Source organism: Gorilla gorilla, chromosome 10 (assembly GCF_029281585.2).
Source record: "Gorilla gorilla gorilla isolate KB3781 chromosome 10, NHGRI_mGorGor1-v2.1_pri, whole genome shotgun sequence".
In the NCBI taxonomy this organism is placed as follows: Eukaryota; Metazoa; Chordata; class Mammalia; order Primates; family Hominidae; genus Gorilla; species Gorilla gorilla.
The window spans coordinates 47058701-47200060 of NC_073234.2; the positions used below are offsets into that span (position 1 = coordinate 47058701).

At 47.4% G+C, this 141360-nt stretch overlaps 3 protein-coding genes and 2 long non-coding RNA genes across 48 annotated transcripts; 2 read left to right on the plus strand and 3 right to left on the minus strand.

Moving 5' to 3' along the window:
* Window positions 1-4319: 4319 nt before the first annotated feature.
* On the minus strand, window positions 4320-8900 carry HNRNPA1 (heterogeneous nuclear ribonucleoprotein A1). Its single transcript, XM_031000730.3, is given in 12 exon segments — window positions 4320-5022; window positions 5254-5276; window positions 5279-5313; window positions 5605-5760; window positions 6338-6493; window positions 6698-6772; window positions 6907-6999; window positions 7086-7178; window positions 7272-7482; window positions 7630-7776; window positions 8069-8185; window positions 8749-8900. Coding segments are annotated over 12 exon segments (1224 nt in total). The 5' UTR covers window positions 8764-8900; the 3' UTR covers window positions 4320-4919.
* A 458-nt stretch (window positions 8901-9358) lies between these two features.
* On the plus strand, window positions 9359-58395 carry CBX5 (chromobox 5). Of its 4 annotated transcripts, none has more exons than XM_055357054.2 (5): window positions 9359-9563; window positions 31967-32145; window positions 37453-37639; window positions 43129-43226; window positions 47437-58395. In XM_055357054.2, the coding sequence occupies exons 2-5, from the start codon at window positions 32009-32011 to the stop codon at window positions 47585-47587; spliced, it is 573 nt and encodes a 190-aa protein (XP_055213029.1). In that variant the 5' UTR covers window positions 9359-9563; window positions 31967-32008; the 3' UTR covers window positions 47588-58395. The 4 variants fall into 4 exon arrangements, with proteins under 4 accessions (XP_055213029.1, XP_004053323.1, XP_004053325.1 ...); XM_004053275.5 differs by having other exon boundaries at window positions 9375-9563; window positions 43126-43226; XM_004053277.5 differs by lacking the exon at window positions 9359-9563 and adding an exon at window positions 29881-30389 and having other exon boundaries at window positions 43126-43226.
* Window positions 58396-101036: 42641 nt separating this feature from the next.
* On the plus strand, window positions 101037-109631 carry SMUG1 (single-strand-selective monofunctional uracil-DNA glycosylase 1). 41 transcript variants are annotated; one of them, XM_063693918.1, is made up of 6 exons: window positions 101052-101107; window positions 101462-101547; window positions 102118-102204; window positions 102729-102985; window positions 106032-106335; window positions 107369-109631. In XM_063693918.1, exons 5-6 carry the CDS (start codon window positions 106051-106053, stop codon window positions 107894-107896), a joined length of 813 nt encoding a protein of 270 aa, XP_063549988.1. In that variant the 5' UTR covers window positions 101052-101107; window positions 101462-101547; window positions 102118-102204; window positions 102729-102985; window positions 106032-106050; the 3' UTR covers window positions 107897-109631. The 41 variants fall into 41 exon arrangements, with proteins under 41 accessions (XP_055213031.1, XP_018894888.1, XP_063549988.1 ...); XM_063693926.1 differs by lacking the exon at window positions 102729-102985 and having other exon boundaries at window positions 107369-107488; window positions 108345-109631; XM_055357068.2 differs by having other exon boundaries at window positions 101462-101543.
* Window positions 109632-121425: 11794 nt separating this feature from the next.
* On the minus strand, window positions 121426-126898 carry LOC134756560 (uncharacterized). The gene is made up of 3 exons (XR_010129328.1): window positions 126806-126898; window positions 124994-125016; window positions 121426-121735 (listed from the first exon to the last, which is right to left on the minus strand). It is a non-coding gene; the product is annotated as an uncharacterized lncRNA (long non-coding RNA).
* A 9940-nt stretch (window positions 126899-136838) lies between these two features.
* LOC134756514 (uncharacterized) lies at window positions 136839-139629 on the minus strand. The gene is made up of 3 exons (XR_010129244.1): window positions 139179-139629; window positions 137310-137404; window positions 136839-137008 (listed from the first exon to the last, which is right to left on the minus strand). It is a non-coding gene; the product is annotated as an uncharacterized lncRNA (long non-coding RNA).
* Window positions 139630-141360: the final 1731 nt, after the last annotated feature.

Here is a 141360-nt window from a genome sequence, read left to right on the forward strand (position 1 = left end):
CAGCCTCCTGAGTAGCTAGGACTAAAGGCGCATGCCACCATGCCTGGCTAATGTTTGTATTTTTAGTAGGGATGGGTTTCACCATGTTGGTCAGGCTGGTCTCGAACTCCTGGGCTCAAGCAATCTGCACACCTCGGCCTTCCAAAGTGCTAGGATTACAGGCATGAGGCATCCAATGTTTCCACATTGTTTTTTTTGAGACAGCGTCTCTCGCTCTGTCGCCCAGGCTGGAGTGCAGCAGCAGGATCTTGGCTCACTGCAACCTCCGCTTCCCAGGTTCAAGCAATTCTCCTGCCTCAGCCTCCCAAGTAGCTGGGATTACAGGCACCTGCCACCATGCCCAGCTAATTTTGGCATTTTTAGTAGAGACGGGCTTTTCACCATGTTGGCCAGGCTGGTTTCAAACTCCTGACCTCAAGTGACCCTCCCGCCTAGGCCTCCCAGAGTGCTGGGATTACAGGTGTTGAGCTACTGTACCTGGCAATGTTTCCACGTTTCTTTTTTTTTTTTTTTTTTTTGAGACGGAGTCTTGCTCTGTCGCCCAGGCTAGAGTGTAGTGGCACGATCTCGGCTCACTGCAACCTTTGCCTCCTGGGTTCAAGTAATTCTCCTGCCTCACCCTCCAGAGTAGCTGGGATTATAGGCGTGCGCCACCATGTCCCGCTAATTTTTGTATTTTTTTTGGGCAGGGGGGACAGAGTCTCGCTCTGTCACCCAGGCTGGAGAGCAGTAGCGCGATCTCGGCTGACTGCAACCTCCGACTCCCCGGTTCAAGCAATTCTTCTGCCTCAGCCTCCTGAGTAGCTGGGACTACAGGCGCCCGCTGCCACGCCCGGCTATTTTTTTGTACTTTTTTTTAGCAGAGACGGGGTTTCACCGTGTTGCCCAGGCTGGCAACCCGCCCACCTTGGCCTCCCAGTGTTAGGATTACAGGCATGAGCCACCGCGCCTGGCCAAGTTTTGTATTTTTAGTAGAGATGGGGTTTCACTAGGTTGGCCAGGCTGGTGATCCACATCGTGATCCACCCGCCTCGCCCTCCCAAAGTGTTGGGATTACAAGCATGAGCCACCGCGCCTGGCCATCTTGTTTCCACATTTCAAGCTGCAAAGGGCAGGGGCTTGGGCTAGCTGTTCAGAAATTTAGTTTACCTAAGAGACGTCAGATCCCCCTGCTCTCATGAAAATCACTAGTGAGGTCTTATACACACACACATGTTCAGCATGCTGACCTAAACAAGGTGGAACATAGTTTGAAAATAGAGCAATCTGAGTTATATGATCCAGTGGTTGCAGGAACTTGGGACAGGATTTTATCTTCAGCCTATTTCCTCATTTAGAAAATGGAATTTACTTTTCACAGTATTATAATAAAGTATATAGCAAAGTACATGGACTGAAACAATGTTTCTCTTCAATAGGAATGCTTTTAGGAAACTATCCTTAGGAGTTGTCCTTTCCCTTCAAGGAAATTTGATTGTCTACAATAAAAACCTCTAGCAAATGCCAAGTCACAAACTGAGACCCCTGACATTACTTCCCCCGGGTATCAAAAGGCTGATGGAACTTAGTCCCATATACAGTTATTTCAAAACAGCATGGGTGTTAAAAGGCAAAAATTTCCCAAGAATCCTACCTCCACTTTTGTTAGCCTCAAAACTGAGGCTGGATAAACTTTCCTTGAAAATAAACAGTTTAGTGGCCAGGCACGGTGGCTCACACCTCTAATCCCAGCACTTTGGAAGGCCAAGGAGGGCGTTTATTACCTAAGGCCAGGAGTTCAAGACCAGCCTGGGCAATACGGTGAAACGCTGTCTCTCTACTAAAAATACAATTAGCCAGGCACCTCTAGTCCCACCTACACGGGAGGTTGAGGTAGAATTGCTTGAACCCGGGAGGCAGAGTGTCACTGCACTCCAGTCTGGGTGACAGAGGGACACTTAGTCTCAAACACACACACACACAAGAACCTAAGCATTTGCTAGAGGGTACAATTATTGCTTCCAAAACAGTCCTTACATTTTTAGGCTATCTTTGAGAGGCTAAGTCTTGCCTCTCATTCAGTTCACTTTCTTACTCCTGGCTTGAGAATTCTACTGAAGTATGAGACAGCTGGCCAATAAACCCAACTTGTTTGCCAAAGATGAAATCCATTATGTCCTTCTGCAACAGATGGTGAGCGTTAAGTCCCAATAGAGACCTACTGAGCTCAATAGCAGTGCTACAACTTGATTTTCCCTTGCCAGGGGAGCTAGAAAAAGGACATGCTCAATTGGATCAATAGTAAAGTTTACTTATAGTGAACCAAGAATTACTCCTGTAGTGAGAACCCATTTCTATTTTCATTAAACCATGAAGCTGAATGGGATGAATCTAAATATAGAAATTCACATTAGAATCAACCATATCCTCTCTAACCTGAATTTCAACATGTTATTAACCATAGATATCACAAAGGAGGACAAAACAAGCAGAACTAAGTTAAATACAGTTTATTAAAAAAAAAAAAACCCCATTCACAAAATGGAATTTGAGCTGCAGAACAGCTCATGTAAACTGCATGGCAGTGATAACGAAGTACAGTGGCTCAGATAAAGGTCTTCACAAGGACGTTCCTGCAAAAGGCAAAAGAGGTTGTAAAGTATTCATATAAGCAGAGATGAATGACTACACAGTTATATCCACTGTCACTACTGGGAACACCTGGTTGGCTAATAACTCTTTTTGCAATTGGATGAGATTACGAAATGTTTTGGTTTAAGGTACAGCTTGTCATTCTCCCTTTTTACTTTGGGAACGCAGGGCATTCTTTTGCTGAGCACTAATTTGTAAAAACTTACCTTTCTGCCACGAACTTGGACAGATGAGTTTCTGTTTTTAAGAGCTGATAAGACTAGTAGCAGACTCCTCCCTAGAAAAGTAAACAACCTTTAGAACTAGCTCTAAGACCAAGTCCCATCTCAAGCTAAACCCCCCATACCTCCCATTAATAACCCACCCATCCCCCCCACCATTTGGGGAAGAGTCTATTACTTTGAGCCATTATTTTAAGGAAATGGGTCAAAGGAAGATAAATAAAAGGGCAAAAATTTATATTCACAGTACAAATAATGTGCTCACTTCCTTCAACTGGGAGCCACCAATAGGGTGTCAATTTAAAACAATTCATCTCCAGAAAAACCAAGTTCAGCTTAACTGGACTAGTTTTGGCTCAATATATTAAGAAAAATGTTTAACAGAAAACTGGACTTTAAGTAACTATATGGATGTAAGTAAAATCTGTTCTTACCTACCCGCATAGCAATAAAACCTTTCCTCCTGGTTCTGACTGCTAGTCCTAAGAGTCAGGTGTGCCTTACTCTTGTCTGCCTCCTTCCTTGCGATGATCACTGATATTTCACTCCCTCCTAGCTTTCATGGAGCGTGCCGTGGCCTGCCCCTGGCTTATCTGTACTCCACATACCACAAGTGTCTACTCTCAGCTGTAGAGTGTCTGAGCTCGGAGCCATTCGCGCTATACTTGCTAGCAGTTCCTAGTAGCTGAACATCTCTCCTGGATCTTTAAAGGCATTGTCACGAATCCTGAGGTATCTGCAAACTCCCTCAATAGTTAGGGTTCCACCTGCTATTGCAAACTCAGCCAGTATCATGGAACTATCACCCATGCTTTCCCACCCACCACCACCTCCCACCCACCTCCCACCACCCTCCTCCTCCCCAAACTTCCAACACACCCATGGGATGGAATATACAGTCCTATTGATAGACAAATCTCTATGCTACTAGGTACAATAGCACTGAAATTGAGAGCACCAAAGGTAAGGCTCAAAAGAATCTATGTACAAATAACACATTATTGGATATTAACTGTTAAAGGTTTAGAAATCATTTTCTATACAATTAACATTTTAGGTAGGTTGTGTGACCCCTTGTGTCATAAAGGGAAACTGCAGTTAACATGAAATTATGTAGAAAAATTTAGTTTCTATTGGTATGGCTTGAATCTCCAAATTAATTAGTATAGTTAACTGATAGAACCTCTGAAGGCCCACCCAACCAGAACCCAGTCAAACTGCAGTTTTCCTTTAATGTAAGCCTATCTTTACGTTCATTAAAATGCTTTCTGATATTAGTTATTTTTAAAAGGCCTCCCAGACACTTCAAATCTGTGGATTTATGGAGCGGCATTAGCCAGCAGCTAGTTTCTATTCCCTGGCAGAGCTTTGAACTTGAATTGTGATAGAAGCATTCAACATTATCATCAGGGGGAGCGGGTAGGGAAAGTCCAAATCTCTGCCAGTCCCAAATCCATACAGTTGTCATTTCATTCAAGAGAATTAAATCGTTTATTGATTACACATGATAATGGATACACAAGCTTCATTCCCATCTATAATTTTATCTGGTACCATTATTCAATTTAGATATATTGCATAGGATGTGCCAACAATCACTTTTATAACCATTCCATGATCCTGCTTGGGTAATCCCTTTTAATGGTGAACTTCAGGTCACAACAGTAACTATCAGTTCAACTACACCAAGGTTTCCGAAGACAATGGCTTCTCCACCCAAGCAGGTTGTATATAAATTCCAAATAGAACCTGGCATCACCCTGAAGGAATTCTAACTTCACACTGTTGGGGAAATTTACCAAGATGGCTTCAGAGTAGACTAACTTTACACAGCACATTAAAAAAAAAGACATTTATTCAGCGTCACGATCAGACTATTACATTTAGCAATCAACAGCATGGGGTGCAAAAAAAAAATCTACATTAAAACCCTTTGTTGGAATGCTTTACACTTTCCACAGAACAGAAACTAAAATAACCTGTTATACAATTAGTCACAAATACAGTCCTCGAGTTTTTTGCCCATACACATGAGTATTTGTCTAAAACATGTCTTCTTTGTAGCAGCTAGGCCCTGCCACCACTGTGCTTGGCTGAGTTCACAAATCTGTTGTAACCTGTAGCTTCCCTGTCACTTCTCTGGCTCTCCTCTCCTGCTAAGCTTTGTTTCCTGTTGAACAATATGGAATAAAGTTGTTAATCTAAACATATTAAGACTCAAGGCTACAATCCAATATCAAGTTTGTTTCCCACAAATTTTGCTGATCTGAATATTAACTTTATATCCACAATTACTGCAATTATAATGTTAACTATGTTGCACTGCTCAGCTACATTAGGGTTATTGGGTTCATCAGCAATTTAAAAAATTATGTCAACACACAAAAAGGTGCTTACTTACCTAATTAAAATCTTCTGCCACTGCCATAGCTACTGCTGCTGCTGGAACCGCCATAGCCACCTGAAAAGTACAATTTTTCTTTTAAAGTTTCAAAGTGCCAACATTAATGTTTTCATATTTGAGATAATAAAAGTTAAATTCAAGTGTCTGGCCATTTAAAAATGGCCCCTACTACAAGGGAGGTGGTAAAGAGGTCCCATGATTTTTCTAATTTGTGATCAAATTATCACTTTCTGAAAGTTCTAAACTATAAACGTTTTGCTGCCCAGACATAGCAGTTAAAGTGCTTTCTTCCTAGCAGTAGCTACAGACACTCTTTTCACATTATCCAAAATTACACAGATACCATACCTTGGTTTCGTGGTTTTGCAAAGTATTGGCCTCCACCGCCATAGGGGCCAGAGCTTCTGCCTCCAAAATTTCCTCCCTTCATGGGTCCAAAATTTGAAGACTGATTGTTGTAATTGCCAAAATCATTGTAGCTTCCACCACCTCCAAAATTGCTTCCTATGAATGGGAAAGACGGCCTTTATCTGTTACCTGAGGATGATGTTAGTTTCCAATTCTGTTTAGCAGTCAGAATAAAATAAGGTTGAGTTATCAGCCTTCCTTTCTCCCAAACTATGGTGACTCCAATCTTTGCATTTCATTCTCTGGGAAAGGCATTCAGTTGAATAATCCAGTAATACAAAGCAAACTGGCCTAACTCACCATGACATAAAATAAAGAGATTTTCAGAGTGGCACAAGCATACCCTTCAGCCTTGAAGGCCTTCACGGATCCAGGGCCACAGCAAGCAGAAGTATCTTGGATACATCAACTAAGCGCCTAAGGTCCCAAAGGAGTTAAGATACTAAATCCTTCTATGATACTAATCTAACTCAAAGACAACACTATCCACTTATCTCTACTATTTGGGAGTGAGGCGGCCCCAGCTTAAAGCTAGGAGGAGGTAGCATAGCAAGCCCATTTGTTTTTAATATACCATGCAGTGTACCACACAATGCTTCAACAGCACCATAACCCAAGCTCTAAAAGGCTAATCTAGCTGTCACACCAAGTACTTGGATCACTGGATACCTACCACTACCACCGCCAAAGCCGCCTCCGCCTCCGTTGTTATAGCTGTCATAGCTGCCACTCCCGCCATAGCCACTGCCCTGGTTTCCATAACCCTGTCCACCACTTCCATAGCCTCTGCTTCCTCCAGAGTAACCAGGGCCGCCTCCTCCATAACCACCTACAAGAATACAATTCTTCTCAATAAGACAAAAGTATTTGACAATGAAAACTTGTGCAAGTGTAACGGCTGAAGGCCTGCTCACAGCATGCGTGTTATGGGCAAAGTTGAGTTTGACATGCACCAGAATTTTAGTCTCTACTAACCTATTCTAAAGATCCAGGTTGCCAGGAATTTTTCTCTACTTATTCCTAAAAAACTTACCATCATTACCAAATCCATTATAGCCATCCCCACTGCCACCATATCCACCACCACCACGGCTGCCACCAAAGCCACCTGTAAGAAAAAGTTTCAAGTTTTAAGTATGACTTGCACTTAAAGTGACATTCTGAATGCACTTCCCGTACTGTAAAATCTTCATAGCAAAGATGGTGAGAAGTCAGAACTACATGTAGATAAACCATACATACCACGACCACTGAAGTTTCCTCCACGACCGAAGTTGTCATTCCCACCGAAACCACCTCCACGACCACCACCAAAGTTTCCAGAACCACTTCGACCTTAAGAGATGAAGTTTAAGCATTAAATCATTCATACTGGAGTAACTCAAAGTTACCTTTAAGGTTTAATTAAGCAACAAGCATACCTCTTTGGCTGGATGAAGCACTAGCCATCTCTTGCTTTGACAGGGCTTTTCTAACTTCACAGTTGTGGCCATTCACAGTATGGTATTTCTGAACTAAAAAAAAAACACAGATACAACATGGTATCAGGGTTTAGAATGCCACACAGATTGTGGAACCCTTACTAAATGCCACTATCTGATACTTACTGACAATCTTATCCACGGAGTCATGGTCGTCAAAGGTTACAAAGGCAAAGCCCCTTTTCTTGCCACTGCCTCGGTCAGTCATGATTTCAATCACTTCAATTTTTCCATACTGTTCAAAATAATCTCTTAGGTGATGTTCTTCAGTGTCTTCTTTAATGCCACCAACAAATATCTTTTTCACAGTTAAGTGGGCACCTGGTCTTTGAGAATCCTAATAGGAGAAAAACCATAGGTTTAGATTAGCAAAGCCTATACTCGAATAAAAAATTTTGGTAAGTTTAGAAAACTCCCGAATCTTAAGTCCATAGCAGCACATATCCAAGTAAGTTTAAGAAGAAGAAAAAAAAAACCCACTCACTTCTCTGGAGACAGCTCTCTTTGGTTCCACAACTCTTCCATCCACCTTGTGTGGCCTTGCATTCATAGCTGCATCCACCTCCTCCACAGTGGCATATGTGACAAACCCAAAGCCCCTGGATCGCTTGGTGTTTGGATCTCTCATTACCTGAGAACAGTGTTAATTTATGTAACACAAAGTCTGACCGCAGAAGCTTTTGTCATTTTAACTTTGAATAGGGCAATAGGAAATTTTACACCAGCCTTCTATAAAAAATCGTCCAGTTTCCCACTACCCTAGATTTAAGAGGTAGCTTTTAAAATCAAAGCAGGACGTTCCTTTCCCAACAAAGCTCTAACTATAATGCTATTAACTACTTTCATAAGCATTCGGAGAAGGCTGCACCAAGATAAGCCAAGGAAATCGGCTGTTTTACTGCTTTGTCCCTTCCAAATCTTACCACACAGTCCGTGAGCGTTCCCCATTGCTCAAAATGGCTCCTCAGGCTCTCATCAGTTGTTTCAAAGCTCAACCCTCCAATGAAGAGCTTCCTCAGCTGTTCGGGCTCTTTAGGAGACTAGAGTGGGGGGAGGGGGAAGTGTTAAATGGGCTACAACACGAAACAATTTCCATCGAGGAAAAGAAAAACTAGACACCAACTGTGTACCTAGCACTTATTGTTCGTTCAGGTCGCAACAAGACACGTGCTTCTGCCTATCAAGGGAGGCCGTATGCTGGGGTTGGGAGTGCTAGGAAATCCCAAGCGCATGCGTCCCTAGTCGCCTTCCGACGCACGCGCAACAAAGGCTTGGGCGGTAGGGGTGCATCTCCACAATGGGACTAATCGCTCTTTAGAAAACTCGCTCACCAAGGCAAGGTTTAAAAAAAGACAAAGATCCTGTGTGCCTAAGAATTTCGCTACGAGTAACGAGTCCCGCATGATAACTCATGGTTGGCGGAGAGCGGCCTCATGGCGATCAAGAGGACAAAATGGCGACTTGAACTTTGGGAGGGGTAGGCCGTGGCAGCGACCGAAGGAACTGTAGAATGGGCTGGTGCAAGGAACGAAACCAAGCAGCATCTTACCGATTCAGGAAAGGGAGAGGAAAAAATTGAAGTGGGAAAGCGCGCCTAACTCACCTCTGACTTAGACATGACGGCAGGGTGAAGAGAGACTTTAACGATGCTTCTTCGCCGGCGTCCACGGGCAGAAAGGAGCAAGCTGACGAACGTATCTGCCAGCCTACCTTCGCCCTCTCTTTTTTACCCCGCCTCCTCGCTTTCGGCATTGGTAGACTCCGCCCTGGAACAGCTCTGATTGGATACTTGAAATCGCTTCCCCCTGCTATTGGCCTGTGGTGCCACATTGCTGTGTAACGTCATTCCTTCGGTCGTTCTACGCCGTCTCCACCCCTTGGAGTCCATTGGTTCCCGAGTAATGTTATTGTTAACCAGTCTGATTGGCCAACCGACCAATCATTCATATTTGAATCTACCTTGGGTGTTTAACACCTTTTTAATCTTCCACGCGCAAATATTACAGTCAAGTCGCTTGGCAAAGCATGATTAACACTATGTATTAGACAAGCAGCCAGGAGGTAACAATTTTTTTGCAATGAACTCTTGTTGACCGCACGTGTAGTAAAATGGCGAGTTTTGCGCAGGCGCATTAAGAAGTTCCACCTGCCTCTGAGAACACGTGAAATGGCGGGCAGGACCAGGCAGTGAACCTACGGCGCCTGCGTGTTGGCGGGAGTTTGTCCTAGCTTTGCGCATGCGTAGTGGGCGGAGAAAAAAGGTCCGGTCCCAGGATTGGTTGCGCAGGCGCAGGGAAGGATCCGTTTTGGCGGGCGGTTGGCGTTGCGCAGAAGGCGGCGGCGGTGGTGGCTTGTGGTGCGGCCTCACCATACAGGAACAGGGCAGACGTTAACGTGAGTGATCACTCTCAATCCCGGGTAAGTGGCAGACAGTCTTATCTACCCATAGTAGGTCTTGAACTGACTCCATTTGGGCCTGTTATTGTGTGAAATGAATGGACGGCGGGGTGGGGGGATAGTGAAGGGGCAGCGGTGGGTCGGGCCAACCAATAGAAGAACAGGGGGCGGGATGTTTTAATCCCCGTAGGTTCTTTGGAGCTGTGCAGCCGAAGACTTTGACTGGCTTGTGTATAGGCCAATTGGGTCTGCCTTGAGCTGCCGACTGATCGGCCCTTGGGCCATCGGAATGTGGGAGACGGGTTTTCCCTTTCTGAGCAGCGTCTCACTGAGCCAGTGAGCAGGAAGCGCGCGGTAGGTTGGGCTTCTCCAGGAGGCAGCGGTTTGACTCCAATGGGGAATGCGGGATCGGGCGGTTAAACGGATGGAACGAATCTGGAGCCAGTAGACGGACAGCCTAAGGAAAGCGCTGGGACCAGTCGTCCAATCGGCTCTCCAAAAGAGGGAGGTCTTCGATTTGGGGTTGTGAGGAAGGGGAGTCGGTGCCTGTAATGGCGTGTGAGGGTGGATGTTTTATCCACGATGACTTCTCTAACGAAGCCTTTAGGCCTCAGTCCCATACACCTCCTTGAAAGCGTAAGTTTGCTCCTGTATTCCTCGACTTGAGCATTTTTCCCCCGCCCCCTCACCACTTGAGGTTTGGGGAACAGGAGTTTTTTTTTTTGTTTGTTTGTTTTTAAATAATACTTTCAGAAGTCGCTTCTTTAGGAAGACTGTTAAAATGTTAGAACGAATGGGAGAAATCTCTATGTACTGTCATGGAAAGGCGTTCAAGAAATATCTCTTTCCTGATAGTGCATATTTCTACTGACAAATATGTTTGTAGGTCCATAGAAAAGTTTTGGAAAGCTACACACCAAAGTGTGTCAATCCTAGGGACACAGTAGGATCGAGGCAGGTTAGATCTTTAATGTTTAAAACTTTGCAAGGTTAATAATTTGTGATTAAAATTAAATAAAAAATGAAGTCGATTGTTTTGTGTTTCTAGTCATAATCACATACTTACAACCCCTTTTCTGTTTTATGTAATCCATGTGCCCAGTGCTTTTATTTTAGTCTCTTTCTCCCGGGAACTTTCATATATTTCTTTTCTTTACACCATCCTAAAGTCCCTCTTTTTGCTGTTCCTTTGAGGATATCTGACTTTGGAATAAAAAAGAAACACTTGAAGAGGGTAATATTTAGGGTTCTGGGGACAGAAGATTCATCCATCACCTGGATTATTCCTTGCCTTTTAATTAGATTTCCTTCGAAGTGTGTTTTACATGCAGTCTATCTCCTTTTGGTAATGCCCACTCTGCTTATTCCAGGATCTTTTGGAGAAATAAATAAATTTTGATAACATTGGCTGTATCAGAGTCTTACTGCTTTATTCAATAATTTATTCAGGATCAAGGGAAAATATTTAAATATTGAAAATCAACTACCTATGAAATACACTTATAATTAGAGACCTTTCCGACTTTATACCAAAGACAGACGATTTTAATAGCAGTTTATGAACAGAGGAGAGATTTCCATGTTCTCTGGCACTAGCAAAAGGACAAACCTATAATTTATACCTGGCTTTAAACCTATTTGTAGGTATGCTAGTAATGGAGTTGCTGAGCTTCTGAGAACTAAAGTGATACTGGTTAAGGGTATCTGTCCTGGATTTATTTAGGTTTGGAAGGAATACAGTCTTGACCTACAGCAAGGTTTCTCAGCATTAGCACTGTTGGTATTTTGAGGCAGATAATTCTTTGTTGAGGGTGCTCAGGGTGTCCTGTGCATGGTAAAATATTTAGCAACATTCCTGGCCTCTACCCACTGTATGCCAGTAACATGGCATCACTCGCCACATCCCCATTTGTGACAGATTGTTTCCAGACATTGCCGAATGTCCGGGGAGGTAGGGATGGGGGATAAAATCTCCCTCGGTTGAAAACCATTCATTTAAAATACTGGAGTATGCAGGGCACAGTTTCGTGTTCCTGTAGTCCCAGCTACTCTGGAAGCTGAGGCTGAGGTAGGAGGCTTGAGTTCAGGAGGTCAAGGCTGCAGTGTGAGATGATTATGCCTGTGAATAGCCACTGCACTCCAGTCTGGGCAGCACAACAAGGTCCCATTGCTAAAAAAATAAAAATAGAACACTAGAGTTTATTATTTTTTCAAAATCCATTATTTTACCAATTGGAAAATAGGTAAAGGTGAGAGAAGATGGTTGAAATGTTTAGGGAGTGGCCTTTGGTAAATGGATCACTAAATCCTGATGTTATCTCCTTAGATACAGAATTGATCATTGTTCCATTTAATAAAAGGAAATTTTTATTAAAATTTTTACCACTTGGTCTGGCGCCGGTGGCTTATGTCTGTAATCCCAGCACTTTGGGAGGCCAAGGTGGGCGGATCACTTGAGGCCAGGAGTTTGAGACCAGCCTGGCCAACACGGTGAAACCCGTCTCTACTAAAAACAAAAATTGGGCTGAGCGTGGTGGCTCATGTCTGTAATCCCAGCACTTTGGGAGGCCGAGGCGGGTGGATCACTTCAGGTCAGGAGTTTGAGACCGGCCTGGCCAACATCGTGAAACCCCGTCTCTACTAAAAACACAAAAAATTAGCCAGGTGTGGTGGCGGGTTCCTGTAATTCCAGCTACTCGGGAGGCGGAGTCAGGAGAATTGCTTGAACCCAGGAAGCAGAGGTTGCAGTGAGCCGAGATTGCGCCACTGCACTCCAGCCTGGGGGACAAAGCAAGAGTCCGTCTCAAAACAAAAAAACAAAACAAAAAAACCCACAATAATTAGCCAGTCATGGTGGTGGGCGCCTGTAATCCCAGCTACTCAGGAGGCTGAGACGGGATAATCGCTTGAACCTGGGAGGCAGAGTTTGCAGTGAGCCGAGATCATGCCACTGCACCCCAGTCTGGGCGACAGAGTGAGACCTTGTCTCAGAAAAAAAAAGTTTTTACCACTTTTTGCAGCTTAAACTTACACATACGATTGATTGCATCTTGTCCTTGTTTGGCTTCCTAAAATAATGGCAAATATGTTTTTGAAGAAGGTAGACTTTGCCTCACATCCTTCTTTTTCACTTGATTCTAGCTAGCCTCTTTCCTTTCCTGGGATTCTTTTGGATCCACGTCTCAAAACTTTTTTGACCGCAATAAGAAATATATTTTATACTAATCCTGTACACACATTGAAACAGATTTCACTAAACGTGCAGAGTACTCTGATATTCTTTTGTCTGCAGTATACTGTTTCATTGTCTTAAGAAAGCAGTCAATTTCCATTGAACTGATTTCACAGCTGTTTATAGACCCAGGGTTTTGGGGGAAAAAGACTGCTGATCTGAACAATAGGTCACCAAATCATGCCAACTTTGATTACTTTCTGAGTCAGTTCCTTCCATCTCCAGCCCCAGCCACTTGTACAGATGGTCCCTTGCTTGTGATATTTCGACTTAAGATTTTTCACCTTTACAATGGTGTGGAAAGCAATTTGCATTCAGTAGAAACCATATTTCAAGTATCCACATAACCATTCTGTTTTTCACTTTCGGTACAGTAATCAACCAATTACATGAGATATTCAACACTTTATTATAAAACAGGCTTTGTGTTAGGTGATTTTGTCCAACAGTAGGCTAATGTAAGTATTCTGAACACATTTAAGGTAGGCTAGGCTAAGCTATGATGTTCAGTAGATTAGGTGTAGGAAATGAATTTTCAATTTTTCATATTTTCAACCTATGATGGGTTTATCAGGACATAACCCCATCAAGGAGTATCTGTGTAAACAGATTAGGGAGTGACCCATTATTTGGTGTTTTTACTCATGTGTTTTACTTTGAAAGATTATAGGAGCCAAACCGAGACTTTCTGGTTTACTGTGGTGTGCAAGTGAAAACTGCTTGTTTTATTGTGAAGTCTCACAATGCTTAAAGAGGGAAAACAATAAAAATATTGCAAAATGTCTCCCAATGTGATAGGTTTTTTTTTTTTTTTGGAATGGAGTCTCGCTCTTGTTGCCCAGTCTGGAGTGCGGTGGCACGATCTTGGCTCACCTCAACCTCCGCCTCCCAGGTTCAAGCAATTCTCCTGCTCCAGCCTCCTGAGTAGCTGGGATTACAGGCATACGTCCGGCTAATTTTTAGTAGAGATGGGGTTTCTCCATGTTGGTTAGGCTGGCCTCGAACTCCTGACCTTAGGTGATCTGCCTGCCTTGGCCTCCCAAAGTGCTGGGATTACAGGTGTGAGCCACTGTGCCCAGCCTCCAATGTGGTAGTTAATAGATATGATGAACTTTTCTCTCTGGTGGTGAAATTTTAGTGGGTAATTTTTCATTGAAATTCTGGTACTATCACAGAGTTAGAAATCCTAACTTCCAATGTGATACGTGTTGGGCCTCCCATTACAGAAGTTATAACGCTTGTGCTTAGAACTTAGAGACATACTGGCTGGGCGCAGTGGCTTTTGCCTGTAATCCCAGCACTTTGGGAGGCCGAGGCGGGCAGATCATGAGTTCAGGAGATTGAGACCATCCTGACTAACACGGTGAAACCCCATCTCTGCTAAAAATACAAAAAATAAGCCGGGCGTGGTGGCACACGCCTGTAGCCCCAGCTACTCTGGAGGCTGAGGCAGGAGAATTGCTGAGCCTGGGAGGCGGAGGTTACAGTGAGCCGAGATTGCACCACTGTACTCCAGCCTGGGTGACAGAGCGAGACTGTCTCAAAAAAAAAAAAAAAAAAAAAAAACTTAGAGACATACCTACTATTGCAACCAAATCTAAAAGGGGTGTTTACTAAAGGGGAATATATTCTGTCTGAAAACTAGTAAGTGGAAAGCTTCAATTTGGGTAGTAGGTGAGCAGGATGATAGTTGGGGAAAGAAAGAGTGAGCCTACATTTGAAGTGGCTGGATTTGTATATGGCTAGGGAAATTCTGGAGATTCTCAGAGCCCTTAACAATACTCTAGAAAAGAGAAAGGTTTGGTATCAGGGTACAAAGATTTTTGAGGAAGACTAAGTCGCTTTTTGTTTCTATTGAGATTTGTTTGTTTTTTGAGACAGAGTTGCGCTCTGTCACCCAGGCTAGAGTGCAGTGGCGTGATCTCGGCTCACTGCAACCTCTGCCTCCCGGATTCAAGCGATCCTCCTGCCTCAGCCTTCCCGAGTAGCTGGGACTACAGGCACGTGCCACCATGCCTGGCTAATTTTTTTGTATTTTTGGTAGAGACAGGATTTCACCGTGTTAGCCAGGATGGTCTCAATCTACTGACCTCATGATCCAACCGCCTCGGCCTCCCAAAGTGTTGGGATTACAGGCGTGAGCCACTGTGCCCGGCTCTATTGAGGTCTTTAACCACATAGCATGATTTCCATATCTTATTGGTATAGCCCATTTAATTAATAACTGTCCTGGTAAAGCATTTCTAGTCTTTATTTTGTCCTTTTACTTAGATTATTTTTATTTCCATTCACCTTACATGAAACGGGGCCTAAAGCTGTGTTATGGATATTGATTTTAAAAGTAATAAATTACAACATGAGATACCACTTGACTTAGTATGGCTGTTTACATATCTGCTATTCGTGAACTCGGACTCTGGGCAATCATCTTTTTCTCCTGACATAAACTTTTATTTTTCTTCCTTGCTTATAGAGAATGATTTTAACTGATCATTGTACTAATAGGAAGGAGTCCAGGTCATCCTGAGAAGAGTTCGCTTGTCCAGAGTCCAAGATGCAGATTTGTTGGATTTCTGTAAGCCACTTGAAGCCACATATTCATTTCTGATGACAGCTTTACACTTGTGCTGGAAGAACACCCACTGTGACAACTGCTGCCTATGTTTAGTCTGTCCAGGAGCTCTACCAACTAGCATGTTTGCAGAAAAACCTACACTGTTCTTGTTAGCAGCTATGTAAATATTAGATCTTTCTGAGTTTCTCTTCTCAGATCTGCCAATTTCTTTGGGGCAAATTGTATCCTGCAGTAGCCTCAATTTACCCTTTGAAATGAGGGATTAAAGGTTTTAGACATTCTTTGGGTTATCTGAAACACAATTCTTTTTGGATCAGTAATGTTTTATATATGTCCACTTTATGATTTTTAAAATTTTATTCCCCCTATGTATTAGTTTCCTGTGGCTGCTATAACAAATTACCACAGACTTGGTGGTTTAAAACAAGAGGAATTTATTCTTCTCAAAATTTTGGAGCCCAGAAGTCTGCAATCAAGATATTGAGGCCCCTCTGGAGGCTCTAGGAGAGAGACTGTTCTTTGCCTCTTTTAGCTTCTGATTATGGTCAGCGTTCCTTGGCATATCTCTCTGCTCTGTGTTCACATTGTCTTCTCTTTTGAGTACTTGCATCAGAACTCTCCCTCTAACTGTGTATTATAAGGATACATATGATTGCAATTAAGAAACCACTTGGATGAAACAGGAGAAATTTATCTCCAATCCTATCTTTTAATTCAACCTGAGAGAGCAGATTTAAAATATATTTTATTCCTAAAGTGGCAGGTCCCTGAAAAAAAAATGTAGATTCATGTTTATTTTGAGACAGAGTCTCGCTTTGTCACCCAGTCTGGAGTGCATTGGTGTGATCTTGGCTCACTGCAACCTCCGCCTCCCAGGTTCAAGCTATTCTCCTGCCTCAGCCTCCTGAGTAGCTGGGATTACAGGTGCCTGCCACTGTGCCCGGCTAATTTATGTATTTTTGATAGAGACAGGATTTCACCATTTTGCAAGGCTGGTCTAGAACCCTTGACATCAGGTGATCCACCCGCCTCAGCCTCCCAAAATGCTGGGATTACAGGCATAAGTCACCGCGCCCGGCCAGATTAATCTTTTAATCACATCTTTTGCTATATAAAATAACATTTACAGGTTCAAGGGATTAAGATATGAATCTCTTTGGCGGAGGGCCATCATTCAGACCACTACACATTGGTTCCCTAACCTCTACCCAAATAGATTTGAGCTAATTCAGAAAAGAAAATGTTATTTTTAAAGAAACAGGCAAGTGAAAAAAGGGTCAGAAACCTGGGTTCTTGTCCTGCCTCTGCCATTATCTAGTGGTGTAACCACGGGTGAGCCATTTGCCCTCTTTAGTCCTTAGTTTCTTCATCTTACAGGGAAGGAGTTGGATAAGTGATCGTTAACAAGCCTTCTAGACCTAAGACTTTATGAAGTGATTCCTAAGTCATCTTGGAGTTTGTTTTTTAAGTCAATAATTTAAAATGTGAATCAAAACATTACAAATTACAACATTTTGGGTGAGGGTAGTCCTGTTCTTGCCTAGGACTTGAAGGATGGAAGACTGAGCTGTTGGCTGACTGTCAACTCCTTGGGGTATTAACACAGGATAACTAACCTGTATTTGTTAGCTGTGTGCTTAAACCTTTCTGAAGAAAAGATTTTCTACAAGGGATGTAATAGACTAGCTGGAACATTTTCACTACATTTCTAGTGAGACTATAGACTGTGTAGCCTGAATTTTCTTTCCAGTAGTAGTAGTTCATCAAAATTAAACACTGACAGATTTTTTTCTACCTGAAACTAGGTCATAGAGTAAAAATTTTCACTTGCAGTCTTACTCTTCAGACTCACTGAATGCCTGTTCCATCCTGTTTCATTGCTAGGAAGGACACTAGATAAAGCTATCAGCTTGAGATGGTGTACTTGAAAGGACCATTTCAAGATCAGGTTTTATAACACACTCATTATTTATTTCTTCTGTGGAGAGGAGAAACCAAATTGGATTCAAGTATTTTTCTGATAGTAATCTATGTTTCTTAGAATAAAGCAAGTTCATATCTGAGCCAGAGGGCATAATTATGTCAGAATAAAATATAATTATGTCGGAATAAAATGCCCTGTACTAAAGAGGTCAACTAACAGGCTGGGAAATCTTAAGTTTTGTTTTTAAGACAAATCCTTGAACTCTCTGTGCCTCGTTTCTCATCCCTAAATCTGTGCAACTCACCTCACAGGGAGTTGTGGAGGGTAATATACTGCTAATTTGTTCAGTGTTTCACAACAATAAATTATGCCTAAGATCTGATAAAACATAGCAAACCTCATTTCTGTAAGTAGAGACAAGCATGGATAAGACTTACAGATAATAAAGAAAATTCATTAAAATTTTTTTAACTTCCTTGATTATTAAACATTTTTCCTTCTGTTTCCTATATATTTTCCAAAGTATTTTCCTATTGTTTTTCCATAATAGACTTATGAGATAGGGCAAATAACAAACACCAGGTTATATAATAAATGAATAAATCCATCAAGCGGACATAACAATCCTAAATGTCCTAAAAGCTAATAATAAAGCTTCAACATACACAAAGGAAAACAGAAATGAAGTAACAAGCCAGGTGCAGTGGCTGACGCCTGTAATCCCAGCACTTTGGGAGGCTGAGGTGGGTGGATTACCTGAGGTCAGGAGTTCCAGATCAGCCTGGCCAACATGGTGAAACCCTGTCTACTAAAAATACAAAAATTACCTGGGCATGGTGGCGTGCGCCTGTAATCCCAGCTACTTGGGAGGCTGAGGCAGGAGAATCGCTTGAACCTGGGAGGTGGAGGTTGCAGTGAGCCGAGATCGCGCCACTGCACTCCAGCCTGGGTGACAGAGCAAGACTCCGTCTCAAAAAAAGAAAAGAAAAAGGAAATAACAGACATCTGCAATTATATTTGGAAATTTCAGTGCCTCTCAGTAATTGATAAAACAGGTAGATGAAATCAGTAAGGAAACGGAAGACTTGAACAACACTACCAACAACCTGATATAATTGACATTTATAGAATAGTACAAGCAACAACAGAATACATGTGCTTTTCAAGTGCACATGGAACTTTTACACAGACAGTTTATCTTCTGGGTCAATAAGTCTCAAATTCAAAAGGATTCAATCATAAAGGTTTTTTAAAAAAATTTAAACAGCGTCTTGTTCTGTCACCCAAGCTGGAGTGCAGTGACACAATCAACTCACTGCAGCCTGAAATGCCTGGGCTCAAGTGATCGTCCTGCCTCAGCCTTCTGAAAAGCTGGGACCACTGGCATGTGCCACCATGCTCAGCCACCCACCCTTTTTTCTTTTTTTGTAGAGACAGGGTCTCGTTATGTTGCCCGGATTGGTGTCAGACCCCTGGGCTCAAGTGATCCTCTCATCTCAGCTTCCCAAAGTGCTGGGATTACAGGCATGAGCCACTGTGCTTGGCCAAGGTATGTTTATTTCCTGATCATAGTGCAATTAAAAAATCAGTAACAAAGACATCAAGAAAAATCCCTAAATATTTTGAAATTACACAACACACTTCAAAGTAACCCACCTACAGAGAGGAAATTGCAAAGAAAACTAATACTTGGAACTGAATGAAAATGAAAAGATGATATATCAAAACTTTTAGAATGAGGCTGGGTGCTGTGACTGATTCCTGTAAACTCAACACTTTGAGAAGCTGAGGCGAGAGGATCACTTGAGCCCAGGAGTTCAAGACCAGCCTGGGCAACATAGTGAGACCTAGTCTCTAGAAAAAATTAAAAAGTATCCAGGAGTGGTGGTTCGCCAGTAGTCCCAGCTAGTTGGGAGGCTGAAGTGGGATGCTTACTGGAGCCTGGGAGATCAAGGCTGCAGTGAGCTATGATCCTGCCACTGCACTTGAGCCTGGGTGACAGAGACCCTATCTCAAAAATAAAACAAAATTGTGGGATGCAGTTAAGGAAGAACTTAAAGGGAAATTTATAGCATTAAGTACTTTAACAACAAAAGCAGGTCACTGACAGGTTTGGCCCTGTGAACCTAGAAAAAGAACAAATTAAATCCAAAATAAACAAGAAAATAGTAATGATAAAAGCAGCAATTAATGGGATATAGAACAATAGAGAATAGAAAAAAACGGAAAGTTCTTTGAAAAGATCAATAAAATTGATAAATCAGGAAAAAAGATACTAATTAACAATATTAGGAACTAAGGAATATCACTACTGATCCTACAGATAATAAGGGAATATTTTGAAAAACGATATGAATACATTCAATGTCTTAGTTGAAGTTAGTAACTTCCTTGAAGACAAACTACCAAAACTCACTTAAATACAGAACCTTGGGTGGGCATGGAGGCTTACACATGTAATCTCAACATTTTGGGAGGCCAAGAGTTCAAGACCAGCCCAGGAAACATAATGAGACCTCTCTACAGGCAAAAAGAAGAAAACATCAGAACCTTACTAGCCCTATCTCTATTAAGGAAAAGGGATTTTTAGATAGAAATAATCCCACAAAGAAAACACCAGGCCCAGGCCAAGCATGATGGCTCATGCCTGTAATCCCAGCACTTTGGGAGGCTGAGGTGGGTGGATCACGAGGTCAGGAGTTCAAGACCAGCCTGGCTAGCATGGTGAAGCCCCGTCTCTATTAAAAATACAAAAAATGAGCCAGGCATGGTGGTGTGCTCCTGTAGTCCCAGCTACTCGGGAGGCTGAGGCAGGAGAATCGCTTGAACCTCGGAGGCGGAGGGTGCAGTGAGCTGAGATTGCACCACCGCACTCCAGCCTGGGCAACAGAGCAATCTCTGTCTCAGAAGAAAAAGAAAACTCTGAGCCCAGATGGTTTCACTGAAGAATTTTACCAAACCTTTTAGGAAGAAATACCAATTTTATACAACAAACTCTTCCAGAAAACAAAAGCAGGAACGCTTAAAACAGTTATTTATTTATTTATTTTGAGACGGATCCTCGCTCTGTCACCCTGGCTGGAGTGCAGTTGTGCAATCTCGACTCACTGCAACCTCCGCCTCCTGGGGGGTTCAAGCGATTCTCCTGCCTCAGCCTCCTGAGTAGCTGGGACTACAGGCACGTGCCACCACGCCTGGCTGATGTTTTGTAGTTTTAGTAGAGACAGGCTTTCACCGTGTTAGCTGGGATGGTCTCTCTCCTGACCTCGTGATGCTCCCACCTCAGCCTCTCAAAGTGCTGGGATTACAGGTGTGAGCCACCGTGCCTGGCCCAAAACAGTTATTTTTAACTTCATCTACTATCAGACATTTAACTTCTATTTGCTTTATATTTTTCAAGTATTTTCTTGTTTTTCCCACAACAGATGTTTAAGTAGGGCTAATAACTAACACCCATGAGAGTCAATGAAGTGGTCCAATTTGACCTTTTAATGATCTAGTTGGGTTAGGACCCACATGTACTTATTCCTGTCCTGATCTTTCCACTACTGACAAGTTACCTTTTACCTTTTCTATAACAACCTTTGGAGAAGTTGCTAACTTGACCAAGGAGAAACTTCAAAAATCCTCGCCTTAAAATTGGAAACTGGAATAGACTGTGCTCATGCAATGCTTGACACTTTTTAGGCCCTCAATAAATATCTCATAATCAACCAATTTTAGAGCAAGGATCAGAATTACTATATTAATCATATCTTTGGCATAGGATTTGAATTGAGAATGTAGTTGGAAATTGGACAAAAAGGGAGTCAGAAAAATCTCATGTGACACATCAAAACACTCACTTGAAGAGCTGGGTGGTCTGAGATTGCCCATCCCTTTAGCATTTATCCGATGCCTTTCTTTGCATTTAACTATCAATGTAGCTGAAGTGTAGAGCACACTTTTATGATATTGTGGCATAGTAACTCAACTTAAATGTCAATAGAGACACTTGAAAAGACCTGCAAGGTTCGATAACTTCTGGTGTGGGTTTGTTTCTCCTGTCATCACCCATTATGTATTTTTTTTACAGCTTTTAAATTCCCACAGAGAGAAACTGGTCAGGATCATAATACATGGCCCAGGAGCTGCCAAGGATACCCTTGTATTTTTTTTGTTGTTGTTTGTTTGAGATGAAGTCTCACTCTGTCGCCCAGGCTGGAGTGCAATGGCGCAATCTTGGTTCACTGTAACCTCCGTCTCCCGGGCTCAAGCGATTCTCCTGCCTCAGCCTCCTGAGTAACTGGGATTACAGGCACCCACCACCACGCCTGACTAATTTTTGTATTTTTGGTAGAGATGGGGTTTCGCCGTGTTGGCCAGGCTGGTCTCGGATTCCTGGCTTCAAGTGATCCACCTGCCTCCACCTCCCAAAATGGCTGGGATTATAGGCGTGAACCACCATGCCCAGCCAAATGTCTTCTTTAAACTGATGCTAAGAAAACATAAATTGTCAGCTGTGTGCTGTGGCTCACGCCTGTAATCCCAGCACTTTGGGAGGCCGGGGTGGGTGGATCACAACACGAGGTCAGGAGATCAAGACCATCCTGGCTAACACGGTGAAACCCCGTCTCTACTAAAAATACACACAAAAAATTAGCCGGGCGTGGTGGCAGGCGCCTGTAGTTCCAGCTACTCGGGAGGCTGAGGCAGGAGAATGGCATGAACCCGGAACATGGAGCTTGCAGTGAGCCGAGATCGTGCCACTGCACTCCAGCCTGGGCGACAGAGCTAGACTCCGTCTCAAAAAAAAAAAAAAAAGAAAAATTGCCTGACTTAACACAGGCTCTTCGTTAAAATGGATGATTTGTTGAAATGACCTGAAGGAGCCTTTGTAACCCTTAAGCTACTGATGTCTAAAATGTGCAAGCTAGATGATGCCATGGTAAAGACTGAGTCTTAATTTTATGGCTGATGTTTGGAAAATGCTTTATGACCATAATTTTATTTGGGGACGAGTGTTTTCAGTATTCTTTTAATCCTTCCATATTTTGTGAACATGATCTGCCAAAGTGGTATGTATAAATCTAAGATTCATGATGATCTACTCAAATGTTGCTGTTACCCATTTTTCTCAAGATTTACTTATGATGAAATTGCCAGGTTCTTTGTGAAAGGTGACGAGGTCTCCAAATTCATGTTTCATTACACTTAAGAGGAGTGGATGTGAGATTAACACCCACCTGAGAGTGTGGTGCCTTAAGATGAGTTCAGTACATTTCCAAGGATAAAGTTGTTGGAAAACACCATCTGGAAGGCATTTTCCCATGGTGGTGCCAAATTCTGCTTTCTCATAAATCTTGAAACAATTGGATATTAAAAAAAAAAAAAAAAAAAAAAAAAAAAAAATTGGATATTTAACCTCTTGCCCAGTGGTGGGTTTAGGTGTACCCTAACTAAATTTAAAGAAAACTGGTACTTTTTTTTAATAGGGCAACATCTTATTCTATAAAATAGAATGCGTGTTTCTGAAAACTGATAGTTGAGAGAAGAAATTGAGTGGATTTTAATAAGAGGGTGAAAAAAATCCAATATAAAATGATGAGATATCAAGCAAGAATTTTTGTGTTACTGCTAAATACACCAGTTTACCAGACTGATACCTTCAAGCAATTCTGAAAATTGAGTCTTGTAGCCCACATTCATTTGTAATATATTGGTAATCAGAGCTTGGGGGACATACAACCAAATGGAATTTATAGGGCAGCCTTTATCGTCATTTAGAATGTGTATATATACAATTATTATTTTAAATATTGCGGAGGTCTCACTATGTTTGTTCATGCTGGTCTTGAACTCTGGGCCCAAGCTGTCCTCCTGCCTCAACCTCCCAAATTGTTGGGATTATAGGTGTAAGCCATGGCACCCAGCCAAGTATATGTTTTTATATTTATTTTTTTATTTTTTATTTTTTTTGAGATGAAGTCTCGCTCTGTCGCCCAGGCTGGAGTGCAGTGGTGCCATCTCAGCTCACTGCAACCTCTGCTTCCCAGGTTCCAGCAATTCTCCTGCCTCAGCCTCCTGAGTAGCTGGGATTACAGATGCCCACCACCATGCCCGGCTAATTTTTGTATTTTTAGTAGAGATGTGGTTTCGCCATGTTGGCCAGGCTGGTCTTGAACTCTTAACCTCAGGTGATCTGCCTCTCAAAGTGCTGGGATTACAGGGTGAACCACCGCATGCAGCCGTTTTTATCTAAAAGAACAAAAGGCCCTTTACTCCCTTGCTCACTGTAGTAGGAGGTTTCGCCTGTTTTTTTTTTTTTAAGACAGAGTCTGCCTCTGTTGCCCAGGCTGGAGTGCAGTGGCACCATCTCTGCTCACTGCAACCTCCACCTCCCAGGTTCAAGCGCTTCTCCTGCCTAAGCCTCCTGAGTAGCTGGGATTATAGATGTGCACCGCCTTACCTGGCTAATTTTTGTATTTTTAGTAAAGATGGGGTTTCACCATGTTGGCCACGCTGGTCTTGAACTCCTGACGTCAAGTGATCGATCTGCCTGCCTCAGCCTCCCAAAGTCCTGGGATTATAGCCGTGAGCCGTTGTGCCCAGCCTCTTGGCCTGATTTTTAAAGGATCATGAACTAGAGCTGTGCTAGCCAATGGGAGAACATTTCTTGCCTCCATGCTCTCTTCTTTTAATAAAGTTTGTGTTGTCTATATGTGGCTCGTTAATGATAGGGGTGTTAACGACCATAGTTAATCTTTCTCTTCAACTCTTTCGTAATCTAGTCTCTTAAACAGACATTTAAAAAGCTTTTAACTCCTCTTGAATTGGGTGCTCATGGGCTTTTGGTGGAGGTGGAGTGATAGTTATCAGCCCATTTAACAAAACCTGAGACAGCCAGGACAGCTGTAATGTGCATCTCTATGCTGTGTTTTTGTTAAAATGCCACATGGCTAATACTTTGGAAATCATAAATCCACTGCAAGAAAACATCTTTATAGAGGATATTTTAGTTTTATGCTGTTTGTGTTACACACCTAAAACCATCAGTACTTCAAGCTCCATAAAGAGCAAGGAACATAGAGCAGATTAAAATGTTTCTGTAAGTTTGGTTTATTTTCATTTGTTTTATTTGCTGCAATAAGGCTATATAGAGGATGCCTTGAAGACATTGCTGTTGCTGACAATTTAATCTTCACCTAAGCCACTCTTCCTAAGGGCCTTAAGGAGAAGTGGGAATTGTGCAAGTCTGGGCCAACTGCAACCACTCATCAATGGCATATCTAATTAATCCATGTGATAGGGAGCTTTGCATATGCGCTCTCCTCTGCTCTTTAACCCTGGCTTACTTCCTAAAGGATTTTGCTTAGTTAGGGGGCTTATAGAATTTATGTTGAAACTCTACAATGGAGAGCTCATTGATTATGGATCTTGACATTTGGTTTGATTACCATCTTCAAATAATTCAGTGGGTAGTTCAGTGAGGCAGCTTACCAATTGGCTTTCTTTTTCTTTTTTTTTTTCTTTGAGACGGAGTTTCACTCTTGTCTCCCAGGCTAGAGTGCAGTGGCGCAATCTTGGCTCACTGCAATCTCTACCTCCCATATTCAAGCAATTCTCCTACCTCAGCCTCCCCAGTAGCTGGGATTATAGGCACCTGCCACCACACCTGGCTAATTTTTGTATTTTTAGTAGAGACGGGGTTTCGCCATGTTGGCCAGCCTGGTCTCAAACTCCCGACCTCAGGTGATCCACCCACCTTGGCCTCCCAAAGTGCTGGGATTACAGGCATGAGCCACTGCGCCCGGCTGGCTTTCATTCTTAATAAAAAGAAAGCTTAGTGAAAGATCTAGAATTATGTGTACTTTTGCTCATAAGTGGTGATGAAAATAAAATGACTATAACAAGATGTAAGAAAAGCCACCAGAATTGGTATTGAGAAGTAGTGACTGCTTTGTGGGGGTAAGGCAGGAGGATTGCTTCAGCCCAGAAGTTTGAGACCAGCTTGGGCAACACAGTGAGACTGCATCTCACCAAAAAATAAAAAAATGTAGCCAGGCATGGTGGCGTGCCCCTGTGGTCCCAGCTGCTCAGAAGGCTAAGGTGAGAGGATTGCTTGAGCCCAGGAGTTTGAGACTGCAATAAACTGTCCGCACCACTGCACTGCAGCCTGAACAACAGAACGAGGCCCTGTCTCAAAAAAGAAAAGTAATGACTGGAGGGATGAGAGTAGAACCTGAACTGGACAAAGCAGACAGATACCAGGGACCCTATGTGGGTTCTTCCAGCATTAAACGGTCAATGCTGAGGGCTAACCATTACCTCTTTTTTATTTGAGACGGAGTCTCACGCTGTCTCCCAGGCTGGAGTGCAGTGGTGCGATCTCGGCTCACTGCAAGCCCTGCCTCCTGGGTTCACACCATTCTTTTGCCTCAGCCTCTCCAGTAGCTGGGACTACAGGCTCCCGCCACCACACCCGGCTAATTTTTTGTATTTTTAGTAGAGACAGGGTTTCACCATGTTAGCCAGGATGGTCTCGATCTCCTGACCTCGTGAGCCACTGCGCCTGGCCTTTTTTTTCTTTTTTCTTTTTTCTTTTCTTTTTTTTTTTTTTTTTTGAGATAAGAGTCTTACCCTGTTGCCCAGGCTGGAGTGCAGTGGCGCGATCTCAGCTCACTGCAACCTCCGCCTCCCGTTTAAGCGATTCTCCTGCCTCATCCTCCTGAGTAGCTGGGATTACAGGTGCGTAACTGCCTCAGCCTCCCGAGTAGCTGGGATTACACCACGCCTGACTAATTTTTTTGTGTCTTTAGTAGAGACGGGGTTTCACCATGTTGGCCAGGCTGGTCTCAAACTCCTGACCTCATGATCCACCTGCCTCGGCTTCCCAAAGTGCTGGGATTACAGGCGAGAGCCGCTGTGCCGGCCTACCTCTTGTTTTTCTGGGTTGCCCTAGCTTGCTTGTGATGCCCTCTCTGTAATTGCTGAGGACTGATAAGTTTTGTTTTGTTTTTTTTTTTTTTTTTTGAGACGGAGTTTTGCCCTTGTTGCCCAGGCTGGAGTGCAATGGCTTGATCTCGGCTCACTGCAACCTCCATCTTCTGGGTTCAAGTGATTCTCCTGCCTCAGCCTCCCAAGTAGCTAACAGGTGCCTGCCACCACACCTGGCTAATTTTTGTATTTTTAGTAGAGACAGGGTTTCACCATGTTGGCCAGGTTGGTGTGGAACTCCTGACCTCAGGAGATCTGCCCGCCTCGGCCTACCAAAGTGCTGGGATTACAGGCGTGAGCCACCGCGCCCAGCCTCTTTTCTCATCTCAATGGGCCTTAGGTGCTGTAATCTATAGTTATTGGTAGCTTTACCAGATAGTTCCTATGTATATTTAAGAGAGAAGGCTGAGAGCTGTTATGCCTGAAAGACTCTAGAAATTTGAGAAGCTACTCACCCTTTCCCTTGGAGATTTCCACAAGGATAAGGTTGTGTTCAGAGGCTCATCTTCTTTTCCTCTGTCATGGTATTGGGATTCTATCTTAATCACTCCATCATCCTGCCAGCCATGTCTCATTTCTCATGCTGGAAAGCTCCCTCCTCCTAAGCTCAGTGTGAACCACCAGTCTTGATGCTTTATCTGGTCCAGGCTCTAGCCCTTAAATTGTTTGACTGGCTTTGTGTTTCATTTGACCCTAATACTCCGGGTCACACTGTCTAAAAGAGAATTATGTCCCCTCCGATGTCTGAGTGCATTTCTCATTTCTTACTGCTGCTCCTGAGCAGATCTGTAACTTCAAGGTTAAGATAAGACACGTTCCATCAGAACTATGTCGTCATCCTTGCCAGCTTCTGATCTGTGACTGTCTAGGAGATTTACAAGACAATTGCATGCCATCCTTTAAAGAATATTATGGTTGTACTCTGACTCCTGGCATCAGGCCCAATTCGATTTGTCAGTGGTTACAAAACCCATTTCCCAAAAAGAAAAGGACCTCAGCCCATGTGCCCTTTAGGCAGTTCTTAAGGGTGGAAAGGAGGGAATTGAACTCAATCTTTATTTTCTGATGTTTTGTGGGGAGGGGTGGACACCAGAATATTTTTGTCTCTTTCCTCATTAAATTCACTTTTCTTTCTCTGAAAGGTTTCACCAAAATGTTAGTATTGCTGTCATTCTCTCCTGTTCCTTATTCCTTCACAGAGTTACTATTAGTCTTTTCATTCTGCCATCTTTAAAGTTTGTCTGAGTTTTAAGGAATAAGTATTTTGCCCTTGAGAGAGAACATACCTACCCTGTTCTCTGAAGGTTTATTCGTTTTCCAGTGCCTAGTTAACAAAGACACTGTTCCTCTTTTTCTTGCTATCTACTAATGTGTTGAGCTGCAGGAGTTACTGCATGTGATATGGTTTACTAGCTTAGGAATTTGGAAGGTCACATATTTTCTTCTGCTGTTGTATTCAGCCCTGACATATTTTTACAGAAGGTTCTTTTTGGGGGACTTAATAGATCTTTGGTTTCAACATAAACTCACTTTTTCCCTAGGAGGTACGTAGGGCAGGTAGTACAGATTTATTTAGCCCGTTTAAATGATGCCGGGGTTAGATGGAAAATTTATTTACTCAGGATAACACATGGCAAGTTAATCAGAGTCAGGATCCTATTTAAATGTTTGGTATTGTTTTCATATCCCTTAATTATGAAAAGTTTAAAACAAAAGGTAAGAAGAGTTGAAAAATGCCGTTTTTAATTGGAGGTTTGCTGATGATCCATTCAAATCTGAGGAAATCTTTTGTAATTAAAAAATTTCTGGCCGGGTGCAGTGGCTCATGCCTGTAATCCCAGCACTTTGGGAGGCCCAGGCAGGCGGATCACAAGATGAGGAAATCGAGACCATCCTGGCCAACATGATGAAACCCCATCTCTACTAAAAATACAAAAATTAGCTGGGCGTGGTGGCGCATGCCTGTAATCCCAGCTACTTGGGAGGCTGAGGCAGGAGAATCCCTGAACCAGGGAGTTGGAGGTTGCAGTAAGCCGAGATCGCGCCACAGCACTCTAGCCCGGTGACAGAGCGAGACTCCGTCTCAAAAAAAAAAAAAAAGAAAGAAAGAAAAAAATTTCTACTTTGGTCTTACACCCTATGGTTTCTTCTGTTTGACAGTTGTAATAGTCACCATTGTGCTTCTTCTCAACTGAGTTCTTTTTTTTTTTTTTTTTTTTGAGACGGTTTTGCTCTTGTTGCTCAGGCTGGAGTGCAGTGGCGCAGTCTCGGCTCACTGCAACCTCTGCCTCCCAGGTTCAAGCGATTCTCCTGCCTTAGCCTCCCAAGTAGCTGGGATTACAGGCAAGTGCTACTATGCCTGGCTAATTTTTGCATTTTTAGTAGAGATGGGGCTTCACCATGTTGGTCAGGCTGGTCTCGAACTCCTGACCTCAGGTAATCCACCTGCCTCGGCTTCCCAAAGTGCTGGGATTACAGGTGTGAGCCACTGTTCCTGGCTCAACTGAGTTCTTTGCTTTTGATTGTCCCTTTTTCTTACTCTCCTATGGCAGCCACTTCTGGCTTTAAAGTTCCCATATCTATAAAGCAGAGTAGAGTTTTGGAGCTCTCTAAAATGTTCTTTAGAGCCAGAAGAATGGAAAACTTACAGTATTTCAAGTCTCTATATATCTTGTTTATTTATCCTAGTACTCCTTTTCTCAAGTATTGAGACATACTGATACAGAGAGTTGTATATTAATAATGTATCAGGTGATGAATAATTATTTAAAAATCTGTTTTAAAACATTATAGAGCAACCTATAAGTGGTTTTAATTTATCAACCATTAGGTTGTGGCAGAACTGCTCTCTTTTTTTTTTTTTAAGATTCTTAGGAATTTTTTTCCACCTAAATTCATTTTGTTTTATTTTTTCGAGACAGAGTCTCACTCTTGTCGCCCAGCCTGGAGTGCAGTGGTGCGATCTAGGCTCACTGCAACCTCTGCCTCCTGGGTTCAAGCGATTTCTCCTCCCTCAGCCCCCTGAGGAGCTGGGACTATATGCGCCTGCCACCACGCCTGGCTAATTTTTTTGTATTTTTAGTAGAGACGGGGTTTCACCACGTTGGTCAGGCTAGTCTTGAGCACCTGACCTCAAATGATTGCCCCGTCCCGGCCTCCCAAAGTTCTGGGATTATAGGCATGAGCCACTGCTCCTGGCCCTCCACCTCTAATTTTAGTTAAAAGGGTTTTTTTTTTTTTTTTTTTTTTTGGTTGTTGTTTTGGTAGTGCTTCATGTCTTTGGATTGTGTCTAGTAATCCCCCCAAAGAAGGAAAGTTATATAGTGTCTTTAAAATACTTCCCCTCCCCTGTTTCCTGTTATTTTTCCCCTCAAGCAATTTTAATTAACTGTTCTGTGACAGACGGTAAAATGGGATTGCCCAAAGTGCTCTGGTGGGCTGGATTAAGTGATGGGTGGTTTGTACTGATCGTGTTGTAGAAGGATCGAGCCTTTCCCCTCCCCCCTTCAGTTGAGCTGTAATCTTGTTAGATGATCTTAAAATGTTATTGATTAATTCACAGTGCTGTTAGAGGAATAAGCATAAATACTGGATTTAAAACCTAAGAAGTAATTCCCTTGAGCTCTGAATGCCTTAGCCTTGAGGCCAAGAGAGGTACCTTCCAACTTCTCCACCCAGTCTTCACTGAAAAGGAAAGTTAAGCCTTTTAACTTTTCCATTTGCTTCTCCCCCTTAGTGTAGTACTGCTGCCAGTTGCTATGGCAACGGACTGGGACAGCTGCGCAGTGGCGCCCAGGCAGCTGGGTGGGGGCGGGGGAGCTGCCAGCCCGCCAAGACCCAGACCTGGGAGGGGAGGCCCCTCCTGTTAGCCCAGAGGGAAAGAAAGAACTGGGGCGATCCGGTAGGTAAAGGAGGGAACCCCCATTCACTTTCTACCTTTGGGGCTCCTCTTCTGCATGAAGGTATAAAGGGAGATTTTCCTTGTCTCTCCCTCAAAATGAAGAACACATGTAAATCCTTGTTTTTCCTGGTGAGGCAGGGGAGGCCATAGTCACAATGCTTAACTGCATGCATCTAACATGGGGCTGGTTTTAACCCCAGCGCTCTGACCTAAACTGCTCAGCTCCCGGAAATTCCAAGGTGAGTGGTGGTGGGGGTGGGGTACTCTCCCTGGAATATGACATTTCCTGTCCCTGGTGAGGTTGGAGGCTGTTTTATTTTAAATAAACCACATAAGATATTTTCTTGAAGCTTAGGACTCTTCTAAATTCATGGAAAAATTATTTTAACCCCCCCGGACCTACATTTTGCTACTACTTCCTCTTCAAAATAGAGTATTTTAATAAAAACTTAGTCTTATAGGGCAGTAATGGGTATAGGCAGTTTTTTAGGTGGGCAGACCTATTGCTAATAAGTTCTGGAGATGTGGTTTCCAACTATATATTCTTGTAATAATTTTTAAAATTTTGCCAATTTGAAGTGAATTGATAATTGCCACTTTTTATGTGACTTGAACATCATTCTGAGATTAGTAGTGGGCCCTCCCTGACCCAGTGGTTTTCTGGTCAGGGTGGAAATATTTAGAGGGTGCTGATAAACATCTTTAAAGATTACAGGAAAATAATAATGGAGTTCAGCTAAGAAAACAATTTCTGCTACTCTGTAATCCAGACTGTAGGCACCATTTAGCATGGTTAAGGAAGAATTCTTAAAAATGATTATGGAACAACAACATGGGAATTTTTAAAACTAGATTCTCTGTTGAGTACCCCCTGGTGTGCATATTTCTGAGCTTAACTCAATTTCCATTTGTGTTTCCTTGCTTCAGCTTTCCTTGGGCCTATGAATGGTTCCTCTGTATTTTGAGGAGGCTTCATGTTGATGCTGAGTCTGGGGCCAGACTTCTTTTTCCTCCTCCTCTTCCTTTGGCCCTGAGTCAACTTCAGTTAAGAGGGAGAGGTACCTTCTTAACTATTTGGGTTAGTTGCATCTTGGGAATTACTGAATAATCTAGTGACTAATTTTGAATTTTAGGACTGAAAAATTTTTTCTCCTTTCTGCCTCCCTCCCATCCCCGAATTAGCTTTCTAAAAAGGAAGATTAGTGTGTTTGAGATGTCAGCCTTGCTTTTGTGAGCTGATGGATGTTCTGAAGGGACAAGCTCAATTTGTTTAAGGGAAATGTACCAAGTCACTGAAAATGTGGTGAAAGGTGCCTAAGCAAGCCTTTTTTGTGTGCTGGTAAGAGACTGGGCAAGAGGCTCAGAGCACAGAAAACTCGTATTTTAGTGGCTTTTCTTTTTTCATTTTTATAAAGACGCTTATTCACCTTGGAGAAAAAGGTTTTAATTTTATCTTGGTTCATTTAACTAAAGATTTTGCACATTTCTGTTTGAGTTCCTGGCTTGTAAACAGTTACAAACATAGCCAGGAATAACATACCACACTACTTGTCTTTTGGAATCTGAAATAGAAGAGTTAAACAGTTGTGCCTTCTAATAATTTTGGTCTCTTTAGCCGAAGAGAAGGTTGTAGTTGAGGAAGTGAAGACTGATTCATTTTTAAATTCAACTCTTAGGACTCATCTGTAGAATGATTTGAGACTCAAGAGCAGGGCACATGGCAACTTAGTGTTATCCCCTTTTCATCCCATCAAGAAAAGACAAAGTTTTTAACTCCTCACATGGATTCTAACCATTTTGTCCTTTGCCTTTGCAGGGACCCGGTGGCCTTAGTCTTTCAGGTGGAACGGTGTGCGACATGGGAAAGAAAACCAAGCGGACAGCTGACAGTTCTTCTTCAGAGGATGAGGAGGAGTATGTTGTGGAGAAGGTGCTAGACAGGCGCGTGGTTAAGGGACAAGTGGAATATCTACTGAAGTGGAAAGGCTTTTCTGAGTAAGTTCCTTTTTTTCCCCAGGCGTTGGGACTCTGTAGAGATAGATACCTTTGGTTTACTTCCTTAGGAATCACAAGCATTTTTGTCTTTTTCTTCCCCCTCCTGCACTCTTCCTAAGAGTTAGAAGACACAGCAGTAAAGAAAACAAAATCTCTCCGCTTGTGGAGCTTACGTTCTAATGATACTGCTTTTGAAAGGCAGTATAATGAATTGGTTAGGAGCACAGACTCGGGAGTCAGATTGCCTGGGTCTAGATTCTAATTCCACCACTTATGATACAAACTGGATGGCCTTGGCTAATTTCCTTAATCATTTTATCTCCTCAGTGAAATAAGGATAAGCAGTAGTGCTTATAAGGCCAGGCGCGGTGGCTTGCACTCTAATCTCAGCACTTTGGGAGGCTGAGGCAGGTGGATCACCTGAGGTCAGGAGTTTGAGACCAGCCTGGCCAATATGGTGAAACTCCATCTACTAAAAATAAAAAAATTAAGTGTGGTGGCAGGTCCCTGTAATCCCAGCTACTCCAGAGGCTGAGGTAGGAGAATCACTTGAACCCAGGAGGCGGAGGTTGCAGTGAGCCAAGATTGCGCCACTGCACTCCAGCCTGGGTGACTGTGTTTTTAGTAGAGGCAGGGTTTTGTCATGTTACTCAGGCTGGTCTCGAACTTCCAGGCTCAAGCGAGCCACCTGCCTTGGCCTCCCAAAGTGCTGGGATTACAGCCGTGAGCCACGGTGTCTGGCTGTGAAATTAATTTTAATAATATTTTATTTAACCTAATACGTGAAAAATACTGTTTCAGCGTTAATCAGTACAAAAGTTATTAATGAAATTTGTGTGTGTGTGTGTGCTAAGACTTGAAAATCTGGGATGTATTTTATACTTTATAGTGCCTCTCCATTCAAACTAGCTGCATTTCAAATAGGCACATGTGGCTAGTGGTTACCATATTGGATGGCACAGCTCCTGCAGTATAGGACCTAAATACACTAAAAGATACAGTGGTTTACCAATGCTTTTGGATAAAGGCTATGTGTCAAGAACCTTTGAAACATACTGGAGGTTATTTCATTACATGACTCAAGGTTTCTCATCTGGAGAATTATTGGCGTTGTAGGTGGGATCATTCATGCATTGCAGGATGCTTAGCATCTCTAGCACCCAGAGTGCAAGTATAGGTAGCACAACAATCAGAAGATGCCCTCTGTTTGTAGAGAGGAGTGGTATCACAGCTTCCCCTAGAGATAAGAACTGTTAAGTTTGAGAGACCTCTAGAGCACTAACAGATAGGAACTAAAGTAACACCAGAAGATTTTGAAGATGTTTATTGGGCCCATTTCCACTGGAAATATTTGGGTGTTTGAAAGATACTTGAAACTCTTTCTCTGTCATTGAGCTACTGGTACCTTACCATAGATGAAAGGGGAAAAGGTAAGGTTTGGGGTAGACAAAGTAAACATTGGTCCTTTTTCAGAAATGCCCTGGATTTCATAAAAGACTGGAACAAATCAGCATTGTCTATAACTAAATGCCTACTTTGTGCTAGACAGTGATCAAATTCTACCTCTTGTGCTCTCTTTGATTCTCACAAAAGCATTTAGAGTCCAGGCATGGTGGAATGTACCTGTAGTCCCAGCTACTAGGGAGGTTGAAGTGGGAGGATTGCTTGAGTCCAGGAGTTTTGGGCTGTAGTGCACTAAACCGATCAGGTGTCTGCATTAAGTTTGGCATCAATATAGTGACCTCCCAGGAATGAGGGACCACCAGGTTGCCTAAGTAGGAGTGAACCAGAGCAGGTCAGAACTCCCATTTTGAGCATTAGTAGGATCGTGCCTGTGAATAGCCACTGCACTCCGGTCTGGTTAACATACCAAGACCCTTGCCTTTTCCAAAACTTTAATTCTTTTTTTAATTTAAATTTTTACATATTTTTATCTTTTTTTTTTTTTTTGAGACAGAGTCTCTCACTATCGCCCACGCTGGAGTGCAGTGGCACGATCTCAGCTCACTGCAACCTCCGCCTCCCGGGTTCAAGCGATTCTCCTCCCTCAGCCTCCCGAATAGCTGGGATTACAGGTGCCTGCCACCACGCCCAGCTAACTTTTTGTATTTTTAGTAGAGACAGCATTTCACCATGTTGGCCAGGCTGGTCTCGAACTCCTGACCTTGTGATTCGCCCACCTCAGCCTCCCAAAGTGTTGGGATTACAGGCGTGAGCCACCACGCCCTGCTTTTTTATCTTCAAAATAGAGACAGGGTCTCACTGTGTTACCCAGGCTGGTCTCGCACTCTTGGGTTCAAGCGATCTGCCTGCCTTGGCCTCTTGAAGTGCTGGGATTATAGGTGTGAATCACTGTTCCTGGCCAACCCAGGCTCTTTTTAAATCATACTATGTTGTCTTTTGGGTGGAAACTGAAGTAGAAGCAGCAGTACCAAAGTGTTAGGAAAAGGGATAATCGCATTATAGGACTGGCTTTTCTAGCTATCAACAGACTCTTCCCAACCCCCAAGTGTATTCGGCTTGTGTAATAGTCTTGGTACACCTTTTGATATTGGTATGTTAATTTCCTCTGGGATGGTAAACTATATGGTCTGTGGGTTTTGGGGAAAGTTACTGTGTGAGGAATTTTTTTCTTGACTTCTTTTCTTTTTTTGAGACAAGAGTTTTGCTCTTATTGCCCAGGCTGGTGTGCAATGGTGTGATCTTGGCTCACTGCAACCTCCTTCTCCCGGGTTCAAACGATTCTCCTGCCTCAGCCTCCTGAGTAGATGGGATTACAGGTGCCCGCCACCACGCCCATCTAAATTTTGTATTTTTATTAGAGATGGGGTTTCACTGTGTTGGCCAGGATGGTCTCGACCTCCTGACCTCAGGTGATCCACCTGCTTCTGCCTCCCAAAGTGCTGGGATTAGAGACTTGAGCCACCGTGCCCGGCCGAGGAATTTTTTTTCTGCTGAGAGAAGGGATATAAAGGAGAAACTTTCCCATATTAGCTCAAATGATTTAGAAATAAATTTTGTCTCAATATTATGTTCCTTTTCTAGAAAGTTGTTTAGGTCAAGAGCAAATAGCTCAGATTTTTCCGTCTTTCTGCTTTCTACTTGAGTCAGGTTATTATGGCATGTGTTCAAATCATTCCCATCTAAATAAACCTTTTTTTTTTTTTTTTTTTTTGAGATGGAGTTTCACTCTTGTTGCCCAGGCTGGAGTGCAATAGCTCGAACTCAGCTCACCACAACCTCCTGCCTCCCGGGTTCAAGCGATTCTCCCTCCTCAGCCTCCTGAGTAGCTAGGATTACAGGCAGGTGCCACCATGCCCGACTGCTTCAGCCTCCCAAAGTACTGGGATTACATGCATGAGCCACCGTGCCTGGCTGAATTTTGGGTTTTTAAATAGCTTTATCGAGGTATTATTTAAACACCATAAAATTCACCTATTGAAATTGTACAATTCAGGCTAGATGCGGTGGCTTACATCCATAATTCCAGCACTTTGAGTGGCTGAAGCAGGCGGATCACTTGAGGTCAGGAGTTCGAGACCAGCCTGGCCAACATGGTGAAACCCCGTCTCTACTAAAAATACAAAAATTGGTGGCGCATGCCTGTAATCCCAGTTACCGGGGAGGCTGAGGCCGAAGAATGGCTTGAACCCAGGAGACAGAGGTTGCAGCGAGCCGATATCGCACCACTGCACTCCAGCCTGCAAGACAGAGTGAGACTCCATCTCAAAAAAAAAAAAAAAAATTGTACAATTCAGTGATTTTTTTTTTTTTTTTTTTTTTTTGGAGACAGTATCTCACTCTGTTACCCAGGTGGGAGTGCAGTGGTGCAATCACGGTTCACTGCAGCCTCAACCTTCTGGGCTCAAGGGATCCTCTTATTTCAGCCTCCCAAGTAGCTAGGACTACAGGTGCAAGCCACCATGCCTGAGTAATTTTTAAATCTTCTGTGGAGACGGGAGTCTTGCTATGTTGCTTAGGCTGGTCTTGAACTGGTGGGCTCAAGTGATCTGCTCACCTTAGCCTCCCAAAGTGCTGAGATTACAGGCATGAGTCACTGCGCCCAGCCCAATTAAATTATTATTATTGTTTTTTTTTGAGATGGAGTCGCAGTCTGTTGCCCAGACTGGAATGCAGTGGTGCAGTCTTGGCTCACTACAACCGCAGCCTCCCAGATTCAAGCAGTTCTCATGCCCTAGCCTCCTGAGTAGCTGGGACTGCAGGTGTGCACCACCAAGCCCAGCTAATTTTTGTATTTTTAGTGGAGACAGGGTTTTGCAATATTGACCAGGCTGGTCTCGAACTCCTGAGTGCCTCTCAAAGTGCTGGGATTATAGGCGTTAGCCACTGTGCCTGGCTCCAATTAAATGATTTGCAGTAAATTTATAGAGCTATGCAACCACCACTATGATCCAGTTTCAGAACATTTTTGTGTACCCCAAAATTCTCTTGATTCCCATTTGTAGTTAATTACAACTCCCTCCCTCAGCCCCAGGCATTCACTGATCTGCTTTTTTTTTTTTTTTTTTTTTTTTTTTGAGACAGAGTCTGGCTTTTTCGCCCAGGCAGGAGTGCAGTGGCACAATCTCAGCTCACTGCAACCTCCCCTTCCCAGGCTCAAGCAATTCTCCTGCCTCAGCCTCCCGAGTAGCTGGGACTACAGATGTGTATCACCACACCAAGCTAATTTTTGTAATTTTAGTAGAGACATGGTTTCACTGTGTTGGCCAGGCTGGTCTCAAACTCCTGACCTCAAGTGATCTGCCTGCCTCGGCCTCCCAGAGTGCTGGGATTGCAGGTGTGAGCCACCGTGCCCGGCTGATCTGCTTTCTGTCTCTATAAATTTGTCTTTCCCAGACATTTCATGTAAATGGAATTAGACAGTATATAGTATCTTGTGTCTTATTTCTTTCACTTAGTATAATGTTTTTGGGGTTCTTCCAAGTTGTAGCATGTTTTAATATTTTGCTTATTGTTGTTGGATAATATTCCTTTGTATGGATATACCACATTTTGTTTTTCCATGTCACCATCCATTGATGAATATTTGAATTTGTTTTCTGTTTTTGGCTATTAAAATGCTGCTGTAAACAATTGTAAATAAGTCTTTGTGTGGGCTTTTTTTTTTTTTTTTTTCATTTTTCCTGGGTAGAAATCTAGGATCAAATTTGTTATCTTCTTTAAAGCATAGGGTTTCTCTGTCCTTTTTGTCTGAATGTCCTCTTTGAAATAAGGCATTGGATTTTTTTCCTCATTCTTTAACCCCCCCCCCCTTTTTTTTTTAATTTTCCCATTTTTCTTACCCAGGGAGCACAATACTTGGGAACCTGAGAAAAACTTGGATTGCCCTGAGCTAATTTCTGAATTTATGAAAAAGTATAAGAAGATGAAGGAGGGTGAAAATAATAAACCCAGGGAGAAGTCAGAAAGTAACAAGAGGAAATCCAATTTCTCAAACAGTGCTGATGACATCAAATCTAAAAAAAAGAGAGAGGTAAGCTTCCTTTCCCTTTTCCCCAAAAACTATTCTTTTGACACCAAAATAATAATAATAAATAAAAGTATCATATTTTGGTTATTTCTATTGTAAGGATGAACCTATAAGGTAAATTGTTGAACAAAAGAGCTTCCAGGGAGGTATGTTGATTACAGCTCCCTCTCCTGGCTAAGTGAGAAATGTAATTTGTGGCCACTGGATTGTATTAAGGGGGCAAAATTAAATCTTTGTAAAATGTTAAACCACTCCTCTGCCTTCTCCATAAGTAGAAGACTTAGTTATCTTAGAGAAGGAGGATCATTGGTGATTTTTTTAAGAATAGAAAGGGGCTTTGAAATGTTTTGTTTTGTTTTGAGACAGAGTCTTGCTCTGTTGCCCAGGCTGGAGTGCAGTGGCTGGATCTCAGCTCACTGCAATCTCCACCTCCCGGCTTCAAGCGATTCTCATGCCTCAGTAGTAGCTGGGATTACAGGCACATGCCACCACACCTGGCTGATTTTTTTTTTTTTTTTTTTTCCGAGACAGAGTCTTGCTGTCGCCCAGGCTGGAGTGCAGTGGCACTATCTTGGCTCACTGCAAGCTCTGCCTCCCGGGTTCACGCCATTCTCCTCCCTCAGCCTCCCGAGTAGCTGGGACTACAGGCACCTGCCACCACGCCCAGCTAATTTTTTTGTATTTTTAGTAGAGACGGGGTTTTACCATGTTAGCCAGATGGTCTCGATAATTTTTGTATTTTTAATAGAGACGGGGTTTCGCCATGTTGGTCAGGCTGGTCTTGAACTCCTGACCTCGTGATCCGCCTGCCTCGGCCTCCCAAAGTGTTGAGACTATAGACGTGAGCCACCATGCCCAGCCGGGGCTTTGAAATGTTTACCATTTCACTTCCTTTTTTCTTTTTTTTTGGAGACAGAATATCACTCTGTCGCCCAGGCTTGAGTGCAATAGTGCGATCTTGGCTCACTGGAACTTCCACCTCCTGTGTTCAAGCAGTTCTCCTGCCTCAGCCTCCCAAGTAGCTGGGATTACAGGCTCACGCCATCATGCCCAGCTAATTTTTTGTATCTTTGGTAGAGACGGGGTTTCACCATGTTGGCCGGGCTGGTCTCAAACCCCTTACCTTGTGATCCACCCACTTTGGCCTCCCAAAGTGTTGGGATTACAGGCGTGAGCCACCGCGCCTGGCCCTTTCTTTTGTTCCAGTGGTAGCATTTGCTTTCAATCCTTGATAATCTTTTTTTTGCAGTGAAAATCATATAATATACAATTAAATATTTTATTTATTTATTTTTTTTGAGACAGAGTCTTGCTCTGTCACTCAGGCTGGAGTGCATGGGCGTGATCTCGGCTTACTGCACCCTCACCTCCTGGGTTCAAGTGATTCTCCTGTTTCAGCCTTCTGAGTAGTTGGGATTACAGGCATGTGCCACCATAGCCAGATAATTTTTGTATTTGTATTTGTATTTTTATTTTTTATTTATTTTTTTGAGACGGAGTTTCACTCTTGTTGCCCAGGCTGGAGTTCAATGGCATGATCTTGGCTCACTGCACCCTCCGTCTCCTGGGTTCAAGTGATTCTTCTGCCTCAGCCTTCCAGAGTAGTTGGGATTACAGGCATGCACCACCATGCCCAGCTAATTTTGTATTTTTAGTAGAGAGGGTGTTTCTCCATGTTGGTCAGGCTGGTCTTGAACTCCCTAACTCAGGTGATCCACCTGCCTTGGCCTCCCAAAGTGTTGGGATTACAGGTGTGAGCCACCATGCCTGGCTCAATTAACAATTTTAAAATGTACAGTTCAGTGGCATTTATATTCTCTTGATCTATTATTTCTACATACTTGGCGTACAAAATTAATTTTTGTCTTTTGAATCTTCTTCAGTTTGGGAAGTGTATTTATGAAATTTTGGTTTGATTTAGTTGCTTTAATCCTTCTGATCTTTAGCTCTCAAGTAAGTAGCATAAGCACTGTTATTGCCTCTCTCTCTTTTCATCTGTGTGTGGGCGCATAAATACACACACTCTACCACCTCCTCCCGCCCCCAGCTTCCATTCCTTTTATTTATTTCAAGGTTATGAAGCCTTTTGTGGTGAAGGATGTATCATACACTTTACATTTCATAAAAGCATAAGTCTACTTCGGAATCTTCCAGCCTTCCAGAGTAGCTGCCACAATCATCCCTATGTATCTTCATTCTAATTAGATTTATACCTTTCTAGAGCATTAGTTCTCAATGCTACACATTATAATCACCTGGGGGGTACGTTAAAAAAAAAAATCTCCAGTGCCTAAGATGCACCCCAGACCAGTAAAATTAGATTTTTTTTTTTTTTTTTTGAGACATAGTCTCACTCTGTTGCCCAGGCTGGAGTGCAGTGGCACAATTTCACTGCAACCTCTGCCTCCTGGGTTCAAGCGATTCTCCTGCTTCAGCCTCCTTAGTAGCTGGGACTACAGGCACATGCCACCATGCCTGGCTAATTTTTTGTATTTTTAGTAGAGACGGGGTTTCACCGTGTTAGCCAGAATGGTCTCAATCTCCTGACCTCGTTATCCGCCCATCTTGGCCTCTCAAAGTGCTGTGATTACAGGCGTGAGCCACCACACCTGGCCTCTGTCATTTTTAAAAAGGAGCAGTCTGAATAATCTGGCTTGGAGCCACTGGCCAGTGCAGAGAGTTTTGTTCCTAGGCCAGGTTCTGAACCTGCCGACCTTGAAAACAACCCCCACATGTCCCTTACATCATAATGTTCATCTGGGGCCCCTGATAGCATTCTTAGCAGTACTGGCTGCTGTCAGGTAGACAGCTGGAAAGATAGGTGATTGTATGTTTTAAAGGTATAGGAGGGGATTGTGTTTCTTTCTTAAGACCACTGGAGAAGAAATTTGTTAGTTTGCATTATGCCTGATTTAAGATTACTGCCTGTATGATGATTTTAGCATTTTCTTCGCCCCGGCTCCTTTTCAGCAGCTTGAACGTTTTTCTTCCATTCGCCTCCTCTTCCCTCCCTATGTAGCAAACTGTTTTCAGTTGCCAGTTATGATTTACAACTTAGTCCATGCACCAGCATTCCAGCTGTGAGCAGCTGTGTGCACATCTGGGAACTTCTTCCCCTTAAGCGCCCCCAAAAGAGCCTATGTTTTTAAAAGTCAGTATCTCTCATTGATCCACGCATGGAATTTCCTTCCAATTGTGAATTTTGGTATCTTTGGGGACCACCCGGACCCCAAATGCTTTGTATGTCTCAGAGGAAAGCAGGTGAACATAAGATCAAAGAGATTTTATTATGAAAATCGGGCAGTAGAGATTTAGTTCATTTGGGCGTCTCTAAATCTTTTTTTGTGTGTGTGTTGCCACTAGAGAGGCTAGCATTATCTTCCATAATAAAGTTTTTTCAAATTACCTAGTTTGGGCCGGGTGCGGTGGCTCACGCCTGTAATCCCAGCACTTTGGGAGGCTGAGGCATATGGATCACTTGAGGCCAGGAGTTCAAGACCAGTGTGGTCAACATGGTGAAACCCTGTCTCGACTAAAAATACAAAAAATTAGCCAGGCGTAGCCGGGTATGATGGCTCACATCTGTAATCTCAGCACTTTGGGAGGCCGAGGCGGGGTGGATCACCTGAGGCTAGGAGTTTGAGACCAGCCTGGCCAAAATCGTGAGACCCCTGTCTCTACTAAAAATGGAAAAATTAGCCAGGTGTGGTGGCACGCACCTGTAATCCCAACTGCTCAGGAGGCTGAGGCAGGAGAATCGCTTGAATCTAGGAGGCAGAGGTTGCAGTGAGCTGAGATTGTGGCACTGCACTCCAGCCTGGGCAACAGAGCAAGACTCTGTCTCAAAAAAAAAAAAAAAATTAGCCAGGGGTGGTGGCAGGCACCTATAATCCCAGCTACTCAGGAAACTGAGGCAGGAGAATCACTTGAACCTGGAAGGTGGAGGTTGCAGTGAGCTGAGATTGCGCCACTGCACTTTAACCTAGGCAACAGAGGGAGACTGTCTAAAAAAAAAAATTACCTGGCTTGTATAAAATTTTGCTTTTTGGCTCTCATCAGTGTTACTACACATGGATTTGAACCTGTGCTCCTTGTCTAGATTGTATTACTACATTTAGACCAAGTTTCAATACTCATCTCATGAATTATCAAATTTTTTCTCTCTCTTAAGAGACAGGTTCTCGCTATGTTGCCCACCATGGAGCACAGTGGCGTGATCATAGCTCACTGCAGGCTTGAACTCCTGGGCCCAAGGGATCCTCCCACCTCAGCCTCCTGAGTCGGAGTAGCACACTTCAGGTGTGCACCACTGTGCCCAGCTAATTTGCAGAGACAGTTGCCCATGTTGGTCTCCAATTCCTAGTCTCAAGCAATCCTCCTATGTCAGCCTCCCAAAGTGCTGGGATTACAGGCATGAGTCACTGCACCAGGCCAGTTTTTTGTTTTTGTTTTTGTTTTCTTTTTTGTTTGTTTTTGTTTTCAGTCATGGTCCGGTTCTACCTTCTAATGCTAACAATCATCTACATCCAGAGGGGATAGGCACTGACCAGGGCCTTCTCTCTAACCAAGCGTATAGGTATTGGTGTTTATGATCTCTGAAATTTTGCTATTTAATAGTATTGGCCTTACATAATTCTTACCTCTATTCTTCCATAAATACAGGTGACTGTGAAATGTGTCAAAATTATTGTTTAGTGTTAAGGTAAACTAAAAGTCTAAAAAAATAAAGATTGAGAGAGAGGTAGTATATTTGAAGTTTGTAAAATGAAAAGATACAGTTAGGGTAAACATGGTATTCTTTATCATTTCAGAAGCTTATTTACAATATTAAGGAGATTCCAAGTGAGTGGGATTAGAGGAATTCCTAGATGTTGACTCCAGAGTATCTTTCTTTTCTTCCCCTTTCTTTTTTTTTTTTTTTTTTTTTTGAGACGGAGTCTTGCTGTGTTGCCCAGGCTGGAATGCAGTGGTGCGGTCTCGGCTCACTGCAACCTCTGCATCCCGGGTTCAAGCAATTCTACTGCCTCAGCCTCCCGAGTAGCTGGGGTTACAGGCACCTGCCACCATGCCTGGCTAATTTTTTGTATTTTTAGTAGAGATGGGGTTTCACCATGTTGGCCAGGCTGGTCTTGAACTCCTGAGCTTGTGATTCACCTGCCTCGGCCTCCCAAAGTGCTGAGATTACAGGCGTGAGCCACCATGCCTCTGACTCCGGAGTATCTTATAGGACATTAGAGACTTTTAGGGTTCACCACCAGTCTTCTGGAGGAATTCCAGGAAAGATAATCACATCATACAAAAATATCTCTTGGCATCACTGTCACTTCATTGTCACTGTCAGTACTTAGTATTAAGTTCTAAAAATTTTTCTGAATTGGTGAAAGAAATGATATCAGGAGATATTAACTTAGGTTATGTTTTGTTGAGCCTAGAAGCAGGGAGTTTCTTTACTCTTTCCACAAGCTGTAACCTTTATCTTCTATTTATAGCAGAGCAATGATATCGCTCGGGGCTTTGAGAGAGGACTGGAACCAGAAAAGATCATTGGGGCAACAGATTCCTGTGGTGATTTAATGTTCCTAATGAAATGGTGAGAGAGATTTGGCTTCGCTTTACAATTGTGTTTCTTTGCCAGTGACTTGAATTTGTGTGGAAGATAGGGTGGCAAGACTGCATATTCCCAAACCATGAATTTCGAATGTCAGAGATCTTTTTTTTTTTTGAGACAGTGTTTCGCCCTTTGTTGCCCATGCTGGAGTACAGTGGTGCGATCTCACTCAGCTCACTGCAACCTCCGCCTCCTGGGTTCAAGTGATTCTCCTGTCTCAGCCTCCCGAGTAGCTGGGATTACAGGTGCCCGTCACCGTGCCTGGCTAATTTTTGTATTTTTATTATTTATTTATTTATTTATTTTTGAGACAAAGTCTCTTGTTGCCCAGGCTGGAGTGCAATGGTGCCATCTTGGCTTACCGCAACCTCCGCCTCCGGGTTCAAGCAATACTCCTGCCGCAGCCTCCCGAGTAGCTGGGATTACAGGCATGTGCCACCATACCTGGCTACTTTTATATTTTTAGTAGCGACAGGGTTCCTCTATGTTGGTCAGGCTGGTCTCAAACTCCCGACCTCAAGTAATCCGCCTGCCTCGGCCTCCCAAAGTGCTGGGATTACAGGCGTGAGCCACTGCGCCTGGCCCATTTTTGTATTTTTAGTAGAGTCGGGGTTTTGCTGTGTTGGCCAGGCTGGTCTTGAACTCCTGGAATGTCAGAGATCCTTAACTGATACCAATTATTGGTGTTAAATGGGAATTATGCTTCAGAATGGATTGCTATTAAGCAAATTATAGTACTACATATCAGAAAAAAAGGTAAATTTGAGGTAGAAAATATATAAAGGTCGGGTGCAGTGGCTCACACCTGTAATCCCAACACTTTGGGTGGCCAAGGCAGGCGGATCGCTTGGGGTCAGGAGTTCGAGGCTAGCCTGGTTAACATGGTGAACTCCCATCTCTACTAAAAATACAAAAATTAGCTGGGTGTGGTGATGCATGCCTGTAGTCCAGCTACTTGAGAGGCTGAGGAAGGATAATTGCTTGAACCTGGGAGGCAGAGGTTGCAATGAGCTGAGATCGAGCCTCTGCACTCCTGCCTGAGCGACAGAGCAAGACTCCGTCTCTAAAAAAAATAATAATACATAAATAAATATATATATATATAAACATGACTTAACCATTTGTTTACACAGTTCTGAATTACTTACTGTAAGACCATGGGCCTGTGATCCTGGGCTAGGAATCAAATGAGGCTTTCTGCCATCACTGAGGGCCAAACCTACTGAATAATGTCTAAAAGAGAAAAATAATCTCAACAAAAAGCATTAAAGCTAATACTGGCCAAAGCACAAGTTATTTCATCCAGTAGAGAGAGGATGGCTCTTAGATGAAAAGGAAGTAGTTCTTCTCAATTTGATTTCTTTTTTTTTTGAGACAGAGTCTCTTTCGCCTGGAGTGCAGTGGCGCGATCTTGGCTCACTGCCATCTCCGCCTCCTGGGTTCAAGCGATTCTCCTGCCTCAGCCTCCCAAGTAGCTGGGATTACAGGCGCCTACCACCATGCCTGGCTAATTTTTGTATTTTTAGTAGAGATGGGGTTTTGCCATGTTGGTCAGGCTGGTCTCGAACTCCTGACCTCAAGCAGTCTGCCTGCCTTGGCCTCCCAAAGTGCTGGGATTACAGGTGTGAGCCACTGCGCCCAGCCCTAATTTGATTTCTTAAAGACAGAGTGATTTATGGTGTGGTCCTCACTACCTCTGTTTCCAAGTATTCTGAATTTGTGATACATAGAGGGTTTGTGTTGCAGTGCCACTAAAGAAACATGTTACCTTAAAAGTTGTATAATCAAGGCCGGGCGTGGTGGCTCACGTCTGTAATCCCAGCACTTTGGGAGGCCGAGACGCCGAGACGGGCGGATCACAAGGTCAGGAGATCAAGACCATCCTGGCTAACGTGGTGAAACCCCGTATCTACTAAAAATACAAAAAAAAAATAGCCAGGCTTGGTGGCAGGCGCCTGTAGTCCCAGCTACTTGGGAGGCTGAGGCAGGAGAATGGTGTGAACCCAGGAGGCGGAGCTTGCAGTGAGCCGAGATCCTGTCACTGCACTCCAGCCTGGGCAACAGAGCGAGACTCTGTCTCAAAAAAAAAAAAAGTTGTATAATCAAAAGGCTTAACATTTTATCTGATGAGAGTACTGCTGGTAAATTACCCAGAAACCTGTATTTGAAGAATTGCCATATTCTGTCAGAAGTAAGGAGCTAGATGGACTGCTTGTTTTGTTTTGTTTTTTTGAGACAGCGTCTTGCTTTATCACCCAGGCTGGAGTGCAGTGGTACCATCTCGGCTCACTGCAACCTTCGCCTCCCAGGTTCAAGCAGTTCTCATCCCTCAGCCACCTAAGTAGCTGGGATTATAGGCATGTGCCACCACACCTGGGTAATTTTTATATTTTTAGTAGAGACAGGGTTTCATCATGTTGGCCAGGCTGGTCTCGAACTCCTGATCTCAAGCAATCCACCTGCCTTGGCTTCCCAAAGTGCTGGGATTACAGGTATGAGCCACCACGGTGAGGCTGGACTGCTTTTTAAAAATTTTACTTTAGACAGTGTCTCGCCCTGTCACCCAGGCTGGAGTGCAGTGGCGTAATCACAGCTCACTGCAGCCTTGACCTCCTGAGCTCAAGTTATCCTCCTACCTCAGTCTCCTGAGTAGCTGGGACTACAGGTGCATGCCACCATGGCCTGCTAATTTTTAAAAAGTTTTTTGAAGAGACCAGGTCTTCCTATGTTGCCCCGGGCTCAAGTGCTTTTCTCACCTCGGCCTCCCAAAGTGCTGGGATTATAGGTATGAGGCGCTGTGCCTGGGCTGGACTGCTTTTTCCTACTCAGCCATATGTGGTTACTTACAATTTACATTAACATTAATTGGCTTTTTCCACCATAGTCCAAATTTGAGTATCTGCTCCAATAAGGTGGTAATTTTTCTTGTCCACATCTCAGGATAATTTTATTTTGTTTTTTATTATTTATTTATTTTGAGACAGGGTCTCACTCTGTTGCCCAGGCTGGAGTGCAGTGGTTCAATCTCAGCTCACTGCAACCTCCACCTCCCAAGCCCAAGTGATCCTCCCACCTCAGCCTCCCAAGTAGCTGGGACCACAAGCATGCACCACCATGCCTAGATGATTTTTGTATTTTTTGTAGAGATGGGTTTTGCCATGTTGCCCAGGCTGGTCTCAAACTCCTAGGCTCAAGCGATCCACCTGCCTCAGCCTCCCAAAGTGCTGGGATTACAGGCATGAGCTGCTGTGCCTGAGCTTCTCAGGATAATTTTAATTTTTTTTTAATTGATTTGGAATCATGCTTAAGGAACCATGTGGCTAGATTTTTTTTGTTATAGTTGGTATTAGAGGCCCTACTGAGATAATTGAAATTTGTAGCTAAATTTTTATTTGCTCGTTGTTCCAATCCACAGTTCTGGCCAGAGGGGTAATGAGTATTTAAACGGACACAAAGCGAGGAGGGTTAAGACCCCTTCACTTAGATGATCTGGAAACTGGATTGACCAACCTGTGTATAATTGACTTGTGCATAATCAATAGAGCTGAATGTAGGTTTTTTTTTTTTTTTTTTGAGACGGAGTCTTGCACTGTTGCTCAGGCTAGAGTGCAGTGGCGCGATCTCAGCTCACTGCAAGCTCCGCCTCCCGGGTTCACACCATTCTCCTGCCTCAGCCTCCCGAGTAGCTGGGACTACAGGCGCCCGCCACCACGCCCGGCTAATTTTTTGTACTTTTAGTAGAGTCGGGGTTTCACCGTGTGAGCCAGGATGGTCTCGATCTCCTGACCTTGTGATCCACCCGCCTCGGCCTCCCAAAGTGCTAGGATTACAGGTGTGAGCCACTGTGCCCGGCCCCTGAATGTAGGTTTGATTGGGTTCACTCACATGCTCATATTCACAAATAAAAATTTTGGAAGCAGATTAATATTATTTATTATTCATCTTTTTAACCTAAGCCCACCATGGTTTACATCTAAATTCTAGCTACAGACATCTGTTTCTGTATAATATATTAGCTATTAATCCATTTACTTAAATTTCTTCTTGAAAATATTGAAAGGGTCCTTTTCACCTTGAAACCAAGGTGAGGAGGAAATCAAGTCAACTAAATCCATATAATGACATAAACGTATGTCTGGACAGATTCTTTCACTCTTCCTCTCCTTTTAAGTCTCATATTCTTTCTCTCCAGGAAAGACACAGATGAAGCTGACCTGGTTCTTGCAAAAGAAGCTAATGTGAAATGTCCACAAATTGTGATAGCATTTTATGAAGAGAGACTGACATGGCATGCATATCCTGAGGATGCGGAAAACAAAGAGAAAGAAACAGCAAAGAGCTAAAGGAGGGGATGGTCTCTGTCATTTCTCTTTGTACATAATACATTCACCTCCCTGCCTCCTCTCCTTTCTACCCACCCCTTTCTATCCTAAACACATCCATAAAAAATGTGCTTATCACTGTGCTCCACAGGAGAAATGTTGGTATTGGTTCTCTTGTAACATAACTGATGGTCTGATTAATGATAAGTGTCTCTCTGTGAAGACCAGGCATTTACATACTGAGTGTAATACCCACAGTTTTTTTTTCCTTTGCCCTGATCTCTTCCTTCTGCTCCCCTGTGACCTCAAGATGAGTTTTAACTTTTTAATCACCTTAGAGTCTTGATCTTTTCAGGGTTGGTCGCTTTTTAGGTTGGGGGATTTTGTTACAATGATGTTGAATTTTGGTTTCTTGCTTTGGTTCTTAGAACATGTTGCTGACTAGCTGGCCTTTGTTCTGACATGTTGAGATGGAAAGGATGTTGCCCATCTATTAAAAAGTCAATAGCAACTGCCTACCTGTTGGGGCTTTCCCAACCTTGTTCAGCTCTACCCAGGAGAATACAGGGTTTCTGGTGTGGTCTTCTGGGCCATCCTCTGTTGTTCATCCTCACTCATCCTCCCAGAATTACTCCATCCTTTGGAAGATTTGAGATTTTACACTGAAATCTGTCAAGACACTCTTTTTAGCCCCAGGACTTTCGGTATTGCTTTTAGCACTCCCCACTTCTGCTTCTGTAAAGTGATATCAATTTGTGATAAAATGACAAGATTATTAACTGTGGAGATTTGTAGCTATAGTACATGAGGATGATGGGGTAGGGTACAGTTGTCTTTATTATCATATATGGTATATATGTATGATTTCTTTCCATTCCTCATATTTAGACTGTATATTTATGTAGGTGTGAGTGATTGCCTGGTGCTTGCTTGTGCCAAGGTGCTAGGCACCCTCCAACCCTGCCAACTTTTGTGGCCTCCCAAAGCATTCCTGTTACCAAAGAGGCTTCAAACCTGACCCTCACTTCTCAGTGGACCCGAGTTTCCCTTCCATGCCATTATTTTCAGTGGGGAAGTTTTAGAGGTGAGCTGTTGGCCACAATATCAATTTTAAGTGTTCATAGCAGTTATGTCTCCTGCATTCTTGGCTCCTGGATTTACCACCAAGAGTCCCCAAAATATTAATGCTCTTCCCTTTTTCTACCCTCAAACTTATAGTTGTATCTTATTTTTTAAAATGAATTTTCATGGCCAGGCACAGTGGCTACCGCCTGTAATCCCAGCACTTTGGGAGGCTGAGGCAGGAGAATTGCTTGAAGCCAGAAGTTTGAGACCAGCCTGGGAAATGTAGTGAGACCCCCTGTCTCTAAAAAATATAAATAAAAATAAAGGCATGTTCCTGAAAGACTGTCACCTTGGAAAGTGACAGGCCCTGGCATTAGCATGTTGACACAACCTTTTCTTCTTACTCAGCAAAATACTTCGTTTTGGTTTCTTCTTGTGTTGCTATTGAGAAATTTGTCTGATCATATCCTTCTGCCTTTGTCCCCCAAGAAATGCCCTACTTTATCCTTTTCTTTTTGTAGTTGAGGAGGGCTAGAGAATCACAATTAAAAGTAAGGAAATAGCAGGGTTTTGAGGATCCTTGTCCCAGCCCCAAAGCTGAGGAAATAAGAATAAATGCTTAATATAGCCTTAATTCTAGAGCGCACCAGCCATGGGGCTGCTTTTCTTGTTGTTTTTGATTTTTAAAACATACAGCTGTCTGGCCAGGAGCATCTACCATTTCTAGATTATTCAGAGTAATGAGGGGAATGGATGGATTGCTCCAGTCCACAGATGAGCCACATAATATGCAAATCATATACCCATTCATAGCATTTGTTAACATTGCTTCCCTGCTCAGCTGCTGATTGAATTCTGTGTGCTTATATAAATTATGTCAAAAATTATACTGCATAATTGAGGTGACAGCTGTTGCTTCAGTGACATGACAGACTGGAACAATGAAGCTTTTGGTTTAAGTCAGCCAGGAAAATCCTTCTGAATGGTAATGTGATTGGGCAAGAGCTCATAAACCATACCTCAAGTGGGTGGGAGTTTTATCTCTATATTCCTTCTCTCTCTGAAGGAATTAAAGGCCTAGATCAAGTGCTGGATAATTGACAATTGCTTGTACTTAATCTGATCGGTATCTAAAAGAAGGAAAGGATGGTCAGGAAACATTTATCATAAATGTAGCCAAGGATATCAATTAGGGTAGACAAGAATAAGACAAAAATAGGCCAGAGCTCCTGAGGAGGTGATTTGGATCTCTTGATTTGCAGAAAATGACAGCCTATCCAAGTGGCCCAGTGTATGCCTCCCAGTAGCAGTGGGCATGTAAACTGCAGCGACCTTATTTTTAAAACCAAAAACCTAGTATGTGGACAAAGAGCATGACAATATTTGGTACTGAGATTGGTTCTGAGAAACCTGGGGCATGTGGCTTCTGTGGTTATAGGTAATATTTAAGACATTCATAAAAATCTGATATTCTTTTACCGAAATAACCCCAGTGTCATCTGCTACTTACCATCTCTTAATAGACTTTACTCTGTCTTTTTTGTCTTCGGTTTATTGTACTGAGTGCCGCCAAAACAACTTTTGTTCTCTTCCTGCCTACCTGCAGCTGGTTCTATAGGAATGTAGGGAGCCAGAGGCCAGTATTGATTTCAGCCCTTAGCACGAAGGAAATCAGATGCCTGCTTCCAGCATTTGTTAGTGTTGAGTAGATGTTCTTGCCCTAGAAGAATTACAGCCTCAAACAGAAACCTGTTTCATGGAGCTTTCTCCCCTCAGAAGAGTTAATAGTTAAGAGCTAAGCACTCTTAAACACCTAAGTCTCAAATGCTAAAAATTTATTTTTCTTGTGTTTAGTCCTCTTTCAAGACATCTTTCTAAGCCTTTCAGTAATCAACATTAAAAGATCTCCCTTTCTTCAGAGTTATAGCACAGCTTTGCCCAGTAGAGGCTACCAAGGACAGCTTAGCAGCCCTTTGATTGCTGGGCTGGGCAGATGGCCTTCAAGTTAAGATCAAATGCCGGGAAAATCAGCCTACATGGGAGCACCCATTTTAAACCTGGAGAGAACCATGATGTTTTCTTCTTCAAATAACAATCTAGTTTTTTTTCCCCCAGTACTAAAATTATATTGTCTTTCAGACAATATAATTTTTATTTAAAATTGGAACATACTATCTTCATGCTTTCTAAGCTAAATCTTAATTTAGATTTCACTCCTCAGTAGATCCCAGAGAAGAAGCTATATAGGATCCAGATTCAAATTTAACAGTGTCTTCTACTTTTTTAGTTATGTTTTCTATCAACTCCTGCTGCCTTTTCAAATAAGGATATTTTTCAGGAGACTCTTCTACTTGTCCACTGACTGTATTTTTTCCTTTTTGATCCGTAGCCCTGGTTAAATGGCTGACATCCTTCCGTGGATGATTCTTGGAGGTAGTCTCAGAATTCCAAAGTGATTGTCTGTCTTCTTCTTGTCTTGATCCTAATGCAGACATTCACCTCTATTATTTATTTTTTTTTTTTAGACGGAGTCTCGCTTTGTCACCAGGCTGGAGTGCAGTGGCACAATCTTGGCTTACTGCGCCCTCCACCTCCTGGGTTCAAGCGATTCTCCTGCCTCAGCCTCTCGAGTAGCTGGGACTACAGGTGTGTGCCACCATGCCCAGCTAATTTTTGTATTTTTGGTAGAGATGGGGTTTTACCATGTTTGCCAGGATGGTCTCGATTTCCTGACCTTGTGATCTGCCCACCTTGGCCTCCCAAAGTGCTGGAATTACAGGCATGAGCCACCGTGCCTGGCCACCTCTGTTAAATTTTTGTGGACAAAAATAAAATTGTCATTATTTGTTTGCTCTCATGGAGCACTTTCAGTAATACAATTTTTTTTAAATTCCAGTTGCCCTCTTTGTTGCTCTGTCCTCTGTAATACCTGACTTTGCTAAAGACTTGAGGGGTGGTTTCAGAAGAGGGTCAGGTGATGGGAAGGCAGGATGAGAAAAGCCCTGGACTTGCATGTTTGAGAAGGCTTCCAACCACATCTTCACTCAGACTCTTGGAATTCCTGTCCCCAAAACAAGCTTCTGTTTTTTGCTCACAATGCTATTATTTCTAAATTTTTCCTGAATTACTGAGAAGCAGTCATTAGCTTTGTTAAGTTTGGTTTGGGGACATTGTTGGTATCAAAAATCGAAGTCTTATTCATTTGATGTAGACCATGAATCATCAATAACTGGTTGCTGGAAAGCTTGACTACCATCCACTGGGGTGCTATTTTGAGAAGGATTTTTGGGTATCTTTGTAGTCTGCAATTAGTTGATGATTGCTTTCTAGTTTATCAACTGCATTTATATTTGCTTTTCTGTTCATGGAAAATCCATTATTTGCTGGGGTTTTTTGTTTGTTTGTTTGTTTTTCCCACTTAAAGCAAGTAAAAGTGGTCTGAGGTTATCCTTGTTTTTCTTCGCGGTTTGCCATGTGTGAAAGTAGATTTCCTGCTATTGATATATTCTCATTATAGACAGAATAGTGGAGAACAGTGTTGCCATGGACAAAATCCAGTTTTGGTCCACTCTGGGGAGCATTTGGACCTGTGGTGCTTCTAACATTAAAAGTCTAGATGGTCCTTGACTGTCCCCCAGCCATACTGCATACTACTTTGTGCATTCTACTTTGTGTCATTAATGAAAGATTGGTCCTGTCCCCGTAACTTAGGCATTTATTATTCTTAACTCTTCATTCCTATTCTGTAGCCACCCTGCAGTCCATTTTCCCTATGTTCAGGCCAAACCACAGGGCATTGGGGAAGGTTTTTGAGATTTTCATATTGAGATTTTATTGAATCTGTAGTTTACCCCAGCTTTCCTAAGGTACAGTGAGGGGTTGGAGGGATCTGTGTTTGGCCCGGGGAGCAATTGTCTCTACCTTAAGGTTCAGTTTTGAGGGCATAAAATACTGCTTTGCAATGTCATGAGAACACCATTAGATCTGAAATGTGGAAATGGTTTCTCACAATTTAAAGGAAAAACCCACTTTGCACCCATGATCCCATCATTTTGGTTGAGATTTTAGAATAAAAATTATAGTGTTGAGATCCGTACTTTTGTAATCAGACCACCAAGCATGCCTGTGGCAAGGCAGAGAGGAAAGGTCTGGAGCCAGTGTATTGCAGTTTCATGCTACCTTTACCTGCTAATCATAAAAATTATGTTTTCAAAAGTAGATGACACTAGCCTTACACCCAAAAACATGTTCTGAATTAGATGCCCCCTCACCCAATTTTTATTAAGCTTTCTAAATTCCAGCCACATTGCTGTACATCAACATTGGTTTCATTCAACAGACATTTTTTTTGGCCTGAAGATACAAGGTTCAGAAAGAGGCCATCCCTGCCCTCAAATAACTTTCATACTGGTGTGTGATGAACTGACCATTAATAGTTTAAGTGCTTACAACCTATGTTTCTGTTCAAAAAAAATAGTTTGGTATAATAAATGCTATAAACCAATACACATTTCTGACTTGGGGACAGAGACAGACTGGCTGATGTTGTATAGTTTGTAGCCCTGGAGTAAGAAGTTGACATTAATTTCGGCCTATATGTGGAAAAGACCTATAACATTGGGTGAACTGAGCCAGCTGGCCATAGAACACAAGAACATATTCCAGGAAATAAATATAGCTGGAGGGTTGGAAATGCTGTTATTACTGAGAGAGAAAACAGGTGAGTTGGGATTGAGAACTCCTGATTTTCATCCCTGGTTTAGATTCTTGGCCAAAGTAGTGGTAGAGTTAATCTTTGCTTGTGGAAAGCATTAACTATGTTGCAGATTCAGTTGTGTTACATTATTGTGGGTTCTATAACAACATATTCCTCATGGACACTTTACCAGAGTTGCTCACACCTTTTTCAATTTCTCATCCCTTTTGGAGGAATGAACATGAGATGAGACTTAACTGCCTTTAAGCCTAAAACGGACATGCTTTCCAATGACAAGAGATTTTCTAAAGAGAAGGCTTGAAGCCCATCTGTTAACACCTGAGCATCTACTCTGAGCAGTGCAGTTTTATTCAATACTGGAGAGAGGGTGATTTCTTTTTTTTTGAGGCGGAGTCTTGCTGTGTCTCCCAGGCTGGAGTGCAGTGGTGCAATCTCGGCTCACTGCAAGCTCCGCCTCCCGGGTTCACGCCATTCTCCTGCCTCAGCCTCCCGAGGAGCTGGGACTACAGGCGCCGGCCACCACGCCTGGCTAATTTTTTGTATTTTTAGTAGAGACGGGGTTTCACCTTGTTAGCCAGGATGGTCTCGATCTCCTGACCTCATGAACCACCCACCTCGGCCTCCCAGAGTGCTGGGATTACAGGCGTGAGCCACCACCGGGCCGAGAGGGTGATTTCTAAGCAGAGAATTGTATCAGTTATGTGGAAACCTTTGCCAGAAATACATATACCTTGTATATTAAATCTGAGTCTCAGATTTAATCATCGAAGCCTAGCTGGGTTAAGAAACAGTCTGATCGTAAGGATGTTGTCGATTCTGACCCATGGATGACCACAAGAAAAAGATATTTATTTCTGCCTGGATAATTGAGAGTTGACTAACTTTGGAAGTCAGAATTCCCAGGAATTAGAGTAACTGCTCTGGAAAGTTAAAGTGTGAAGTTTTTTAGATAGTTTCATAAAAACAATTCTGGTTTCTTTTTGCTTGTGCTGACTTTCTTGGATTTTAATCTACCTCATCTTGTCTTTTTAGAGTTACTTCAACTTGTCACTTTAACATTGTGCTTGACTTTGGTTGTTTTCTAAGATGGAATTTTTCCTGTTCATTGACAGCTTGTTCTCTTGTCTTTTCATTCTGATCCTCATTTCATCTAACATCATCTCATATTGCTCCTCTGTCAAGAGAAATGTTTTAAAATAGTTTAAAGTCTTGTTTTATGGGAAGAAAGTGATCCTCCAATGCTATTTGTTTCTGAGGTCAGTAAGAGAAGGAGTTAAAACAAGGCAGTGGGGAGGGGAATGAATCCTGCACTGGAGGCAAAAGCTGACAAGGAAAGAGCCATTAATTAAGACAATTTCAAAGTCAACTGATTGTGATCATTAATGTCACAATAGATCAAAACCTAATTATCACAGCCTAGGTAAGAGCCATCAGTATTAATCGGAAAATCTAATAGGAAACTATTATCAAGAAATTAGGCCAAATTGAATGCAGTGAACTTTTTATCTTGCCATTCTCTATTTTTTTGTGATGTCCCCTGGCATTGGCAGGTGTGACCCTAACAGTCGATTCAAGGCCAAGTGGCCAGTTTGTCCGCCTTTTTTAAGGGATTTCTTTTTATTTTTAGGAATTCCAAACAGAGTTAACCTAAACTGTCATTGCCAAAAGATCAGTCTTAAACTTTCTTAGCACCTGTACCTGTTTAATGTGATCAGCTATCAGTGAGGAAAACAAAAAAAAAACCTATTTAGGTCTTGGAATGGTTCCTGTACCTAGAGTATCCATATTGAACCTTTTTTTTTTTTTTTTTTTTTTGAGATGGAGACTTGCTCTTTTGCCCAGGCTGGAGTGCAGTGGCGTGATCTTGGCTCACTGCAACCTCCGCCTCCTGGGTTCAAGCAGTTCTCTGCCTCAGCCTCCCGAGCAGCTGGGATTATAGGCGCCTTCCACCATGCCCGGCTAATTTTTGTATTTTTAGTAGAGACAGGGTTCACCATCTTGGCCGTGCTGGTCTTGAACTCCTGACCTTGTGATCCACCTGCCTCGGCCACTCAAAGTGCTGGGATTGCAGGCGTGAGCCAGCGCCCGGCCACAGTATCTTTATTACAGCTCACTGCAGCCTCAATCTCCTGGGCTCAAATGATCCTCCTGCCTCAGCCTCCCAAGCAGCTGGGACTACAGGTGCACACCACAGTGTCTGGCTAATTTTATTATTTAAAAAATGTTTTGTAGAGACAGTCTCCCTATGTTGCCCAGGCTGGTCTTCAACTCGTGAGCTCAAGTGATCCACCTGCCTCAGCCTCCCAAAGTGCTGGGATTACAAGCATAAGCCACCGCACCCGGCCCCTAGTGAACATTTTACTGTATGTGTTGATAAATCATCTTTTGAGTTTCTGTTGTATGTGGGGACTTCCTACACTGGCTGCTGTGAAGAGGTATGGAAGAAAGGAGAGGCTTTCTGCCTAGAAATTCTTTGAGAACACCTGAAAAGACAGTTTAATCATGTCACAACACTCTTAAGGCTCAAGTCAGTGTTCTGGTTTCCGGTAGCTTTAGGATTGGATTCTAAACGAGGGCTGGTGGTGAGTTTGGTGTTTGTCTCGTGTCACCCTCACCCCTCACCTCATCAGTTTAGGATAAGAGACATAATGATTTCTACCAGAATCCAAAGTAAATCCAAAGGGGGAGAAAAGACATAACTGTTTTTTCTTCTACCTTTTTTTTGTTAAAGAGTTACATCTCTCACAGGAGGAAAGAATTCAACAGTCTATATGATTAGTTAGAGAGAATATTTTCATCCCCTCTCCCTGAATAGAAAAGCAGGGGTCACCATTTGTATCCTTACCCTTGAGGTGTTTTTGAAGATGCTGTAACTCTTGAAGTTGAGCTGAGGCAGAAAGGTTGGAAAAATGCAGCCCTCTGGGTATTGTGGGGAGGGATGTGATGTAGTAAGAGGGTATTTTGTGGTGCTAGGATTCCCACGCCACCAACTTGCAGCTTTATAAGAGCGCTACCAAGAACCACCGCTGGGGAAAAGGTTCTTATTCATTGTTTCTGTTGGAATGTGATCTTGCTTTCTGGATTTTAGGAATTCAGGTTACTCAGTATAAACTCTGAGAAATCAGTGTGAGTTAGTCCTTCACCTCCTAAGATAAAGTGAATATTTCTTTACAAAATAATTCATGTCCTTAATGTTAAAGATGTAATTTTATTTTCAAAACATCTATAACATGACTTTCAGAAGCAGTTCATTTTTCCAAGATTCCTCACATTATACTAGATAAATAATAGGCCTTCAGTTAATACCCTTCCGTTATTGAATTAATCTAGTTTGTGGAATGAGGTGTATCCTGCCAACTTCCCTCTGCTCCCAAGTACACTCTGAGAAGTAAAATGCTCTGGGAAATGGAACAAAAATCGAGTGGATGCTGACTCTGTGTGCCCACCTCCTCAACTGATTGATAATGGTTGACCTTGGGCAAGTCACTTCTTTCAATGCCTCAGTTCCCCATCTGTCAAATGGGGTTAATAATACTGACCTACCTCACAGGGGTGTTGTTGTGAGGCATTGTAAATCAAAGTTAATAGAATACTTCAGGGTCCTCTGTGGAGGATGTCTTGAGCCAGAGTTTAAGCCTGACACACAGGCTTTGGTCCTCACTGAGCTGTCTCCAAGACTGGAACTACTTAGTGACTCGGCAAATTTTCTGCCCCCCACCCCTCATCAAAGCTGCTAGTTCAGATGTTGACAGTGTTTTCATGAATGTTGGAATCTTACTAGTCCAGACTTAGGATGTTGTTGGGGAAGGCACTTGGGATTTTCTGTGTCTTGCATTCACAGAGGGAGGCCATTTCAGATTCAAGAGCATTGGATTAGGGAATCGTGAGGCAGGGATGCTACTGCTTATTTCTCTCTGCAGGTTGGGGATTAAAGTTCCGTTCCCCATGGGTTTGAAGCAGACTCAGACTGTCTCAGGATCAAAGCAACCCTCAATGGTTTTGATTTATGTCATTGCTTACCACTCCCCAACCAATCCCAGGACAGCTGGGTCTCTGTACCCCTTTGTGGTATCTGTACCTGGGCCTCTCCTTCCTCATAGGGACCAGCTGATTGAATAAATGTGACCACCTTATTTCCACCCCCCCCCCCCCCCAAAAGCTACATTGGAATTATTTTTCCTAGAAATGTGTATAACACTCAGAATTGGGCATTGATCCTTAAAGCTTCATCCCATTCACCGTATTCAACATCTGTCATCTCTTAGTGTCTGCAGTCTGAACCTAACCTTGACCTTTTTTCCCTCTGGTTTGAGAAAACTTTGGACACTATTTCTACTTGGCCAGGTGTGGGCTCAAGAGCCTTACTCTTTCCATCTCAGTTTAGGGGCGCAGCCAGCTCCTCTTCCCAATAGGGCTCTTTCTGCTTTCCCTCTCCTTGGCCCTAGATTTGTAATCCATGAAAAAGCACAAGGTCCTGGCTCCTTGCGGTCACATTCTGGTTCTCTGTGTTTTGTGGACTCTGCTCTCACTGTTCACCCAGCACTAGCAGTACCAGATGGTTCTGTGGAGTCCTGGGGAATGGAGAGAGCACAGTCTGACTCCCTGCCAAGTAGCCAGGAGTTGACTTGCCCATGGTCCGCTGGCTTTCCCACCACTTCCTACAGGATGGGATCTAAGAGACTCAAGAGCTGGGTTTCTTTCAGCACTCTGTACTGTCCCAAATAGCAAACAAATCACTTTGTAGCCAGATTTCTGAATGGAAATGAGAAATTGAATTCTCCATGGACTTTTAGGTTTATGGGGGAGTTTTAGCTGTGTTTCTTGGTTTTATTTCAGCCAAACATGTCTGCTTTTGATTTTTTTTTAAAAAGTATAAGTGGTCTATATATATGTTCACCTTTTAAATGTAAATGTTTAAAAAGTAAGCATTTATGTGTTTCCATAACTGACATCTGATGCAGACCTCATTCTCTCCCCGTCTTCTACCCTCCTCTTTTCCCCCTTTTCATACTCTTGTATTGGTTCTAATAAATGGTTGCTTTTCAAATATGGATTCTGAGTGGTGGTTTAAAGATCTGGGTCTTATGCCCCTTCTTTAATTTGGGCCCTGGAGTGTCAGCTCAATTTCTGAAAGAGCAACAAGACTTGGAGAACATGGGCTTCTTTTCTAAGGATTACTGGTCTCTGACTTTCTGCAAATAACCACAGGTTGGCGCAAGCCTGAGGAAATAAGATAATGCGTATCCTGTTTCCTACTCTTATTTCCTTAACTGGTTCAGTGTGTACCTTTCCTGGTTTCCATGCTCTTCTCTGCTCCTAATGGTTCAGAGAATAAATACTAGCCTTCAGCAACCTAGGGATCCCTAGAAGAGTCATCTCATGGCTATTAGAACTTATGGAATACCACATCAAGCAAATGCAGTCTAAATCAGGTTTGAAAATATGTGAATTTGTAAACATTGTATTTTATCTTTCTGATTTGCTTCACAAATACCAAAGAAACTTCTCTGAGGATGGAAGGCTTGCAGGTCAGTAACATGGTGTGAGGTCAGTTGGAAGTTAGGAGGAGGAAAGTATGTGGATAATCAAGAAATTATTGAATAATATAAGCCTGATGTAGCCCTGAATCTAATGGAGATAGGCAGAAACTCACAGAAGAGAGAAGTGAGGAAGATGAAGGGGTCACCAAACCCAGATATCCTCCCACTGATATGTGAGGCCTCTGGAGCGGAGCACTTGTTTCTACCATCTCTTATCTGCAATTCTCCCCTCTTGTTTTCCTGTCTTGCTGAGTTATAGGGTCTCCCCAGTCTAATCTCATAAAGTCTTATGAAGACATCTGTAGGTTGGCTGGCTTAATGGTCCATGACCTCATAAACATGGGACAGGAGAGCCATTTGGTCCACTTCAGAGCCAGACCCTTCTGGACATTATTTATTTCCTACCACGGAAGCCTGAGACTGCTTGCCCTCTTCCCTTTCGATCTCTTTCTTGCTCTCTAAACATCATGTCACTTTGTCTCTGTCTCAGGCCCACTGGAAAGCACAACTCCAGGGTTTTGACACCCACGCTTGTATTCCTAAACAACTATGCCTTGGTTTTTGTTTCCCTCAGTGAGGGGCTGTGCTTGCATGGCGTTCATTCAGATGACCTCATCATTGCTCATAGCTCTCCTCTCAGGAATCGCCTCAGTGTGCTGGAGAAGTCAGGAACTGGGCAATTTTGCCTCTCCTTTTGTCTTCATTAAAGAGCTTCAGAGCTTGTGAAATCAGTGCAGCACTGGCAGCCTGGGGAAAATGGAGGATCACTGTGTGGGAATCCCCTTCATTGGATCACTGAGCACACAGTTCTATGTTTTTCTTTTCTTTTTTTTTTTTTTTGAAATGGAGTCTCGCTCTTTTGCCCAGGCTGGAGTGCAGTGGCGTAATCTTGGCTTACTGCAACCTCTGCCTCCCAGGTTCAAGCGATTCTCCTGCCTCAAGCTCCCGAGTAGCTGGGACTACAGGCGCCCACCACCACATCTGGCTAATTTTTGTTTTGTTTTGTTTGAGACAGAGTCTTGCTCTTGTTGCGTAGGCTGGAGTGCAATGGCATGATCTCGACTCACTGCAACCTCCGCCTCCCGGGTGCAAGCGATTCTCCTCTCTCAGCCTCCTGAGTAGCTAGGATTACAGGCGTGAACTGTGCCCAGCCTAATTTTTTTTTTTTTTTTTTTTTTTTTTTTAGTAGAGACAGGGGTTCCCCATGTTGACAAGGCTGGTCTCGAACTCCTGACCTCAAGTGATCTGCCCGCCTCGGCCTCCCGAAGTGTTGAGATTACAGGTGTGAGCCACAGCGCCTGGCCTGAGCACACAGTTCTAAATTGCTCTGTTAAGAGTCAGCAGCCCTCAGCCTCTGCTCTTTGGAAGTAAGTGTGAGCTGGGGGTGAAAGCCCCAGTACTGAGGGCTGCTGAATGTGAGTGTGTGCAGAGGAGAGCCCATTATATCCTGTGGACACACCAAAGTGCTCCCCAAGCCTTGAGAGTGACTTGTGCATCTGTGTTGGGGAACAGGAAGACAAGGTGAAAGCTGGGGGCCAACTGGTGTGTGTGGGCATGCCACACAGGCATTGCGGGGGTTCTGTTGTTCAGGCCAAGATGAGGCAGCAGCCACTGTGAGAATACCTCAAGAATTCACCTGCTTAAAGTCACAGAGAAGATGAAGACAGATGAAGGGAAGGGTCTGATTCTCAGCTCTTTGGCTACTTGGCCTTTTTTCCTCTTCCCTGTTGCTCTCCTGCTTTCCCCTCCCACTCCGCAGCTGTAACATCTTGCTTTCCAGGTGCTGGCTCCCTCCTCTCTCTTAGCTTCTGCGTTTATTTGTGAGGCTGTATTTTTTATGGTTTCTCCCCTTTGTCTACTATATTGTGTGTATTTTTCTCTTTGTCTTCTTTTCTTCCTTTTCTAGTCTCTCCACCCCATGTTCTCAACATCCCCTTTAAATTCCATAAGCAACCTCAATTTGGACATTTAATTTTAACCCCATCAAATTATTTCTTATAACAATCTGGGACTCTTTATGAGCTCTTTCTCCCCCATGCTGCTTCTGGAAACAGGTGCTTCTGTTTATGTGTATAATGTGATGCCCCCTCCCACACTGGGAGAGGTGATGCTGGCTCAATAGCCTCATGCCTCGTCTCAGCAAAGCGTTGTTTGATCATTTGGTTATGAGCCAAGGAGGGAGGAAGAGATGCTGAGAATCGAGCTTGCTGATGTATTTGGGGGCTGCTGAGATGAAAAGGTTTAGGGTTATTATTGTAGCCTTTCCTTTTAATTCCTCTTTCTGCTGCTGCTATCTTCTGGAGAAGGAAGCTGGTAGGAAGCTGAGGTATTGACCACAGCTGCTGCAGCTTATGAAATTCTTACAAAATTAGCTATTAGGGAGGCTGAGGCAGGAGAATTGCTTGAACCCGGGAGGCAGAGATTGCGGTGAGCTGAGATCATGCCACTGCACTCCAGCCTGGGCAACAAGAGCAAAACTCTGTCTCAAAAAAAAAGAACAAAAAGAAATTCTGCTTCTACATCTGCAGCAAGGGTAGGGGTAGGGATAGGGGGTGGAGATGGGGTTGAGGTAGGAGGGCAGGTAAACTAGGGTCCTTGCCTTTGCTGTGTAGGAAGGAATGGGAGAGGCCATTCCTTCAGACTGTTTCCATGCAGCACTTACTTATGCAGCCTGTTTCCCCTTTGCTTCTCCCCACTCCACTCCACACTATAATCCTCTGCTTCTGTGCATTTCAGCTATTCTTGGTAGGAGCCAGGACAGCCCAGCTCCTAGACGCCTGGGCCTGTCCTCTGTCACATACCCCCTTGCTCTAGTTCCTGCCTTACCTTTCTAGTCCTGTCTGCGCATGGAGCTGGGAGATAGAGAGGATGGGGCTGCCACAATGCTCCCAGGAGAGAGCAGGGCTGGGGCTCCCTGCTGCTCAAGGGTGTGGTGCAGCCACATGTCTTGCTTCTGGAGCAGGTCACAGGATGCTTCCTCCGTGTTTTTTTCTGCCCTTTTAATTTCCCTCTCCCTGATCTTTTCACTGTTCATTGTCCTTTCTAGTTACTGTACTTTCCTTTTTATCGTCTTCTCAGTTCTTCCCATTTTCCTCTCCCATTTTTTGTTTTTTTTTTGATATGGAGTCTTGCTCTTGTTGCCCAGGCTGGAGTGCAATGGTGCGATATCGGCTCACTACACCTTCCGCCTCCTGGGTTCAAGTGATTTTCCTACCTCAGCCTCCCGAGTAGCTGGGATTACAGGTGCCCACCACTACGCCCAACTAGTTTTTGTATTTTTAGTAGAGACAGGGTTTCGCTATGTTGGGCAGACTGGTCTCGAACTCCTGATCTCCGGTGATCCGCCCACCTCGGACTCCCAAAGTGCTGGGATTACAGGTGTGAGCCACCGCACCCGGCCCCTGTTTTTTATTTTCATGTGTCAGAGAGTACAGAGCTAATAAGGGGGAGTGAGGGAAAGGTTTAAGTTGGAAAGAAAAGTGTAGATGGTTTTTCCTCATTTCCTTTGGAAATGTGGGGAAGCGGGGAGACTACCATCTTTCTCTTCCTGGGAACTGGAGCATCTCTCCATCCCCAGCACTCCTGATTCTCTCAGCAGTGATGTCTAAAACGGATTCATTATCTTGAAAAATAGTTCCAATTCTTATTTTTTGTGTGTGTGTGTGTGTGTGTGTGTGTGATTACATATTTGTGAGAGAGAACACAGTCAGTTATCTGTGTGGTATATTTCTGTTAAAAATTTAAAGATGATCACTTTTGAGAATTTTATAACCCTCCTTAACATGATTGGAGCCATCTGGTTGTTGCAACAAGACTGGAAATTACTGGTCTCCAGTGTCCCACTAAACCAGTTGGGTCCTTATTTCTGTCCGAAATTTTTGCTGCCTTATTTAGCATGGGAATGAAAACTTTCTCTGGGGATCTCCTTTTGTCTCATTCATCAGCCTAAAGGATCATGGGGCAGGTAGAAACCATTTCCCTGATTCCTCTCCCCACCAACCCCACCACCCTCTGCCCAACCCCGCAAAAGACAGGCCCAGCCTGCCTGTAGAGGGAGGTGAGGAACAGTTCCTGGGCTCAGAGATTGGATCTCTCATCCTCACCCTTTGCTTCTCCCCATACTTCTTACACTCAAAACAGAGAAGAGGGGTGGTTGGAGGCCCAACTTATAAGCTTGGATAGAGGGGGTGGAAGAGAGAGAGGCACAAGGTTGTCCCTGTGAAAAACTAGGAGACTGTGGAATAAAATGAAAAAGGATAGCCAGGGATGGGGGCTCAAGCCTGTAATCCCAGCACGTTGGGAAGCTGAGGCAGAAGGATCGCTTGAGTCCAGGAGTTTGAGGTTACACTTATCTATGATGGCACCACTGCCCTTGGCCTGGGCGACAAAAGCAAGATCCTGTCTCAAAAAAAAAAAAAAAAAAAAAAAGTGGAGATGAAGGAGTTGGAAAAATAGATGTTGTGCAGGGACATGTATGCACCACAACACAGATGCTAGGACTGTAGAAGCTCACGAAAGGGGCAATTGAGGCCCTCTAAGGCTGTGTATCCTCTGCCTCCAGGCAGTATCTTCTTCACTCAAACAGATGGCTGGAACTTCACTTCTGCAGAGCTCTGGGCAATGAATCAACTTAGCATCCACTCTCATGTGTTCTGAGTTAGAATAATCTTTGCTCTGGACTGTATCACCTTCCTGAAAATCTGAGAAATACTTGGATTATTTCTGCATTCTGAATGACTTCAATTTTTACCCTAGTATGGGGAGTTGGAGGGCCTGGAATCCCAATGCTTTCTTAATTCCCAAGCCTGTTTTAGGTGGTCCCAGGAAGGGAATGAGAAGGGGGTGTGTATAAAAGAGGGAAGTTGAGGGGATGGCAGTGCAGGTAGCCGCAGGTAAGGATTCCCCAATCCTCATTAGAGATCTCAATTGAATAACTGTTGCTATCTTCAAAGAAGAGATGGGACAGACAGCCCCCTTTACTCCACAAGGAAATGGCAGGTCTGTGTGTATATGAGTTGGAAGGCTATATTCATTTGAATATAACTCTCTGAATACATTTTTGTCCTCATTTGAATATATTAAATTTCACCGAGTCCAAGTTGAGTCACTTTAATGGAGGGGAAGCAATGGCCTAAATAATTCAAGGCAGTAAATAATCCCCAAATCATTTATGAATGTGATTGAAAGGCACTTGGAAGGGGCTTTGGAAGGTGCTTTGTGGACTTCTCTGGGCCAAAAGGAAGAAATCATTAATGGAGGTAAATGAAAAGCTACTCTTAGACCTGTACCAGAATAGCTGTACAGACCCCATGCTATTGGAAGAGCAACAAGCAGGTTGGAATTCTGAGGGCACAAAGAGAGTCGCAGTTATGTATGGATTGAGAGAAGCTAGGAAACAATAAGCTCACAACTGGCATCACTCCTGAATTAACCAATATACCACCTCGGAACAGCCCAGGCACTGGGCAAAATCCTTAGGTAAGAATTTAAGTCTGGCTTTGTTATTCACAAGGTTGAGTAATATTGGCTAAATTAATTCCCCTCTCTGGGTATCATTTTCCTAAGGGGACTCAGCTCAAATATGGGATAATTATTTCATTTTTCCCAAAGTATTTTATCTTTTTATTGTAATCATAGCAAAAAATTGACAAAAGTAGACATTGGAAAAACTATAATCCTATGATGTTAATATGACATATTTTTACATTTGTGTGCTTGACCAGATTTTTGTCCATATGAAACAAAATCCCATTTTTACATAGTGTGTGTACCATTTTGTATTATTATTTTCTGAGATAGGGTCTCACTCTGTCTCTCAGGCTGGAGTGCAGTGGCATGATCACAGCTCACTGCCGCCTTGACCTCCCAGACTCAAGCGATCTTTCCACATCCTGGGCTAAGCCTCCCTCGCAAGTAGCTGGGACTACAGATGTGTGCCACCATGCCCTGCTTTTTTTTTTTTTTCCTAAGAGATGGGGCCTCCCTGGCTGGGAGGCCTGTAATCCCAGCACTTTGGGAGGCCAAGGCGGGCAGATCACAAGGTCAGGAGATCGAGACCATCCTGGCTAACACGGTGAAACCCCACTCTACTAAAAATATAAAAAACTAGTTGGGCGTGGTGGTGGGCGCCTATAGTCCCAGCTACTTGGGAGGCTGAGGCAGGAGAATGGCGTGAACCTGGAAGGCAGAGCTTGCAGTGAGCCAAGATCGCGCCACTGCACTCCAGCCTGGGGGACAGAGCGAGACTCCGTCTCAAAAAAAAAAAAAAAGAGGTGGGGCCTCCCTATGTTGCCCAGGCTGGCCTGGAACTCCTGTGCTCAAGAGATCCTCCTGCCTGGACCAGTGTTGGGATTACAGACATGAGCCACTGTGCCCGTCCCTATTTTGCACTTTTTTTCACTTAACTTAAAAAACAGTTCTGGGCTGGGGGTGGTGGCTCATGCCCGTAATAATCCCAACACTTTGGGAGGCCAAGGCATGAGGATCATTTGAGCCCAGGAGTTCAAGACCACCTTGGGCATCAAAGTGGTACGTACCCCCATCTCTACAAATAACACAAAAATTAGCTGAATGTAGTGGTGCATGCCTTTAGTCCCAGCTACTCAGAGAGCTGAGGTGGGAGGATCGCTTGAACCGGGGAGGTTGGGGCTGCAGTAAGCATTGTTTATACCAGTGCACTCCAGCTTGGGCAACAGAGTAAGACCTTGTCTCTTAAAAAAAAAAAAAAAAGAAGTATCAATGTACTGTGTATGGATTCTACCAGGATCCGTGGTCTGGAGGGCCCCCTGGCCACTTCGTGTTAGTCTCATACCTTTGAAACAGTTGTGGTTCCAGTGTTCCATTCTCAGTTTTTTTTGAGATGGAGTCTCGCTCTGTCGCTCAGGCTGGAGTGCAGTGGTGCGATCTTGGCTCACTGCAAGCTCCGCCTCCCAGGTTCAAGCCATTCTCCTGCCTCAGCCTCCTGAGTAGCTGAGACTACAGGCACCCGCCACCACGCCTGGCTAATTTTTTGTATTTTTAGTAGAGACAGGGTTTCACCGTGTTAGCCAGGATGGTCTCGATCTCATGATCTCGTCATCCCCCCGCCTCGGCCTCCCAAAGTGCTGGGATTACAGGTGTGAGCCACCATGCCCGGCCTCAGCTGTTGTTCTTACCCCAGTTTGTTCCCATCTTCTAAAATAGCTTCTATACTTTCATTATTTCAACCATTACTTATGGACTTATGACCCCCCACACCGGTATCTCTGGGCCTTGACTGTATCACTGTTCTCTCTGTATCCACTTGCCCTTTGCTACCTCCTCCTGAGAATCCTGGAAACTCCTCAAATGCAGACCCTTCAAAGTCTGCCCCAGGCCTGCCTTTACTGCATTTTCATCCACTTCTATTCTCCTTATCCCTCCCAGAATTTCACAGAACTATGCTCCAAGCCCCAACAAGCTGATCTCTTGGATTTCAATGCCTCTGCCCCCACAATCCACTCTGCATATTTTGGTTTCTTCCTCCCTGATGCCTTCATGGGTTCCTCCAAGTAAAATTACTCATTCTCTCTTTGGTGCTTTCACAACCTCTTATGCCTCATCTGTATTATAAAATAAACTGTGAATTCCTGTGGACAGAGTCCATTTCTACTTCATCTCTGGATCTTCAATTCCTGGCTGAGTGTGTAGCACATAGCAGATGCTTATTAAATAATTGTGGGATGAATCAGTGGTCAAGTCATGGTTCCCACTTGCTTCATTTTTCACCAATGCTGTCATTGTCACCACTGATCAGTGCCCTTACTGTTATCATCATTAACTTGCTCATGATCACACTTTCTTCATGGTCACTATTATTAACTCCATTGACCACACCATCTCATCATTTACAGCAACAAAAAAAACCCTTTATTAAACACCTGTTCCCAGAGGATAGTATGCAAAGAGCTTTTAATGGAGTTACATGTCATCCCTGCCTTCCAGAGCTCATAGTCTAAAACATAGTTTGTGCTGGGAAATGGTCATTATAGACTTTCTGAAGGATGAACAGTGAACAAGAAAGTGAAAATTATTTAAAGAATGACATGAGGCCAGGTATGGTGGCTCATCCCTATAGTATCAGCACTTTGCGAGGCTGGGGAAGATTGCTTGAGGCCAGGAGTTTGAGACCAGCCTGGGCAACTAGCAAGACATCTTTACAAAAAATTAAAAAATTTGCTGGTCGTTGTGGAGCACACCTATAGTCCTAGCTACTTGGGAGGCTGAGGTGAGAGGGTCACTTGAGCTCAAGAGGTTGAGGCTGCAGTGAGCCCAGATCATACCACTGCACTCCAGCCTAAATGTCTGTCCCCTACCCCACCAAAAAAGACATGATGTGACATTTAGAGAGGCACAGTGGAATCCCCAGCCCTCTCACCTCCTACTTGGACTTGTCTCCATCATCACCCACAGTGTGAAACTCACCGAAAACACTAATAATGGTTAGTAAGGCTTCACTGCCCAGACTTTCTGGCCAGTCCCCGCCCCAGCTCCATAGTCTTCCCTTCTGCCTTCCTGCTTTCTCCATGAGACTGTCTTGGTCTACATATCCTTATCACTGAGTCTGATCACAGCAGTAAGATTGCACAGTATGCCCCTGGAAGCACCAGAAGTTTTTAGTTTCTGAGTTTAAAAGGTGGCTTATAAATCACTTACGCCCTTGTGGTGCCTCAGGCCTGGGAGGGGAAGCACAGAGACGGGTGATGGAGAGCTGTTGCTGGTGGTGGTAGTTATAGAGGAAAGCATTTGGAATGGAAAGAGGACAGGATTTCTAGAGAGTGAGAAGGATGGGAAGAAACCAAGCCCCAGAGGGAAAAGGGGAGAGGAAATGTAAGTAGAAAGGGTGGGTGCATAAAAGGAGAGGAAAATAAAAGGCAGTGAAAAGGCAGGAATGATGTGAGATATGGTAGGCAGTGAGAGAAAAGGTGCTATGTGAGGGAGAGCCACCTGAGTGTGTCCAGGCATCTCCTGGGCACCACAGCATGAACAAAAGGTGAGATAAGAGTCTCAGCAGGGAAATTCACCAAGCCCTCCTGTTTGTAGGATGGGAAGTGAGAAGGCTGGGGATTCCAAAAGTGCCCAGCATCTTGGATGTCATACACACACCAGCCTCCTATAAGGTCATTGAGTTTTCTGTTGTTTCACTCAGAAAAGAGGCGTGGTGGGATTGGGAACCTTATATTAATATCAGTTCCCTCAGTGTTGGGCACACCCATGAGTGATGTGACGCTGGGTCCCGACTGTATCTCTTGGTGTGGTAGGACTTGGTACATGTAGCCAAGGGGGAGGTTAGGGTTAAGGGTGATAGATCTTTGTCATTAGTTCGAGGAGTTAAGAAGACCAGAAATAGGGCTAGTATGAGGGAGGCTCTGGCCTGTACAGGGATAGGGTGAAGCCTGGGTGGAGTGAGAGGGAACAATAATGGATCAAACAGAGAGAAAAGTGGAGCTTTCCATGCAAAATGAATGCATGTATATCTAACAATTCTGAGAGAAATTGAGCCCAGGAGAAGGCTCTGAGTAGCCCAAAATGTCACAGTTGTCCCTAGGCCTGGAACTCAGGTCTGTCTTCCTGAGCACCCCCGACTGTGTTTTGTTCTCAGAAGCTTTGACTGTGCCCCTCCCAATCCTGGGATGCACACTTAGAGCATAATTGACCATAATTAAGGGCAGTCTGGACAGTTAGGAGGCCTGGACATTTTTTTCCCTTTCCTTTTGAGATGGAGTGGCGCTGTCTTGGCTCACTGCAACCTCCACCTCCCGGGTTCAAGAGAGTCTCCTGCCTCAGCTTCCTGAATAGCTGGGATTACAGACGTGGGCAACCACGCCGGGTTAATTTTTGTATTTGTAGTAGAGACGGGGTTTCACCATGTTGGCCAGACTGGTCTCAAACTCCTGACCTCAAGTGATCCATCCGCCTCGGTCTCCCAAAGTGCTGGGATTACAGGCGTGAGCCACCGAGCCCTGCTGGACATTTATTATAAATTGACCAAGGGAACACAAAACCAGAGAAGACAGGAAGCACTGGGGGAGGCGTTTTGCACACCAAGAGCTGTCTGGGAGAAGACGGTGGGGACAGGGGAGGCATGTTCAGACTAGGGCTCAATACTCAGAGGGAAGTCCAGAAGGGTCCTTGCTTCTAGCCCCTTTAGGCAGCCTGAGGTGATTTGGGGGGTTTGTGCTGCCCCCTGGTAGCCACTGTGGGAATAGCACTGAGAACTATGCTCAGCAGAAGAACCGGTATGAACCCCATCCTACAAGATGAATTCTTGCTGTCTCATACTTTTTCTTTCTCTTTTTTTTTTTTTTTGAGACGGAGTCTCGCTCTGTCACCCAGGCTGGAGTGCAGTGGCGCGATCTCGGCTCACTGCAAGCTCCGCCTCCCAGGTTCATGCCATTCTCCTGCCTCAGCCTCCCGAGTAGCTGAGACTACAGGCGCCCGCCACCACGCCCGGCTAATTTTTTTTTTTTTTTTTTTTTTGTATTTTTAGTAGAGACGGGGTTTCACCATGTTAGCCAGGATGGTCTCGATCTCTGACCTCATGATCCGCCGCCTCGGCCTCTCAAAGCTGGGATTACAGGCGTGAGCCACCGCGCCTGGCCGCTGTCTCATACTTTCTTGCAGAATGCATACTGGTAAAATTCCTTAAGCCTCTTGGCCTGGATTGTTAGTGGAGGTGCTCTCCTTCTCGGTGGCAAGCGAGTGAGATGGAACCTCATGTCACCTGTCTGGACTCTCAAGACATGTAGTAAGCATTTTATGTACTATTCTTGCTCCATCATTACAAAGTCCCTATTAAGTAGTCACTATTATTCCCATTTTAAGGTGAGGAAACAGCCTTCGAAGGAGGCAGTTACTTCTCCAAGATCATGCAGTGCCAGAGTTTGAACCTCAGCCTCTCGGCTCGGAGTCCAGTGCTTTTTCACGGCATCAGCTCTCCACTCATAATCCCCCTGGTTTCTCACCCCTCACAATCTTGGGCCAAGATGCGTAAGGACCCAAAAAGTACCAAGAGGAGGGGCTCTCCCATGGGATGTCATGTAAAGGCTGCTTGGGACCACCAGAGCCCTGGGTATCTATGTGTGCCTGAAATAATCAAGGCCTCACTCATTTATTCAGTATTTGAGTATCTCCTGGCCTTCAGACTTTGTGCCCAGAAGTGGGATACAGCAAAGAACAGACATATTCTCTGTCTTAAGTGAGAGCTCACAATTTGGTAAGTGCAACTGACCAAATGTTTTTGCAGTAAGTGCTAATAGATGTCATTATCAATTGCCAGGGGTGAGAGGAATCTCGGAGGTCTTTCCAAAGGAAAGAACGTCTGTGCAATGATTTTCAAAGAATGTGTCTGTCAAACAGACAAGAGGGCAGAAGAGCAGTCCAGGTGGAAGCAAGGTGCAGGTAAGTCCAGGCAGAGTGAGAGAGCTCATGAGGAGCTTAGGGACCCTCAGAGCAGTTTTGTGTAACCGAAGCGCTGGCTGTTGTGTGCCTGAGTCTGGCCATGATGCAGAAGATAAGGCTAGAGAAGGGGGATGCTGACAGAATGTCAGGGGCTTTCTTTGGCAAGGGTGAACAATATAAGCTTTATTCTGCAAGCCTGGGAGTCCAGAGTTTTTAGCTGTTGACCTCCATTAGACCAATTTTTTAGCAAGGTAACCCCAGAGGCAGGACTACCACCTAAGAGGCTATGCACCAGTCCTGGCAGGAAAATCCCACCAGAAGCCCCTGGTCCAAGGCGTCAGGTAAAGATGAGCGCGTTCAGGAGACATTGACCAAGTCGAGTCCGAGAGAAATGGAGGAACCAGAATCTGAGATTGCAGGCTTGGCCTGCGCCAGTGCGAGACAGACATGCCCAGAAGGTGGCTCGAGCCGGGTGAGCCGGGTCCGGGCAGGACTGATCCAGCGGTTACTCAGGGAGGCGTGAGAACGCGCCAGTACCCGCGGCGTGAACAGCCGCGGTGGAGGCGCGCAGGGAGAACGCCTGCCCCGCGTGGGGCCTCCTCGCCCAGAGCCGCCAGCCACGAATTTATGGCCCAAAGCCGAATGCAGCTGTGCACAGCTGGGTATGCAAATGTATGCAAATCCGCGCTGCCCGGCCCGGGCTAGGTTGCGAGCGGAGTCAAAGGGTGGGGGAAGGGGCGCAGCATTGTTACTGTTCTTGCGCTCCCAGAGTAGTTCAGACGCGGTGCGGGAGGGGATGCAGGGGGAAGAAATACATCTTCCCTGTCCTGACCGTCACGCCTCAGGACCGTGACAATCTATCGGGACGAGCGTGGGTTCCCTCCATGTCCTCAATGACTTGTGCCCTCACGCCCTCAGCCCCACCCTGCGTAAGATGCGTGCAGGAGGAAGGGCCCTGACACACAGAATACCTGAGCCCCTGTTGGTCAGAGCATCCTTCCTTCACTGCGAGCGGGAAGGAGCCGCAGGGTGGGTAGATGATCCCACACCCGCCCCGGTCTCCCAGAATTACCCCTCCCCATAGCCAGAGAAGGGGTCGTCCGGAAGACCTGATTTCTTTCATCCCTTTATTGTGACCCGTCCTTCTGCCTCCCATCCGCTTCTTGAGAAGTCCCTACAGAAGTCTAACCATAGTCACACTTGCTATTGTTTCTGTTTTATTTTTCCGGGTGGTTTAGTGAGAAGACTCTATTCCCAAAGTCCCAAATGTTGGGTTCTGAGGGTGTGGGAGTGGGGCCCGGGCATCAACTCCCACCCCCTCTCCCCCACCCAACGACCAAAGAATAAGTCCCCACACTAGGCAAGAACTGGAGGGGAGTCTGGGCTGGGGCTGTCATCTCCTGGCTCTGGCTTTTTTTTTTTCCCGCTTTTTTTTTTTCCCCCTTGCTGACTCTTCCCACAATGGCCACAAGGGGTCTTCCTTGCGCTAAGAATGGGAAATCCGGCGTCAGGTTTGAGCGCTGTGAGGGTGGGGCGCCTAGCGATGCTTCCTCTCCGCGGTTTCCGAGCGCCGAGACCCGCAGGCGTCCCACCTCCCCGCCCCTCCTCGGTGGCTTCACTCAGTCGCAGACGACTTCAGTTCTCTTACCCCACGCTCCAGACTGGAGATTGGCATTTCAAGATCTCCTGCTCCTTCCCCTAAGCCTATGGAGCAACCGGAGGGCTGTGAGCTGAGACAAGAATTCGGGCCAGACATATAGTAGGCGCTCAATAAATGCTTTTCAGATTAATGACAATGTGGCAGTGTCCTGTTCAGAAGCTTGGGCAGGGAAGAGATGACTCGGGTGAGTTGAGCAGGACACCCCTCCTCCCAAAGCAAGAGGGTGCCAAGAGGCGGCTCAACTCCCTACCAGGGAAACTGAGGCCATCTATGGGACTTACATATTGATACAGCAGGGGAGGTTCTGAAGTGACAGGGTCAAATAGAAGGGAGGGGTTAGCCAATCAGAAAGCTGTCATGGATTGATCTGACGTCGGAAGGCGGGAAAAACGGAAGATCCAGGCCCCTAAAGGAAAGCCTTGTTAGAACGGGAAAATGGGATGTGAGCGTGGAAAAGGGGCTGGAGATTTGGATTGTTTAGCTCAGAGAAGGAAAGTTAAGGCAGCCCCTTTCTCCTGTGAGGGCAGAACTTGTTAGGTTTAGCTGAAGCTGCAGCAGGAGGAAGGGCGGTCAGACACCAGAAAGGACTTCCCCGTTGGAGTCAGACGTGGTGGCAGAGGGTGAAGGGGTGATGACGTCGTTCCCGGGGTGGGAGGTGAGTTATCTGAAACCCTCTTATAATGGGAACCCTTCAGGGGTGGTGGGGGCGGGAGATACAGTTAAGGGTTAGACGCAGTAGGTGGAAGCTTAGGTGAAGTCGGCTGCCCTTCCCCCACGGAAGCGGCTGCAGGGCCCGAGAGGTGGGAGGTTCCTGACCAGGTGCTCTCACGCTCACTGCCCACCTGGATGGACACCTGGGTGGTCCCGCCACACATCCCCACTCAGTGCTTGCAGGAAGTCCTTCCCCAGCCGGATGGGGCGAGGTGTGTTCGGATGAACCGTAGCCTCGGGTTGCACCCGGGTGGCGCAGACCTCCTCGAAGACCCTCACGTGGGCTCCCGTGGCAACTCGCCAGTCCCATCCCCTAGCTTTGGCGCATTCAGGGCCGCTCCTGAAATGTCCTCCCTGCAACCCTAGAAAAGGCTCCTCTGGGAAGCTTGCCCTGTTCTCGCCAGCCTGGTCAGAAATCCTATGGTTCTTCTACTTTGTTTCTCTGGGTTACCTGGGTGAGCAGGAACCACACCTTGATTAGCACATAGTAGGGACACCAAATAAAGTTTTGGGTGGAGGCCTGGCTTTAAATCATGCACTGTCCTAGCTGTGTGACCTCGGTTTGAAGCCCCATGTCCTGATCCGTGAAATGGGTACTTCTGTCGTGCTCACTTCTTAGGCTTTTTTTTTTTTTGAGACAGAGTTTTGCTCTTGTCGTCCAGGCTGGAGTGCAATGGCACGGTCTCGGCTCACTGCAACCTCTGCCTCCCAGGTTCAAGCGATCCTCCTGCCTCAGCCTCCCAAGTAACTGGGATTACAGGTGCGTGCCACCATGCGCAGCCAATTTTTGTATTTTTAGTAGAGACAGGGGTTTCACCATGTTGGCCAGGCTGGTCTCAAACTCCTGACCTCAGGTAATCTACCCGCACCGGGCTCCCAAAATGGTGGGATTACAGGCGTGAGCCACCGTGCCCGGCCTTCTTAGGCTATTTAAAGGACTATGTGCCTGAAATAACCAAAGGGAAAGCATTTTGTTTTATGCAAATGCAGGCTGTGGGAGTCCAAGCCATGCAGACACCCGTGTGCACAGGGGTGGGTACACCCACATTCACACAGGTTGAATCTCTTGGAGGGGCTAGGTCCGCGTCTCTGGAGGCAATCAAGCAAAAGCTGGAGATGGTGGGAGGGGGGGGCCAGCTAGGGAGAGCTAGCTGTCAGATGCCAGAGAGGGAACCCAAGAATGCGAGGGGTGGTCCCCAGAACTGGCTATCCTAGACCCAGGATCCGATTCTCCAGGGCGGGATCCCAGTTCCCTGGCGGATTCTGGGTACAGGCCAGTGGGCCTGGACCCTGGCGCAGAAACACGGGACCGAAGACCCCGCTGTGGGAGCCCCGAGTCGGGGCTGCCCGTCAGAAGGCGCCCAGGCTGGCTCGGGCACAGCGCTATAGCCATCTTCGGGTGCGGCCCGCCTCCTATTGCGCCCTCTGCTGGCCAACAAGGACACTATCGCGCTGCCTGTCTTCCGTGGCCACAAAATGGGCGGGGTTCTGCTAATTCAGGGGCTCTTGGCCACGCCTCTTCTGCTGAAACCTCAGGCATCCTGGACGCCAGAACTCCCAGCCAGGCCTGGCTCTAACTCCTCCACCCTTCAACTCCTTGTGGAGAAGGGAGCTCCTCTCCATCCTTCAAAAGGTGAATCCAAGTACCAGGTTGCCTGCCCAGCTCCACACTCACGCTCGACCGGGGAGGGTGATGAGAAGAATCCCCAGCAGCGTCACGCTTAGGGTATCTTTATATGCAGATTATGGAGGTTTAAAATTCAACCTGCCTGCTCCCAGCTGCCTGGCCACTGCCTGGTCCCAGCCTGTCAGTCCTTCAGGATGTCTTAGCTTGGGCATGTTCCAGCCTTCTCATTGGACCCCCTGCCTACTGTCTCTCCTCTCCACTTACCAAAATTATCTTTCTAAAACACAAATTGGCCGGGCGCGGTGGTTCATGCCTGTAATCCCAGCACTCTGGGATGCCGAAGTGGGTGGATCACTTGAGGTCAGGAGTACGAGACCAGCCTGTCAACATGGCAAAACCCCGTCTCTGTTAAAAATACAAAAATTAGCCTGGTGTGGTGGTGTGTCCCTGTAATCCCAGCTACTCGGGAGGCTGAGGCAGGAGAATCGCTTGAACCCGAGAGGTGGAGGTTGCAGTGAGCCGAGATGGCACCACTGCACTCCAGCCTGGGTGACAGAGCCAGACTCTGTCTGAAACAAAACAAAACGAAAGCAATAACAAAAAACACAAATCAGTGTAGGTCACTCTTTTACTTTAATCTCCAGTAGATCCCCATTGCCTAGGAGAAAAGGTCCAGACTCCTTCTTAGCCCATCTCCATCTTTTATGTTTGGCCAAATCTAAGCCTCTGATCTCATCAGATCACCTCTTTGCCTACTCGAAATTCTCCAAACACATCCTGCTCTTTCTTTCTTTCTTTTTTTTGACAGGGTCTTGATCTGTCACTCAGGCTGGAGTGCAGTGGTGCGATCTCAGCTCCCTGCAGCCTCAGCCTCTGGGTCTCAAGCCATCCTCCTGCCTCAGCCTTCCTAGCAGCTGGGACTACATACGTGCTCCACTGTGCCCAGCTAATCACATCCTGGATTTTGGTCTCTATTTGGTAAATTTCTACTCATTCCTCAAGGCCTAGTTCAAATATCCCCTTGCTGGGCATTCTTTTCTCTAACACCCCCAGGAAGCATGTTTCTGTGCCCCCATGGACTTTGTACTCGCCTCCTTTTTATGGCATTTATCCTGGGGCATTATCTATTCACAAATCGGTTCCCCCCAGCTCCACTAGAACTTGAGCATCACTAGGTCCGAGTCTGATTCTTATCCATCCTAGTACATACTGGGAATCCAATCTAGAGCTGCTTGGCCAAGGACCCACTGGTGCCTCAGCCCCAGATTGGGGGAAGTGGTGTCTCATGTCTGCCCTGGGCCTAGAACATGGCAGAGATGCCTCTGCCTGTTCAAAAACTGACTAGACAAGCCAGTTTTCTCATTCCCTCACTCCTGGGGTGAGCCTCTGCTTCCCTCCTCACTTCCCAGGAGATCAGTCATCCTTTCTTTCTCCTTGCTATTTGCTCCCTTCCCTGCTAGGGGGCAGGTACTCCAGAGCCTCTGGGTTCTGGGGACCTAAATTTAAGTCTGATTCAGAGGTTTATTTCTTAAGAGCTCAGAAACTGATGGTAGTGGAGACTTCTCCCCTCTGCAGAGTCCCAAAGATTCCCCACTGATTCTTGGGCCCTACTCCAAGTCAGCCTTCCCACCCTAGAATTTACCTAGTCCTTGCTTGTCTAGCCTGGGGCTTGGGGGCAAAATCATAAATTTGGGAGACAAGAGGCGAGATAAAGATCATTTGTTGAAAATGGTGTCATCAATCATTTGCTGGAGAGAATACATCTAAGAATTCCCCAAACCTGGGTACTCAGATGCACCCCCTCAAGCTCCCTGTTATGCTCCCCTATCCCAATGTCCCTGGCCTCCCTGGTCAGCTCTTTTCCTGGGCTTGAGGTTACCTGGTCATTTTTGTTTCATTCTTTCCAGTCTGCATTCTCAGAAAGCCCTCGGGCCCTTTCCTACCTTGGGAGGGTCTCAGGATGGAGAATTTCATCCCCCCCCCCCTTCCCAGCCCACACTAATGATCATATTTCTGAAAGAGCCTGGAGGGGAGATTCCTAAACTCCTAGTTGTAGAGTTTCAGGCTGAGGATGAACAGATAAATAATGGCTTGCCAAATTAATTAATTATTTTATTAGCCTGAGTAATTATTAATCAGGTCATTAATCACCCAGTTGTGCACTATGAATAGTAATTATGTGGTTGGGGGTGGGGGACGACAGTGGTGGAGCAACTTACGGTTTTAAGGTCTGGCAATGTATGGACCTTCTCTTGGTCCTAGTGAGATTTCAGAGGATTTATGGGCTCCATCTCTCCCCTCACCCTCACACCCATGCTTAGAGATTAGGAACAGAATGGGATCTACCTGGATCCTTTTGCAAAGGCAGACATCAATTTCATCCTTCCCCTCTTGACTTCCAGAGTTCAGAAGGATGGAGAACACGGAGGCAGAGACATGTACATGGAGATGAAAGGAAAGTGAAGAGAACGTGCTCTTGTGAGTGTGAGTGTGTGTGCGAGTGTGTCTATGTGTGCGTGTGTGTATGTGTGTGTGAGTGTGTGGTGTGTGTGTGAGTGTGTGAGTGTATGGTGTGTGAATATGTGAGTGTGTGAATGTGTGTGCATGTGTGGTGTGAGTGTATGTGAGTGTATGAATGAGTGTGAGTGTGCGAGTGTGTGAGTGTGTGAGTGCCTGAATGTGTGTGAGCGTGTGTGTGTGTGTCAATGTGTGTGAGTGTGCATGTGTGTGTACCAGGGTGAGACTGAGACAGAAGCAATTCCTAAATGTGCCAGACGTCTCCACGGCCTCAATTTGACTGGTCATTTGATATAAGAGAGCAATGCTGGGATTCACTAAAAATTTTGCCTTTGAACCTCATGTTTTGGGAGGTATAGATGCCACCAGAAGCAAGGAAAAATAGAGGAGGCTGAAAACAGAGACAGGAGGAAGTGCAGGGTGAGACAGGAAATAAGTGGAAGAGGGAAGGAGGAAAAGTAGAATGAGCTCTTTACCTTTGAATTGACTTTATGTTTTTGTCTTGCTAGGATGGGTGGTATTCCCTTCCGGGCCTTCTTTTCCACACTCCCCATCCTACTCAGGACCTTCTCTTTCCTGAGATTTGGAGTGAGCTCCAGCTTCAGAATCTTTCTCCTCGAGCTATTTCCAAAGACTCTGTCCACTGCCCTGTAGGGTTGGAAGGAGGGGAGTGAGGATAAAAAGAGATGGTGAAGTGATGGCAGGTTACACTCATCCTTGACACCAGGAAATCATTCTGCAAGTCCCACCTCCATGCCTCCTACTGTTTGGAGATCCCATCAACTCATATCCCTGTGTGGTATCCCTTTGGATAACAGTAAACTCCTGCCTCTCAAGGTGCCCCTTTCTCCAGACCTCCTTTTCCCTGGGCCAGGTGCTCCCAGATCCCCTTCCTTCCACTGCTCACTTGGGGAGGGGGCACTGATCATGCTTTTCACCCCCCTGAGGCCCTCTGCTCATAGCCCCTTTTACTTTCTGTTTATGGTAAATTTCACCCTTTATTTACAGTGGGTCCCGCTTTGTTTATGACCTGCTCGAGGTCAGTTTTATTTTTGTATCTCCAGTTCCTCTCCCATGCACTGTTTGTTTATGCCTCCTCTTGGTGCCCTCTTTGCAGGCTCCTCCGCAAGACTCCACTCTGAGAGGGCGCAGGGGAAGGGGAAGGCCTGGATCTGAGAACCTGGGTCCTGCAGCTCCAGGATATGGTTGGGCTAAGGAGGGGCTGAGGGGTGGCCGTGGCAGCTCCATCTCCTGGGTCTTACATCAAATGACCAGTCAAATCGAAGCTGTGGAGAAATAGAAAGATACCTGGGAAGAGGAAGGGACTGGAGGTGGCCGCTGGGTCCTGAGAAGCCCTTGCAGAAATTGGCAGGGAAGAGGCCCTCACATGTTTGATCCCACCTGTTTGGGGCTCAGGCTGCTGAGAATACGGAACCCCCAGGCTCCTCAGGCCCCAGTCCTTGCAGGCCTGTCCACTGGGCATCCCTGTTCAGTGTATCCTCTCAGCAGAGCTCTGGGGGCAGGGCAGGGGGTCAGACTCAGGGGCAGCTCCTGACATGACAGAGCCTGCCATGAGATAAACATGGGGCCTGGAACCCAGCCTCTTGTTTGGAATTCTTGGTGGTTGGGGAGGGTGGTATGGGGAAGGAGCGGTTGGTGGGAAAATGAGTGGAGTGGGGAGAGCAGACCTCATGGAGGGTCCGTGGGTGCTGAAAGAGGAGACCATAGCCTGGCGGCCCTTGACGTCACTCAGGGACTTGTTGCTAATGGCTCTGGGGAAAGGGCTAGCATCCAAAATCCCTTGAGATTGACTTACCCTCTTATGAAATCACCCAGCACCACCTCTGAGTAAGCACCTGATGGGCACTGGGGAGGGAAGAACGGAGGATGGAAAGAGCTGTGGATTCTCAGCACCTTAGGGTAGCGCAGCAGCGCTCACAAGTTCTTCCTCTCTGACTTCCACCTCCCTCTGTAAGGGACGGGGGCGTAGGGAGGGTGGAGTGAGAGTGCCCGAGATTTCTTGCTCTTCCCTCCAGAGTCTCCCTGGGAGTTGTTCATCTTCAGCCAGGTTCTGAATGTTATCTAGAAGACACTCCAGGGAACTAGCTCCAGCTCTGTGGGAGCCTTATCTTGCCTGCAGACAGACTCAATTAACCTCTTCTCGCCCTCAGTGCATGTGTGGAGGGCATCTTCCTCCCATCCCTGGTGGCCGTCCTTTCTTTTTCTTTTTCTTTCTTTCTTTCTTTTTTTTTTTTTGAGATGGAGTCTTGCACTGTCGCCCAGGCTGGAGTGCAGTGGCGCGATCTCGGCTCACTGCAAGCTCCGCCTCCCAGGTTCAGGTCATTCTCCTGCCTCAGCCTCCTGAGTAGCTGGGACTACAGGTGCCCGCCACCATGCCTGGCTAATTTTTTGTATTTTTTTAGTAGAGACGGGGTTTCACCATATTAGCCAAGATGGTCTCGATCTCCTGACCTCTTGATCCACCCACCTCAGCCTCCCAAAGTGCTGGGATTACAGGCGTGAGCCACCGCGCCCGGCCTGGCCCTCCTTTCTGTATGTCTCTAGGGGCATCCCAGATATTCCTCCATCTCCATGTCCTCCCCCTCCCCAGTATTTATCAGGCTAGGACACCTCTGGAAAGGAGGTGTCTTCTATTTTCTCTTGCTCCTTTCCCCTGAGCTAACCCTGCCCTGCATCCCTGCTAAGCCCTTCTTAGGATCTTCCCTTCATCTCTCTTCTTCCATTCATCCTTTCCTTAGAACACAGGCATTCTATGGCCAGGCGCAGTGGCTCACTACTGTAATCAATTCCAGCACTTCGGCAGGCCGATGCCGGCCGATCACTTGAGGTCAGGAGTTCGAGACTAGGCTGGCCAACATGGCAAAACCCTGTCTCTACTAAAAAACACAATAATTAGCTGGGCGTGGTGGCGCGCACCTGTAATCCAAGCTACTCGGGAGGCTGAGACAGGAGAATCGCTTGAACCTGGGAGGCGGAAGTTGCAGTGAGCCGAGATCGCGCCGCTGCACACCAGCCTGAGCGACAGAGTGAAACTCCGTCTCCAAAACAACAACAATAACAACAACAACAACACACACACACACACACACACACACACACACACACACACACACACACACACACACACACACAACACAGGCACTCTAGTTTCTGACTCCTACTCCAGAACCTCTCTGGGGCCTATTGTCTACGGTTCTTTTATGGATTTCACAGTGGTAACTCTTCTCCACTCCGTCTAAAGCCTCAGCTTTCCAGGCTGCAGAGGGGAGAAGAATGTGCAGTTCTTCCCATTGCCAGCAGAGGGCAACACACACACAAAACCAGGCAGAAGGGTGGGGAGGTGGAGAGGCCTGGGGTGGGACCACCCTATTGAGAGGTGGGACGGACACTTGCAGCATAGGGACTGCCTTGGGAGCAGGATTAGCGAAAAATTTCTAGGACCATTAAGTGGGGTGGGAATCTCTAGTTTTTTGCCTTATTTACAAACTCTGTAATAGCTAATAATATCAGCTACGTTTTTTTTTTTTTTTAAATGGAGTCTTGCTCTGTTGCCTGGGCTGGAGTGCAGTGGCGCGATCTTGGCTCACTGCAACCTCCGCCTCCCAGGATCAAGCAGTTCTCCTGCCTCAGCCTCCCGAGTAGCTGGGACTACAGGCGCCCACCAACACCCCTGGCTAACTTTTGTATTTTTGGTAGAGATGAGGTTTCACCATGTTGGCCAGGCTGGTCTTGAACTCCTGACCTTAGGTGATCCTCCCGCCTCGGCCTCCCAAAGTGCTGGGATTACAGGCGTGAGCCACTGCACCTAGCACAATATCAGGTACAATTTGAGGCAGGCACTTTATATATAATATGTCAAATTCTCGGCTGGGCACGGTGGCTCACGCCTGTAATTCCAGCACTTTGGGAGGCCAAGGCAGGTGGATCACGAGGTCAGGCGTTCGAGACCAGCCTGGCCAACATGGTGAAACCCCTAAAAATACAAAAATTATCTGGGCGTGGTGGTGCGCGCCTGTAATCCCAGCTACTCGGGAGGCTGAGGCAGGAGAATCACTTGAACCCAGCAGGCGGAGATTGCAGTGAGCCAAGATTGGGCCACTGCACTCCAGCCTGGGCAAAAAAGCGAGACTCCATCTGAAAAAAATATTTTATATATATATATATGTCAAATTCTCAAAATAACCATGAGGAACTATTATGTCCAATTTACAGAAGAGTAAACTGAGGCTGAGGAAGGTCAAATCATGCTAAATCATGTGCCCAAGATCACACAGCCAGGAACTGGCAGAGGTGGGATTCAGTGGTCCTTTCGAGGTGGCCCATGCCTGGGGGAGTCGGCCCCCTCCCTCCCAGGTTCGATGTAAGGAGCCTGGAAGGGGCCCTTGTGGTGCCCAGGCAGCCCCCTCCTTCTGGCACCCAGCAGGGTTCAAAGGAGGGACTGGGAAGCTGGGCGGGGGACCCCTACCTCCACAAGCCTCCCCCAGCCTGGCCAGATGCCTTTGGGGCCTGGAGACAAGGGGCAGAGAATGGGGCTGCCATAAACAGTGTCCGGCTGCACCATGAGGCTGTAAAACCAGCCCAGCAGAGCTGGAATGTGGAGGGATCTAGGAAGGATTTTCCGGTGGGTCTGGCCTGATAGCATCTTTGGGGCCTGGGGTCAAAAGGGAGCCCACCTCCCTTCCCTCCCTCTTCCCAGCCATCCTGCTGCCCTCTCTTTTCCCCTTCCCCCACCTCCTTTGCTCCCACTTCTCCCCCCATCTTCCTCTGCTCTTCTAGAGACTTCTGTCATGTTTCTGTAGCTGTGTCTAAGTGTCTCCACCCCTACTTGGTCTCTCTTGGCCCCTTCCTCTCTGGGAGGTGGCGCAGCACCCACTTGAATCTGTTGGCTGCGTAACTTTGGGGCTCCTCTATCTTATTCCCCCTCATCTGTAAAATGGGGAATAATGTGGCACCAATCTCAGAGGCTAGATGAGGTAAGATCTGTAAAGCACTTAGGACAGTGCCTGAGTCATATTAAATGCGATCTAATTGTCTGTTAATGTAATAAATATTAGTGTGTCTGTTTATTCCGGTTTCTCTTCCCTGCAGAGAGATCTGGGTCAGCTGGTGGGCTTTCCTCTACTTAGTCCTTTTCACAACCTTCACTTAGGTCCAGGAGGCGGCTGGTGGTGCGACTCTAAGGACAGGATGAATGCTGGACATCCCACCTCCCACCAGGCCAGGCCCCCAAGTCTAGCTTTGCAGACCAGGCTGCCATCCCTTCTCTGGCCAGCAGAGGGAAGCAGATGCCCAGACTGTGACCTCCAGGAAGGGGTGTGCGCTCACCTGGCCCTGCTGAAGGCCGAGGAGGGCGATGGGAAGGGCCCATTGGTTTTGTGTCTAGCTTAATTCCCAGATGCTTCGCTCCTGCTCCTGCGCTTCCGTGTGTGAGGATGAGGTGGGGAAGGGGTATCTTGCCTTGTTACCCATGTTGTGACATGTACAGGGGCAGTTGTGTGTTTTAGAATGTACCAGGACCACCACATCAGCGTCCTGTGGCCCCAAAGGACTCAGAGATTGTCTAATGGGCCAATCCCCTTATCTTCAGCTGGGGAGACCGAGCCCAGGGAGGGCAACGTGCTTGTTCAGGCTTGCACGGTGACCTCATGGCCGAGCTTTCAGACAGTTACTGCACCATTCTTACTGGTGTGCATCTCTGAGTTGATGAGAAGTGGGTGTGTCTGCTGTACCACACAGAAACCCAGGTCTCAGAACAAGTGCCTGCTTCCCCCCACCTCCACTGCTGGGGCTAACTCCTGGAAGAGGCCTTGTCCTCCCCTTCTCTGGCTTCCCTGTCTCTGCACCAGCCTCTTCCTCATGGCCCAACTGACCAGCTGAATGAAGGATATTCACTTCCTTCCCTAGAATCCAGGTGTCTGGAGATTGGGGCTCTTGTAATGATAGTGAAAGCTGCTGTGATTACTATTGTGGCCAACCTTTGTAGACTAGTCGTTGTCATGCATCAGATCATTTAATTACTTAATCCCGCATCGATCTTTCAAGGGAGGCACTCTAGCTATTCTCATTGTACCCATGAGGAAATTGAGGCACAGAAAGGTGGAGGACCTTGTCCAAGACTGCACAGCCAGCAGGCAACCAGGCCATCCCAACCCAGCGATGAGTACTAAGCAGGATGGATCCCATGCGATGGTGCTAGCCATACCCCCAGTAACCACCTCTGGCTGCTTGTGGAATGCTCAGCATGTGCCCAGCACTTCTCACTTGATCTTGGCTGCTCACAATAACCCTGTGACATATGTTTTATCTCCACTTTGCAGATGAATGAACAGAAGCTCAGCTAGTAAGCAGAAGGACCAGGCCTCTATCAGAGCTCTGGGGGGCTCTATGTTAAACCCATGCACTTAATCATCCACTGGTCTGGTGCTCTGAAACTTTACATCACCTTAGGATTTGTCAAAATGTAGATTCTGACTCAGTAGGTCTGGGGGCAGGGCCTGAGATGCTGCATTTTCTTTTTCCTTTCCCCCTTTTTTTTCTTTTTTCTTTTCTTTTCTTTCTTTCTTTTTTTTTTTTTTTTTTTTGAGACAGAGTCTTGCTCTGTCGCCCAGGCTGGAGTGCAGTGGCGTGACCTCAGCTCACTGCAACCTCCGCCTCCCAGGTTCAAGTGATTCTACTGCCTCAGCCTCCCGAGTAGCTGGGATTACAGGGGTGCGCCACCACCACTGAGGCACCTGGGAGCAGGCTGCACTCCTTTTGTTGGCCTCATCCTGTTTGTCTGGGGTTCTCCCTCCTTCCTCCCCACCTCCTCTGCTTCTTGCTGTCTCTACTCTCCCAGCCCTGGCATTTCATCTCATCTCTGTTCTCTGGTTGACTCTGTTCCCAGCCCTCCAGGACTCAGAGTCACAGGTGTGATTTTGAATGGTCATTGACCAGTTGCATGGCCAGCTCACTATCCCTTTCTCCAGCTCAATCCGACCTTCCCATGACGTGAGCCTGGCTTTCTTCAGCAGGAGACCTTTAGGACAGACAACACCCAGAGGCTGACAGAGGGGACCTCCCTGTCTGAGAGGTCCTAGAACAGGAAAGTGGGGCTCATCCAGGCTGTGGGGATGGACCTTCTGCAGGAGCCAGACTGGATGGGGGCTTCTAGAACCTCCTCCCTGCATTCAGTGGCAGCATTCAGATTAATCTTTCTCCTGGCCTTCAGCTGGGAGTGCAGTGGAGTGTTCACAACCCTTGGTCTTTTCATGCCAATGATACTGTCTGTCCTTCTGGGAGGTCTGCTGGCCTCACATTTACCTGGAGAACGAGCTGCTCGTCAAGTTGCTTACCAGGGCAACCACACCACAGAGCAGGCGTGCAGAGCTGGGTCCTGCAGCTCTCCTGGCCCCAGATGGGGCTCAGGTGGCTGAGGGAATGAAGGTATCTCAGCTCTCAGCTGGGACTCAGACTGGAGAAAATAGGAGCAAGCAGCTCTCTTCCTAGCCTTTTCCTGGGTACTTTAGGAAAGTTCCTGCCCCCTGGGTGGAGACCCGATAGTTGTTCATCCCATAAATGCCTACTGAGCACTGCCTGTGTGTGAGGTGCTCTGATGGCCATCAGAGCTTGAGCCCACCTCAGGTCTCGGTGACTGAAAGAGGAGGGCTCTGTCCATGGGCCAGAGTGGGAGGGAGGTCCCAGCAGCACCAGACAGAGATGAAAGGCCAGACAGACCTTTTCTGGAGTCAGGAGCTGAGGAGGCATGGAGGAGGAGTGAGATGCCTCCCTGCCCTCTCTAACTAACCCCCTCCTGCACATGGGGGGTCTGGTCTGTAGATGGTGAGCTGGGCAGGTTGCTCTCTCTGCCTCTCCTGGCCTCATTTCTGTACTTTGAAATATGACAGCATGAGGCTAAGCCAGGAGTTCTCAGGAGATGACTTAGAAGCACCTGGGAGCATTACAATTCTGATTCCTCGACCCCTCTGATCTAAGTGCTCTGAGGTCCTGGGGTCAGGACCTAGCATTTGTTCCCCTAAGCCCTGCCTGATTCTAATGGGCAGCCAGGTGATGGCTAGTGGAGGCAGAAGGCTGGAGGACCTCCTACAAACCCTTCAGAAGGCTAAGGGGGCACCCAGGGCCCTTCCTGCTCTGTCAGGCTGCAGTTTGGGGGAAGCCACTGTGCTTGAGTTTTTATAGTGCTAGGCACTGAGTGGCGTTCATTTAGACCCCAGACAGGCACTTACTATCCCCACCGTGGGAAGGAAACTGAAGCCCAGAAAGGTAAGTGGAACAACCCTGAGCTTTTTATTTATTTATTGTTTATTTTCATTTATTTATTTATTTTTATTTTTTGAGATGGAGTTTTGCACTTGTCACCTGACCTGGAGTACAATGGTGTGATCTCTGCTCACTGCAACCTCTGCCTCCCAGGTTCAAGCAATTCTCCTGCCTCAGCCTCCTGAGTAGCTGGGATTGCAGGTGCCTGCCACCACACCCAGCTAATTTTTGTATTTTTAGTAGAGACAGGGATTCCCCATGTTGGTCAGGCTGGTCTCGAACTCCTGACCTCAGGTGATCCACCCACCTCGGCCTCCCAAAGTGCTGGGATTACAGGTGTGAGCCACCGACCGCACCCGGCCAACCCTAAACTTTTAAAATCTTAGGTCCCCACCACTGCAAGTCCATAGTGTTTTCCTCCACTTTCTCTGCGTTGGTTTCTCTTCTCTTGGCGGACAAGACACTTTCTTTTTCCATCTCCTGCGCTCTTACCTACCTCTTCCTCTCTTCTCTCTCCCTCTAATCTCCAGAGAAGGTGCTTATCAACTATTTTCTGAGAAGTCCTCCCTGTCATCTGTCCCAAGTTTCTTCAAGGAAAGTCCATATTCCCTGATCTCCCCTTGTAGGTGGGGAGGAGAGAGCGCTGCAGACATTGCCTCTGACTGTCACTGCTGTTCCTGGCTCCCCTGGCCTCCTGCTCCCTTCTTCTCATCTATCACCAGTTTTTGCCCTTCTTTCCTCTTCAGAATTCTTTGTTTGGTTTATAACAGAGGTAAAAAGCCAGAGTAATTAATTCCCAGAGAGAAATCCTCTCCAATTCCAGCAGGAAGGATTGAGGCTAGATGCCTGGAAAAACTTCCAAATAGCCTAAGTGAGTAGTTCTGAATAAGGGTGTGGATCCAAGGGGAAAGACTGGTCTCTCTCCAGGCTTATAATCCTCTTCTTCTTCCTGGTCCCCCCTTTTCACATGCCCACAAACCCCTGCTAGAGTGACTTTGTGCCCATCCCCTGACCTCTTCATGAGTGCTGCCAGGGGGTCAGAGATCATGGGCTCCTCAGGGCCACAATGATGCTGAAGGATGGGTTGGGGCACCCTCCTACCCTGGCCTTGCCCATTGTCCCTGCTCTGGGCCCTGTGGCCTCACCATCCACTCCAACCATCCCTCATCTTCTCAGGATGGGATGCTTGGAGGGTCTGTGTGTGGGAGATCTGAGGGTGTGCTGGGTCCATCTGTGGAGCCAGCCGTGTGTGTGGCTGTGCATGGGGTGAAGGCATACCTGGGGGTCTCGGTGTGCCTTTGCCTCAGCCCTTGCCCCAGAACTCCAGAAGGCCCCTCTGGTCTCTATCCTGCCTCTGGCCCTGGGGTCAGCTGGTAGGTGGGATGAATTGGTGAGTGCACAAGCTTGGGAGGGCCACTGACACTATGAAGTAGGCACGCCGACACCTGAGGCTTCCCCAATGTTGCACTGAATGCCCTCAGGCCCCAGGCCAGCTCTGCTGTCCACTATCTGGCTAAATGGGCCCTTACCAACCAGGCCCAACCTTCTGAAAGTAGGCACTGGTGGAGGATTGAAGGGCTGTGTTGGGGACCTTTTGGCTTTTCCTTCTAAGGGCTCCTAGTCTGCCTCCCTCCAGGAGCTCTGGAGTGGTGGGTTTCGAGATGGGCAGAACCCATCAGTCCCATCTGCACCCTCCACTGCAGGTCCAGAATTATTCTGTAGCGGGTCAGTTCCTGACCCCTCTCTCCACATCTTTGTTTTTTTTTTTTTGAGACGGAGTCTCTCTCTGTCGCCCAGGCTGGAGTGCGGTGGTGCCATCTCAGCTCACACGGCAAGCTCCGCCTCCCGGGTTCACACCATTCTCCTGCCTCAGCCTCCCGAGTAGCTGGGACTACAGGCACCCACCACCACACCTGCTAATTTTTTGTATTTTTAGTAGAGACAGGGTTTCACCGTGTTAGCCAGGATGGTTTTGATCTCCTGACCTCGTGATCTGCCCGCCTTGGCTTCCCAAAGTGCTGGGATTACAGGCATGGGCCACCGTGCCTGGCCCACACCTTTGTTTTTATTTTAATTTTATTTTTTGAGACAGGGTCTTGCTCTGTCAATCAGACTGGAGTGTAGTGGCTTGATTACGATTCACTGCAGCCTCGACCTCCTAGACTCAAGTGATCCTTCTGCCTTGGCCTCCCATGTAACTGGGACACAGGTGCACCCACCGTGCCTAGCTTTTTTTTTTTTTTTTTTGTACAGATGAGGTCTCATGTTGTTGCCCAAGCTGGTCTCGAACTCTTGGGCTCAAGCAATCCTCCCACCCTGGCCTCCCAAAGTGTTGGGATTACAGAAGTTAGCCACTGCGCTTAGTCTTTATTGAACTCCTGGCCTCAAGTGATCTTCCAGCTTCAGTCTCCCAAAATGCTGAGATTATAGGTGTGAGCCACTGTGCCCAACTCTTCCCATATATTTGAAGAAGGGTGTTTGTTTGTTTGTTTGTTTTTTGAGACGGAGTGTCGCTCTATTGCCCAGGCTGGAGTGTAGTGGTGTGGTCTTGGCTCACTGCAACCTCCACCTCCTGGGTTCAGGCACTTCTCCTGCCTCTAACTCCTAAGTAGCTGGGATTACAGGTATGCACCAGTACGCATGGCTAATTTTTGTATTTTTAGTAGAGACGAGGTTTCACCATGTTTGCCAGGCTGGTCTCAAACTCCTGACCTCAAGTGATCTGCCCGCCTTGGCCTCCTAAAGTGCTGGGATTACAGGCGTGATGGTGCCCGGCCTGAAGAAGAGTTTTAAAAATGATTCAAGTTCACGTACAGAACATTATCATTGCATTTGGTTCTTTCCACACTTCTTTAAGGTAAAATGGTGGGACACAGGGAGTTTTACTTTTTCTTTTTTTCTTTTTTTGAGACTGCGTCTCGCTCTGTTGCCTAGGCTGGAGTGCGGTGGCATGATCTCGGCTCGCTGCAACCTCCGGCTCCCTGGTTCAAGCGATTCTCCTGCCTCAGCCTCCTGAGTAGCTGGGACAGGCACGTGTCACCACGTCCAGCTAATTTTTGTATTTTTAGTAGAGACAGGGTTTCACCGTGTTAGCCATGATGGTCTCGATCTCCTGACCTCGTGATCCGCCCGCCTCGGCCTCCCAAAGTGCTGGGATTACAGGTGTGAGCCACCGTGCCCAGCTTTTTCTTCCTTTTAATGAATGAGGTCACTGAGGCTCTGCAGGGAGGTGTGCCCAGGGTCACCAGATGGAGAGCGGCAGATTAGGAACAGAATGGGGTTAGCCTGTGTCCTCTTCCAGTGCTCCTTCTGGGCCCTACTCCTTCCTGATCAGGTGCCCTCGGGGCTGGGGCTGCCGATTTGGCCTCTCACAGAAGGTGGGGCCCTGGGTTCCCTGTCCTCTGCATCAGCAACCCTGGGCCCCAGCTCTAAGCACGGGTGTGGTGGTGGGAGGTGGAACTGCCTGTCCTGCCTCTGCATGGCCACAAGGGGGCTCCAGGACCAGGGTTTTCTTTTTGCTGGAGCTGCAAAGGGTTCCCAGCAATCCCAGCACCCTGAGCTTTTCTGGAAGTACCGGTTATCCTTCTGAAGCTGCCACTGAAGGGTCTCTGCCAGGCTGGGAGGCCACCAGAAAGGGCGCAGCCTTTGCACTTTATAATCCTATTCCAGAAGTACCTCCCTTTGCTTGGCTAGGAAGTCCTTCCAGTTGTCTACCCTCCATTTCTACTGCTACAGGCAGGGAGAGATGAGGCTGAGTGAGCCACTCTTCTTTCTTTGCATTACTACTCCCCTACCCAAGGCTTGAAGGGAAGTACTTGTTCTTGTCCCCATTCCCTGACCATTAGAGCTCAGACTGCTCTCCTGTCACTGCTAAGGGCTGGATAGACAGCAGCAGGAAAGAAGTAAGCTAGACATCAGGAAGGACTTCCTGACAGAGAAGGCCATGGGCTGCTGGGTTTGAGTATCTGAGGAAGGCTGAACAAAGGGAAGTTGGCTGTTCATCTGGGGTGAGGCTCTGGGAAAAGTCCTCTGTGCTCCACACCCCGAAGCTATACATCCCTGGAGGTGGGGAGTGGGGCCTGGGTACAGTTATTTGCTACTGTGTCTCTTCGAACCTCAGGGAACCACAGATATTGCTGGCTCCTTGGGCTTCTGGGATGGGGAGGAGATCTGCGTGGGGGCTTACAAAGGGTGGAAAGGAAAACACCTGAGCCACTCCCTCCCTTGGCTGGTGACCCAAGGCAGAGGGAAGGATGACATGATGGAACAGTTTTCTGCATCTACTTCAGTTGGCTTTCAGAGCCCCTGTGAGGTCTTCAGCTTCTTAGGTTATCATCAACCTACTGGGCAAAGACTGAGTCATGCGGGTGGGGTGCTTCTTGCGGCAGGTGGGGTGCTTCTTGCGGCAGGAGATGACGCTGCGCAGGATATGAAGGAGTCTGGTCCCCTCTGTTTTCTGCACCTTGACTTTCCAAGTGGGACATGAAATGTCATCTGCCTCTTCTGTCTTCAATGCTGAGGAGACCCTGGGGTCAAGGGAAGAGCAGGCGTTTGGAGTCAGACCCTACCTGTTGGAGCCGCATGGCGGACCGCTCTGTCTCAATCCCTGCATCAGAAGGGAAGGGTGGAATAAGAACTCCTACTTCCCAGGGCTGTGGTGAGCTTCGGGAGACGGCAGATGTGAAAGGGCCTCTGGAGGGGGAGCACAGCACAGCAGGTGCTCCCTGCCCAGACTCCTTTGTTCCTGGAGAAGGGGACATGTGTCCATTTCCCAGATTGGAACATGGTGGCAGGAATGATACTAAGGCTCAAGGCCAGGATCTCTGCTGGACATGCTCCAGAGTCAAAAGTTTGGTCTCCCGCTCCGCTGGCTCCTCCTGTTTCCTCCCCCCCTCTTCCCACAAGGCCCTTCTCTGGCTCTACTTTCTACCCTGCATCCACCTCTTTTCTTACTTTTTTTTTTTATTCTCCCTTCCTTCTTTCTTCCCCTTTCTCCTTCAGCTCTATTTCCTATTTCCTCTGTTCCTTTACTTTCCTCTCTTCCTCCCTTCCTTCCTTCTTTTTTTTTTATGAGACAGAGTCTCACTCTGTCGCCCAGGCTGGAGTGCAGTGGCGCGGTCTCCGCTCACTGCAAGCTCCACCTCCCGGGTTCACGCCATTATCCTGCCTCAGCCTCCTGAGTAGCTGGGACTACAGGCGCCCACCACCACGCCCAGCTAATTTTTTGTATTTTTAGTAGTGACGGGGTTTCACCATGTTAGCCAGGATGGTCTCGATCTCCTGACCTCGTGATCCGCCCGCCTTGGCCTCCCAAAGTGCTGGGATTACAGGCATGAGCCACCGCACCCAGCCCCTTCCTTCCTTTACTAAGCATTAAGTTAGGTGAAAGAGATGATCAAGAGCACTAAGTAATGCACGTGCTGTACTCCCGATCATCTCCTGAGTTGTTTTCTTCTCAGTCTTTCTTTCTGACCTCCCCACTAGGCTGATGCTTCTGTTCTGAGGGCCTGGGATGGGAAGGAAGTTGATAATAAAATCTGGTTCAATTAAATGTGTGCCTGTATTTGTGTGTATCCTGGGGAGACAGCTGAATAGCACATGGTGGTCCTTGCCCTTGAAGGACTTGTGGCTAGGGAGGGAGGCTGCGGTGTCAGCAGCAGTGTGACAAGTGCTGCCTCAGACGTTTGAATATGTTGCTGGGATCTGAAGAAGAACATCAGAAAAGGCTTCACAGAGGAGGTGATGGTTGAGATGGGTTTTGAGGGATGAGCTGGAGTTTGCCAGGTTCAGCAGTGGGTGGAGAAAAAGGCAGTCCTGTCAAAGGGATTACCACAGGCAAAGACATGTTGCTAAGAAAGGGCAAGGAGAATTTAGGGAACCGGCAGTAGTTCTGTATGGCTGAAGCCTAGGGAGTCATGGGAGACTGAAATCCCAACCCAGAAGGGGAGCAACGATGCCCAATGGTCAGCTCACTAGCCATGCGAGAGTGGTGCAGAACAGGGCATTGCTCCCCGCTAAATGAATGACAAGGGGCAGTGGGAGCTGGGGGTGTGGAGAGGTGTGCCCTGGGCCTTCATCTCCTCCCTACTTGCTGGCTATTCTGCTCTGGGAAACCTACATTAACTGATCCTGGGCCTCGGTTGCCTCATCTATAAAACGGGGATGGTGAAGCCTTATCTCCTGAAGATGGGTAAGACAGACCTGATTTCTTTAGGTGCCTTTCAGCATTGAGAGCTGTAGGATTATGATCACTTGGGGTTTGTGTGATCAGAGAAGCCTTCATGGAAGTGGAGGACTTGGTATCTGGCTTTAAAAGATGGCTAGTCTGCGGCCGGGCGCAGTGGCTCATGCCTGAAATCCCAGCACTTTGGGAGGCCGAGGTGGGCGGATCACGAGGTCAGGAGATCGAGACCATCCTGGCTAACACAGTGAAAACCCATCTGTACTAAAAATACAAAAAAAAAAAAGTTAGCCAGGCGTGGTGGTGGGCGCCTGTAGTCCCAGCTACTCGGGAGGCTGAGACAGGAGAATGGTGTGAATTCGGGAGGCGGAGCTTGCAGTGAGTCGAGATTGCGTCACTGCACTCCAGCCTGGGCAACAGAGTGAGACTCCACCTCAAAAAAAACAAAAAAGAAAAAGATGGCTAGGCCAGGCGCGGTGGCTCACGCCTGTAATCCCAGCACTTTGGGAGGCCGAGGCAAGTGGATCACGAGGTCAGGAGTTCAAGATCAGTCTGGCCAAGATGGTGAAACCCCATCTCTACTAAAAATACAAAAAATTAGCAGGGCGTGGTGGTGGGTGCCTGTAATCCCAGCTACTCGGGAGGCTGAGGCAGAGAATTGCTTGAAACTAGGAGGCAGAGGATGTAGTGAGCCGAGATCATACCATTGCACTCCAGCCTGGGCGACAAGAGTGGAATTCCGTCTCAAAAAAAAAAAAAAAAAAATGGCTAATGTTGAGCGAAATTGAGAGGAGTGGGGAAGACTTGGGGGACCATGACAAAAGTTGGAGACAGGACAGTACAGGGCATGTCTGGAGGATGATGTGTCCAGCTGGCTTTTGGGGTTGAGGCTGGCTTTAAGGTAGGAGAGGACAGGAACACGCCTTGTGCTGTCAGGAGGTACGTGAGAGTCATGGACTCTGGTGCATGATCCCCTCCCTGCCCCCAAGCCTCTTGGGACCAGACTGAACTGGGAGCCAGAAACATGCAAATGAGATGCAAACAGCAGGTGACTCACACCCCTGCACCCACTGCCTGAGGCCTGTTTTGTGTGGGTTTGAGCCACAGGACAGAGGGTCCTGTACCCTTTACCTTCCCTGCCCGGGCTCTTCTTGCCTTACTGGCTAAGCCTGCTAGATTTTGGGGACACAGGCCTATCAGCTCTTTCCCTTCTCCAGGCCCAAGAGCTATTCCTTCCCCACCCCTCCCCTGCTAGAGCCCTCGCCCCTCCCATTCATCCCGGGAGGACTGGCTCGGTTCCTGTGGAAGCTTCCCAAAGCCCGCAGGAAGCGTCTGAATTTCTCTGACAGGGAGAGTGAAGAGCAGGTCAGAAAGATGACCTGAGACAGAGGGAGTGACTGGGATGGGGTCTTAGACAGGGGAGACCACAAGGTAAGGGACAGTCTGTTGAGAGGCCCAAGAAAAACAGAGATTTCCAGGGAAGTAGATAGATGCAAACCCAGTGAGCAAAAAGCGCCTGAGACCCTGAGAGACACATTCCAGCAGAGACCCTGAGTGACAGAGACAGACGGAGAGAGCCCTTCTCATGTGTCCAGCCTGGGACATGCTGTACCAGCGCCTCTGTCGGCTTTCTCTTGCCTGTCTGCCTGTCCCTGGCTGACAGTCCCTTTGTCTGTCTAGCTCTTTGTTTGTTTGTCTCTTTGTTTGCCTGTCTCCCTCCTGGTTGCCCCTTTCTTTCCCTTCTGCTGTCTATCTGTTGGTCCAGAATTCTCCGTCTGTCATTGCCCTCTGCCTGTCCACTATCTATGGAGAGCAAACTGCCCACTGGGATCGTGGGGCCCCTGTGTCCTTGCCTCCTGATCTTGGACAGGTTCTTGCTTTTCCTTCTCCTGATTTTGGGTCTCAATTTCCTCCTTTCTAAGGTGGCCCTACTTTCTGCCTCCTATCATGTTTATGAGCCTCAGGAGTGTGGAAAAGTGACTGTATTTATGGTTGCTCAGGCATCCTAACAAAGGGTTTAACGCATTTGAGGAACAATATTGCTCTTCAACCTTCTAAGGACAAAGCAAGAAGACAATAATGGCTGCAGCATGGAGCACAGTGGTCAGACATTCAGAGAGACTTCCTAAAAGGGCAGTGTGGAAAATATTAGAGAAGGCCTGCTAAGAGGTTAAACAACCCCTTTTATAACGTCCTGAGGAGGAGTCCCATGGCAGGAAGATATGCAACATGACCTTCCTTAGTCTGTGTGGTCTGAGAAAAAGGCTTTTGATGTTATGAGATAGCAGTGACTGGCAGGAGGAGGCTAGGGTACAACCCTTGCCATCAGCTATCCTAGGCTCCCACCTGCACAGCCTCTCAGGTGGCTGGGGATTGGGCCCTGAGGGAAAAAGCGTGTGGAGGAAGTGCTATCTATCTCCGCACCTCCACCCTGTTTCCCTGTCACCTTCCCCCACCCCGCCCTCGCCCCCCGACAATCCATGAGAGATGGCTGCTGGGGACGGAGTGATGTATGTAATGCAGATAAAATGTCAGCAATTCTAAATGGGTCCGGAGATGCAGCCGTGGGTTGGGGGGAGGGAGAGAGGGCGGAGCAGGGGGGAGAGAGGAAAGGAAAATGAGATGTGGTCCTTACCAGGGATGGCAGCAGGGACAGATACCCTCCTCCCCCCAGCAAAGGCCAGAGGAGGGGTGGGCCCAGGAGACAGGAGCCCAGATGAGATTTTGAAGAGGGAGCTGGAGGGTGGGGGGTAGAGGGGAGGAGGACGCAGGCAGGGGCAGTGGGGCCGGAGCTGCTGATGTATAGCGGTTTCATAACTTCCTCAGTATTAAAGGCAGGTTCATGGGGAGGGCAGCGCCATTAATCACCAGGCTGAATGGGGCTGGGATTTGCTGAGAGGTGCGCTTGCTGTCTGCTGCGCCTGCTCAGCTCAGGGTGGGAGGGGGCAAGCAGGGATGTCCCTCCTGAACTAAGGGGTGAGACCCCAGGACGCTATTCTGGGTGTTGGGCAAGTGGGTCCTTGCCAGGGGCTGGGGACTGGCAGAAAGAAAGAGAAGGATGAGGAAGGTTGTGGCAGGGGCTAGGAGAGGAGGGTCAGGGGCTGTGGGGAATGATGGGGGCAGAGGCTGAGAGGATTCTAGGGGAGGAAAACTGGGGAGGGAGGATTGTGCATTTGAACATGAAATTGATCACATGTAAATATAATGCAAATGACATGCAAATAAGCATAGGATTTCTCTGGGTCCACAGCTCAAGCATTCTCTTTCTTGGATTGAGCACTGGGGCCAATTTGCATTCAGTTCTAGGCCTAGTGCCTCATTTCTTTATTATTCATATTTTCAGAGGGAGAACTCAAATCTCACTTGTTAAGGGAGTGCTGGGGCCAACGTGGGCTGGTCCTCTGGACTTCTTGGAAAAGGGTGAAACATCAGGAAAATCAACATGCTTGAGTGACAGTGAGTGACAGTGAGGGAGCAGAGTGGTAGGACTCCTGGGCTACATGCCTGAATTAATGGGGGTCAAAGAGGCAGAGGCTCAACAGTGAGGTAGAAAGGTGGAGAGAACAGACATATCCCCACAGCTTATCTGATAGACTCAGAGCAGATAAGACAAGGATGCACCATGTGTCCGGTGAAGTAGGCATTGTCATCCTGTCTTCCAGGTGAAGAACGAAATGATTAGCCCAAGGTTCACAGAGGTCATGAGCTTCCTAAGATCACACTGCTGGCAAGTGGCAGACTCCCAGCTCCAAATTTCCTTGAAAGTTCAGTGCTCTTTTCAACCTGCTATCAGAACATCCTTGAGCTGGACTTGGTGGCTCATGCCTGTAATTTCAGCACTTTGGGAAGCTGAGGTGGGAGGATCACTTGAGCTCAGGAGTTTGAGACCAGCCTGGGCAATATAGTGAGACCCCCATCTCTACAGAAAAATTTAAAAATTAGCAGGGTGTGGTGGTGCACATCTGTAGTCCCAGCTACTTGGGAGGCTGAGGTGGGAGGATTGCTTGAGTCTGGGAGGTGAAGGTTGCAGTGAGCTAAGATTGTGCCACTTCCCTCCAGCCTGGGTAACACAGTGAAACTTTGTCTCAAAAAAAAAAAAAAAAAAAAAAGGCTGGGCATGGTGGCTTACTTGCACCTGTAATCCCAGCACTTTGGGAGGCTGAGGCAGGCAGATCACCTGAGGTCAGGAGTTCAAGACCAGCCTGGCCAACATAGTGAAACGCTGTCTCTTCTAAAAATATAAAAATTAGCCGAGCGTGGTGGCAGGTGCCTGTAATCCCAGCTACTCAGGAGGCTGAGGCAGGAGAATCCCTTGAACCTGGGAGGCAGAGGTTGCAGTGAGCCGACATTGTGCCACTGCACTCCAGCCTGGGTGATAGAGCAAAACTCTGTCTCAAAAAAGAAAAAAAAAAAAAAGTATGTCCCTCAAAGTGTTGCTGAGAGGAGTAAAGGAAACAATCCACATAAAGCACTCAGGGTGGTGTCCGGTGTGGACAAAGCACTCACTAACGGTTAGTTATTGTTACTATCACCCTTACCACTATTCTGAAAGATGTGAAATGGAGGACAGAGACAGAGAGAGGGATCACCAGAGAGATGAGAGGGGCAGTATGGGTGGGAAGGAAAGGACAGGTTCAAGAGGGCTGCAGGAGCAAGAGAAGGCAAATGACAGAGCCAGGGCCAGGGGCAAGGAAATTGTCTTTTGGGAACATTGCAGGGGAAGGAGCAGGGCTCAGAAGAATCACCTTAGGTTCAAGTTCCTGCTCTGTGACTTGTTCCCTGGGAGTGCAGGGCAAGGCAGGGCTGGGCCTCGGTGTTGAGTAGGCTGGAAGCTAGGATTCTTGGGTCGTCCTCCCACTTGGTCCCATGGCCACTCTCTCAGACTCATCTTGATCCTCTTCTAGTTGCTCAATTTGGCTCAACCTGTAGGAGATGCTCCTCCCATTCTCCAAGTCTCACTTCCATCCTTCCTGCTAAAGGACTTGGGGATCAGTCCCGTTCCCTTGTCTGTCCGTCTGTCTGATGTCTGTGTGGTCCCTCAGGATAATTGCTCTGGACAATGCTAACACCACTCAGACAGATTGTCCGGCCTCCTGGCCCTGACATCTCCCACCACTGCATCAAGCCAAATTACTCAGCCCCCCCAAGCCCTGGGCTCTGGTGAAATCCGATTAGTGAGGAGAGAGCTGCACTGAGCTGACAGCTCCTCCGATAATTGCTTCCCAAGTAAGTGATGCAAATCAGCCCATCCAGCCTATTCCTGCTCCTCTCTTGGGGACCCAGGCATCCAGGCCCCACGAGATGGAGGACACCAGAGTCGAGGAGACCTAGACGCTGTCATCTGCCTCCAGTTAAGTAGGCACAATCCATAAAGCTAGGTTGTGCTGCCTTGGGGCTGAGGTGTGCATAGCAGGGTAGTGAGGCTGAGCCAGGGACCCACTGGCTCTGCATTTCTGTCTTAACTGAGAGGGTGTCACTTTGTCACCTTATTCTCACCCCTTGGAGAATAATCCCATTTCTTGTAAGGTAGATGAAGGCAGAGATATAGAAGATACAGAGACAGCGAGATGGCTGAACCTGTTGAGAAACAAATCAGGCAGGTGCGGTGGCTTACACCCATAATCCCAACATTTTGGGAGGCCAAGGTGGGAAGATCACTTGAGCCCAGCAGTTCAAGACCAGCCTGAGCAACATAGCAAGACCCTGTCTCTACAAAAAAATTTTTAAAATTAGCTAGGTGTGGTGGTGCGCACCTGTAGTCCCAGCTACTGGAGAGGCTGAGGCGGGAGGACTGCTTGAGCCTACGAGGTCGAGAGTGCAGTGAGTCATGATCATGCCACTGCATTCCAGAGTGAGACCCTGTCTCAAAAAAAAAAAAAAAAAAAGACACAAATGGATGAACTCACAGCCTAGCTCCTCTGGTTGCGGGCCCTGCAGATAGCTTTCTCTCCTTGTAAGTGCCCCTCCTCACTAGGCTGAGGAAAAGACATGGAGTGTTAAGTCCCCACAGATGGAATGGGGAGGCATAGGGAATCTGATCAAGTCTGGAGACTTTTTCATCTGTGCCAAGGACATGTCCTTGGGATGCACTGGCCCTTGCTTAACTCACACATCAAGGAGCCCTTTTCCCTTCCCCAAATCAGGGCCCTTTAAAGGGCCTGTTAATGCTTCTTCCTTAATGCATTTCCTTCCTACATCTTTACTTCAGGTTCTTTCTTGCTGTGACCTCCTTATCCCAACTCCTGCTGACCTTGGAGACCTGAAGAGTTACTTTCCTTGCAATCCTGGACTTCCAACTCCAAACCTAACCCTGCATGCAGGTCACTGTCTTTGGGAAATCTACAGGAAGAGCTCCCCAGTCTTGTCCTCCGTGCTTGTGTGTCTGATAGGGCTTCAGGGACTGGGTCTTGGGTACTCAGACTAGCATCTGCCTGAGACCCTGGCAGAGCAACAGCAATAACTACCCTTTGTGGAGCCCAAATTCTGTAATAAGCACTTAATGTAATTAAGTCATGTAAACATCACAAAAGAAGATAGAGATTACAATGATTATCCCATTTTACAACTGAGATAACTGAGGCTCAGAGAAATTAAGTAGCATGCCCAAGGTCACCATGAGTAAGTGGCAGAGCTTGGATTCAAACGCAGCAGTCTGATTCCAGAGCCCACAGTCCTGAGGCCTCTGCTATGCTGTCTTCACTGTCCTATGCTCTTTTGATGTTTGTTGGGCTAATCGGGACAGGACCCAGTGTAGTGGAAGTGGGGAAGGTGGCTACACTGAAAGTTAAACACCAGAACCCCCTTTGGGGCTCCCCAGGTCAGAAACAGTGAGTGGGAACTGCACAGGGTGAAACTTAGTATCTATGAAGGGGGAAACATGGCCTTCACCTTCTCCAATTCCCGACCTTTGTTTTGTGCAGTGGGAGGCCCTGCAGCTAGACAGCCCTTCCCCGTGAGAAGCGGGGAGGCAAGAGAAAGGCTGAAAGATCCGCCTAGCAGCCCAAGTGAGCAGAGTCGGAGCTAGGACCCAAAGAGGCCGATAGATGGCGCTCATGGCCCAACACAGCTCCAGCAGCCCGAGGAAACCAAAGGAAAACAAGTGAGCCGGTTAACCCCTTCCCTCCCGGGCTCAGGACAGAGGGGCTGGCTGGTGGGTATGCCTGGAGCCCTGCCCCAGGCCCGGTGACTCAACTCTCTAGGCTCTTACCCAGGTGATAACCTGGGTCATCTTCTGTTCCTGCCCCACAAGGCTCTACCCGTAAATCACAGTCAGCAGTCTCCTGAAGACTTCCCAGAAGACATGAAGACTAATAAATGGAAGAGACTGGTTGGAAGGGCTGCACCCAAGCCCATGTTTCATCTCTTGGGCTCTATCTCTTGAAAGCCTCAGGGTCTCTGTTTCTAAGCACGCCTACTTCAGGAGAGCGCCTCACCTCCATCTTTCCTGGGAGTGACTCACTGGGCGGGGAGGAATAGCATGGACCAGAGAGAGAGAAGGCCCCAGGCCCCTCTGGCATTGGCTGTAGGGACTCACTGTGGGCTGCCTAAGCCTCAGTTTCTCCTTATATCTGGACTTCCTATCTCTGGGTTCCCTGGGGTGGATGGGCTTATAGGGACAGAAACAGTTATTCAAGTCTTCTAGGAAACTGAAATCAGAGGTGGGGAGGTGGAGGTCCTGGGGGATCTCTGCTTGCCTGTTACTCATTTCACTCATTACTGTTCCGCCAGAAGCAGACTTTGAATGTGGAGGGGCTGCCAAGATGACAAACTAGAACAGAAGTGCTGGGCAAGCAAGTGACAGAGGGGTCAGGGGTGGACAGGAGGGTTGTCCAAGGGATGGTGGAAATACTGGAATTTTTAAGCAATGAGATGACACCACAATGAGGTCCTCTCACCTTATTTTTGGTCAGAAACACAGAAATACATAGACACACAGAGATGGGGGAACTTGTTCTAGAAGCTCAGATTCTCTTATTCCAGTCATTCTAGGGTAAGAAGCAGAAACAGGGAGATGTTCACAGAGGGAGACAGAGACCTGCAGATACAGAGAGAAAGCTACACAAGAGACTAGAAATAGAGATAAATTTACATAAGTAGAGAGGGGCAAATAACATAGGCAGAGAGAGACACAGAGAGGGAGAGGATCTGGTAAAAATTAAAGCTCAGGAAATTATGGGCTTCATGAGGTGGATGATTAATTCTACTTCCAAAGTCTTGCAAGGGTCAGGGTAGTTTCTCACCCTTGATGTCAGCAGGTCACTGCTCACAGCTCCCTGAAGCTCCTACTGCACCCATTAAGTTTTTGTTGATAGGAGATCAGACAAGTCCTGGGAAGGGAATAGCATCCTTTTTCTCTCACTTCTTCCTGTTCTGGGGTTTATAGGTCCCCTTTTCTACCACTCACAGGGAGACCTCGCTTCTGTGATTAGAGCCTTGGCTGTGCTAAGGTGTGTGGAGATTGTGGGGTGGGAGGAATATAGAAGATAACTAACCTTAGGGGGTTCCCAGTCTAATGAAAGTTTTAGAGTCAGGACACAGAACCAGACCCAGATAGAGCACAAGAACAAAACTAGGAACAGGACAGATTTGGACATAGATATTGGGACGGGGGAATGGTGGGGGAATGGACTGTTAGGTGCAGCCATGGGATGAGGATTGATCAGGGGAGCCTTCCTGGATAAAGTATTTGAGGGAGAAGATTTGGATGGAAGAGTGATAGCTAACTTTATGTGTCTACTTGAGTGGTCTAAGGGACACCCAGATAGCCGGTAAAACATTATTTCTGGATATGTCTGTGGAGTGTTTCTGGAAGAGATTTGCATTTGAATTGGTAGACTAAGTTAAGAAGATCACCCTCATTAATATGGGTGGGAACCATCCAATCCCTTGGGGGCCAGTAGAACAAAAGAGTGGAGGAAGGCAAATTCTCTTTCTTCATGAGCTGGGACATCTATTTTACCTGCCTTTGGACATCATTGGAGTTCCTGGTTCTTCGTCCTTCAGGCTCTGGGACTTAGCAGTGAGCCCCCTCCCCTGCTTTGGACTTTCCTGAATTATACCACCTGTTTTCCTGGTTCTCCAGTGTATAGACAGCAGAGCGGGAGACTGTGGGACTTCTTGGCCTCCACAATCCTGTAAGCCAATTCTTGGAATAAATCTCGTCACATAGATAGATATCCTGTTAGTTCTGTTTCTCTGGAAAACTCTTGACTAATACTGAGGTTATAGGGTTGGGCAGATAGCAAGGCAGAGAAAGAGGTCAAAATGGTGACACTCTGGAGATGGGCTTGGACAGTAATGGGGGATGCTCCTTGCTAAAGAGTTGTTAGGAGCTACCAGAAATGTCTTCGTGGATGTTCTATATAAGTAATGGCAGGCTGCAAAGGAGAAGTCTCTTATACCCAGGGTGGCAGGGGGCCTAGAAATGGTCTTTAGCTATTGTTAATACCCTCAGGTGGGTGAGGGATTGGGGATGGTTGAAGCTTCCTGATTTGCAATCCCTTTGGGAAAATAGTGAATGAACCTTTGGAAGGGCGATCCCCTTTAGGGATAGAACCCAGGATTTCCTAGGTACTTACAGGCTGTGGCTTTTCACTTCTCAAGACTTCCTGATTTAACGCTGAGGGAAAGATTAAACTACAATTCCCAGCGATATTTAGGGCTAATTTAGCGCGCCTTCCGGGATTGGAGCATTTCCGGCGGAAGTGCCTGCGGGTACGCCAATCTCCTTCCCTAAGCAATGTAGACTACGACTCCCACTGTCCTTAGCGCCGGGGGTTGGGTTTGGGGGGGGAAAGGAACCGGAAACGGGATGGGGAGCTGGACCAGGTGAGGAAATAGGGGGCTGGGAATCCGGGACTGTGGGGGCAAGTTGACGGCTCCCAGGGTCGTCGGGGTTGAGCCGAGAGGGTAGTTAGAATTTCTATGTTTTGGGGTCCCTCCCTCCGTATGGGGTAAGACTCAGTGCAGGGAGAGCCCAGCCTATGAAACCGCCTGGGAGGTCTGCAGGATCAAGGCTTTCCAGTCGGCCGGAGCCAGCGGGCGCCCCCGGAGGTTTTGTATGGTGCCTTAGTAGTCGGCCCCTTTGGAACCAGATGAAATGGTCTTTTTGAGTTTATGCTTTATTATTATTGTTGTTTATTTATTTATTTTTCTGAGACGGAATTTTGCTCTGACTTCCAGGCTGGAGTGCAATGGCGCGATCTCAGCTCACTGCAGCCTCCGCCTCCCGGGTTCAAGCGATTCTCCTGCCTCAGCCTCCCGAGTAGGTGGGATTACAGGCGCGCGCCACCATGCCCGGCTAATTTTTGTATTTAGTAGAGACTGGGTTTCACCATGTTGGTCAGGCTGGTCTCGAACTCCTGACCTCGTGATCCGCCCGCCTCGGCCTCCGAAAGTGCTCGGATTACGGGCGTGAGCCACCGCGCCCGGCCTATGCATTATTATTATTATTATTTATTATTATTATTATTATTTGGTTTAAGGATATTTATTATTGTCCCTTGGACTCCCAGAGTGCCTCCAAGGGACAGGGGAGTGCATATGTGTCTTTGATTCCTTCCTCACTTCCCGGATTTGATGTCAGAGAAGTCTGACATCAGGCTGAAGTTGGCCCTTGGTGGTCAGCCTTATCACTTGGTCCAACTCCGCTGCCTTTGTGCTTAATGTAGTATGACACCGTATTTTATAAAATATCTACATTTCTTAAGCCTCTGGCTTTTGGGGCGACTTTGGGTAGAACTTACAAGTTCCTCCTTTGGGTTCTCTTAGTGTTTTGTTCCGGGTATTAAAGCTCACATCACACTGTATTACAGTTAGTTGTTTATTTGCCCTCACAGCAGATTATGAGCTTACGGAAAGCCTGGCCTACATTTTACTCTTTTTGGATTTCTTCCTCATCAAGAGACTGCTGCAGTGCCTGTCATGTAAGAGACTCATAAGTACTGAAAAAAATAAATGAGTTAATAGGTGGTAGGTTGGATGGAGTATGTGATTTTCCATAGAGAAGAGAGTTAAATGAGTTGCTCAAGAGAACCTTCTTAGAGATGAAACAGGAGTAGAATTCAAATCAATTGACTTCCAGCCTGTGGCTCTTGCTATGAGATCAGGCTTTGAAGTTATGGAACAATGAAAGTAGTGTCTTGCCACTCTTTTCCCCAGCCTTGCTGTTTCCAACACAGGTGTCTAAATGAAAAAGGTGGGCTCAAGACTTCTCGAGATTCTAGAGCTGGAGCAGCCAATCTGCTAATGTTGGTGTTGCATGGGGAGATGCAAAGCAAGGTCCCCTGAAATACTGGCGTTCTCCACAGCACCCTTCTCAGCTTTTGTATGAGCCCAGTTTGTCCTGGGTAGCCACCTGGACAACAGATCAGTTAAAGACTACTGAGACAGTCAGGGAAGGACTTCCTAAGTTGGGCCTCTGATTTTTTTTCTCTCCCACTTCCCCTAGGCTAGGGTGAGAAAATAGGTTTATCAAGCTGTTGTGTCAACCTTGAGTTCTCATCTTGGAGAAGTCACTCCTGACCCAGGCAGAAAGTTGAGAGGAAGGAATGACAATGGTCCTTGTCACATGGGAGGCACACATATGATGGGCACAGACCCAGAGTCTGGAAAACAAGCAGAGTGCAAAGTGGGCAGCTAAGCCTTGAGTGAACTCAGGATATAGAAGTGGAGAAGGATCTATCAGGAGTGCCTCCTTGGTAAAAGGTGTTTATTTTATTTTTATTTTTACAGATGGGGTCTCATTATGTCAGCCAGGCTGGTCTTGAACTCCTGGCCTCAAGCAATTCTTCTGCCTTGGCCTCCCAAAGTGCTGGGATTACAGGCATGAGCCACCATGCCCAGCACAGAAGGTAGTTTTAAACAAAAGTGAAAAAGAAGATGGACATTGCCGAGCAGGTGTTTGTTGAGTACCTAATAAGGGCCAGGACCTTGGGCTTATGGAGGGAGATTGAACAAGGCCTGGCTCTTGATCTGCCCAAGTTTAGCTGGGGAGGCAAAAGGAATTCATTAAGACGACGGTAACCATGGTAACACACGGTGGTTCTAAGCCTTCACCAACCATCAGAATCACCCTGGGAAGCTTGTTTAAAATACAGATTCCCAGGCTGGGCACGGTAGCTCACGTTTGTAATCCCAGCACTTTGGGAGGCTGAGGCAGGCAGATCATGAGGTCAGGAGTTCGAGACCAGCCTGACCAACATGGTGAAACCCTGTCTCTACTGAAAATACGAAAATTAGCCGGGTGTGGTGGTGCACACCTGTAATCCCAGTACCCAGGAGGCTAAGGTGGGAGAATCACTTGAACCCGGGAGGCAGAGGTTGCAGTGAGCTGAGATCGCGCCACTGCACTCCAGTCTGGGCGACAGAGCAAGATTCTGTCTCAAAAAAAAACAAAACAAAACAAAACAAAAAACACAGATTCCCAGGCCTCACACGGGACCTACTTGTGTTGGGGGTGGGGTTGGGACACTATGGCAAATACTGCAGTGTTCTGAGGAGGGAAGACTTTATCAAAGGGATGGTTTGAGCTGCATTTTGAAGGATGGGAGTGATTTGGATATGTGGACAGGTTGGGGAATCAACAGTCCTAGTTGACTGGATGACTGCTGGATGATGTCCTGGTTGACTTCAGGAGTGTATTTGGTTGGACTGTAGAAATGGTATGTGCAAGGTTTTGGGAGCTGAGGCAGGAAAGGCATTTTGAAAATGTGAGTAGAATGGTCAGGTTGGAACACTGGGTTTGAATGGGAGTGGAGTGAAGCAATGGCCTTTGCAGTTTACAAAGCTTGCTGTCATGTTCCTGCCCCCTCCCTTCTCCTTCCTCCCACCTCCCTTCTCTCTTCCCTTTCTTCTTCCTCTCCCATTTCTTCCTTTTCTCCCTTCACCTAAACATAACATCTCATTCCATCCTTACGTCTGTTTGTTTGTTTTGAGACAGTCTCCCCCTGTAGCCCAGGCTGGAGTGCGGTGGCACAATCTCGGCTCACTGCAACCTCTGCCTCCCAGGTCCTGGTTCAAGCAGTTCTCCTGCCTCAACCTCCCAAGTAGCTGGAATTACAGGCACGTGCCACCATGCCCAGCTAATTTTTGTATTTTTGGTTGAGACGGGGTTTCACCATGTTGGCCAGGTTGATCTTGAACTCCTGACCTCGTGATCCACCTGCCTCAGCCTCCCAAAGTACTGGGATTACAGGCATGAGCTGTTGCGCCGGCAAATTTTTTTTTTTTTTTGAGATGGAGTCTTGCTCTTTTGCCCAGGCTTGAGTGCAGTGGCACGATCTTGGCTCACTGCAACCTCAGCCTCCCGGGTTCAGGCAGTTCTCCCTGCCTCAGCCTCCCGAGTAGCTGGGATTACAGGTGCCCACCACAACGCCCAGCTAATTTTTTTTTTTTTTTTTTTTTTTTTGAGACAGAGTTTCGCTGTTGTTGCCCGTGCTGGAGTGCAATGGCACGATCTTGGCTCACTGCAACCTCCACCTTTCGGGTTCAAATGATTCTGCCTCAGCCTCCAGAGTAGCCGGGATTACAGGCACGTACCACCATGCCTGACTAATTTGTATTTTTAGTAGAGGTGGGAGTTTCTCCGTTTTGGTCAGGCTGGTCTGGAACTCCCGACCTCAGGTGATCTGCCCACCTCAGCCTCCTAAAGTGCTGGGATTACAGGCTTGAGCCACCACGCCCAGCATACCCAGCTAATTTTTGTAATTTTTAGTAGAGACGGGGTTTCGCCATGTTGGCCAGGCCAGTTTTGAACACCTGACCTAAGGTGATTCACCTGCTTTGGCCTCCCAAAATGCTGGGATTACAGGCATGAGCCACCATGCCTGGCCTTCCTTATGTCAACATTATTAAGTGGATATTATTATTCTTTGTATTTGAAGGCGGAAACCTGAGGCTCTGGCCATGGTTGTGTAGCTCGTAAGATTCTGTGAGGAGTCTGTAATCATCCTACTCGGTATTCCTGAGTGTGGGAAAGAAGCTAGGCTGGGGTTAGGGGGTTGTAGAATTAGCAGGGTGGCTGATCAAACCATCTAAGGCAAGATGGCGTGGGTGGTTAAAGCATAGCCTTGAGCCAGAGAGATTGGGCTCAATCAAATCCAGCTTTATTACTTACTAACTGTAAGACCTTGGGCAAGTTGCTTAATCTTGCTAAGCCTCAGTGTCCTCACTTATAACAGGGGAGCAGTAATACCCACCCCATGGGATTGTTGTGAGGATCAATGAGGTGTACCTGGTGCAGAGCAGTCGCTCACCACCTGGAAGCTATTGTAATTAGCCTTCCCAGGTCTCTGGGCTATGGCTGTGCACTTGCATTTCATTCTTCAGCGCCGTGCTTTCCAGAACAGTCCATTATGGCTGGGCTTTTCTTTTTTAGGATGACCTTAAAGGTGCTGAAAGGATGCCACCAGTAAATGTTTATTGAAAACCTACTATGTGCTCGGCATAGCCCAGGAACTAGTGACCTATGCCTGATGGAAAGGAGATTTGGAGTGGGAGATATTTGGTGGCTATGGCTTATCCTCACCAGGTGCCATGTGAAGAGGACAGATAATGGAAGTGGGGAGGGAAAGGGCCCTTCATTACCAAGAATTGAGATGAGTTCAGTCCTACTTGGTGGTTGGTAGATGACTGACATGGTCTCTTAGGGTCCCTTCTGAGCCCAGGAAATGGTAGTGGGGGCCCTGGCAAGCATGGATCCCTCCTACTCTGGCTGAGGGTTGATGGGGCTTCTGTCCATCTCTTTTCCCAGGTGACAGCGGCATGGACATATGCCCCAGCCTTTCCTGCTGGGGTCCATCCATGAGCCTGCAGGTGCCCTGATGGAGCCCCAGCCCTGCCCTGGAAGCTTGGCTGAGAGCTTCCTGGAGGAGGAGCTTCGGCTCAATGCTGAGCTGAGCCAGCTGCAGTTTTCGGAGCCTGTGGGCATCATCTACAATCCCGTGGAGTATGCATGGGAGCCACATCGCAACTACGTGACTCGCTACTGCCAGGGCCCCAAGGAAGTACTCTTCCTGGGCATGAACCCTGGACCTTTTGGCATGGCCCAGACTGGGGTAAAGGGTTTGGCTTCCCCAGTGGGTGGAGTGGGGGGTTCTAGGTGGATGCTTGGCTGGGTGTGCTGTGGAGAAGGAGCATGTGCATGGCTGTAGACATGTGTAGGTCCTCCCGCCCCATTCTGTCTCAACACATATACTGGCTCCTGTGGTCCGAGGCCCTCTCCCAGCATCTCTGCCCGTAATTAACCAAGCACATTAATGGTAGTTTCGTTTTCCCTGTGAGCTGGCCACTAATTGCCTCTGAGAGCCCTTCCTTCCACCAGCCCCATCCTTACTTTACTGGATCTCCCCTGTCCCTGAAGTGTGGTTGGGGTCAGAAGAGGGACTAGGACTGCTGGGTCCTCAGAAGAGACTGGTTGACAGGGGTGGGTATGTAAGAGATGCAGGGCGTTCTGGGAACCTGGGTTCTGTTTCCTAGCTAAGGCGAGGTTCAAAACAGAGCCTGGCTCCAGTGCCTGCCCACTTTTCTTTCAGGGCTCAGGATGAGTGACTGCCCCTCAGTGGGGGTGCTTGGCAGGTGGGGGAGGGGAAGAGGCTTCAGGGCAGAAGGCTCAATCGCTTTTATTGACCCCAACTGGGTGATGAAAGGTGATCAATGATGATCGATGGAAATGACAGCCTGAGGCTTGGGGCTGAGAGGGCATCCAGACAGCAGTGGTCAGCCCATCCTTGTGCCTCCTTTAACCCTGGCTGCCTTTCTGTCTCAGACCATCTGTCTGTCCCCAGTACTAACCATCAAATCCTGTGTAGGGCTAGATATCTCAATGTAGTCCCTGTACTTAGTCCCAAAGGCTAGTTGGGCTAGAGGGAAACAAATTCTTCTGGACCACGGTTCACAATGAAGAACTGGAAAAAGGCAGACAGGCTCAAACCATAGGGCCAAGAATCCTTGTCTCAGGCCTTTGGGTGAAGTTAGGGGTGGGGGGTGCAGGCTGGATCCTCATGTAAGGTATAAAGAAGTCAGTTGGTCCAGAGCCCGGGCCTCAGGTCTCCAGTTTGAAGCCTTTCATGTCTCTCTCCTTCCTCACAGGTGCCTTTTGGGGAAGTAAGCATGGTCCGGGACTGGTTGGGCATTGTGGGGTCTGTGCTGACCCCTCCCCAAGAACATCCTAAACGACCAGTGCTGGGACTGGAGTGCCCACAGTCAGAAGTGAGTGGTGCCCGATTCTGGGGCTTTTTCCGGAACCTCTGTGGACAGCCTGAGGTCTTCTTCCATCACTGTTTTGTCCACAATCTATGCCCTCTGCTTTTGCTGGCTCCCAGCGGGCGCAACCTTACCCCTGCTGAGCTGCCTGCCAAGCAGCGAGAACAGCTTCTTGGGATCTGTGATGCAGCCCTCTGCCGGCAGGTGCAGCTGCTGGGGGTACGGCTGGTGGTGGGAGTTGGGCGACTGGCAGAGCAGCGGGCACGACGGGCTCTGGCAGGCCTGATGCCAGAGGTCCAGGTGGAAGGGCTCCTGCATCCCTCTCCCCGAAACCCACAGGCCAACAAGGGCTGGGAGGCAGTGGCCAAGGAAAGATTGAATGAGCTGGGGCTGCTGCCACTGCTGTTGAAATGAGTGCCCTTGGGGCCTTGCATGGGACACATTCAAGACCTCGAAGTCATTCTTGGCCAAGCAGATGACAACACGTCTCCTGGACTGGAGCAAAAGGTCCTTCTGTGCACCCTGGTCGCTGGGAAACGTATTCTTTGATCTGCTGAACTGTCTTCCAACCTGCCATGGCAGTTTTGACACTACTCCTGTTTGCCCTCCTGATTCCTGCTTTCTTTACCTTTTAACATTGCCCCTTTCAGGGGACCCCACTTTGTAGGGAATCCGCAGAAGGCGTGCTTTTGCACTTGCAGACTGCTCTACCTCAGTGTTTCCTTGGGAGACTTTATTCAGCTGAGAGTGCCCTAGACAGTAACTTCTAAGGTCACATTTACTATTTCAGAGGAAATATCTTGCCAGGATACCTACCCATCCTTATAGAACAGCTGCCTTTAGCTGACCCCTTTCCTCACAGGGACCAAGACAAAGCATGGGACATGAAATTAAGAGTGAACTTCTTATGGGAGGCTGCAGCTGGATCAGAGGAAAAATCCAGTGTGGCAGAGTGAAAGTCAGAAGACCTGGCTTTTCATCCCAGCTTTGAAACTTGGAACTTTTTGATTGACAAATTAATAAACCTCTCTATGCCTCAGGCTCCTCATCTGTAAAACAGGGATGCCTACCTTATGGGGTTGGTGTGAGGATTAACTGAGATCACACTTGAAAGTGCCTTGCGTGGGCTTGGCATGTGGGTGCTCATTACATAGTCTTCTTGTTTTCTTGCCTCTGGGTTGAGGATTCACAGCACTGCAGTACAAGGGTAGCCCCTCTCCATTCTGGATACCTTGCTAGGAGAGAGTCTGGGCTTCCACCTGCGGCCAGGGTGAAGGGAAAATTCTTGCCTTGTCAGAGATGGATCAATGACTATGAAAAAACTAGCCTGTGGTTTTTTTTCACTCTAAGCATTAAAAGCTCCTAAAGCCTTTTGTCTTGTTACTTTTTCCCCCTCTTGCATGCTAGAGGTGGAAGGTAGTCATTTAGATTTCCCCCCTCTTCCCTCTTCATTGTTGGCCAGGGGTTCTCTTGGGTAGCTGGGGGAAGGATGTAGTAGATCTCTCTTTTTTTTTTTTTTTTTTTTTTGAGATGGAGTCTCATGCTGTTGCCCAGGCTGGAGTGCAGTGGTGTGATCTCAGTTCACTGCAACATCTGCCTTCCGGGTTCAAGTGATTCTCCTGCCTCAGCCTCCTGTATAGCTGGAATTACAGGCATGTGCCACCACGCCTGGCTAATTTTTGTATTTTTATTAAAGACAGTGTTTCACCATGTTGGCCAGGCTGGTCTCAAACTCCTGACTTCAAGTAATCCACCTGTCTTGGCCTCCCAAAGTGCTGCTGCCTGGCTGGATGTAGCAGATCTCTAATTGCCTTACCAAACCTGCAGGGTCTCTGTTAAGTGTCTGTTAGGGGTCTTATATGATACTCTGGACACTGTGAGAAACAGGTGATGGGGCAGATGGGAACCTGGTATCCAACTCATTTTTTATGTCTGCTGAATGGTTGACTGGGTGCCCCTTTGGTAAGGGCTGGGAAAGTGAACCAAGTTGGGAGCAGAGCAGGTCTTGAGACCACCTTAATGAGGAACACATGGTCTACTTCCTATCTCCTGGGACACAGGTCATTTCCAGCTTCCAGAATTAGTAAGATTTTTCATGTAAATCCTCCCCTACTTCATTGTATAATAAAGAATTTGGCCTTTGTCTTCATTTCCTGAGAAGGAGACTCTAAATCCTTGGAATTTCCCAAGTAATAGGAGTATCTTTGTTTTTCATGGCAGGTCCCTGAAACTACACCTGAATTTATGTTGAGATTTGACCTTAGGCTGCACCTAATTTTATATTGAATTTGATCTCAGACCACACCTGAGTTTGCTGTAAGATTTGACGGAGGGTGGAGGCTGACCATGCCAGAATGACCAACCATATAGTTACAGGGCTGGGACTTTGAGCTGGATGATACCAGCTTGATCCCCAGGGAGGGGAGAGGGGCTAGAGATTGAGTTCAGCCACATGCCCATGATTTTAACCAATTATATGTATGGTAAAACTCTAGATATAAAAACTTCTGACACAGGTTTTGGTCAGCTTCCTGGCTGGTGAACACATGGATGTGCTGAGGGATGTGCAATGGTATCCTGTTTCTATGAGCAGAGGGCACACATCTGTGCCTGGGACGCTCCTGGACCCTACCATATATTTGTCTTCATTTGGCTGGTTCTGATTTGTATCTTTTGTAATAGAATCATAATCATAAGTATAGAGTTTTCCTGAGTTCTGTGAGTCATTCTAGGAAATTCTCCAACCTCAGGGTGGGCGGCAGGGGGTTGTGGAGACTCCTGAATTTATAGCCAGTTGGTCAGAAGTGCAGGTGGTCTGGGGATCCTCGAGCTTGCAACTGACATCTGAAGTGAGAGCAGTCTTGGTGGGGAGTATGCCCTTAAACCCCGAGGGTATACACTAACTCCCTGTAGTTAGCATCAGAATTGCATTACAGTATTGAACCTCCACACGCCGTAGAGTCCTTTCCTTCTCTTTTTGCTGTCAGTGCTACGTAGTGAGTTCGCCATGTTGCAGAGCACTGGATTAGGTACGGTGGAATAACTGCACAGAGATAGAAGCCATCATTTCATTATATATTTAGCTGAGATAGTAAAGGAAAGCTCTCTGGAGGAGGTGGCATTTCAGGTGGCCTTAAGACTGGGAAAGTTTTGGATAACTTAGAGAACAGCACTGTTATGTTCAAGGGGTGGCAAGTTGTATTAGGGTCTAGAGAGAGAGAACTAATGATACATGTATATATGAAAAGGAGTTTATTAAGGATAATTGACTCGCACGATCACAGGGTGAAGTCCCACAATAGGCCGTCTGCAAGTTGAGCAAGGAAGCCAGTAGTGGCTCAGTCCGAGTCCCAAATCCTCAAAAGTAGGGAAGCCGACAGGGCAGCCTTCTGTCTGTGGCCTAAGGCCCAAGAGCCCCTGGCAAACTACTGGTGTAAGTCCAAGAGTCCAAAAGCTGAAGAACTTAAGAGTCTAATGTGTGAGGGCAGGAAGCATCCAGCATGGGAGAAAGATGAGGACTGGAAGACTCAGCAAGTCAGCTTCTTTCACCTTTTTCTGCCCGCTTTTTCTAGCCGCCCTAGCAGCCAATTGGATGGTGCCCACCCACATTCTGGGTGGGTTTTCCTGTGGGTGGGTCTTCCTCTCCCAGTCTACTAACTCAAATGTTAATCTCTTCTGCTAATACCCAGAAACAGTACTTTGCATCCATTAATCAAGTTGACACTTAATATTTACCAACACACAAGTAGATTCCTATTGGCTTGGCCCAGTTTGGAGAAAAAGATGAAGAGGTAGATTGAAGCTAGCCTGTGAAGGGTCTTGAATGCTAGAATAATCTTTGAGAATTTAAAGTGTAGTGGGGGAAGTGAGGTGCACAGAACACACACACTGAAAATACCCAACAATAGGTGGAAATCCATAGAAGGAGATGAAGGGGCAAACCATGTAGGAGGCAGTGTGGGTGCAGTGGGGAAAAGGATGGGAAGGGAGGGGATGAGTCTATAGGGAGGACATCTAGGGGCATAGCAGGTCTGGTTGAAAGCCTGGAGTTGGGGTCTCTAGGTGATGAGATAGTGGGATAGGATTGGGTAGTACACAGAGGCACTTGAACAGTAGTGACCAGAATGACTTGAAGGCCTGGGTATGGCAGAGTCGCTGCTGGGTCTGGGTCCTAGTGGGGCTGTTGCTTTCAATTCCTGGGGTGCATCTTGTCGGAGAGGTTGGTTAAGGTCCTGGGCCTGCCTTTCCCTGAGGACACTGTATTACGCTGCTAGGGCTGCCATAACAAAACTACCACAGACTGGGTGGATTAAAACAACAGAAATTTCTTTTCTCACAGTTCTGGAGCCCGTTAAGTCCAGGATCAAGATGGTTTGATCTTTCCTGAGGCCTCTCCTTAGCTTGCAGATAGCTGCCTTCTTGCTGTGTCCTCCCATAGCCTTTTCTGAGCATGTACCTCCCTGGTGTTTCTCTTCTTAGAAGGATACCAGTTGTACTGGATTAGGTCCCCCCTTATTACCCAATTTAACCTTAGGTGCCTCTTTAAAGGCCCTATATCCAAATATAGTCATATTGGGGCTTCAACATACAAATCGGCAGGGGGGCATAATTCAGTCTATAACAGGCACACAAAGTCATGTCACTGCTTTTTTTGTCCCCAACCAATGTCAACCATAAACAAACTAGGGCACTTAGGAGTGCCTTTTTTCCAGTCTGGAGGATTGGAAGCTGGTCTAGGGGCTTAGGTAGCTGATCAGACTTAGTCTCACCAGACTGGCTTTTACCCTTCAATTCATTCTAGAGCAGTTTCTTCAGTGCAAATGAGAGTGTCCTTAGGGAAAGGAAGGTCATTGTTTGTTTTTTTTTTTTCCTCTGAGTGGTAGAGAATGGAGCCTTTAGTTGCTATAAAACAGCATTGTGAGAATTATTCTAAAGCCAAACTGAAATAATTTGGTGTCATCTAGACTTTTGTAGACCAATACAGTAGCCACTAGCCATGTGTGGCTGCTTTAGTTCAAAGTGATTAAGGAAAAAAATTCAATTCTTCAGTTCATATTTCAAGTGCTCAGTAGCCACACATGGCTAGTGACTACTGATTGGATGACACAGAAATTGAACATTTCCATTATCACAGAAATTTGTGTTGGACAGCACTGATCTAGAGATTAGTGGCTTACAACCCTGCGAATGAATCCGAATTAACCGGTGGAGGTTTAAAAAAACAAGTGTCTCAGCTCCACTTAAGATATTTTGATTTGTGTGAGGTGCAAGGGGCATCCTGCTATCCGTCTTCAACAGAATCTCTCCATGCTACCAATATGCAGCCAGGGTTCAGGCAGGAGTGTCCTGAGTGTCTTGAAGGCAAAGGCCAGGGTCTCCTTTTTCTTTTCCCAGTATGTAATCCCACACCTGTCACAAAGTAGGTATTCAGAGCAGACATGGAAGTAATGCATGAATCTGGTCTGGGAAAGCTACCCATGTGCCATCCAGAAACACTAGTTTCTCTAGAGTTTGTTCTTTTTGCCTAGTGATGGTATTTCAAGTTCTGATTCAGAGGAATGATGGAGGTCCCACCCCAAAACACACAAACTCAACTTGGTGGAGACCAAGGGTGTGCTTGGGGTGGGGATGCTTCTGAGCTTCTGAGGGATAGATTGTGTTGGTGAAGAAAGAGAATTTTCTTACCTCTGTTTTTTTTTTTTTTTTTTTAGTTTTTATTTTTTTGACACGGAGTCTTGCTCTGTCGCCCAGGCTGGAGTGCAGTGGCGCGATCTCGGCTCACTGCAAGCTCCGCTTCCCGGGTTCACGCCATTCTCCTGCCTCAGCCTCCTGAGTAGCTGGGACTACAGGCGTGTGCCACCACGCCCGGCTAATTTTTTTGTATTTTTAGTAGAGACGGGGTTTCACCGTGTTAGCCAGGATGGTCTTAATCTCCTGACCTTGTGATCCGCCCGTCTCGGCCTCCCAAAGTGCTGGGATTACAGGCATGAGCCACCGTGCCCGGCCTTTTTTTTGGGTGGGGGGGACAGGATCTTCTTCTCTTTCCCAGGCTGGAGTGCAGTGGCATGATCATGGCTCACTGCAGCCTTGACTTCCTGGGCTCAGGTGTCCTCCCACCTCAGCCTCCCGAGTAGCTGGGACTATAGGCATGCACCACCACACCTGGCTAATTTTTTGTAGAGACGGGGTTTCACTGTGTTGCCCAGGCTGGTCTCTATCTCCTGAACTCAAGCAATCCTCCCACCTTAGCCTCCTAAAGTGCTGGGATTACAGGCATGAGGCACCATGCCCAGCCTTTTTTTTTTTTAGATGGCGTTTTGCTCGTTTCCCAGGTTGGAGTGCAATGGTGTGATCTTGGCTCACCACAACTTCTGCCTCCCGGGTTCAAGCGATTCTCCTGCCTCAGCCTCCTGAGTAGCTGGGATTACAGGCATGTGCCAACATGCCTGGCTAATTTTGTATTTTTAGTAGAGATGGGGTTTTTCCATGTTGGTCAGGCCGGTCTTGAACTCCTGACCTCAGGTGATGTGCCTGCCTCGGCCTCCCAAAGTGCTGGGATTACAGGCGTGAGACACTGTGCCTGGCCCCGGCCTTTTATCTCTGTCTCTTTTTTTCTCCCTTACTGATACAGGATAGCTTAAAGGAAAATTGGGTCTTGAATTTGGCCACTGTGTGGTCTCACTTTCCTTTTTCAATTCAATAAACATTTATTGATGTCTGCTGTGTGTGTGTCATTCCTTGTGCTAGGCACTGTAGGGAGTGATGGAGGTGAATTAGATGATTCTTTACCCTCACGTTGTTCACTGTCTAGTGCTGGGAGATACAGGCATATAATTATATATAAATCAAGCTGAAAGCATGTTGTGAACAAGTTATAAACACAGCGCTCTGGGCACACTGAATGAGGAAGTGATTAGCCCTCAGAGTCTGGGGAGGAGGTGTGTGTTCCTGTGAGAGAGGGCGGAGACTGGGAGATTTCTTATCTCATAACTTGCTAAATCTTACCACCTCCATGGAGTGGATATTTGCAAAACGGGACCATTGTGTCAGATATGTCCAGGAATTTCTCAGCCCCAACTGCAAGGGGCTAGGAAACAGGATGAGGGGAGGGGCTCAGAGGCCAGGAATTAGGCAAGAGCCAAGGGTTGGGTGTGGCCCTATGGAAGATGAGAAGTGGAGCTTCCTTTCAGAACACATCTGTTAACTTTGGGGATGGAAAACTGCAGCAGATGGTGGCAGGCAATGTCCAGGTAGCAGATCAAAAAAGACTGGAAATGCAGCCTGGCCACAGCTGGGGTAGTGAAGCTAGTGATGGAATGGAAGAAGGGAATAGAGATTGCAGCCTATCCCAGACTAAGTGTTGACTCTGAATATTCTTGTTTAGGAGGATATAGGGCAGCTGTTTCCTCTTCTTCCCTAGTGCCCCAGAGAAGTAAAGAACTTCAACTGGAGCATGAGACATTGAGGTTAGACACATGGATAAACTTCCCAGCTGTGACCATCAGGTGATATAGAAATAAATTACTTTGGAGGAAGATGAATTGCTTTCTTCTTCAGAGACCTTAATGCCAGCCTGGCTCAAGCCCATGCTCACCAGTCAAGGTTGAATTATAATGTATTTGAGGAAACTTTCTTTTTTTCTCTCCCTCCTTATTTTGGCCCTTACCCTCTCAAGTACAAAACAGAACAAACAAAACACCTGCAAAAGAATTTTCCCGTACATCTTGTCCATTCTTCTGCCCCTACATCTCATTCAAGGACCCTCAGCCTGATGTCTGTCTCTAGTCCTGGCTTGCAGGAGAGATGGCTGAGAGCCCAGAACAGTCCTCCATGGTGGCCTGTGCCAAGCCAGGTTGCCATTTCCATTTTCATTAATTGAAGCAGCTTGACCCTGATCTTTTCAGGCCAGCAATTTCCTGTCCGCTGGTTAGGAGTATGTGAAGGACATGTTTTTGCAGGTCATTCTGTCCTTCCATCTACCTGGATGGTGCTAACACCTGATTCAGGCAGCAAAAAAGGGTCTCCTGTCAACAGTTGACTGAGAGAATCCCAACTTCACACAAATGCCCAGCCTCTCCTCTTGGGATCTCACACTGTCTTCTTCAGAAGCTCTTTCTGGTATCTACCCTCCAGCCTATCTGCTGTAATTTTGGTTGTTTTTTTGTTCAGTTTTTAGAAACCTGCTGACTTATAGCTCCCTCTCAGAACCTCATGTGATGATACTTCTGTGGCTTGGGAGAAGAACAAAATGTCTTTGAAGGAAGGGGTTTGCCTTCAACCCTGGAAGGCCACACAGCTGAGTGATTGGGGTGTGATGACTTTGCTCTGAGCATGAGTGTGGATGTGTTTTGCTCCTTACCTGGCTGTATGGAAGGTCTGTGTGTCCCCTGTGAATCACTGAGTTAGCATCATTTTGTTCCTGTGTTTGGTAGCGCTGCTTTGCAAGTACCGTTTTAAGGGGTAGGGTAGTGTGTTCCCTTAGAGTGGGAGTCCACTGTATTACATGCATTTGTGTCCTCCTGTGATCATGGGATCTTTTTTGTCTCTGCAGTTTTCAGTCTTCCAGATGGACACTAGTGTAATTGAGTGTGACCCATTTTTGCTGCTGTTGTGTCTTTGTATGTCTGATATTTTTGTGTAGCCTCTGTGTTTGGGGCATCTTCGGGGGGCTTGTCGTGTCTTTCTGAGTGTCCTCTGGCTCTGTTTGGGCGGGGGAACAGAAGAAGGAGCCCAGACTCGAAGGGGAGCTGTCTGGGTGGGGGGAGCGTTTTGGGAGGGGGCGTGCTGCAATCTGTGACTTGGAAAACAGATTTGCAGAGGAGGCGAGCAGCCCGGGCGTGCGGAGCGTGCGGGGCGGGGGCGGGCGGCCTCTCTGGCCCCCAGCTCCTCCGCAATCCAATTAAATAACATTTAAATGCATAACCAGCCCGCGCGGCGATGAGGCTGGAGATTGGAGCGGGCTCGGCGGCGGGCCGCGCGGGCGGCGTTTTGTGGAGCTCAGCGATTCTGGCGGCAATTTCCCCGCTCGACGCGGCTTTTACGAGCCAGCTCCCGGCGCCGCGCCCGCTCTGCTGCGCCCGCCCCGCTCCCGGCCGCTTCCCGCCACTCCCCGCCTCGACACTTTTTTCTCCCTCGCCCTCTCTGCAGCCTTCTGGTCTGTCCGCGTGCGTGTCTCTCGCTCTGGTCTCTGTTTCTCCATCTCTTGGGGTGCATGCACCTCGCCCTAACCTCCCTCTCCAGCTGCTCCCGCGTCTCACGATGCCTCTCCCGTTTGCTCTCTCGCAGGGTGTCTGCCTCTCCCTTGCGCTGCCTGTCTGTGGCTTCTGCCATCTGTCAGCTTTTGCTTTTCTCGCTGCTGTTTCTGCCTCTGACTTTGACCCCTTGTTCCGGCGGATGCTGCTTCCACTTCTCTCTGTATCACCGTATCATCACAGCTTCTGGCTGTCTTCGCTCCCGTCTTCTTGTCTCTGGCCTTCTGCATCCTTCCACCTTCAAACCCTTCCCTTCAAGCCGCCTTGCCTTCTCCCCATGACTTAGAGACCTCACCACACCAGGCTCTCCGCTGAGTCCTCAGCCTTTCTCCACCTGTGTGCCCGCCCGTGGGGAAGGCCTGCAGACTGGGAACAGCTAGAAAGGGCTGAGGAGGAAAGGAAGGGAAGCTAGGTTAAGAACAGTGGGAGCAGGTGGTGGGCTTACCCTGGCTGGGCCTAGGCCCAGCGGGAGACGGGAGGAATACATATGTGGTGAGTGGATGACTGGAAGAGACCCATTCTTCCCTACATCCTTTAGGAGCAGAGCAGGGAGGACCACCACATTCGGGGTCAGGGGAGTGGTTCCTTTTTGGGAGGTCTGCAGGAGCACCAGAGAGATGTGATTCCTTCAGGGCTTCAGGATCTTTTGAGGTTAGGATGCAGATGGGTATTTTCTGAAGAACTAGAGTGGGGCAAGTCCCCCACGCCCCGCAGGAGACCCCCCCCCCCCCCCCCCGCGAGCTCCTGAAGCCAGGTACCTGAGGAAGACAGAGGAAGCAAGGCGGGCATTTTGTTTCTTGTGCGGGACCTGACTCCATTGTTTCCTCTTCAGTTCACTCCCTTTCTTATCCCTGCTCAGGCGCCCCAACATATGGAGCTGCAGTTTAGCAGATGCCATGTGGCGTACAGATTTTCGGGGAAGAGTTTCCCGGCTAAGAGAACAGCAAGGGCAAAAGCCCTCATGTGAGCATGTCTGGTGTGTTGGAAGAACAGCAATGAGGCTGATATGGCTGAAGCAGAGAAAATCAGGGAAGAGAATAAGTGATGAGATCTAAGAGGTAATGGGGAGCCACATCACGTAGAAACTAATAAGTTACAGTAAAACTCACACTCCGAGTAACATGGGAAGTCACTGCAGGGTTTCAAGCAAGGGAGTGACATGATCTGCCTTGTCTTTTTACAGAAAATTCTTGCTGCTGTATTGAGAATAGATTGAGAAAACAAGGGCAGAAGCAGGGAGACCAGTCAGGAGCTGATTGCAGTATCAGGTAAGAGGGGATGAGGGCCAGGACCAGGGAGATGGCAGCAGAGGTGATGAGGAGTGGTCAAATTTTTGATACATTTTGCAGGGAGAGCCAAGGGATTAGTGAGAGCGTATGAAAGAAAGAGGAGTAGAGGATAAGACCAAGATTTTTTGGCCCGAGTGACCAAAGCAATGGATTTGCCATTAACTGGTATGGGGAAATACCACGGGAGGAGCTGGTTTTGGGAGTAGTATTAGTTGTGGACATGTTAGCTTTGAGATGCCTATTAAGCATCCAAGTAGAGGAGGCTAGCAGGTAAATTGATACACAAGTCTATAGCTTTTTTTTTTTTTTTTTTTTTTTTTTTTTTTGAGGCAGAGTCTAGCTCTGTTGCCAGGCTGGAGTGCAGTGGCATGATCTCAGCTCACTGCAACCTCCGCCTCCCAGGTTCAAGCAATTCTGCCTCAGCCTCCGGACTAGCTGGGATTACAGGCACGCGCTGCCACGTCCAGCTAATTTTTGTGTTTTTAGTAGAGACGGGGTTTCACCATGTTGGCCAGGATAGTCTCATTTTCCTGACCTCGTGATCTGCCCACCTTGGCCTCCCAAAGTGCTGGGATTACAAGTGTGAGCCACTGCGCCCGACCACAAGTCTATAGTTTAATGATGAAGTCCAGACTGGAGATAGAAATGTGGGAATAATCAGTGACACTGGATGAGATCCCCTAAAGAGTGAAAGCTGATAGAAAGTGAAGGTGGCCAGGCGTGGTGGCTCACGCCTGTAATCCCAGCACTTTGGGAGGCTGAGGTGGGCTGATCACCTGAGGTCAGGGGTTCAAGACCATCCTGGCCAACATGCGAAACTCCATCTCTACTAAAAAATACAAAAATTAGCCAGATGTGGTGGCGGACGCCTGTGATCCCAGCTACTTGGGATGCTGAGGCAGGGAGAAATGTTTGAACCTGGGAGGCGGAGGTTGCAGCAGTGAGCCAAGATCACGACTCTGCACTCCAGCATGGGTGACAGAATGACACTTCATCTCAAAAAAAAAAAAAAAAAGAAAGTGAAGGGCATCCAATGACAGAGTCTAGGCGCTGCAATATTTAGAAGTTGTAGAGGTGCATTTATCTGTCATGGGATTAAGAAACAAAAGGGGCCAGGTGCAGTGGCTCACACCTGTAATCCCAGCACTTTGGGAGGCTGAAGTGGAAGGATCACTTGAGCCCAGGACTTTGAGACCAGCCTGTGCAACATAGTGAGACCTCTGTCTCTACAAAAAATAAAAAGTTAGCTGAGTGTGGTGGCATGCACCTGTAGTCCCAGCTACTCAGGAGGCTGAGGTGGGAGGATTGCTTGTGCCTGGGAGACTGAGGCTGCAGTGAACCATGATTGTGTCACTGCACACCAGCCTGAGTGACAGAGTGAGACTGTCTCACAAAAAAAAACAAAACCCAAAAAAAGTTGTGGAGGTACAAAATAAAAAAAATGCTGAGACATCTCAGGGAGGAGGATTTAGGGAAGAGGTTTGGGGCTCTTGGCTTGATCATTCTTTTTCATTCCCAGCTGCCCTGGTGGCCAGGCCCTCATTGGCCCATATCTAGATGGTCCCAGTCCACTCTCTGGGCCACTGCTTCATTCCCCTCCAAACACCACACAACAGCCACACTGACCACCTCATGCCACGCTTGCTCAAGAACCTACAGGGACTCCTGAAGCTCAGCATTATGGTCCCAGAGCCAGGGAAAGAGAGCTGCGGCTAGATGGGACCTGAAACTCTTAGTTCACCTTTACTGCTTTGCCACTAGGGAAACTGAGAAACAGTGAGCTTCTCTTTTTGTCTTTTTTTTTTTTTTTTTTTGAGACGGAGTTTTGCTCTTGTTGCCCAGGCTGAAGTGCAATGGCGCGATTTCGCCAGACCACAACCTCTGCCTCCCGGGTTCAAGCAACTCTCCTGCCCCAGCCTCCCGAGTAGCTGGGATTACAGGCATGCACCACCACACCCGGCTAATTTTGTATTTTTAGTAGAGACGGGGTTTCTCCATGTTGGTCAGGCTGGTCTCGAACTGCCGACCTCGGGTTATCTGCCCGCCTTGGCCTCCCAAAGTGCTGGGATTACAGGCATGAGCCATTGTGCCCAGCCCAACAGTGAGCTTCTCTAATGTCGCCCTGCCATTAGGTGGCCAGGGCCCTAAACATAGCTGAGTGCTGTTTATATCAGCCCACCCTGCCTTTTGAATCAGTTCTCAACAAGCCACAGATGTACTATTACCTGATTTTACTGAGTACCTGATTTTACTCACAGCATGCAGAATAGCAGTGGAGGACTCTAAGGTGCCCAGTGGAAACAGAAGATGCAATTTTTGCCCTCAAGAAACTTGAACTAAGGATTCTTGAATGATTTTCTCATCATTTTCCTCTATCTCTGCTTTCCTTTCTTATGACTTCTCAACATGGACTCTCCTCTTTCCCATTCTCTGCCCTAGGTTTTTCCTTACCCTGACTCATTCTCCAGAACCCCTCCCCAGATCACTTTTTTTTTTTAAGCCTGACCCACTGCTGACAGACAGATCACCTTTTATTGCCCTAACCTACCAAGTAGCTCAGGCCCCAAACCTGAGAGTCAGTATCCTCTTTTCCTCTCTTCCCCATCCCTCATTCATATGCAAGTTCTATTGACCTTATCATCCAAATATATCCCAACTCTGACACATAATCTCACAATCTCCACTGGTACAGTCCTAGCCATGCACTGTTTATCTTGCCTCTGCTGCTGACCATGACAGCCCCCTAACTTGTCTCCCCTGCGTGTCCCCCTACAGTCCATTCTCCACACAGCAGTCATGTTCCTCTGAAGCCCTCAGCACTGTCTCTTGGGCCTGTGTGTTTCTTGCTATTCCTGTGTCCTTCAAACCAATCTGTCTGCCTTTTGGTCATTTCCCCCCAGATGTGACCTGTCTTCTCCCCTCTCAGACCCTGGGGTGGAGGGTGCTCCCCTCTCATGGGAGGCAATCTGACTGGGAGTTGTGGTGGGGGCCATTGTGCTAGCCTAGAGGAAGTCAGTGAGCTGAGCATGGTTGAGTATGCTTCTGAAATGGCAGGAAGTATTTTCGGGGACTTAGACTCCCTTTTTCTCATTTCCATCTTCCCTGGTTCCTTCTGTTCAGCATTCTTCCTTGCTCTCACTGTTCCTTCCCTTCTGGCTCTCACTGATTCTCTGTCTTTGGATTGGGGAGAGGAAAGCATCCCTCATCAGCTTTGGGGTCTTGAGAGATTCTTCAGTCAAATGTACCCCTGTTCCCAACTCAAGCTCCCCCCCCAACTCTGGGAGGTGGGCTGAAACAGGCCAGGTAGGGAACATTCATCTCGTCCTCTGCAGTCTGCACACCTAATCTGAGTCATTCACCATTTTATCCCCAATGCCTAGCACAACTCTGTGCACCCAGTAGATGCTTATTAAGTATTTATTGAATGGGTAAATGAATGAATGAATGTCTTAGGTGTTCAGTTTCCCTGTTGGACCCTGGTCTGGCATTTCTTGTTCTTTAGAGTATTGCTTTCAAACTTTAATGTACATAAAAATCACCTGGGGATCTTGCTAAACTGGAGAGTTGGATTGAATAGGTCTGAGTTGAGGCCCAAGAATGCATTGGTAGCACGCTTCCAGGGATGCCGATGCTGCTGGCTCTTAAGTCACATTTTGAGGAGCAAGACTCCAAGAGGAGGGGTCTCTCAGGCAGAAGGTATCCTCAGCCTAAATCTGAAAAAGAGAATGATGAAGATTGAGGGAGACTGAGAAATAGGGAGAGAGGAACCAAAGAAAGAGGAGGTCCAAGGTCACTAGTTTAAAGGCCTTTAAAGCCCCTGAGAGGTACCCAGGTCAGTGGTCTCAGGAAGCCTAGAAGCACCTGCAGCATCTCTCACAACAGCATCTCTCTCAAAGACCTCACCCCTGACTTGGGGAGGTGGGGCTCTGGAGATAACTGACATCTCCATGTCCCTGAATGGCCTCCTTACTCCCGATGAACCCCATGGGTCACAGAAAAGAAAACTTGGCAGAGAACAGGTTTGGAGTTTTCATTCAATTCCATGAACATTATCCAGACTACCTGTCAGCACACAGGTGAACAGGAGGCCTGTCTAGTGGAGGCAGATGTCTTGCATGAATAAAAGAAGTTGGGATTTAAATCTGGCTTTAGAGGAGGATGGAGAGAGCTTTGATAAGCATATGGGGGCCTTGGAAAGTGGTGGAGAGGTCATTCCAGGCAAAATGGGCTGGAAGCAGGATAGTTCAGGGCATATTCCTTGAACGATAAAGGGACCAGTAGCTGGGGTGAGGAGGAAGGATGTAGGAGGAAAAGCTGTAGGAGCTCAGTGTGGTTGCAAGGAGGGCTTTGCATGCCTATTTGAGGAATCAGTACTTTGGTGTGAATGCAGTTTTTTCTGAATGCATTAGGGCACCATGGACTGGAGTTCCATGAGGAGAGACGTGTATCTGGGAGAGGTGCTTCTGGGGAAGGCTTTGCTATCTACTGATTTACCTGCTTATTGGGTGGGACCCTTCTTGTCGGTCTGTCTGTACTCCCTGGAGGCTTGGTCAGGCTTTGAAATTGAAAGAGTGGTCCCTGGGTTGTGGGGGAGCTGGAGTGAGGTTTTCCTGTTTGTTTGGTTTTTGTTTTCCCTCTGGGAAAGAGCTAGAGTAATTTTGTTCAGTGGAAAATTTTATGAGCTTCTGTCCTAACTCCAGGGTTTTCTTTTGTTTTGTTTTAGCCTAGAAGCCCCTGATAACAAACTATGCCTCAGGCAAGGGAGAGGAAGGGGAAAATAAGGAGGCCATTTTTCATGGTGGGTGAGCTAGTAACATCATTACTGGTCCATGCTGGTGAACACTGGGACCCAGCTGCCTAGGAATGTCCGTCAGTTTGATTTCCACCAACCACTCAATCCCCCACCCTCCAGGCAATTCCAGTGTCTCCTGACCTTGGAGCGGGGGCCCTAGGACATATTGCCAATGCCAGATGCTTGGAGTCTTTTCCTGCTTAGATATCTCCAGCGCTTGCCAGACTGGGTGTCAGCCTTCCTAAGAACTAACTTAAGTTTAATACCTATGCATTTCACACACAGGCGTGTGAGGGTGGAGACTATTTTTTGGCTGGCTGCTGGGAAGGGGCAGCATTTTGTGATTATTTGTGGGAGGAGTCTGGCTTGCAAGTCTGGGGTTTTCCCTGACAAGGATCCATCTCTTTCCTCCCTGTGTGTCTCCTGTCCCCTGTGCCTGAGGTCACTCTCTTGTACTCATTCCTCCAGCAGGCCAGAAATTGTGTCAGCAGAGAGGGCAGATTTTGTTTCTGTGGGAGAGTGTGGGAGATTATTTTCATTTGATTTATTACAGTGCCTGATGATCCTCATGCTGATGTGCTAACGAGCAGGAGAAGCCAGGAGCAGCCCTCACAGCATCACACGGAAGGCTAGACCAAGACTGGCTGGCAGGAACTTAGTCCCAAATAGCAATTTAGGAGTGGGAAGGGGGCTGAAAGGGCTTGGGGACAGGGCTATCACTGACACCTCAGACTCAGTTTCTCAGTTCTGGGAGGGGGACTAGCATTGGGACAACTTCGTGTGGGCCGTTCTTCTTCCTGTGTCCTATGGCCTCTGACATTTATTTATCTATTTATTTATGTGACAGAGTCTCGCTCTGTTGCACAGGCTGGAGTACAATGGCGTGATCTAGGCTCACTGCAACCTCTGCCTCCCAGGTTCAAGCAATTCTCCTGCCTCAGCCTCCCGAGTAGCTGGGATCACAGGCTCCCGCCACCACGTCCAGATAATTTTTGTATTTTTAGTACAGACAGGGTTTCACCATGTTGGCCAGGCTGGTCTCGAACTCCTGACCTCGTGATCCACCCACCTCAGCCTCCCAAAGGGCTGGGATTACAGGCGTGAGCCACTGCGCTCCACCAGGCTCCAACTTTTATATTCCTCACTGCTCTGAAGCTCTTTTAGCTCAGAGTCCTTTCAAATGTTCTGTGGCAAATGTGACCAGGACATTTCAGGCAAAATCTTCTCACACTTGTAGAGTGAATAGAAAATACCAGGTCCTCAATGTTGATCATGTCTTTGATGCATGACTAATAGTAGGTGCTCAGTTTATTTCTGGTGTAGGCGAGGAGGCTTTTAAGCTACTACCTGGTTTCATCGAGGAAGCTGAGGGCTAAGTTTTGGGTTCCTCTGCAGTAACTGTCCATTCTTGAGTTTCTTTTCCCAGGACATTTTAAAATCCTCACTTCTTTATCTGTTCTTGTTCTTTCATGGGTGTTTCGATGGTTCTGTTACATCTGTCTTTTTAATTTTATTTATTTATTTATTTACAAACAGTGTCTTACTCTGTTGCCCAGGCTACAGTGTAGTGGCATGATCATAGCTCACTGCAGCCTCAAACTCCTGGGCTCAAGGGGTCTTCCCACTTTAGTTTCCCTAGTAGCTATGATTATAGTCCCGCATCAGCATGCCTGGCTAATTTTTAAACTTTTTGTAAAGATGGTGTCTCACTATATTCCCTAGGCTAGTCTGGAACTCCTGGGCTGAAGCTATCCTCTTGCCTTGGCCTCCCTAAATGTTGGAATTACAGGCATGGGCCACTACACCTGGCGATCTGTGTCTTATACGGTAGGCCATCTCAGATCTTTTTAGAAGGAATGTGGGTAAAAGTGCTCTGAAGACATTGTTGTATTTCACTTCAGCTGCTGTATGATTTTTTCAGGGGTTGCTACCTGACAACTGGCCCCAAAACGAAGGGTCTGCTGATCATGTGCAGTCACACCAGGTCCTGCTGGTGGTTGGAGGGGTTGCCATGAGAGTGAACAGAAAGCTAACTTGAAGTTTATTGAGGCAGCATGATTGGAAAGGGAATTAAGGGAGGACATGAGAAGATGAGAGAATAGAAAGAGCTTGGCAAGGGAAGACAGGAGGAGAGATCAGAGGAACAAAGAGGGAGGGGTGTAGGATGGAAGGTACTTACCATCGTAGGCCTCAGCTTGTCATCTGTAAAACGGGAATAATAGGGTTGTTGTCAGGAGCAAGACAGTTAATACATGTGACATTCTTAGCAGAATGATATAATTGTTTGATGATAATAAACAGGGTAATACTGCCTCCGTCACAAGGGTTGTTATGAGACCGGGGCATGTAAAACACTTTGCAGGCTGCAAAATGCTCATGTTTTCACTGCTACTATTATTATTCCACTCTTGCACTTCTTTCAGCCACTGTCCTGTCTTCATGCGGATGAAGGGGGAGCTGCCAGAAGGAGGTGTGGACCCCTGGGTTCTGTTCTGCTTTGGGGACTTTTTCCTTCCTCCCCTCCTCACCCCCTGGTGACAGAGTCCAAGCCCCTCCCCCTCCCCCGCTGGCTTGTATGCCCTCAGGCTCAGTGGAGAGAAAGTAGAGGCTGGCAGGAGGGGCGCAGGAGGGAGGCCAGGGGGAAGCCAAGCTGAAAATGAAAGCTGGGGAGGGGGCAGCGGAGCGCGCCTGGAATCATGTTTGCATAACGAGCTGTGCTGGCTCTGGCTTGCTGTTTTTCCAGACAGGGCTCTCCCTCCTTTGTCTCTCAGCTGGTGCGCCAGTCTCTTTCCTTCTTTTTTTTCTCCTGGCCACTGCCCCTCATTTACTTTGCCCCTCAGTACTCCCTGCAGCCACCTGGACTCCAGTCTTCCCCTTCCGTTCCCTGACTTCTGCTCTGAGGCTCTGCTCATTTATACCTTTGTTTCCCCCATCCCCGTCTCCCTCGTGTGCCCCCCTTCTCTGCCATCCATTTCTGCCCCAGTGGGTTCCCCTCTGTCTCTCTCCCCAGTTCTCCCTTCTCCATCTCTGTGCCATCCCCTTTACTCTCTTTCTGGCTGGAAGTCCCCCATCTTTTCTCTTCCTGCCTGCTTCTGTCTTCCTCTTGCATTCCTGGGTCTCTTTCTTCTTACTAACCCCTTCTGCCTCCCGGGTCAGGCTTCACCTCCTGCCTTCCTCCCCTTCTCTTGCCTTCCCTCTCTGGCAATAGCACTTTCCTGTCAGTTATACTGCTTGGATTCAGGGCATTTAGCACCTAGATTCAGGGCCCACTGTGAAGCCCTCCTTTGTTCACTTGATGAAATAATTGCAGTAACAAGACTAAAATTTAATGAACACTTACTAAACGCCTTATCTGTGTATGATCTCATGTACTTCTCTCAATAATGCTATGAGATGAATATTATTATCCCCATTTTACAGATGAGGAAAGTTGAGAGATTAAATAACTTGCCGAATAACTCACAGTTTATCAGAATTGGGGCTTGAATGCAGGCCTGCTTGCCTAAGGAGCCTGTGCTCTTAACCACAGGGGTCGATTCCAGCCCTGGAAGAAGCTGGTCTCACTTTCTCTCCCAGTGAGACTAACATAGCCCTCCTCCTTTCTTTAAACATCATCTTGGTGCCCCCAGCTTCCTCCAAAGGTCATTTGGTCCCTTCTCTTTTCTCTGCACAAGTCCAGATTCAACCTAGTCTCAAGACCTTATTTTATATGACAGTGCTACTAATGATACATTGCCTGGCACTAATCTAAGCACTTTATGCATATTATTTTATTTAATCATCTTAGTAACTGTGGGAAGTAGCTACTATTCTCACCCCCATTTTACAGATGAAGAAACTGAGGCATAGGGAAGTCAAATAACGTGTCAGTGGTCACGTAGTTAATAAGTGGCAGAGCCAGGATTGAGCCCAGGCACTTTGGCTTCAGGGAACCTGGCCTAACAGCCACACTGCTTCACAGTTCCTGGGAAAACAGGTTTTGGTCCCTCACCTCTTGTTACTAGTCCAGGTGCTTTGAGAAGTTCTTGTGGTCCATCCTCAAGCCCATTTCTGTGGGCACTGCCTGCTGCGGTGTAAAGTCTGCCACCAGCACTGACAGCCCTCAAGATCTGGTAGGCCACTTGCCCTAATCGGTGCCTGAGGGGATTTATTGGTGGCTGCCCCCAGGGAGTGGGGACAAGTGTTTTCCTCTCCAGCTCTGCTGTGCAGCCTCCTAGCCCGACAGCTCCCTCGTTCCGGCCCATTGCAGCAGCTGATTTACCTCTACGGCTGGGGGATTTAGCTGCTGGCCTGGCTCCTACTATAAATCCCTGGGCAAATAACCAAGCTCTGCATCAAAGCTGCCAACAGGGGAGTGAGCAGGAGCAGATGGTCACTTTGGCCATGGGGTGGGGAGGGCAGAGGCAGTGGCTCCAGGGCTTTCTTGTCCACCCCTGTCCACAGAGCCAGGCTGCACCTTGTTCATGCCCATGGGGTTGCCACTCAACTTTCAGAGGATTTGACGGCCCCATCCTGGCATCTCCCGATGCTGAGTGCTGGCAGGTTCTGGTTAATGTTTAGTCTTATACCTGCTACTCCATTTGAAGTCTCTTTGCCTGACATCACTAGAGAAGGAGAGAACTGACTACCATACTGGGTTTTATCACCCTTCCAAGAGCCGAGCTTTGGGTGGTTTTCTGGAAACCCATCCCATACATGTGGGATGTAGGTAGGTTCTGTCCTCCTGAGAGAGGCTCAGACTGAAGCAGGAATTAAGAACTTCTCAGTGGAAAGGAATGAAAGACCTAGAATGTAGGTGACCTAGAGCGGAGACTGAGCGAAACCTCCAAAAAGTAGGCCAAAGTCAGGGTGGAAGAACCCTGAAGGATAAAGGTACTCCCTAAAAGTGAGACGTGTGGAAGCTGTGGTTGGAACCCTCAAACCTTCCATGTGTGGCCCTGGCTCAGGAATATGATATGACTGCGGGGGTCCACAATGGATCTGGGGGTGCAGTGGGACTGGAGAAGTCATTGTTCTATCAGTGTTCCTTGCTTCTCTGGCTTCCTCCCCTCTTTCTCTGACTCCTTTAGTGGCTTCTCCCTGCCACTCCCTGCCTGTCCCCTGCTCCCTTCTCTTTGCCATGTTCTCCCCTGTGGTGCTGTCGCTTGCTGGTAGCCAGAAAGCACTTCCGGCACTCAACTGACCAGCCTGCGGTGGTGGGATTGGGCTGTAGCTCAGGGCTCTGGTTCTGCTCCCCAGAACCTTGCTCAGCCTGGAGCCTGTCCCCAGTGTCTGTGCCATTTTGTTCTTATGCTCCTCATTTATCTTTCCTGTCCCCCTCCCCCTACCACTGCCGCCTCCGCCTGGGAGATTACAGTCACTGAATCAGCAGCCAGCTCCAGAGTTCTGCTGACAGGGGACTTTCTGCCTCTGAGGGCTCCTTGGTGGGATCAGGGTCCCTCCTGAGGCCCAGGGATTTGGGGTAGGGGAAGAGAAGGGCTGGAAAGAAGAACAGGTGGATGTAGAGGGACAGATGAAGGCAAAAGGTAAAGGAGAGAGGCGGGAATATGGAGAGAGAAAGGGAGAGATGAACAGAATTAGAAGAAAATACAGGCAAAGATGGAAGAACAGTGGGAGAAGTGGAGAGAGAAGCAGAGGCTGGGGAGATGGGAAAGAGTACAAGAGGAGGGGTGTGGGAATTAGGTGGGGCAAGCTCTGTTGAGCAGCCTGCAAGTCCAGGCCCAGCCCTGCCCTCTCCCCTCCTCTGGTGCCTGGGGAAGGCCCCTTGGAGGCCCAAGTTCACTGGGACCCAGCTGAGAGGTTCAGGCTGGGGCCTGCTGGCCCTGGGTCTGGGGCTCTGCCTTGCACCTCCCTCTCTCCTCCTCACGTGGTGGTTTGTACTTCATCTTGTTTGCGGGGCGGCTGGGCCTGCTCTCGGGGTTTAATGATCTGTGCCATTATTTATAGCTTTGTGCGCCGAGAAACACACTGAATTTATCGCTTGCTTCTATAAATAACCCTGGCAAACGGGTGCCCAGGGAGGAGGGCGGGAGGGGGAGGGAGAAGCGAAGAAAGGAGAGGTTGGGGGTAGGGCAGGGGAGGACTCTGTGGACTCTGTCCCCAAAATGGGGTGACGATGTGCACAAGGACAGTGGAGGCTGGTGGGACTCTTTCATCGTGGGTGTGTGTCTAAGGACACGTTAATATAACAGGACAGTGTGTGCCCTGTGAGGGGAGAGGGAGTGTTTGCATGTTTCTGAGGGCATGCATGAGTTGACTGTGTGTTACTGTTTGTGTTTGTCTCCGGTGCCACGCTGGTGGCGGTGAGGTTGAAAAAGCACAAGGCAGCCTCCAGCCATGGCTGGTCTCGAAATGGATGTCCAGCAGGGCTGAGAGACAAGGGTTGGGGGTGCGGCTTGACTAGAGTCGGGATTCTTTCTCTAAGGTTGGGGTAACAGAAAAGGTCACAGTGAGACTACTTTTCTGGATGTTCGATGGTAGAGGTGATAAAAGGAAGAAATGAGGCCTTGGGGGGCAGGGGCCAGGGCCACCTGTTCCAGGATCCAGAGAGACCTTCACTTTTGGGCTTCGTGGAAGGAGAGGTGGTGGATGGAGAGAGGGGTGGGGTGTGTGGTTGGCCGCAGCACTCCTCCTATGACCCTCCTGGCAAGTCCTGTCCCGGAATGGGAGTGGGGGCTCTGTGCAGGCCAGCCTGCCCAGGCAGAACCAAGGGCCTGGTGCTGTGGCCTGCAGATTGCACCATGCCTGCCTATAGCAGGCCTTCCCCCTGGCCAGGGCTCTTCCCTACCCCTCCTCAGGACTGCCCAGGGTAGCAGGTCTTGAGGAATGGAAACTCTGGCACGGCCCAGCCACAGGGCTGTGGTCCTGCCTCCTCTCTCTCCCTTAGCCCACCACACAGAACCTGCTGCTGCAGCAGCAGCGATTAGCTCTGGGAAGTGCTGTGCATCTCTAATGAGGGCATTTGCATATATAACGAAGAACCTTCACAGGTGTTGGCAGAGCCACCCCTCCTCTTTTCCCTTTCTTCTTTCCTGCCAGTGGCCATCTTTGACCTGTGGCTCTTGGGGTGGGGGGTCCCTGCCCATTCAGCTGGGAGATGTGCTGTGCTGAAGGATCCCAGGCACAGGTGAGTTTCAGGGGCTCCCCTCTCTGGGTCAGAAACTGTCAAGGTGAAAGCCCATTGTGTCAGTGTGCATGGACAGGCCCAGCAACCTGTGTACATGTGTGAACATGAGCCTGTGCGCACACAAAGAAGGCACAAGGTCAACACGCCCATCTGTGCCCAAGTGCACTGCAGTGTGGTAATGTACCCTGGTCAGTGCAAGTATGCAAAACACGTCCCAGGCTGCGCCCTGGCTGATGCTCCGATGCGCAGTGCACACGGCTGCCAGCACATGCTCCTTTATACTCACATCCTGGCACTAGTGCACACAATTAGACAAAAATGCACCTGCACCGACACTTCCTCCATCCACACAGGGCCCCCTCCCTCCCTCCTTTCCTTTCTTCCTAATGGAGTCATCAGCCCTTATTCAGGCCAGGAAACTACGTCCCACATCCCATTTAGACCTATGAAGTACACAAGAGACCATTTTCCTTTTAAAAATGAATATGAGGGGCCCTTACACCTAGATAAATGACATTGAAGGGGAAGAGAAAATGCCAGGGCCAGAGTGGCAGGTAGGACCTCAGTTGGGAACTGGGGGCAGGTGGAGAGATTTCTGGGGAGAAGCGCCAGGGGTGCTGAAGTCCCCACAAGGTCATTCTCAGGTTGTCCCCGACAGCCCTGACTCTCCTGCTGCAGACCAGCCAATCCCCAGCCCGAGGCCTCCCCCACACTCTCCTGTTGGTCCGGCTGAGCCTCTGTGCTGACCCTCGCGCTCTGTGGCAGCTGCCTGGATGATGGATGCAGCTGCTCAGCTCTACCTGTTGGGGGACGGACTGCACAGCTCCTAATTACCTCCTTCTTCAGTGAGGGCTGAGGGCTGGGGGCTCGACGCCGGGCTGTTATGAGACCCCTCTCCTCTGCTGGGGCTGGGGCTGACAACCTGAACTACAGCCAGGCCTGGAGGCAGGCAGCATTCCCTGAACTGCCCTAGGGTGAGGAGGGTGTGGAGTGCGAGGAGTGCTTCTGGAAGGTTGACAGAGGGGATAAAGTGCATCATAAGTGACTTGGGAAGCTGGGATAGGATATTAAATGAATGACATTTCTCCAAGGCCATCCCACAGAGGGCAAGATTCAGGTTAAATATCAAGGCAAACTTCCTGGCAGTCAGGGATAAGTGCACTTGAGCAAAAGACAGAAAGGTGGAGATAGAGGTTTGGAAAGCTTTTTAGAAGATGAATCAGATCATCATTTTCCTGTCTGGTGGGTGGCTCGTGGCAAATAGCTGCAGAAGTAGGCTGGAGTTAGAGTAGGAGGGCTGGAGGTAGAACTCAGAATGATTTGTTGGAGCGGTGGGTTGGGTGACACTGAACTGGACGCTTGAGGAGGTTGTGACACATCAGTGTGGGAGGCTCCAGGTCTGGCCTGGCTTGGGGAGGGATGAGGAAGACCCCAGGATTGTAAAGATGATGGAACTCCTCCAGACTTCTCCCCGGGGGCACTGAGGTGTTAGGGGGCAGAGGCATGTATTCAACAACACCCCAGTGCAATGGGATGCCTGGTGGGTGTGAGTGCCCCTGGCTGGAGGCAGGCAAACAGGTGGTTTGGGAATGGGACCACTACAAGATTTCTTCTGATTCTGAGATCCTAGGAATCCCAAAATTAGGATTATGCAGGTTTCAAGAAGGGAAAGTAGGGAAGGGTTGGGCACAGAGCTGGTGAGTAGCACCAGGCATCTTGGCTGCCGGCCCCCTTCTCCTGGTGGTAGGGGCTATGATGATGTGGCTATGATAATTGCTATCCTTATTAAATGATATTGCAACTCACAGTAATCACAACTCCACCAGGATTCATTGCTCATAGTCCTCCCATTTTGGGGGATCTCTTGGCTGAGGAAGAGGGGGAAGGGGACCTTGAGTCCCTTTCCACCCCCGGTCCCAAAAGGAGGACAAAATAAACCAGTTGTCCAGGTAAGCAGACCTTGAGGGGTCAGTCAGTGTGGATAGAGAGGAAGGGAGTTGGGGGGAAGGCAGCAGGAAGGCTCCTCATGTTCCAGTGAGTCCTTTTTTTTTTTTTTGAGATGGATTCTCACTCTGTTGCCCAGGCTGGAGTGCAGTGGCCCAATCTCGGCTCACTGCAACTTCTGCCTCCTGGGTTCAAGTGATTCTCCTGCCTCAGCTTCCTGAGTAGCTGAGATTACAGCCTGCCACCACGCCCAGCTAATTTTCGTATTTTTAGTAGAGACGGGATTTCATCATGTTGGCCAGGATGGTCTCAAACTCCCGGCCTCAGGTGATCCGCTCACCTCAGCCTCCCAAAGTACTGGGATTACAGGCATGAACCACTGCACCCAGCCCCAGTAAGTCCTTTTCTGAATGGTCCCCTGCCAATCTTTATTTGTCTCCCAGGGCATTTTTCCCAATCACCCCCACCCCTGGGTTTACGTGGATTGCAAATGGTTGGGCTGTCCTCAGCAGCAGTGCCCCCCTCATTCCCCCCCACCTGACTCCTCACTGTCCTCCTAAGCTCATCAGGCTGTGGGGTGGACCCTCCCTCACCCTTGTCCTTTATAGTGCCCTGGGTGCCCTTCTCTATTGGCATGAGTCTTGAGGGAAAAGGTTAGGTAGGAGGTTGCTTACTGTGCTCCCTGGTGTGTGTGCATGTGTCTCTGCTTCTAGGACAGTTTCTTCATGTGCGTGCTGGGGTGCAGGGTACACAGACTGTGTGGGGAGGCAGCTATGCTCTTGCCCATTCAGGGTGGTTATGAAAGGGAGACGGAAGGGGTGGGGATCTGGTGATCCATCATCTCCCCACCAGGGCAGACTGGAGCAGTTTTGTGAAACCAGGCTTTCCTTGTCTTAGCACCACACTTGTGTGTGTGCGTACACACACACACACACTCACACCACAGTCACCCCAAGAGGCGACCCACAGACGCATTGACATGCTTGATGCCTCAGGTTTTTTCCAAGGAAGTCTGCCCTGTAAGCTGCTCCCTAATTTATTACCCTACTTTATTAGAGTAAATTTCCTAGTAAGTCCCTTTGCATGGATCCCCCGTCACCCCAGACAGAAACCTTCCATAACTCCCCAGTGCCCATGGAGTGAAGCTCAGACCCTCTAGCCAGCACTCAGGTTCTTCTCTGGTCTGTCTATTCCCAACCTGCCTTTCCAGCCTTGTCTCCCATAATCCTCCAACAGGAGTGTCTTCCCCAAGAGGACTATTCCTGTGCACTTACATTTCCTCCCACCTGGATCACCAGAGCGAGTGCCCTCCTCCCACTCACACCTCTAATCATTTTTTAGGCCCACCCCCTCCAGGTGGCCTTTTTGACTTCCCCAGCTTAGAGCAACTTCTTTCTTAGCATGTGGTCCTTGGCATTTGGAGGATGTCTTTCTACAGGCTGGGTCGGGGGAGCCTGTCTCCTCACTTCTGAGCCTCTCAAGGCAGGGCCTGTACTCATTCATCTTTATTTCCCTGGTGCCTAATATGGTGTCTGGCATCTGTGTATGTAAATAGTTGAGAACCTGGCTCTAGGAAAGAGCAGCCTTCTGAATTGGATTAAGTCCCTGCCCTGATTCTTCTGGCTCTGTGACCCTAAGCAAGCAGCTTCCCTTCTCTGGGCATCAGTTCCCTAATTGCACCATGGGGAGGTTGAACCTCCTTACTCTGAGATTCTGTTTTTGTGGTGGTGAGAATGGAGACAAACAGCCAGATGTAAATAGATGCATAGGTAGCCCCTTACAACACAGCAGGTGAGGAGGCTGGGGGGTGGTAACTAGATAAATGGCCAGGCAGATCCATGTGATCTGGGCTACTTCCTTTGCCTCTTGCACCCTCTATTTATTTATATGAAAAATGGGATTGACGTTACAAGATTCCTTTGGACTTTAGGTAGGCAGAAGCTTAATTCACACACAGTACACAGAAGGACTTACTTGGAGAATTGTGTCTGGGGCCCCTCTCCCTTCTCATTTCTTCCCTAATGGTCTCTGCTCTGTTTCTTTTCCTCTTGATAATTGCCTGGGAGAACCTGTACTCACCTCCCTTCACATCAGCCCCAGTGGCTTGGTATCAGGCCTGAGTGCAGTCCCTGACTGGCAGTCTACGGGTGGGTCTGGGCTGCAGAATGCCTCAGTGAGCCTCCAGGCAGCTCCTCTGGTGGAGTCTCCTTTGCAAATGTTGTTGCTGCTTCAGGAACCACAGGATTTCCCACCACCCCAGATTCCCATATTCCTGACTCCTCTGCCTCCCACACATCCTGCCTTCTGTCTGACCCTGACCTTGGGGGTCTCTCCCAGCCTGAGAAATGTCCCACTTGCCTCATTACCCTTCCCTGGGAATACTGAGGCTGGAATTGTCCGTGGAGGCCAGGAAAGTTCCTCAGAAATGTGAGGAAGGGGGTGGGGTCTTGAGTGAGGGGAGACCCCTATTCTACATTATGACCTCTGGCTCACCCCCACTTCCCAAGTCACCCTTGGGAGACCACTGGATGCAGGCCTCAGAGTGCACCCCCAAACCCATGTCCCAGTCTCCATAAGGCCTTAGAGGTGGGAAATTTTCTTTGCAGGGAGCCGAAGGGGAACTGGTGTATGTTCAAGGTGCCCCAGGGTCCCAGCTTCCCAGCCCCTGCCCACTGTGTGATCTCCAAGGACCTTGCATCCAGCCTCAGGAAAGCCGCTCTGTTTACAGTGTGAGAGGTTTGTTCCCACTGATGCCACTCAGCCTAGAGCTCTGGAGGGAAGAGGGGAAGGACTGTGGGAAAATCAAGGGGGGAAACCACATGAACTTTGGAAGGAGGTGGAGTTGGTGACTTTTCCCCTCCTTGGAGCAGCTGGGAGGTCTAGCAAAATTTAGCCCTTTCTCCTAGGGAAGAAGGACCCCAGAAAACAAGTGAAGAAACCAAGTGGGGGAAATTGAGGGCAGGGAAGGATCAGCAGTTTGCTGGGGGCGGTAGTTGGCGGGAGGGAAGAGCTAGAGAGATCCAAACCAGAGAGTACAAGTCAAGACTCATTGAGTGTGATTTGGCTGCAAATACACAGCATCTGGGTCATTGCAAGGGTGAGGGCCCTAGAGGCTGGGGCTGAGTCACATGTTTCATTTTTACCACTGAGACTGGCCTTTGCTTGCAGGAGGCCCAGAGAGGGAAAATATTTGGGCAAGGTCACACAGCACTTGCCTCAATCAGAGGCCGGCCTGGCTTTCTCTTGCTCTTATTTTTCAACCACTCTTGACCTGACCTAAAAAATATATATATTCTCCAGTCTGTACAATCTCCCGTGCTCCCTCTTCCCCCTAAATAGTTACGTGTGAACTTTGACCTGGGAATTCGCTTCGAGGGGAGCACTTTGGGAAAACATGATAAAGCCTCGTAAAGAACTCCAACAGCTTGCAAATAGCCTGTGCTAAATTGCCCCTTCAAGTGAAAATTAAAGCAAATGTCTGTTTTATGGCCATGTTTTCTTGGGCTGCAACTATGGCAGGAGTGCAGGCAGCTCAGAACTGGGAAGCAGAGAGAAGGTGGAGGCACATCAGGTGTGGGATCCCTGGACAGGTAGAACAAGCTGCTCCGCAGAGGCCCTCTGGACCGTTCTTCTGCATCCCTGCCTCTTCCACCCCTTTTCTGTATAGAGAGGGTGTCAAGATAATCCTGTCCCCAGGAAGCCCTTCTTAAGGCCTCTCCTCTTCTCCCAGTGTGGCTTTGGAGAGTTCTTGGTCTTCTGGGGGCACCAGCCTCCTAGAGTGCCAGTAGTGGAAGCCCTAACATCACCCCGGCCAAGGTCTTGACCTGGGGTCTGTGACCTCCCAGGGTTTCTCTGACAGGCCTCTGAGGTTGTTGCTGGGGTAGAGGGGCTGTAGACCATCCCACCCCCTGCTCTTGCAGTTTTCTCCAGATCTAGTCCACTTTTGCATAGTGCAATTCTAAGTGAGGATTGTTTGAAAAGAAGTTCTAAGGCAATAATAATAATACAATAATAATAGTAATAATAATGATGATGACAAAAAAGGAAACTCCTGATCTACTCTAATCCCTTCACTGCACAATTGAAGAAACTAAGGCCCAGAGAGGACCTCTTGGGGGAAGACCCTTGGTTGGATGAAAGGAAGTCTGGGAAAAGAAGCTCTGATTCTGACCCAAGTCACTTCCCTTCTCTGGTCCTCAGCTTCCTCATGGGTAAAGCCAGATGAGCAGATTCCCTGAACTTCAAAGGTTCTTGTCAGGCCTGTGAACCCTAAGTAAATAAGTACGTAATAATGACAACAATAGCCCATGTTTTTTGACCCCAGGGATGTGCCAGGTCCTAAGTGCTATGCATTTTCTTTTTTTTTTTGAGATGGAGTCTCACTCTGTCGCCCAGGCTGGAATGCAGTGGTGTGATCTCAGCTCACTGCAACCTCGGCCTCCTCGATTCAAGTGATTCTCCTGCCTCAGCCTCCCAAGTAGCAGGGATTGCAGGTATGTCCCACCATGCCTGGCTAATTTTTATATTTTTAGTAGAGACAGGATTTCATCATGTTGGCCAGACTGGTCTCAAACTCCTGGCCTCAAGTGATCCACCTGCCTTGGCCTCCCAAAGTGTTGGGATTACAGGCGTGAGCCACTGTGCTTGGCCGCTATGCATTTTCCATGGGCCATCCCATTTAAGACTCAATAACTTTATGAACTATCGTTATTCCCATGAGGAAACTAAGGCACAGAGAGGTTAAATAACTTGGCTGAGGTCCTTAAATGGCAAAGGCAGAATTTGAACCCTGGCAGTCCCTCTCCAGGGCTTGGGCCCTCAGTCACTACTCATGTAAGGGGACTGGGACTCAGCCCTGCTGACCTGTGAGCCAGTGCTCCTTCCACTGTACCAGGCCACCTGTCTAGCAAGGGCGGTGCTGGTCTCAGGCTCTCTGGAGGCTGCTGGGGTCTGCTGTACTCAGTGCTGGGAAGCCTAATGCTCAGTGCACACCTTGCAGAAGGGGCTTTGGGGCAGAACAGGATTTCTTTTTTTTTTTTCAATGAGTTTCCTGAGCTTCAAAGAACAGGGCTTCTTGAAGGAGGCCTCAAAGGCTGAGAAGAGCTTCTGTGGGACTCCAGGAAGCTGTGAAGATTCAGGGCAGCAATGATACAATAGTATATAAAATTCCCTCCCTGCCCCTCACCCAATGGCCTGCCACCTAGGAAACCCTGCAACAGGCAGCCAGACTGGCCCAGCCTGCAAAACCTTTCAGTGAAAAACACACACACACACACACACACACACACACACACACACACACACACACACACACACACACACACACACACACACACACACACACACACACACACACACACACACACACACACACACACACACACACACACACACACACACACACACACACACTGTCCCTTCTAACCTGGCTATCCCAGCCTCTTCTCTGAAGCTTCACTGCTAGAACTTGAGATCTGGCTTCCTCCTCAGAAGACAATTTATGGCAACATGTCGAAGACTCTGTTTTAATGAAGTTGCAAAAGTAGGTTAATGGGCTGTGGGTGTTTTTCATTCCCCTCCCCCTGCCCCATCTCCACCCCTGGGTGGATGAATGATGCCTCTCCCGGCAAGATGCAAAGTCAGGCTGAGGATCTCGGGCCTGGACTCAAGCTCACATCCCTTCCTTGGCCCTCTGCTCAGCTCCTCAGCACCACTGCTCTCTGCCACTGGGAAGGTGCTCAGAATGTCTAGCCCCAATCCCTCCTGCTGTAGCTGTGGTCCAGAAGGTGCTCCAGGGTCTGCCCAGAGGGGAGGAGCATGGCATATTTGAGTAGTGGGTCTGGGGCAAGGACTGAGGCAGGGGTGGGACTCTGAGGAAGAAGTAAAATGCTAGGGAATGGATTTGTTTTGGATTGGAGAGGCGGGGAGGTAGAAGCTCAGCTAGCATGGACCCAGAGAACTCTGAAGCTGGTGCTAGTATTCTGGATGAGGACTGAGTTTCTGGGAGCCTCTCCAGTTGCTGTCCCTGCCTGTGTAATTCATCTCTGTGTTTCCTGGTACCATGCTGATGTAGAGCTGCTCTCTCGATTGTTTGCTAAGTGAATGATGGATACAAGAGTGAATGACTCTTCTTTCCCTACGCCAAGTCTCTGGGGCTAAACTACCCTCATCCTTCCTCACCTCTGCACCTTCCCTCAGCTGTTGCTACTTGGAACCCTCTCCCTTCTCAGACTCTGCCCAATCCTGGCTCTACACTTCTGTCTCTTGGGGAGTTTTTCATGATTAAGCTGCAAGAAGAGTTCTCTATTCACTTGGGTCCAAGATTAGGGTCTGTCATCCCTGTAAGTTCAGGGTCCCCAGGGAGAAGGGTCTATGTCGTTTTCCTCCGGATTCTGCCCTGCCTCAGCAACACCAAGGGCAGGGCTCCAAGACTGAGGTGGGAGCTCTGGGCTCAGTTATTGTTGGGGACATACACCCAGGAGGACCATACTGCTGCTCAGGACCAGGCCTGGTCCTTCCTCCCTACAGAAAGCCCGGGGCGTGTACAGCATCTTGCCTGTCATCACTCCAGGGGAGCAAGCAGCCTTCTTCATTCCCAGCCCCTCACTGCCAACAAAGGAGGCTGTTGGCCAGGGTTTGGGACTGGAATACCAAGATGGGGTAGAGCAGAGCCTTGCTGCCCTGCAACTTCAAATTATCCCCTCCTCTAGGAAGCTGGGTCACCTCCGTCCTTCCCCCTCCAAACTCCCTAGCTTTCTTTTACAGCCTTATCTCCCTCCCTTCCTCTGGGCCAGGTAGTAGCACAGGCCTGTGGCCTTTTGGAGTAACCCTATAAAAACCCCAGCGCAACCCTAGTGTGAAGCCCAGAAAACCCCACCATAATCTCCCGGGCAACTCCACAGTTGTACTCCAAACTCTACGATAGCATCCAAAATCTACAGTAACACCCTAAATCCCTATAGTCACATCCAGAACTACCCAGCCCAGGCAGTGCCACAGAGCCACCCCAAACATGGCACAAGAAGCTCAACACAGGCCCCTTCAGGAGCAGCTAAGCCTTCTAAGCTGATCTTCTAGCTGACCCAGACAGGGGGGTCTTCCTGGAGACTCCAAAGCCCTCACTGGACCTTGCTCCCCACTGAGCTTTGATGTGGTAGAGGGAGGGGTGGGTGCCCAGGGCATGGACATGAAGGTTTCCCCTCACCTGAGGTGCTGAGGGAAGAAGTCTGGGGGAGGACAAGCCAGATTGTCCCTGGAGGGTCAGGGAAACCCAGAGACAATGGTAGTCTCATACCTGAAATGGGAATCCGTGGGGCTTCTGTGGAAATTTCTGTGGATGAAGAGGAGACAGGACTCCCGGGTTCCCATGGTCACACGCACATGCTTTACAGATCTGTTTTGGGTCTGAGTCTTCAGGGGGCATGGGAGGTGGTGTGGAGACAATGGGTATGGTGGGGGTTAGTAGTTGGCAGTTCAGAGGGAGGAGACACAGGCCTGTTCCCCTAGTCCGATGAGAGAGAAGAGAGTCACACCAGGACCTGATTTAGGAATTGCTGGAGGGGCTTGTTGAGTGCAGGAAGAAACCAAGAAAAGGGGAGCCAAGGGTTTCAAATCAGGAGGGCTTCATGGAGGAGAAGAATAGGCAGGAGGTTGGAAAAGAAGGGGCCAGGCATGGCGGCTCATGCCTGTAATCCCAGCACTTTGGGAGGCTGAGGTGGGTGGATCACCTGAGGTCAGGAGTTCGAGACCAGCCTGACCAACATGGAGAAACCCTAAAATACTTGGAAGGGAGGCTCCCACCCTCTCTGCCCCTGGCAGCCCCACCCCCAATTTGAGCAGGGCTTGGTCCCCAGAGCCTGGGGGTGGGTGTAACTACTGAAAATACAAAATTGGCCAGGCGTGGTGCACACCTGTAATCCCAGCTACTCAGGAGGCTGAGGCAGCAGGAGAATCGCTTGAACCCTGGAGGCAGAGGTTGCGGTGAGCCAAGATCGTGCCATTGCACTCCAGCCTGGGCAACAAGAGTGAAACTCCGTCTCAATAATAATAATAATAATAATAATAATGATAATAATAATAATAATAAAAAGGGAGGAACAGAGCTGGGAAGGTCCCTGCCAGGGGTGGGGGCGGGGCGCTCTGTGGCTTTCGAAGGGTTGAGGGCTGGTTTCAGGCCAGGCTGAGTTCAACCTGTGGAGTCACCAGACATTGGCATCTCTGGGTGTAAAATCCTGAGAAGGGAAGAGGATGAATGTGGAATCAGGAGGCCGAGGGACCGCAGGCTCCACCCTTGGCCTTTGACCTCGGGTAATTCCCACACACTTCTAGTGTCATCGTTCTCCAGTCTGTAGAGAGGGAATAACAACATCCAGCATTCTTGAATTTTTAAAAAGCTTCTCTAGCAGGTGAGAATACTACTTGGGAGTAAGCTATTTGGCCCACGATTTAGTAGATGTAAACGGTGCCAGCCCCTCTGTGGTGCATGAGATGTCAAGTTCTAAGTTCCCAGCTCTGCCACCAGACAGTCCTTTTTTCAGGCCTCAGTTTCCCCATCTGTAAAACAAGGGGAGTTGCACTTGTTCATTTCTTGGGGCCCCTCCTCCATCTGGTATCTGTTTAATAATTTTCAAGTTTCTTACAAAGATAATAAATGCCAACAAGCTTTGTCCAAGTGTAAAGTGTGCTTCTGATGTGAGGGGCTGAAGGGCTCCCCGGATGCAGAGAAAGGTGCTTTGAGCTGGGCCGTGGCCCACAGTCTATCCTAGGCTTGGACCCCTGGAAGGAAAATGCAGAGAGCCCTGCTCAAGTTTATCCCATCCCCTTCCCAGAGCTGTGCCCATGCCAGCAACATTCTGCTCCCCCTTCCCAGGCAACCCCCAGGCTCTGGGGACAAAGCCCTGCTCAAATTGGGGGTGGGGCTCCCAGGGGCAGGGGCAGAGAGGGTGGGAGCCTCTCTTCCAAGTGGCTCCGAGCTGGAGCACAGCAATTACGCGGGAGGATTTATGTCCCTTTGCCTTTAATCGGAAACTCCATGTCAAGAAGAAAAATCTGCACTGTCCTCCGGCCCAGCTTCCTGCTTTATCATTATTATTGGAGGAAGGTTGATTTGGAAACTTAAAGAAAAGTGGGGTTGGAGGTGGGAGCCACTGGGGAAGGAGAGGTGTGGGGCACAAGGATGGCCTTCCTACTGTTTGGTTTGTCACAAGAAGGGGACAAAGGGTAGGGCAGGGGCCGGGTCCTGGAGGGCAGGTGAGAAGAGACCAGAGGAACGCTAGGGGAGGTTGGGGGCTGCAGGGTCACGAAAGGAAGGGGCACCCAGGAGCTGGGGGATGCTTGGAGGGAGGGAATGAGTGGGCAGACAGAGGGAACAGCTGGGGGTTGAAGGGACCTGGGGAGAGAAGAGAACCAGCAGCCAAGGTGGAGGGAAGGAGCAGCCAGGTACTGGAGGGACTATGGGTGGGTGAAGGGGTGTGGAA

Coding starts and splice junctions, on each gene's coding strand:
- CBX5 (XM_004053275.5), top strand. CDS start 32,009: ATGGGAAAGAAAACCAAGCGGACAGCTGACAGTTCTTCTTCAGAGGAT. Junction 32,146..37,452: donor AAGTGGAAAGGCTTTTCTGA/GTAAGTTCCTTT, acceptor TTTCTTACCCAG/GGAGCACAATACTTGGGAAC. Junction 43,227..47,436: donor TTAATGTTCCTAATGAAATG/GTGAGAGAGATT, acceptor CTTTCTCTCCAG/GAAAGACACAGATGAAGCTG.
- SMUG1 (XM_055357056.2), top strand. CDS start 106,051: ATGCCCCAGCCTTTCCTGCTGGGGTCCATCCATGAGCCTGCAGGTGCC. Junction 106,336..107,368: donor TTGGCATGGCCCAGACTGGG/GTAAAGGGTTTG, acceptor CCTTCCTCACAG/GTGCCTTTTGGGGAAGTAAG.